The sequence below is a fragment of the Cuculus canorus genome, chromosome W (genome assembly GCF_017976375.1).
Source record: "Cuculus canorus isolate bCucCan1 chromosome W, bCucCan1.pri, whole genome shotgun sequence".
NCBI classification, from domain to species: domain Eukaryota; kingdom Metazoa; phylum Chordata; class Aves; order Cuculiformes; family Cuculidae; genus Cuculus; species Cuculus canorus.
The window spans coordinates 8,579,432-8,723,610 of NC_071440.1; the positions used below are offsets into that span (position 1 = coordinate 8,579,432).

Below are 144,179 nucleotides of genomic sequence, written 5' to 3' on the forward strand. Positions count from 1 at the left end.
CAGGCTGGACCACTGGGCCAAGGCCAGTGGCATGAGGTTTAAGAAGGCCAAGTGCCAGGTCCTGCACTTGGGGCACAAACCTATGCAGTGCTACAGACTGGGGGAAGAGTGACTAGAGAGCTGCATGGAGGAGAAGGACCTGGGGGTAATGGTTGACAGCCAACTGAACATGAGCCAGCAGTGTGCCCAGGTGGCCAAGAAGGCCAATGGCATCTTGGCTTGTATCAGAAATGGGGTCACCAGCAGGTCCAGGGAGGTTATTCTCCCTCTGTACTCAGCACTGGTGAGACCGCACCTTGAGTACTGTGTTCAGTTCTGGGCCCCTCATCACAAGAAGGATGTTGAGGCTCTGGAACGTGTCCAGAGAAGAGCAACAAAGCTGGTGAGGGGACTGGAGAACAAGTCTTATGAGGAGCGGCTGAGAGAGCTGGGGTTGTTTAGCCTGGAGAAGAGGAAGCTGAGGGGAGACCTTATTGCTCTCTACAACTACCTGAAAGGAGGTTGTGGAGAGGAGGGAGCTGGCCTCTTCTTCCAAGTGACTGAGGACAGGACAAGAGGGAATGGCCTGAAGCTCCGTCAGGGGAGGTTCAGGCTGGATATCAGAAAAAAGTTTTTCACGGAAAGAGTCATCAGGCACTGGAACAGGCTGCCCAGGGAGGTGGTCGAGTCGCCTTCCCTGGAGGTGTTTAAGGAACGGGTGGATGAAGTGCTTAGGGACATGGTTTAAGGGAGTGTTAGGAATGGTTGTACTCGATGATCCAGTGGGTCCTTTCCAACCTGCTGATTCTATGATTCTATGAATCTATGATTCTAAGCCTGCGTCAGCCAGCCATGTAACTTCAATAAAGAAACTTGTTTCCACATCACCGTGTCGTGTCTCAACAGCGACATTTGGTGACCCCGATGTGATATAGTTAGCAGTTTTGCGAGAGATTTAATTTTGGGGGTTCCCCGAGGTGGCACAGCCACTAAAAAGAGTTTCAGCGAGCATAGCCAAGAGAAGCGGCGAGCATAGCTGCTAAAAGAGTTTTGGCAAGAATAGCCAAGAGAAGCGGAGAATAGCTGCTTAATTCCAGATATGGGACTTTTAAGAAGACACCGAGTGCAGGTGAGCTGCTGGGGAAAAAGATGGGAACCTCACTAACAAAAGAGGAAGAAATGATTATAAGCATGTGGAAGCAAATACTAGAAAAGAAGGGGGTAAAGCTAGAAGAATTAATGTTTCAAAAGATGCTTTTCTGGAGCAAGAGACAGGATTATACTTAAGATATAATAACATCATTTACTGTTTTGAATTGGAAAGAAATAGGGAACAGGCTGTTTGATAGCGCTTCACACGGAGACAAAGAGTCAGTATCCTTGTTAACCACATGGGGCTTTTTGTTTGATACTTTGAAAGACTTTAAAAAACAGAGGGATCGGGCAGAGCAAGATCTTTCACCCCTTACCTCCTGAGACGAGCCTCCATCTGCTGCGGATCTGTTAATGGAGCAAGAGGAATTTTCTATATTAACTGCCGACCCAGACTCTGCATCTCCATCTGAGTTACAACACCTAAATTCAAGAAATCCTGTAACGCACCCAAAGAATAAACCATCTCAGTTAGCGCAAAAAAGTTTTCTTGTTGATGAGTCAGATGATGAAACAGATGAAGAGCAGAGCTGAAGAGCAAGGGGCACCCAAAGCGTGTGACTGGGACGATCGCCTAGCAGAGGGGGGGGGGTGAGGCGACTGCCTAAAAAAACAGAAAGATTGAGGCTAACGCCGAGCCAACCTCTGGGGGTTCCTATGGTAAACCTCAAACCCTTCAGGCATGGGATTCACCCCCGGCACAGGTTACTGTGAGACCGTATGATCTCTGTTTATTTTGGCAAAAGGTAAAAAAACAGGCTATGCTAGAAGGACTTTGGGCATTGTCCGAAGCAATAACTACACCCTTAAAGGAACGTGACCCGAGTCCTGTGACAGCTATGGCATTCCCGGTGGTCTGGGGGCATCCAGGACAGGGAATTATGGATGAGCACAGACCATACACCTGGAAAGTAGTACAGGAACTTCAAAAAACTGTTAAACAGTATGGTTCCAGCTCCCCTGCAACGATGCAATTAATTCGGTTATTAACTATGGAAGAAATGACACCATATGACTTTGCCCAAATTGCACAAATTATCTTTCAGCCTGTTCAGTGCACAATTTTTCAAAATATTTGGACTCAAAGGGCAGAAGCACAGGCAATACGGAAAGTGCAGCTCCCCGAGTCAGACCCCCGATATGGGAACGGTGCAGATGTTTTAACAGGAACTGGGCAGTTTAATAATCCGTAGCATCAAGCTCAGTGGCACCCTTTAGTGCTTGAACAAGTCAAAGCAGTAGGGCTTGAAGCACTGATGAGAACAGCTGAGATCGCTGAACCGAAGGGTAAATATACAACAGTAAGACAGGGAGTTCAAGACACATTTTTACAATTTGTAGAGAGGCTACAGGCTACTGTAGAATGCCAAGTTTTTTATGACTATGTAAAAACAATGTTGATCACACAACTGGCGTGAAATAATGCTAATGCAGACTGTCAAGAAATAAATGCCTTGCCAGGTGAACTGAGTCTTGCAACTATGATCATGGCTTGTGCCCAGATGGGGTTGGTAGACCAAAAAATGGCTGCTGTCGCTGCTGCTATGGCAGCCATGGGAACACCTGACAAAGGATGTTGCAAATGTAACCAGACTTGACATCTCAAAACTGCCTGTTCAGACAAACAAAAAAACAATAGTGGCACTGCTAAATCAACGATTACATCAGCTGTTAGCAGATGTCTCAGGTGTGGGAAAGCTGGACACTTTGCTAAGCAATGCCAGTCCAAATATCACATAAATGGAGAATTGCTACAGCTGGGAAACAGGAGGCAGAGCGCAGGGGGTGCACCCAGACACAAATACCCGTGCCCATGAAGAACGCTTGGTCTCCTGCAATGCGTCCCCAGGCCTTTGTGATCTCTTATCAGGAAAAAACAGCAGAGCAGCAGGGATGGATGTATCCACCGCCCACACAGTAACTATTAATACACAGGGAGTACACAAGGTCCCTCTGAAAGTGTGGGGGCCCATTGGTTATGAACTCAGTGCCTTACTTATATGATGTTCCAGTGCTATCTTACAAAACATTCTAGTTCATGTGGGAGTAATTGATGAGGATTTTACAGGACAGATTTGTGCAATGGTTTCTACTATCACCCCCCCTGTTAGAATACAAGAGGGAACTCGCATTGTGCAATTGGTGCCTTTTAAAAGCAGTGTTCTTAAAACAGAGCAAGTCATCTGTGGAGATGGGGGATTTGGATCCACTGGACCACCTCAAATTTACTGGTCACAATCTCTTTCAGACACAAGGCCACAAATGAAATGTATTCTTGTTATGAACACCACTTTTCCACTTTCCACTCAGATATCTGGACTACTTGACACAGGGGCTGATGTTACTATCATCGCTCAGAGGGATGAGACTGATTCCTGGCCCGTGGTACCTGCAACTTCAGGAGTAACGGGACTAGGAGGTATGGCTACTAGTCTCATTGCAGCAAAACCTGTAATTATTACGAACCCTGAAGGGCAAAATGCCACTGTACTACCTTATATTACTCCAGCCCCCTTAAACCTCTGGGGAAGAGACTGTTTGGGACAATGGGGAGTCCATATCACAACGGATTTTCCATAGGGGTCACTATCCTGCAGGACACTAAAAAACCCACTTTAAGGTTGCGATGGCTTACAGATAAGCCAGTGTGGGTGGATCAGTGGCCCCTTAACAAAGAGAAACTCACAGCCCTGCACACATTAGTGGTAGAACAGTTAGCTGCAGGTCATATTGAAGAGTCACACAGTCCTTGGAACACACCGGTTTTTGTAATCAAAAAGAAATCAGGAAAATGGCGATTTTTACATGACCTGCAAAAAATCAATGAAGTGCTTGCAACCATGGGGGCACTACAGCCGGGACTACCTTCCCCAACAATGATTCCAATGCAATGGGACATACTGGTCATGGACTTAAAAGATTGTTTCTTTACAATTCCTTTAGATGAAAATGATGTTGAAAAATTTGCTTTTACAGTTCCTTCGACTAATCATGCAGAACCCACAAAAAGATATCATTGGAAGGTTTTACCCCAAGGGATGAAAAACTCACCTACCATCTGTCAATGGTTTGTAGCCCAGGCACTGAGTGTTGTGTGGCAGAAATATCCTGAATGCTATTGCTATCATTATATGGATGACATCTTATTGGCTGCTGCAATGTCAGAACAATTAGGAGAATTGGAAAGGGACACTAGACAAATGTTGGAATGTTATGGCCTGGTCATTGCCCCTGAAAAGGTACAACGTGTTCAACTGTGGTTGTATTTGGGCATGAAAGTACTGGCCAAAACAGTCCAACCTCAGGCAATTGAGATAGTAACTGAAATCAAGACTTTAAATGATGTTAAAAAAATAGTTGGAATTATAAATTGGCTGAGACCCTATTTGGGCCTTACGTCATCACAAATACAACCCCTAGTTGATCTGTTAAAAGGTGACACAGATATTGCAGCACCCAGGATTCTAAATAAGGAAGCCAGAAATGTTCTGACACTTGTAGAGCAAAGCCATTCAGGAAAAGCATGTCTGGCACATTGACCTGACTGTAATTGTGCAGGCATTGGTCTTTGTAGAAGGCACAATGCCCTATGCTGCACTCGTGCAGTGGGATCAGGGGTGGGAAGACCCCCTCCATATATTGGAGTGGATCTTCTTACCATTTCGAAAAAAGAAGGCTGCTCCAAAATTATATGAGCTGTTAGCTCAACTCATTATAAAAATTCAAACACAATGTGTGGAACTATTGGCACGAGATCCAGAATGTATTGTTATTCCTCTACAAGTTCAATATTTTGAATAGTGTCTTGCCAATAGTTCTGCACTTCAAGCTGCTCTCCTGAATTTTACAGGCCAGATATCGTATCATTTTCCTTCCCATCCACTTTGTAAACTGGGAACTCAAATCTCTATCGCACAGAAATTGTTAAGCCAAACAGCACCTGTTGACGGACTCAGAGTTTTCACAGATGGGTCTGGGAAAACAGGAAAAGCTGCTGTTACATGGTTTGATGGACAAAATTGGCAACATTTAATTGAGCACCAGCAAGGCTGCCCACAAGTGGTGGAATTACGAGCAGTCACATTGGCATTTCAACAGTTCCCACAAGCCATAAATATGGTAACTGACTCTGCTTATGTTGCAGGCCTAGTGCAGAGATTGGATAAAACAGTTCTTGGACAAGTGACAAACCACCTGTTGTTTGGAGTTATGAAGCTCCTGTGGGAAACTGTACAAAAACACAGCTTACCCTATTATATTCTACACATAAAAAGCCATACTGATTTACCTGGTTTTATAGCAGAAGGAAATGCCCGGGCTGACCAATTAGCATCTGCGGTAGCATTAGGACCAGTACCTAACAAGCAATTGCTTCTCATCAATTTTTTCACCAGAGTCACAGAGCACTCAAGAGACAGTTTCAACTTTCTACTACTGAAGCTCGATCTATCATTGCCTCATGTCCGGATTGTCAAGGCCAACATTTTCCAACAGTCCATGGAGTAAATCCTAGAGGCTTACAGGCCCTACAAATCTGGCAAACTGATATAACTCATATTATGGAATGTGGCCGACAAAAGTATGTACATGTATTGATTGATACCTTTTCTTCTGTCATTATTGCTACTGCACATACTGGAGAAACAGCAAAAGATGCTATTAGGCATTGGCAAAAAGCCTTCACCACCTGTGGTGTTCCTCGACAAATTAAAACTGACAATGGTCCCGCTTATGTTTCTGGGTGGGTGAAAGCATTTTTACAGTCATGGGGTGTCAGCCATGCTACAGGTATTCCTCACTCCCCCACTAGTCAGGCACTCCTAGAAGTGCTCATGGTACACTTAAGTGCCTTTTACAAAACAAAAGGCGGGAATATCTGGGGAATCACCTGAAGCAAGGCTGAACAAGGTTATGTATGTATTAAATTTCTTAACTATCAATGAGGAACATCAGAATCCCCCAATGATTCGACATTTTGAATCCTTGAAGTCTACCACAGCTATTTCTGATGGAGTGAAGGTTCAAGTGAAGGACCTTCAAAGTGGTCAGTGGTCAGGCCTGTGCAAGCTATTAACTTGGGGTCAAGGGTATGCTTGTGTTTCCACAGATGAAGGACCTCAGTGGTATCCTGCTTGTTGTGTTCACCCTGTTGTGGATAAGCCACATGTGGAGAATCAAATAGCCAGAGACGAGTGTATGGATAACCCTTGCTAACATCAAAGAACTGTAATAACAGCTGGAGTATAAATCACATATCGGAACCACAAGTTAGAGCTTTTAGGATCAGTAGAAATAGAGTATAAGTCATGTACTGGAACCACAAGTGAGAGCTGTTAGGATCAGTAGGAATGGAGTATAAATCAATGCTTGTATACTTTTCAGATGTACCTACAATATTACTCAGCGCGGCCAAATGCTAATGCTGCTTTACTTGCCACTTTCAAGAGTGGGTATGCTTGTAGTTGTGCTACTGATGTTGCCCTGCATTGTGTGTCTGCTGCGAAGGGCCCTGCAGCAGATGACACAGGCAATTTTCTTTAGCACAAATACAAAAAGATCGTACTTGGAAGGAGATCATGGGACCGGAAGTGGGCAGACAATATAGGACTGTGTGAGAGAGTAGTACCATCCACTCACAGATTGTTTATACATAAGATAATCCAATCATGCGGAGACACGTGTGTTAATAAAGGGTATAAGAGGCGCATGTAAGATCAAGCCCACGCCGGCCAGCCATGTCACTTCAATAAAGAATCTTACTTCCACATCACCATGTCATGTCTCAACAGCAACAGGTGCCAGGAAGGAAACTTCCCCAAAAACACCTTTAAGGAAATAAAGGGTCTTCCACTTAGAAGGCAATGCGACCAACAGCCCAGCTGAAGTGCCTCTATACAAACACATGAAACTTGGGCAACAAACAGGAGGAGCTGGAAGCTACTGTGCTACTAGAAAGCTATGATCTAGTTGCCATCACAGAAACTTGGTGGGATGAATCCCATGACTGAAGTGTGGCTGTCAATGGCTACAGGCTGTTCAGAAGAGACAGACTGGGAAGGCGGGGTGGAGGCATTGCCCTCTATCTCAGGAAAGGGACAGAGTGTGAAGAACTGTCTTTGAAGAGTAGCCACGAACATGTTGAAAGCTTGTGGGTCAGAATAAAAGATCAAGGAACCAACGGGAACCTAGTGGTTGGTGTGTACTACAGACCACCTGATCAAGGAGAGCCAGCCAATGAAGCTTTCTTCCTCCAGTTATAGAATGCTTTACGCTCACAAGCTCCCATCCTACCCAGGGACTTCAACCATCCTCGCACATGCTGGAAAAGTAGCATGGCAGGCTGTAGGCAATCCAGGAGCCTCCTAGAGTGAATTGAAGATAATTTCTTAGACCAGCTGATAGAGACCCCCACCTGAGTGGATGCAATACTGGACCTGATGGTCACAAATACAAGTGAGCTCATCAGTAACATCAAGACTGGAGGTAGTCTGGGCTGCAGTGATCACACACTGGTGGAGTTCAAGGTCCTGAGGAATATGGGGCAGGTGAGAAGTACCTCGAATATTTGAGACCACACCTCGAATACTGTGTTCAGTTCTGGACCTCTCACCACAAGAAGGATGTTGAGGCTCTGGAGCGTGTCCAGAGAAGAGCAACAAAGCTGGTGAGGGGGCTGGAGAACAAGTCTTATGAGGAGCGGCTGAGAGCTGGGGTTGTTTAGCCTGGAGAAGAGGAGGCTGAGGGGAGACCTTATTACTCTCTACAACTACCTGAAAGGAGGTTGTGGAGAGGAGGGAGCTGGCCTCTTCTCCCAAGTGACAGGGGACAGGACAAGAGGGAATGGCCTGAAGCTCCGTCAGGGGAGGTTCAGGTTGGATATCAGAAAAAATTCTTCACAGTAAGAGTCATTGGGCACTGGAACAGGCTGCCCAGGGAGGTGGTCGAGTCGCCTTCCCTGGAGGTGTTTAAGGAACGGGTGGATGAAGTGCTGAGGGACATGGTTTAGGGAGTGTTAGGAATGGTTGGACTCGATGATCCAATGGGTCCTTTCCAACCTTGTGATTCTGTGATTCTGTGATTCTATAGTCAGGACACTAAATTTCATGAAAGCAGACTTCCAGCTCTTCAAGGAGTTACTCAGTAGGATGCCCTGGGACATGGTCTTCGGGGACAAGGGAGCAGAACAGAGCTGGCAAATATTTAAGGATGCTTTCCATGAAGCACAAGAGTGCTGAGTCCTCAGATATAGGAAATCAGGCAGATAAGGGAAGAGGCTGGATCAACTCCCATATGAGGACAGGCTGAGAGAGTTGGGCTTATTCAGCCTGGAGAAGAGAAGGCTCAGAGGAGACCTTATAGCAACCTTCCAGTACCTGAAGGGGGCCTACAAGAAAGCTAGGGAGGGACTATTTACAAAGGCTTGTAGTGACAGGATTAAGGGCAATGCCTATGAATTGGAGAGGGGCAGATTTAGACTAGACATAAAGAAGAATTTCTTTACTATGAGAGTGGTGAGGCACTGGCACAGGCTGCCCAGAGAAGTTGTGATTGCCCCATCCCTGGAGGTGTTCAAGGTCAGGTTGGATGGGGCCTTGAGCAGTCTGATCTAGTAGGACGTATCCCTGCCCATGGCAAGGGCATTGGAACTAGATGATCTTTAAGGTCCCTTCCAACCCAAACTATTCTATGATTCTAAAGGCCTTATGGAAGTCCAGATGGATCACATCCATGGGTCTTCCCTTGTCCTCTGATGCAGTCATACAATCATAGAATCATAGAATCACCAGGTTGGAAAAGATCTCCTGAATCATCAAGTCCAGCCATTCCTATCTGCCACTAAATCATGTCCCTGAGCACCTCATCTACCCGTCTTTCAAATAACTCCAAGGATGGTGACTCGAACACCTCCTAGGACAGCCCATTTCAGTGCCCAATGACCCTTCCTCTGAAAATATTTTTCCTGATATCCAGTCTGAACCTCCCCTGGGTGAGCTTGAGGTCATTCCACCTTGGCCTATCAACTGTCACTTGGGAGAAGAGGCCAGCTCCCTCCTCTCTACAACCTCCTTTCGGGTAGTTGTAGAGAGCAATAAGGTCTCCCCTCAGCCTCCTCTTCTCCAGGCTAAACAACCCCAGCTCTTTCATATGCTCCTCATAAGACTTGTTCTCCAGTCCCCTCACCAGCTTTGTTGCTCTTCTCTGGACACGTTCCGGAGCCTCAACATCCTTCTTGTGGTGAGGGGCCCAGAACTGAAAGGTGCAGTCTCACCAGTGCCGAGTACAGAGGGAGAATAACCTCCCTGGACCTGCTGGTCACACCATTTCTGATACAAGCCAAGATGCCATTGGCCTTCTTGGCCACCCGGGCACACTGCTGGCTCATGTTCAGTCAGCTGTCAACCATTACCCCCAGGTCCTTCTCCTCCATGTAGCTCTCCAGTCACTCTTCCTCCAGTCTGTAGCACTGCATAGGGTTGTTGTGCCCCAAGTGCAGGACTCGACCTTGTTAAACCTCATGCCATTGGTCTCAGCCCAGTGGTCCAGCCTGTTCAGGTCCCTCTGCAGAGCCTCCCTACCCTCCAGCAGATCCACGTTTCCACCCAGCTTAGTGTCATCTGCAAACTTGCTGAGAGTGCACTCAATGCGTTCATCCAGGTCATTGATAAAGACATTGAACAGGGCTGGACCCAGTACCAAGGCCTGAGGAACCCCACTTGTAACTAGCCACCAGCTGGAGTGAACTCCATTGACCACCACTCTCTGGGCCCAGCCATCCAACCAGTTTTCCACCCAGGAGAGTGTGCGCCTGTCCAGGCCAGAGGCAGACAGTTTCTGAAGCAGAATGCTGTGAGAAACTGTGTCAAAGGCTTTACTGAAGTCCAAGAAGGCTACATCCACAGCCTTTCCCTCATCCAGTAGTCAAGTCACTTTGTCATAGAAGGCGATCAGGTTAGTTTGGCAAGACCTGCCTTTCGTGAACCTGTGTTGACTGGGCCTGATCACCCAGTTCTCTTGCATGTGCTTCATAATAGCACTCAAGACCACCTGTTCCATGACTTTCCTGGACACTGAGGTCAGACTGACAGGCCTGTAGTTCCCTGGATCCTCCCTGCAACCCTTCTTGTAGATGGGCACAACATCAGCCAGCCTCCAGTCCAGTGGAACTTCTGCAGTCAGCCAGGACCGCTGGAAGATGATGGAAAGGGATTTGGCAAGCACATCCGCCAGCTCCTTCAATACTACTGGGTGGATCCCATCCCGCCCCATAGACTTGTGGATGTTTAGCTGGGCAAGCAAGTCTCTAACCGCCTCCTCTTGGATCATGGGAGACACATTCTGCTCCTCTAACTTCTAGGTTTGTACACAGAGGGAACAACTTCCCTTACTATTAAAGACTGAGGCAAAGAAGGCATTAAGTACCTCATCCTTGTCCTCGTCCCTGTCACCGTTGGTCCTTCTGCATCCAGTAGGGACTGAATATTCTCCCTAGTCCTCCTTTTCTTGTTAATGTATTTATAAAACGATTTTTTATTATCTTTCACAGACTTAGCCAATTTGATTTCTAGTTGGGCCTTAGCCCTCCTGATTTTTTCCCTGCACGATCTCACTTCCTCCCTGCAGTCCACTGACGGAGTCGACGGGAGACAAGCACATCCGATGATGACCAACAAGTCTCAATTTATTGATACGATAGGCATGCTTTTATAATAGCAGTAATAAGGCTCATACATATTGCAAAAGTAAGGCTCATCATTGGTCCGATACAGAGTGTCAGCCCTGCCTCTATTGCTACATTCCTGGGATGTTTGTGGTTTTTCTAGGTCCTGTTTTTATCTCCTGTTATCGCCTAACTTCTTGCTCAAGGAGACTGTGGCCTTGTACGAGGCTGCTATTATTTCACCAGCTGTATTTTCTCACGTTCCTTCTCCTCAAGCCACGTCTCTACAAAAACTCTCCACATTTCCCCCGTTTTCTTTCTGAGCAAGAAGGTTCATCTGACTCCAAAACGTGGGTTCCCCTATCTGACCGCAGTCTAGCTCGTGCACACTGCGTTTTTCTCTGACTCCATTGCACTAATAAGGATACATTAGGATGGAACAATGATAATTTCCCCAAGTAGCAAGGTCCTCCCTGTGGCTTTGCCGGTATACCATTCCAAGCTCTGTCTCCACAAATTAAAAATATCCTGGGGGGCAATTTCTTCGGGGCCGTAATGTTGGCACCATTACATCGGGAGTAAAGCTGGCTATTCACTGTTCCTGATTCCAGGGATGAGTCTAGGCTGGCCCAATATTTGTGATTCTTGTTAAAGTCATTTGGGTTCAGTGGCTCAAAACCGAATCAACCCCCCTGTTTGACATTGGATAAACTGGCATTTGCACTTCCAAAGAGATCTAATTCTTCTGGGGGAGAGTGCAGGGTGATGTTCAAGGACAGCATGATCTTACATTGTTGGCAGCCATCCTCAATCTGAGGGTTACCTCCCCACTGGCGCAGCTGGCTACAGCCCTCAGCGCTCGATAAGTTTTTGCACAGGCTGCTTTCGTTCACAAAACCACAAAATTCCCCTGGGGACCAAACAGGCAAACCTATCAGGCAAGTTCGAAAAGGATTAGTAACCCCTCCTAAGCTAAGGCAAAGTGACGATTGATTAGTTTGGTTTGCTAATGTTACCCAGATGTTATCTCTTGGCTGATTAAAGCGTGTACGCTGGCTATTACAGCACTAAGCAACACAGCAGAAACAGGCTTCATTTTTCTCTTCTATCCTTTCTCCCCTTATTCCTTTTAGCCCTTACTGTTCCTAGCCGTTGCAGTTTTAACTCCTGTAACCTGCTCAAGCACTGATCCAATTCCTTGTCAGGATCTCCTCTTATGGGCCCTACCACAGAATGCTGTGTTATGGGTACCAATTTCCTACACCTCGCAGAGATAATATGAGATCTACCTTGAACTATACCCCTTTTAACAATATTCTCCAATTCCCAACGGTAGTAAGCCAATATTTTCTGTTCAGGTGCTTCAAAAGGTGCTAAGGCTGCGGTTGTTGCTAGCCTTGTTTGCTCTTGCAGCTCTCTCTGCCAGCTGTTAAAGTTGTGGTTAAATGCACACCTGTTACACCATAAGTCACATACTAGGGACTGTTCTATCCAAAAGATCTTATCGCAACCCCTGCAATACAAAGCTACCCAAGCAGCACAACATGGATTATTACAATCAAGACAATTTTGACCCGCTAGCCCCCGTATGTAAAACTTCCGATAACCGTCCAATAGTTGTAATCAGTCCTTCAAAGGTCTGGCAGTGCTTCAAAACCCTGTCGATGGCTTTCGAGTATCCTTTCAACTGTGACAGCAGCGGTTGTAGGATCAGTGGCAGCTTCTTCTCTCTTCTCCTCTTGTCTTCCTCCGTCAGATTGCTTGGCAGTTGTTGCATCGAGAACAGGTTTAGTCCACCTTGCAGCACCCATATCGGTCCTGTAGGGGTAGAGACACAAAGATATCCCCTTCCCCAAAACATAACCTTAGCAGGGCCTTTCCACAACCCTGTCTTAGGGTCTCTGTATTTCACCCACACGTCCTTTTTCTGCTCGGTAGTTTCATTTGGCCGATGATGTAATTCTGCTGGAGGGTACTCTGCTTCCCCAAATATGCATAAGTGATTGATCACAAATAAGCTCTTCAATAGCCTTGCCTGGGGGTCAGCAATCTTTTCATGTTTTGCCAAGTACCTTTGCAGAGTGCCCTTAGCCCTTTCAATGATAGCTTGCCCTGTTGGGGAGTTTAGAATGCCTGTGATATGCTCAATTCCCCAACTCTTTAAGAACCCTTCTATTCTCTTGCTAATGTAAGCAGGCCCATTATCTGTTTTAATCCTTTTTGGCATCCCCATTACTGCAAAACAGCTATATAGGTGCCTTTCCACGTGGATAGCCTTTTCTCCTGCCTGCGCTGTTGCCCAAATGAACTTACTATAGGTGTCAATAGATACATGCACATACTTCAATCTACCAAAGTTAGGGACATGCGTAACGTCCATTTGCCATAACTCATTTGATTGTAGTCCCTGTGGGTTTACCCCTAGGCCTAGACCACCACCTCCATTGTGATGGCTGCAAATCGGGCAGGCCCTAACTATGGCCTTCGCCTCTGCCATTGTGATTTTGAACTCTCGGTGCAAGCCCTTTGCATTTTGGTGAAACATAGAGTGAGCTTCTCTGGCTAGCAGCTGGCCTGGCAGTGGAGTGCCCTGAGCCACAGACACTAGTCTGTCTGCTCTAGCATTACCCTCACCCAAGCCAACTTCCCATTTATGGCTTCTAATATGAATCACAGCATAAGCGTGCTCCCTTAACCTTGTAGCCTTTTTTAACTGTACCAACAACTCATACAGCCTCCGGTTTTGCACCTCTTTTATAGAGGCATCTTTGATTCTAGCTACGACCCCAGCAACATACAAAGAGTCTGTTACGATGTTCGGTGGTCCTCTTAGCTGTGATATTGCCCATACTACCGCTAAAAGTTCCATAGTCTGTAGACTGTCTGCGGCTTCTGCTTGTAAAATCTGATGTTTCCACAGTCCCTTTTCTTGCCATGTTATTGCAGCAGTTCTGGATTTTCTGCCAGCATCCGTGAATGCCGTAAGAGCATCTGCGATAGGGGAATTTTCTCGTTTTGGCCGAGTGATCCAATCCCATTCCCCAATCCATTGAACTGGCACCTGCCGGAGCTTTCCTGTTTCAATGGGGCAGCTCGCACCTAAAAGTGCCTCCTGCAGCTCCTCGCTATTACACAAGTACCAGTCCAAGGTATCCTTTTTAATTGGCATCCTGATTACTGCTGGCTCGGTTCCAGCTACTTGTAGCATTCTCTCCTTGCCTTTCTTTATTAAGTCTGCTAGCATTTCGACCTTTTGAAACAGAGTTTTGGTTTGTTGTAACGCGGGGGAAATCCACTCCAATACCCTTATCTCCCCCGTTTTCTTTTGCAATTGAGTCAGTGCCCCAAGGAGGTATTTGGGACTGTTCCAGATCGTCAGGTCTATGGATAATTCTGGATCTCACCGATGGACTTGCCCCTGTGTAACGCAGTCCGTTATTTTCTGAAGAGTGTGCTGTTGTTCCGGAGTAACACGGATCGGACTTGCTGGGTCTGTGCCTTTGAGAAGTGGGCGTAATTCGTCCAGCAGTTCGTTCGGTATTCCCACAATCGGTTTTAACCATTGAAGATCGCCCAGTAACTTCTGAGCCTCATTCAGAGTTGTGAGTTTTGTTTGCAGTTGTAGCTTCTGGGGTTTAACTATTTGTTCCGACATTGTCCATCCCAAATATTTCCACGGAGCTGTTGTTTGAATTTTCTCAGGGGCTATAACAAGGGAAAATTGTGCCAAGGCAGTCTGTATCTCCTGAATTTGCTGTTCAGTAAAAGGTTCCGGTTGGGCAAACAATATATCATCCATATAGTGATAAATCACTACATTTGGCCATCTCTTTCTCAGGGGCTGTAATGCAGAGTCAACATAAATTTGGCATAAAGTAGGACTATTGTGCATTCCCTGTGGGAGTACCGTCCATTCAAATCTTTGGTCATGCCCCTCCCTGTTAAGTGCAGGCAATGTAAATGCAAATCGCATCATGTCTTGTGGATGAAGGGCAATAGTAAAAAAGCAGTCTTTAAGATCAATAATTAGTAGTGGCCAATCCTTAGGAATCATTGCGGGATTAGGTAATCCTGGTTGTAAAGCCCCCATGGGTTCCATTTGGGCATTGACAGTATGCAAATCATGTAACAAACGAAACTTTCCTGATTTCTTTTTGATCACAAAAATTGGAGTGTTACAGGGGCTTGTGGATAGTCGCAGATGCCCCTGTTCGTATTGCTCCTTCACTAGATCATGAGCACGCAGGAGACTCTCCCATTTTTAAGGCCATTGCTTAACCCACACCGGAGAGCTGGTTTTCCAGGTAATGGGTATCGGGAAAGTCCAGGCAACGGCCACTACCCCAAAGGGTGCTCATTGGTTAGCACCACTCCCAATTGGGCCAGAATGTCCCACCCTATAAGGCACTGCATGGTAGGTGGCAATTGGACTACCGAGAAAGTAGCTGTTAATTGTTTTCCATCGATGTTCACCTTGATAGGAGGGGAACGACTGGCCAGGGTTAAACCCCCAACCCCGGTCACTGTGGTGGCAGCTGGTTGTAAAGGCCAATGTGGAGGCCAGCAACTAGGGCTAATAATGCTGGAATCAGCCCCAGTGTCCAAAAGGCCTGGAAATGACCTCTTTTGTCCTTGATATTCCACCTCCACGGTTTTCTTAGGCCTTTCATTAAGATTTAAAGTCAGCAAGGTCAGGCCGCCAGTGGATCCGAAACCTTCTTCTCCCCTCTCTTGTTCCCTTATAGGCTTTATCCCTTTTGTCATTTGCTCCAACAGTACCAATTGAGCAATTCTCTGTCCCTTATTAATTTGAACGGGTGGAAAAGGAGTATGCACCATGATCATAATTTCTCCAGTAAAGTCCGCATCAATAACACCAGGTAACACAAATAATCCAATCATAGAGGCAGATGATCATCCTACTAGCAGTGCACCCACCGCTCGACCTTGTATAACAATAGGTCCTTTAATTCCTGTTGAGATCTTTTGTGGGTGCGATGTCATTAGCGTGATTTCTACTGCTGCTGCCAAGTCCAGCCCGAGGCTCCCTGTGGTGGCAGGCTGGAGGCAGGGAAGTGCGACGGGCGAGGGAAGCAAGCGGACGACTCAATATGAGTGATAAAGCAAGCTTCAACTTTATTGATTACAGTTGCGGTTTATATATCTTTCACTACATTCTACTTAGTCATTCCCTAAACTTGATTGGTTAGTACAAACACTTGTCTAATACTGATTCGTTGTGGCCATGCTAGAGCTTCAGACTTTGTTTATTTCTTCATAGTTGCCTTGCGGTTACAGCTGTGACCAATATTTCATCTTGCTTCCTTGTGAAGGATCCGCTTGGCCCTCAAAAGTTCCTTATCCTGATGTTTTACTGTCTTTACAGAATGTATTTAAAACTCAAGGACTTGGGGCTCATTAATACTCAAGGACTCAAAGCTCATTACCGTTCCCATATGATGTACTCGAAACTCAAGGTTCAGTCCACTGACCCATGCCTTTGCTCATCCAGCCATTCCTCAATCCCTTTCTCAACATCCTCATGTCCTTCTTCATTTAACCATTTCCCAACATTTCCCCCTTTTTCTTTTTGAACAAGCAAAGCAGTATGATTCTTAGCCAAGCTTTGCATAATACAATGATAGCTTATTTTAAAAGCGATTATTACTAATAATACCAGGCCTGCCCCACGCAAGATTTCCTTGATCACTGAGAGGAGCCAAGGAGATAATGGTCCAAACATCGATTGTAGCCAAGTATCAATTCCCCGCCCATCTTCTTGCTTTAACTGATGCAGGCCTTGTTGCAACTTTCTTAATTTTGCATGTATAGACGTTGAATGATCGGTCAAGTTCATGCAACACATTCCCTCAAATTCTTCACATCCATGTCCCTGGGCCAAAAGTAAGAAATCAATGGCAGCTCTATTTTGCAGTACTGCGTGATTTACACTCTGCACATCACTTGTGAGCATATCTAGGATTTGTGAAGTTGTATTTAGCTCATCTTTTGCCCAACAGCCTAGTTGTTCGATTAATCGTAATGCCTTTCTAGCAGCCGCTCCAGGTAGTATCACTGCAGTTGCAACTTGTCTAAATTCACTCCAAAACCGCATAGGCCCTAAAGAGCTACAATCAAGTTCATGTACGCTCCGTTCTTTCCTGCTCGTGTTTTGGCTCCACTGCATGATCAAGGATATATTAGGGTGAAACAGTGATAGTTTGCCAAGATAGCAAGGCCCTCCTTGTGGTTGCGCCGGTATGCCATTCCATGCTCTATCTCCACAAATCAAGAAGATGCCCCTCGGCAGCCTTTTTGGGGTGTCGATTTTGCTGGCATTGCATTTATCAAACGTTTGGTCCATAACACTAAACCAATCTAAATTAGAGTCCAAAGTAGCCCAAGTGCCCCTGTGTTTTAACCACGGTCGGGGCGCCTTGTCACTTATAGGCTCAAAGTCGACCCATCCCCCTGAGGAATTGCTTAAACTGGCATTCGCACTTCCAAAGAGGTTTAACTCTTCAGGGGGTGAATGCAAGGTGGTATTAAGTGACAGTATTAACTGACACTGCTGATAGGCATCTTCAAGTGGTGGAGTCCCCTTGATCTTTATGGGTCCTTCTGCTATCTTTACTGAGGATAGATTTCTACAGAGTGTGTCATTATCTACAAGACCACAAAATTCCTCTGATTTCCACACAGGTAGGCCGATCAAACACGTTCGAAAAGGATTGGTAACACCACCTAAACTAAGACAGAGAGAAGACTGATTGAGCTGCTTGGCAAATGTTACCCAAAGATTTTCTCTTGGTTGATTGAACTACGTTATTCCTGTTACTGTGACTATTACAATGCTAAATAACCAAGCATATCTATGTAAAGACATAATTACACGTCGTTCCTGCTCTTCTTCTCTATTGCTTTATATAGTTCTTTCTTTAAATCTCCCTTAGTAGGGCCAAATAACGAGTGCCTTGAAAAAGGCACTTTGTTAATACAAAGAAATGCTAATAACTTTGATTTTGCCTGTCCTCGTATTCTTTTAACGCAAGCTTTTGCTTCAAATCGATTATAAGCCAAAACTTTTTGTTCAAATGATTCATACAATGCTAAAGAGGCAAGTGTAGATACCCTAGTTTGCCGTTGTAATTCCCGCTGCCAATTACAAGAACCACTTTTGAATTCACAGCTGGGACACCACAATGTTCTCAAAAATACTTGTTTAACCCAAAATATTTTTTCACACATTCCGCAAAACAAAGCTACCCATGCTGTACAATTTGATATCCCACAATCAAGACAATTATGCCTTGCAGGTCCGTGTATCTTAAATGCCGATAATTCATCAATTCCTGCTATGATTGTTTCAAAAGAAACACAACGATCCAAGATCTTATCAATTCCCTTTTCTAACCCTCTTAATTCCTCAAGAATAGGTTTAATAATCAACAAGCCCTTTTCTCTAATCCTCTGCTTGTCTTTCTCAGTCGGAATGTTCCAAGGATGGTTCATGGGATCCTGGTGTTATTGCAGCCTTTGTCCATTTGCTGGGGATCCATTTTGGTCCTGTGGGAGTAAGTACACACATATAACCCCTTCCCATATACCTAACTTCTGCTGGCCCCATCCAGGTTCCCGTTGTTAGATCTCTGTACATAACAAACATTGGTGGATTCTTTTGCTCATCACTATCATGACTATGGATCCATGCTGATGGTTCTTTCTGATCTCCAAATATACATAGATGGTTTAAAACAAAGAGAGTTTTTGCTAATTGTTCTTGAACATCAGATAGATCCATAAATTTTTGAAGATATTGCTTTAGGGTTTGATGAGCCCTTTCAATAATAGCTTGACCTGTGGGGGAGTGGAATACCAGTAGTATGCCGTACTCCCCACATTTGTAAAAATCTTTGAACCCTCATGCTAGTATATGCTGGACCATTATCTGTTTTTATCGCCTGAGGCACTCCCATAATGGCAAAACATTGTGTTAAGTGTCTTATAACATGGAGTGCCTTTTCACCCGTTTGCGCAGAGGCCCATATATATTTGCTATAAGTGTCTATGGTGACGTATATATTTCCATCTGCCGAATGCAGCAAAATGGGTCACGTCCATTTGCTGTAATTCTTGAGATCTGAGACCTCTTGGACTTACACCTAACCCTAAACCAGGTCCATGATGACTGCATGTAGGGCAGGCGCGGACAATTCCTTTTGTTTCCTCCATTGTAATGTTGAATTGTCGATGTAGTCCTCGTGCATTTTGGTGAAAGGCATTATGTGCTTCTCGTGCCTTCACAAAATCACTCAGTGGTGCGGCCAAAGATACAAGTTGATCTGCTCTATAATTTCCTTCTCCAAGTCCTTCTGTCCACATATGACTTCTAATATGTACTATGCAAAAAGGGCACGTTCGTTGTCGGATAGCTGATTGTAGTTGTCGAATTAAATCAAACAAGCGTTGATTGTGTATTTCTTTTATTCGAGCATCTTCTACACGATTCACTATATTGGCAACATACATGGAGTCCGTTACTACATTCAGATCATGATGCATCCATTGTAAAGATCCATTCGAGTACTCTAATCTCCCCCTTTTTCTTTATTTGCGTAAGGGCTCTGATAAATTGGGATCGCTCTTGGAGAATTGTGAGGTCCACAGGCAAGTTGGGATCTATACGGTCCACTGTGCGGTCGACAAGAGTTTCACTAAGGCGTTGTATCATTTGTCGTTGTTCGATTGTTAAAGTAATTTTCCGTGCTGGATCAGTTCCTTTTAAAAGAGGACGCAAAGCATCTAGTTCATCATTGGTGATTCCTGCTATAGGTCGCAACTGTTGCAGGTCTCCTAAAAGTCGTTGAGCATCATTAACTGTTGTAAGCGAAGTGCAAAAGGTTAATTTTTGTGGTTGTACTTGAGAATTCGTTATGCTCCATCCTAGATATTTCCAAACAGGGGAACGTTGAATTTTTTCCATTGCTATAATCAAATTATGTGTAGTTAATTGTGTCTCCAAATATTTCTCTTGTTGAGTGGTAAATGGCCGGTTCTGTGCAAAAAGAATATCGTCCATATAGTAATAGATCATGGTTTGTGGCCATGCACGCCTTATTTCTCTTAAAGCATTATCCGCAAACAACCGACACAAAGTGGGGCTAGTTTTCATGCCCTGCGGCAATACTGTCCACTCAAAGCCCAAATCAGGTCCTTCCCTATTGATTGTGGGTAAAGTGAATGCAAAGCCTTGAGTGTCATTAGGATGTAACTGAATAGTGAAGAAACAGTCCTTTAAGTCTATGATCAGCAAATGCCTGACACAGAATAACAAAAACACACACCTTGGATGACCATCAAGTCGTCTATGGGCTTTTTTCTGAGCAATGGCTTTTTCAATTCCACCCAAAGTTTGTTGTGCATCGCTGGAGGTGCTTTTAAAGCCATGTCCTCCCTTAAGAAGATCAAATAATGGACTTAGTTCTGCATTAGTTATACACAAATAAGATTTAGCTTTTGTAAATTGTTTTAACTACTATTTGCAATTTGGCTTGCTGGGGTTCAATTGTAGCATTCAAAATTTTCCACTTAAAATATTTCCAGGTTTGAATTTTTTCCAGGTGCGACTTGAAGGCCTATTTTCTCTAATACAATCTTTGAAATGGTATTAATTGAGTAACACAACTGCTTTGGGTGATATACACAGGTGGGAAAGGAATATAAACCGTAGCTTGTATTTGTCCAGTAAAATCAGAATTAATAACACCAGGTTACACAAAAAGACTTTGCAAAGTGACACTCGAATGACCCACTGACCAAAGCACTTAAACCATTACCAATAGGACCAGAAGCTTAAAGCGAAACCTTGTGTGCTTTTCAATCTTTTATTACTGAGGAGGCTGTGAAGAAGATCCAAGCAGGAGCATTTACTGTTGTCACACATCTCAGCTGCATGCTGGGTTGCTGGTTTCCTTGGTTCTTTAATGTTAACGGTTTACCCCCTGGCTTCTTTTGTCTGTTTTTTACCTATATGGGAATTCTCAAGGCTGCAAATGCACTAACTTTTCTATTCCTTTGCAGTTTTTTTACTCTCAGAGGATACTCCTTTTGGACTCTTAAATCATGTCTTCATTAGTATCTGGCTAAAATTCCCTTTACAGTTGTCTGCACTAGGACCCAGCAGTTGCTGATCTGATAAGGGACACTGGAATGCAGAGTGTTCTTCATAAACTGTTACTCCCCTAGAGAGAGATAGAAACTCCCAAGCTGAAACAAAATAAAAAACCTTACAGGAGTAAGAGGCGGGGGCGATGGGGGGGGGGGGGGGGGGGGAACTCACACACACAGCCACAGGGCTGGGTTTTTTTCCATTTTTTTTGTTGTTTTTTTTTTTATTATTTTTCTATTTTTTTTTTCCGTTTCCTTTTCTGTTTTTCTTTCTGTATTTCATATTTTCTTTTTTTCTATCTTTTTTTTTTTTCTATGTATTTTAAAATCTTGTCCTCTGCAGCCTTTCACTTCAAAGGTCCCAGGTAAAACTACCTGTTTGCCGGCTTAGTGGACGTTTGAGATTGAAAGGTTTCAGAGTTGCATTTTAAAGATTAACCAAAACAGAGGCTCAATATAACCAAAACCCAATCTGCAAGTCTTACAAACGTTTAAAGCGCTTTAAACACACACACAAAACCACTCTTTTGAGAGCTAGCTTAATATACCCATACAATATTGTTTACGACCGGTCAATAAGAACAGCATGATGGTATGAATATTTAAACTACACACGGCACCGGACACACACAACACTCAAAACATGCACATATATCACAAAATAAGGTTTGTATCAATTGTTTAACAGGTAACAGTCCTTGGTTGTTACAGCATTTTCGTGGCATCTTCTTCCTCTTCTGATTCCTCGCTATTATTTTCTGGTGTTGGATTTCAACATTTAACTGTTTTTCTACCTTGTAACATTTTATACAATTTGTAATCTCTTTCCAAGCTTTTGTTAGTCTCTTTGCAGTTTTATCATCATCTATAAGTGCCTCCCACGGGACGTTCCCAAATTTGCGCCGTTCACTTTCCTCAAATATCTCATTTGGATCCTTAAAACATCCCTTAGTTTTTCCTAAGGCAATGAGGCCCGCAAGTTGTTTGAGATATTGTGAGTCAAGTCCTCGCTTCTCTAAGAAGCTCTGTAATATTTCATAAGCCACTTCTTTATCCATTTCTGGTCAGAGAAAAAAACCCTTATAAATTTATAAAGTCTTACGTGTAGCCCTGTTCTATCTTATCTCTCCAAAGCCTTATGATGTCGGGCGGATCCCTTTTTGACGATTCAGGCGTTCGGACTAGAGTGCAACGATCCCTAACGAAATCATAAGCTCTTAATCTTCGCCTTCCGGTTGCTGTATCCCGGCGCTTTTCCCGACTTTTACAAACAATCTCTGTAATTTCTCCACTCGTCTATTAAGTCCTTAATTGGACCTGCTCCCCGCTTTTCTAAAAAGAGTAGAATTTCAAATGCTACCTCTCGTTCCATTGCACGCGTGCTTTAACGGACCCTCTTACGTTAGCCGGTCCAGACCCTTTTTCATGGACTAGCCATGAAAGGTTGCAGCCTTTTTACTCACGAGTAGGTAGTCTCTTACTCGGCCGGCGAACCTCCTCACGTAGATATCCGGGTTCAGGCGCGGATCGTAAGTACTGATTCAGTGTTGCCGATCTTCCGCCCCCTGGTCGCTGCTTACCAGTGCTTCACCGAGCTCGCCGTCCGGTGGAAACAGGGATTGGGGGTCCCTGTTCGGGCGCCACTTGCGACGGGCGAGGGAAGCAAGCGGACGACTCAATATGAGTGATAAAGCAAGCTTCAACTTTATTGATTACAGTTGCGGTTTATATATCTTTCACTACATTCTACTTAGTCATTCCCTAAACTTGATTGGTTAGTACAAACACTTGTCTAATACTGATTCGTTGTGGCCATGCTAGAGCTTCAGACTTTGTTTATTTCTTCATAGTTGCCTTGCGGTTATTGCTGTGCGCAATATTTCATCTTGCTTCCTTGTGAAGGATCCGCTTGGCCCTCAAAAGTTCCTTATCTTGATGTTTTACTGTCTTTACAGAATGTATTTAAAACTCAAGGACTTGGGGCTCATTAATACTCAAGGACTCAAAGCTCATTACCGTTCCCATATGATGTACTCAAAACTCAAGGTTCAGTCCACTGACCCATGCCTTTGCTCATCCAGCCATTCCTCAGTCCCTTTCTCAACATCCTCATGTCCTTCTTCATTTAACCATTTCCCAACAGGGAAGGTCGGTTGAGCTGCAGCGGCGACTTGTGTCTGAGCGCGGCCACTGCGATTCGCGCTCCTGCCGGAGTTTCCCGACCTCCGCCGACAAGCGCCCGTAGTGTGAGTATCCGAACGGCACTTTCGGCACCATATCCCTGTAGCCTGGCATTCTCGGCGCATGTGACCCATGCCTCCACATCTGTAGCATCGCGTACGGGTTCCCGATGGAGCCGAATCAGCTGCAGCTGACGCTTGAAGGGGTGCGAGAGCAGCTAACACCTAATTTTGTGAAGCCTTTGCCTGTTCCTGTAATCCCAGCCCCAGCTGCTTAATAGCATCTACTAAAAATGCTTGTGATCCTAACAGCATTTGAGCCATCCTTTCTAATGCCTCCTCTATGGTCCAATTTGCACCCAAGGTGTTAATCACACTCCGTGTAGCCTGATTGCAATTTTGAAGAGCGCACTGTTTTAGCAGTGCCTCTTGCATGTATTCGGGTACCCCTGCTTTTTCTATTGCGGCAGCAGCCTTATCTATAAATGCACCAAACAGTTCTTCCCGACCCTGCTTGATTCCCATATATACGGGTACTCCTCCAGGTTCTTTTACCTTATCTATAGCCAGTCTGACCAATCTCATAGCCTCTCGGCACTTGTCTGGTCCCACCATAGCCTGAGCTTCCGTGCGGAGAAACGCTCCCAGCCCCATAAGCTCATCAGCTGTCACTCCATGAAGAGGATCTGCTGGCTGCCTCTGTACTGCCACGCATTCGGTAACAATCGCTTGCCAATGTGCATTAAATAAAAGCTGTTGATGCTGTGTAAATATTAACTTTGCTATTCCTCTACAATCAGCGGGCAGAAGCACTTGAGTGCCCCATATGTAGTCTAACATCTGCTTTACTGGCTCACTTGTCACCCCGAACTGGCTGACTGTAGATCGCAACTGTGACAGCAATTTCCAATCAAGGGCAGTAATTGTTGCCATCAGTCCTCCACCTGCCTGAGCCTGGAAGGTCACCGGGCATGCTAGCTGTGCTGCTGCATTAACCGCACAGTGATCTCCCCTTTCCAAGCCATCTTTTGCAAGTGCAGCCCAATCTTCTCTCCGCTCCCTGGCAATGACCTCCGCTAGCTCGCTTTCCGCCCCAGGAGTTGGCTCATTGCCCAGAGGGAGAATAGCCGGGGGCACGTTCGGCCGCGGCCCCTGCTCTTCGGGGGGTGCAGATGCCTCAGAAGCTGCCTCTGAGCCAGAGCCTGAAGGCGGTGGCGGTGGGGGAGGTAAAGCTACCTGCGTGACCATAGGGGGCAAAGAAGTAGTTTGGGACCATTCTCTTTCATAGTTTCTATTTTTTGTGTGAGCAGCAGCTTTTGCTTGCTCAGCTGTTTTCTTTTCTGCCTGATGCTGTAAAAGCTCGTTATGTACCACCCTCCATAGCTTTCCCAACTTTTTTGCCGTTTTATCATCCTGTAATGTAGCCTCCCACAACACATCTCCGAACTTTTGCCACTCTGTCAGCTCATGTATGGTATGCGGATTTATGAATAAGCCTTTAGCATGCCCATATATTAAAAGTCTCGTTAACTCCTTCTGCAAATCTATTCCCTTAACCTGCCGCTTTTCCAGGAAAGCGGTAAATAAATTATATGCTGCTTGCCTTTCCATACCTAATTTATCAGCGCTGCTGCAGCCCCTCAAGGTCTCGGCAGCACGTATCGGCCAGGCCCATCTATACGGTCACCCAGAGCACGGCGCGCCCTCAGGCTCGTCTATACGGTCACCTTACTTGTATTCACGCTTATTGCCGTCCCGGCTGCTTCGGGACCCGAACCTGTTACCCTGTTGTCGCTCGTCCGTGGTTCAATGCCTGCATTTTGCTCCGGCATGTCGGGGATCACCATTTGACGGAGTCGTCCGTGGTGTCCGGTCGGTCGAGGTCACCATTTGACGGAGTCAACGGGAGACAAGCACATCCGATGATGATCAACAAGTCTCAATTTATTGATACGATAGGCATGCTTTTATAATAGCAGTAATAAGGCTCATACATATTGCAAAAGTAAGGCTCATCATTGGTCCGATACAGAGTGTCAGCCCTGCCTCTATTGCTACATTCCTAGGATGTTTGTGGTTTTTCTAGGTCCTGTTTTTATCTCCTGTTATCGCCTAACTTCTTGCTCAAGGAGACTGTGGCCTTGTACGAGGCTGCTATTATTTCATCAGCTGTATTTTCTCACGTCCCTTCTCCTCAAGCCACGTCTCTACAAAAACTCTCCACAATCCACCCAAGATGCCTGTCTCTTCTTCCAACACTCATAGACATTCTTCTTCTTTTTGATGTATCTCAAGATCTCCCTGCTCAACCAAGCCATTTTTTTTCCCCGCCGGCTCCTTTTCCGGAACATGGGGGTGGCTTGCTCCTGAGCTGCTAGGATTTCATTTTTGAAGAGCGCCCAGCCCTCGTGGGCTCCCTTGCCCTTAAGGACTGTCTCCCATGGGACTTTGCCAACCAGCCTTCTGAACAGTCCAAAGTCTGCTCTCTGGAAGTTTAATGTGACTGTTCTGGTAATCCCCCTCTTCATCTCACTTAGAACTGAAAACCCTATCATCTCATGATCACTTTGTCCCAAGCGTCCTCCAACCGTCACATCCCCCCCAAGGCCTTCTCTGTTCACCAACAGCAGGTCCAGGAGGGCACCCTCCCTTGTCGGCTCGCTCACCAGTTGTGTGAGGAAGTTGTCTTCCATGCACTCCAGGAACCTCCTAGACCGCTTCCTTTCTGCTGTATTGTACTTCCAGCAGATATCAGGAAGATTGAAGTCTCCCACAAGATGTAGAGACCATCCCCAGCTGTTTATAGAAGAGCTCATCAGCTGCTTCTTCTTGGCTGGGTGATCTGTAGCAGACTCCCATCACAATATCTGCCTTCTTGTGTGCTCCTCTGATTTTAACCCACAGGCACTCAGTCCCTCTCTCACCATAATCGAGCTCAAGGGTATCAAAGCACTCTCTAGCATAGAGGGCTACCCCGCCTCCTCTCCTACCCTTCCTGTCCTGCCTGATGGGATCCACCCAAGAGTATTAAAGGAGCTGGTGGATGTCCTTTCCAAAACCCTTTCCATCATCTTCCAGTGGTCCTGGCTGGATGAGGTGCTGAGGGGCATGGTTTAATGAGTGTTAGGTATGGTTGGACTCGATGACCCAGTGGGTCCCTTCCAACCTAGTGATTCTATGATTCTATAATTCTATGAAGAGTTTATACCCTCCCATAGCTGCACTGCAGTTATATGAGTCATCCCACCACGTTTCCATGATGGCAACGACAGCATAGTCTTCTTGCCCTACAACAGCTTCCAACTCTTCATTCTTATTGCCCATGGTGCGTGCATTGGTGTAAATGCACTTCAGCTGGGCTGGCAAACCTTCAGCACTCATAAAGGGAATAGAGTTCATTCCCAATTGACTGGTCCTTGGAATAACTAATGCCACAGTGCCAGTTTTGTCCTTACTGTCCCCAGGTATAATCGCCCCCACTTGCTCTGAGGTGATGTACTGGCGGTCCTCTCCAGCACACCATCTCCCAGTCACTGGAGTCCCACTTCCAGGCTCACTCCTGAGTAGCCTGGTCTTGTCCCCCTCCCCTTTCAGATCTGGTTTAAAGCTCTGTTTAAGAGCCTAGCTAGATTTTTAGTAAGGACTTTAGTCCCCCTAGGAGACAAGCGTGTGCCATCCCTAGTAAGAAACCTGGGGGTGCATGGGCCACCCCATGATCAAAGAACCCAAAGCCTCTCTCCTCACACCAGGCTCGGAGCCAGACATTAATCAAGTGCTTCTCTTTGACCTCCTGCTCCTCATTCCTTAGCGTTGGAATGGAACAAAACACTACTTGTCCCCCAGAGCCCTCCATCATTCTCCCTAGAATCCTGAAGTCTCTCTTGATGGCTTTCAGCTTTCTGCACTGTATGTCATCATTGCTGACTTGAAATACTACCAGAAGGTAATAATCTGTCTCTTTCACCAAGGAAGGAAGTTTTCTAGTAACATCCTTCACCGATGCCCCCGGTAAGCAGCAGACCTCCCTGTGGAGCGGGTCCGGTCTGCAGATGGGTCCCTCTGTTCCTTTTAGAAGGGAATCCCCTAAGACAATCACTCTCCTCTTCTTATTTACAGAGTATGTTTTTATGGTCATCTGAGGATGGCGCAGCCTAGGGGATGTTTCTAGGCTGTGGGTGCCATCTTCTTCATCCTTGGGGATGGATTCCAGTTCATCTGTGTTGGTGAGCAAAAGGTCCAGTAACCCTTCTCCTCTGGTCAGGCTGTCTATCACCTGGATTAAGAAATTATCCTCAATGCACACCAAGAGTCTCCTGGACTGCTTATGGCTCACTGTTCTGCTTTTCCAGTGGATGTCAGGGTGATTGAAGTCCCTCAGCAGAATCAGGGCCTGTGATTGTGATGCTTCCCATAGTTGAAGTAAGAACGCTTCATCCACAGGCTCCCCTTGGTTAGGCAGTCTGTAGTAAACACCAGCCACGAGGTTTCCTTTGTTGGCTTGGCCCCTCATTTTTACCCATAAGCTCTCAACCTGTTCATTGCTGTTTTTCAAATGGACCAGTCAGTCCATTCTTTTACATAGAAGGCAACCCTCTCGCTCCTCCTTCCTTGCTTGCCCCTTCTGAACAGTTTATAGCCATCCATTGCAGCACTCCAGTCGTGCGATTCATCCGACCATGTTTCAGCAAGAGCAATTAGATCATAGCTTTCTAGCTGCACAGTGGTTTCCAGCTTCTCCTGTTTGTTACCCATGCTGTGTGCATTGGTATAGAGGAGCTTCAACTGGGCTACCTACCTTGCCACCTTTTTAGAAGAACATGCTCTGATTCCTTTGAGGCATTTCACAAGTGTTTCCCTGTTGGTTCCAAATCATTAGCCTCTGGCTCCTCTCTGGTGCTCAGAACTCCATCCCTCTCCCCCCCTATATCTAGTTTAAAGCTTTCCTTGTAAGTGTGGCCAGCTTGTTGGTGAAGACCCTCTCTTGCCCCACTTGGTCAGGTGAATCTGATCAGCTTCCCAACAGACCCAGCTTCTCAAAGGTAGATCCATGATCTAGAAGCCAAAACCTTGAGTATGGCACCAGTGATACAGCCAGGCATTCACCTGTTCAATTCATTTCCTCCTACTTCCTGAACCTCAGAAACTGGTATACAATGTGAGAAGGTATTAATGTGGTATGGCAGGTGGTTATGGCTCAGCATTGGGTACAGTATCTAATCTGGACAGTGCAGCATTAAGGGAAAGTATCAGAATGCAGTTTTTGAGAGGAGCGCCTGCCTCACTAAAACCCTTGATTATACCAGCAGTGACAAATGCTACAGGTAACATAGGCGCCTTAACAAATGCATTGAGAGAAACTGCAGCTGTAATTGAGGGGCCGTCTGTGCAGGTGGTGCATAAAGGGAAATCAGTAAAACTGAAAGGAGTTACGGCACGAGTAACAAGGAAACAAACGTGGCATGAGCTTGTGCAAGCTGGTATCCCAGAATCAGAAACAGATAGGATCACAACATCAGAAATATTTCGTGGTGACCCCCGCAACCCCCGCGCTCCTGCCGGCAGCCCCGCCAGAGCACCCAGGAGAACTGGTGCCATGCTGCACCCATTGCCGCTGGCTCTGTCCTGGCTGCCGCACCAGAGCTGGGACTGCAGCTGGCTCAGCTCGATCTCATTGCCGCACTTCGCCGCCGTGAAGCTCTCGCGGTGGTGCTCCCACTCAGGGCGGGGCCGCCGCCCGTTAGTCGGGATGGACAATTCATAGAATCACCCCCAAAAACGCTGTACGGCTCTGTACCCCAACTGCTCCTCCCATTTTGCATCCTTTGTTGAGATCAGATTCTCAAGTTCTTGTATTTCAGGTATCTTCGATGAATACCTGTGTTTCATCTAGAGGAGACAGCGTTGGAACTGTGTTATTGGTGTCACAAATCCAACATCAAATTGAAATTCAATCTGAAAAAGCTCAAGCCATAGCTCTACATCTGTGTGGGCAATTACCCCACTCCAGGTAATCAAACCTAGGGTAATATCAGATGAAGGAGCTGGAGCAACACGTAATGTATTAGTGGAATGAGATGACATTCTTGTTTTCCTCCCCTATTACAGGTTGGCTCGTCATGCTTTGTAAGCTTATACTACAGGCACATGCTCCACATAGATTTCCTGCAAGATCAACATATAAATACTTATATGTGATTAGCCTCTACTGTAAACAACTCATCTCCTTTTTCTGTTAGGGGAAGATGAACAGCTGCAGACCTTTAGACAATGTGTTTCATCAGCGTGTCAGACCCAGAAGCTGTATTAAAGAATTGTACTATGTTAAGTGATTTTGATATTAATATTTCTCATTGCTATCTTTTCTCAGTAGGTAATGGCTACACACTAATGAACATTACAAAATTGATTGATGGTGGACTGTTTCCTCCTTTATTAACATAAATGCTGCTTCAGTTTCTGAAGGCATGTGTTGCTTCAACAGAACTGATGAATCAGCCAGCATAGAGGACAGCGTTCAATGTGCCCACGCCTTGGTGCATTAAATGAAGCAATCTACTGTTGGTGTCTGGCTGGCTGAGGGTTTAATTCCCTGACAGGATGAATGGGACACCTGATTCAAAGTGTTATTGTAGGGATATGTTTATTCCTTTTTCCATGTGTGTTTCTTGCATGTCTCTGTAAATTGCTTTGCACTACAGCTCACAGGCCTGAATGCACACATTTAGTTTTGCCGGCCCCAGCAGAAGTGATCTCTTGAGCAAGGGGGGTGGAATGTGGGAATATAACGGAAGATTGGTGAGGAGGAACTATGAATACACGCTCAAGTGACCTTGCAGCTGGGGATGTAGAAAAACATATATCATGCTAATTGTTGTTTAGCCTTGTTTGTTTAATGAGCAGAGCTCTTATGTTTAGATAACATAGGCCTGTGAAACAGGCCTGTTGAGATTCCAGCTCTGGCAGAAGAGAGATTGAAAGACTTGGCTCTCCCCTGATGAATAGGGGAAAAAGCAGCAGTTCACAGTCATGCTTTCACACTTGCTAGCAAGGCCCGAGTTCTGCGATGCCTGCATTTTCCCACTTGCTTTTTTTGTCTCTGTCTAGGTGCTGTCCAGAGCCGCCCCGGACCATAAGCAAGGACTGAGCTCTGCAGTGCCTGCATTCTGGATTGTATTCCCTCTGCTGGGTGCTGATCTTGGAGTTGCCCTGGATTGCGAGGTAACAGAACTAAATTTATTCTTTTCATTTTATCTCTGGCTTTGTGGTTGTTCCTGTGCTCTGCCTGTGTTCAGCTCACATAGCATGTGGCAACAACTGCAGGGACCCAATTAGGAAAGCCCACCTGGAGTTGGCTCTGGAAAGAGATCTCAAAGGCAACAAGAAGGGCTTTTACAGATACATCAGCAGAAAAAGGAAGACTAGGGAAAATGTGGGCCTGCTGAATGAGATGAGGGACCTGGTGACACAGGACATGGAAAAGGCTGAGGTACCAAATGCCTCCTTTGTCTCAGCCTTTAGTAGCAAGGCTGGCCTTCAGGAATCCCAGGTCCCAGAGGGAAAGGCTAGAGAAAAGAAAATGTACCCTTGGTGGAAGAGGATCAGGTCAGGGAATAATTATGCAACCTGGATATACATAAGTCCACAGGCCCCAAAGAGATGCACCCACAAGTGCTGAGAAATCTGGCTGATGTCATTGGGAGGCCACTCTTGATAATCTTTGATCAATCAGGTGATTGAGTGAAGTGCTCAAAGACTCCTCTTCAAGGAGGATCCAGGGAACTCCAGGCAGGTCAGTCTCACCTCCATTCCTGGGAAGCTGATGGAGCAGCTAACCCTGGGAACAATTTCCAGGCACACGAAGAATCAGAAGATGATTGGGAATATTCAGCATGGATTCACCAAGGGGAAGTCATGTTTGACCAACATGATAACATTCTATGATGAAATGACTGGCCTATGGATGAGGGGACAGCAGTGGATATTGTCTACCTAGATTTCAGGAAGGCCTTTGACACTGTCTTCCATAATATCCTCATAGAGAAGCTGATGATGTATGGGCTGGATGAGCAGACAGTGAAGGTAAATTGAAAACTGGATGAACAGCCAGGCCCAGAGGGTGGTGGTGATCAGTGAAGCAAAGTCTCATTGGAGGCCAGTAACTAGTGGTGTACTCCAGGCACCAGTACTGGGTCCAGTCATGTTCGACATCTTCATTAATGAGCTGGATGATGGGGCATTGTGTACCCTCAGCAAGTCTGATGACGATACAAAACTGGGAGGAGTAGTTGATACAGCAGAGGGTTGTGCTGCCATCCAGAGGGAATGGGATCATGGACCTGAGGGTCCTGGTGGAGAGCAATTTGAATAGGAGCCAGCAAAGGAGGTTAATGGTAGTCACAGCTAATGGCTGCATCAGGAGGACTGTTTCCAGCAGGTGGAGGGACATGATCCTTCCCCTCTACTCAGCAGTTGTGGGGCCACACCTAGAGTCCTGTGTCCGGTTCTGGACTCCCTGGTACGAGACATGGACATACTAGAAACAGTCCAACAAAGGGCCATGAAGGTGGTTAAGGGACTGGAGTATCTTTCCTATGAGGAGAGACTGAGAGCTGGGACCATTTAGCTTAGAGAAGAAAAGAGAAGCCTCAGGGGGAACTCATCAATGTATATAAATACCTGAAGGCAAGGCGCAAAGAAGATGGAGCCAGACTCTTTTCATTGGTGCCCAGAGACAGGACAAGAAACAACTGGCACGAACTGAAACACAGGTAGTTCCATCTGAACATAAGGAAACTTTTTTTAATGTGAACATGACTGAACACTCGAAGGGGTTGTCCAGGGACAATGTGGAGTCTCCATCCTTGGAGCTAATCAAAAGTCATGTAGGCATTGTACTGGGTGGCCCTGCTTGAGCAGGGGAGGTAGATAAGATGACCTCCAGAGTTCCCTTCCAGTCTCAACCATTCTGTGATTCTGTGATAGATGGTGAGAGGAGGCATGATTCTACTTGACTCTCTTCACATTCTGAGCCCAGAGCTAGCCACTTCAGATGAGGAAATATGCCACATCACCCTTGCAGGTAGCGAGGGTGGAGGAAACAACAAACATTTTCTATGTTCCCCAGGGAGGCACTTTGAACACCTGAGTGGTTTTAATATATATATATGGGTTAATGATATCAAAAGATTGCAAGGATTAGTCAGATTGAAAGAAGAGTGTCAATATTTGCTATTATGCTGCATCATCATTCTCCTTTCTGCTACTCTGCTAATTTTTTATTCCATATCTCTATGCTTCTCACTTGAAAAATGTCTTATATATTTAACAATATATTATGATACCACTTCGGGACAGTTACAGACAGCTCTATAACCTAAAATCATTCTATAAAGAAAATGTCAGTATTGGAGCTATGTTTCATTAGAGACCCTAGAAAGGAGGTATATGCCACAAACCAAAATATTATTTTTAACTTCCTATTCAGCAAAGCTCCTGATATAGAAGACAAGAAAGCAGCTAGCTTCTATAGAAGGAATGTTTGCTTTAGTTTTGCATCTTTAGCTGAGGGCAACTCCCATGCTTAGATAAGCATATTTATAATTTACAAGAAGTGTATTTTAATTTGAAGTTTTTCATATATTTAGTAATTGCAATATTCTAAGTTAAACCTGACTATTTTTAAGAGCAGCTAATATTTCTGTGACTGAAATTAAAATCAGAGGGAGGATGATTAGGTACGTACATCACATAAATTTTTAAGAATATGAGGGACTGATCCCTCATATGTGAGGGAGATGTTAGAAGGGTCACGCAGAAAATGTCTGTCCCAGTTTATCACATAATTTGTGATAGTGATGTGTCCCTGTATGTGGAAATGTGCAGGTTTGGTGAGGAATGTTCTGGGGTGCTTGTCTTTGCATGTGCAGAAGGTGCAGGTTTAGGGGAAGCAGTGCCGGGGTGCATGTTTGTATGTTGAGAAAGCTAAATGAGGCAGGGGAAAAGCATGCATTACACAAGGGCTATTTCTGGGTAAATTCAACCCTCACTCAATCACTCCCATCTTGACAAAAAGATAGCATACAAGGATGCTACCGAAAAAAAAAGTGTGCATGCATGAAGGAGCAATACTGGGCTGGAATCCCACAGGGGCCACCCTAGGGAGAAATGCAGAGTACAGAGTACAAATGCAGAGTACATGCAGCCACCCAGACGCTAGGCTGCAGGGAGTGCCCCCCTCCCACACTGACTCACACCACCAGTACTGACTTCACTTGTGGAAGCTGTGCTCAGGTGAGGGAACTCCTCTGCTTGGTGTCAGAGCTAAGGGAGGAAGTAACTAGACTGAGGACTATTAGGGAGTGAGAGAGGGAGGTAGATCAGTGGAGCAGCACCCTCTCACAAACCAAGCAGGCAGCCAGAGCAAGCACAGTTGAGAACTACCCATCCACCAACTGTAAGACTGAGGAGAAAAAAAGATGGGGAACGTCAGCAAGTTCCTGCCCGGCGCAGAAAGCCTATTGTCCCCATTCAGACAACAAACCCCCAGGTTCACTTGCAGAATAAATACGAAGCTCTGCAAGTGGAATCAGTCCCCACAGACAAGGAGGATGGCTCCCACAGCCTAGAAACATTCCCTGCATCATCCTCAAATGAACATCAGAACAGCAGAGAGGTATTCTCCAACCCGAGCTTAGGGGGGAAACCAGAAAGACACTGCTCCCCTTTCAGCATACGCATAACAGAGTGGGGATAGGAGGAACGGATGACGCGAAACCAATCCCATATATCGAGAGAGGCAAGGATATAGATCTGAGCGCATGTGTACAGACAATGCGCATGCTCTGTATGCATGACACTCACTCGGCTTCATTCGGTCTGCACTCGGCTATTTCCGTCTCTTTGTTTTAAACTCAGTCGGAATACTGGACGAAAGACAGAAAGTATTTTTTTCTCTCTCTCGGTTTTTTTTTTTTTTTGGTGGGGGTAGGGAAAAAGTAAAAGGGGAACTGAAAGGAAAAGGGGACGGGAATCAGCCCCCTGAAGATAAAAGATTCCTGCTCCTCCCCTTTTTCTTAACGGCCGGGTACAACGTTGCTCATCTTCTCTTCGTTGCCGTCGCTGCCATTTGTAAACAGGTCAGTCTGCCACCCTCCGGTGCTGGGGGGGGACGAACGGACACGACACCGCATCAGGTGTGGGCAGGCTGTGCTTGAACATTTTCTGATGCAGAAAACGCACGTTATTGTCTCGGAGGGTTCGACAGTATTTTAATAGTGTTTGGGGTTTTTTTCCCCTCCCCTTCCTTTTTCGTGCTCAAGGGTAGCTTCTGCCCATCATTGGGAAAGGTGTCGGGTGTCTTTTCTTTTAAAATAACCACACAAACAACTTCCCTCCCAGCGCCCCCCCCCCCCCCCCCCCCCCTTTCTGTTTTTCCCTCCCTTTCCTGGTCGATCTATTAAGCTTCCTGGTTTCTGGAGGAGCGGTAGCGCTTTTTTTCTTTCTGAGTGCCTGGTTAGTGTGCTCTTGCGTTCTGCCAACAGACTTGTACTCAGGTTTGCACGGAGACCTCGCATTACTGTGGGTTGGCTTAGGTGTGTAGCTCAGCAGGGTGATAAGGAACGGTTGTGGAGATGAGGTGGTGGTGAGGTTTGGGCGTGAGCTATTAATGGTTTTGCATTGATTAAACCTCCGCTGTTGGGAGGGGGAGAGAATCTGTCTCTAGTCAGAATGGAGTGGCCGTATTCCTTGCTAAATGACCTTAATTATACAGATGTGGGGTTTTGATGCTCTGTATGGCTTAGGTTTTCAAGTCCTGTGAGAAGTAGGAATTGAAATAGTACTGGTAAATCAAAAAAAGGAATATTTGTGGTTTGTGTTGTGCTTCCTCTCAAGTATTTGTTGAACAGCGTAGTTTTTTACTACCAAATTCTGTTCGTTTTCTACAAATGCTGAATTTGTTAGTGAGTTGTGGTGCTATGGAATAATGTGGCAATCAGTCTATTGTTGAAAAGTAATTGATTTTGTTTCAGAATGTCCTATGGAGAAACTGCAGAAAACTTGATACTTTAATATTATGGTTGTGTAATATTTGGATGTTCTTTGCTAGTTCACATATTTTTGTTTTGGGAAATGTTGTATACTTTGTAACTATGTGTATGCATAGTCTCAAATCAGTTTAGTTGTTTTTTGCCCTCTGGATATGAAATATGGGTGACTGAAAAACTTAAATCTAGAAGTTCTGCTTCGTTACCCATATGTGCTCTAGAATGTTCCTTTGGAAGTGTTTTCCTTTGGTATTTTTTCAGGAGTCCTATGTAATAGTCTATATATGTTTCTTAAAATTAATGTTGTGGATGAGAAAGTTAGAATAAAAAAAATCGGATGCTGTTTAAACATAACATTCATTTTAACTTTGAAATCTCATGTGCGTAATGATCCTTCTGGACTTAAGTAATTTTAGGCCAAAATGTTGGACTCTCCAGGAAGCTACTTCAGAAATATATTAAAAATATTTGTATGGAAACTTGAAGGTAGATATGATCTGTAAAGTGGATGTACATTTTGAAAAACACTGCAAATGTAATGAGATCTTGCAAGAATGTGAGTGTAGAATATTCCAATTCATTTATATGTGTATATATATAACTCTTTATCCTTTTATATTGGGATAATGGTCCAACTGGTACATAGTTTGAGACAGAGATGCTAAATGGAAGCCAGCATCAGCAGTATTTGGTGATGCAACGGATTTCAGAATGGTGATATTCTTGAATGTCCCATGGTTTAAATGGTTTCCTTTTTGATATTACTAGTAAAAAGGGTCGAGTAAGAGTTCAAACTACCCCCTTGTGCTGGGATAGTTACTCTATCAGGTTTGAAGGGAGGCCAGAGAAAACTGACTTAGGAGTGTTAGATGAGAATGTCTGATTTAAATAAGTTATCAGTTAGAAAGACACTGCCTATTTCTAGAATCTATTACTTGGTACAGGACTTGTATTGGAGTCCTGTCTCTAGGATAAATAATTTTACCAGAAGAGCAATTCTTGGGAAGATAAATGTCAAGGCTCACAGACTTTGTTCTAAATATACTTGCTATGTTGAAGTAGTTAATGCAATTGGAGGCTGGAGAGGTTGGGTTTGCATTGCATTAAATCTAGGCCTTGCTATTGTGATAGGTACTATTGTGTTTTATTGAAACAGATACTGGATACAGTAGTTTCTGTTAATCTTCTGAACGAATGCTTCTGTGTTTAAATTGCTAGCATATAAAATATTCCCTGTGGTGAGAATTTAGGAGACATAAAAAGTTTATTTGCTATTGAAGATTTGAATGAAACTTGTCATTACATGGTCTGAAAGTCTTACGGGCATGTTGCAGGACAGAATAGAAGAGCAGTGACTTGGTTAAGCAATGCTATTCTCCTTTTTCTGTCAGAAAGAAAACTTCATTTAAAGTGAAAGTTGAGTTGGTCCTGTGAGGGGTGAAGGGGAGGCAAAATAAAACCCAAACCAAAATAACCCAAACAAAACCACTTCCATCCCCTCATCATACAAGCTTGTTTTTTATCTTTGTTAGCATGTAAACTCTAAAATATCTCCTTTCATAGAGTTCAAGAGTCTGTAGAAATAGATATGTCTACTTCAGAGAACTTAATTAAATTGCACTTGCTTTTTGAAGCACTTGACAAATTCTTTTTAGAGATTATTCTTTATAGTCGCAAATGTAATTCTCAGGTGCTGTCTCTAGGTATAGGCTAGTTGGAAAAAAGTTAATTAGCTATGAGTTCTGTTGCTCATGGAGCAACTTGTTTGCACGCATAAAAAAATGGTTGAGTTTGTTTAAAGTGATGGGAAGGGAATTCATTATATCCTTGTATGTTTGGATTGCTGTTAACCATTTTACCTTTTAACCTTGTGATTGACACTAACATTAAAACTGACAATATGTAATTATTGCCACCAAAATAAGCCTTTTTTAAACCATTATTGGTGAAATTGAGGGTGTATTTGCTTTGAACCACTCTTGGTTCCCAAGCTATAGGGTTAGTCTTGGGTTTTTTTTTTTGTGTTGGACCACCTATATAGTAAGAGTGGAATTTCCATGTCTAATGTAAACGCAAACCCAACAATGTTTATGTAGACATAGACAAACAATGCAGACACCAAGGTCAGTGAAGAAGAGGATGAGGAGGTGCTCTAGGAGCCAGAACAGAGATGTCCCCGCAGCCCATGGAGAAGACTGTGGTATGATGCAGGTTTTCTGTCTGCAGCCCATGGAGGTCCATGGTGGAGCATATATATATATAGCTTGGAGGAAGCTGTAGCCCATGGGCAGCAATTGCATAAACCTACCTTGGAAAATCTAAATAATTGTTGACTCAAAAAGAAAATATAGATGCTCAACTCACTATGAATATGCTAACCAAGATAGATTTTAACAATTAGACCATGCAATACCCATAGAGATAATGGCATAAGCAGTGCTTGAATGTTGTTCAGTGAAATTAGCTGTCAAGATAATTTACAAACAAGCTGCATGATTGATATTGCTGAAAGCAAAGACATGTGAGGGCCCATGCTACAGTAGTATGTAGGTGACATCCTAAAAACTAAATGCTGCTGCTTTGGATGCAACACAGCTGTCCTTTCATGGAGTACTACCCATTCACAGCCCTGGCTATTAAAGAACAAACTGATTTGCTATGATTTTCTGTGAGAAGAGCAAGGCTTATGTAGAAAAGCATCATGAATGTAAAGGCTAGAAGGGTGCAATGTGCTATGAACTGATCTATAATGCACCAGTGCCTGTGACCAAAACTCCAGAAGTGGGGCAAGACTACATTATCTATGGCATGGAATGTATACAAGAAACTGGGACACATCCCGAACTATGTTTTTTGCCATGGAGTCAGCTCTAGGTGCCCTTTGGGATGAAGGAGGAGTGGAAAGGAAAACTGAAGGAGAACGGGAGTTTAAGGGGGACAAGTCTTGTGGACTTGATGTAGTTGTTTATGGACATAGAGTTTTGGAGCTACACTTTCCTAGCACATAATACCAAAGGCTATGATGGCTACTTTGTTATTAGCCAGCTTTTGAAAGGAAAAATGGATGTGTAATTAATCATCCAAGGTGGTAAACTCGTGTACATAGAAGTACCCAGTCTGAGTATAAGTTTAATAGACTCTTTAAAGTTTTTACCCATTAAACTAAGTAGTCATCCCTGGGCATTGAGAATTTCAGGATGCAAAGGTTATCCTGATACCAAAAATGCTGACAAGCAAAACTCTCCAAGACTCATTTTGGAGTTTTAGAAAGCAAGCATCCTTTATCAGGCCTGGGCAACATGTGGGAGTGATCTCCATCAGTCGTGTGCAGTGAGACAAAAGCTGGTTACAGACTATATTTCCCACTTGCATGCATATGTATAATTTTTCCCAGAAATCTTATGCATATTCTATTACTTTCCAAGGTCTAATTTTAATTTTATGAACTTTGCAACAGTCAAAACTCTTGCTGATTTAGAGCTGTCTTCAGCTCTCTGCCTGACCTTGGCTTTGAGATAAGAAGAAAACTCCAGACAGGTGATTACAGAAGAAGACGCATCTGTTCAGCACAGATCATACTTCACACAAGACATTATCATCTCCAAAGAATGAATGATGTCTGGAAAAACACCATTTTGAAGAAAACATGCTATCAGAGGGACATTCTGTCTGAGTTTCAGAAAAATACAGTTGCTTAGATGAACTTAACTCTACTTTAGCTTAAATCAAAAATATTCCACTTTTTTAATAGTAACTACTTCTTGTATCAAATCCCTCCTTTTCTTTTTGGACCTTTGATTCTCATCTAAAGGTCCACATCACTCTTCTTCTCAATGGATAACAAGCAAGGCAGAATAACACCAACACTGTTTATCTACATGTATTCTAGAAATATGATCCTTTTCAAAACTGTGCATTTTACACAATAATACTGAGAAGATGATCCCTATTATGACAGTAACTAACACTAAAGTTTGTGATAAGGAAGCCAGCCACCCTGTCAGTGATACTCCACCTAGATGACTCAAAAATTTATTCAGCCAATTGTTTTCTGCATCCTCTCTAAGATCCTGAGCTTATCAGGCAACAGCCTTAATTTTTTTCTATCTGCTTATTAAGGCCTTCCGTTACATTTGGGATATGGATGCAACAATGATCCGTGTCCAATTTCAGATCCCCACAGACTCCATGCTCTTTGGCCAGCAATAAATCTAAAACTAGATGGTGTTGTAACACTGCCTTAGTATTGGCCTGTACCTGATGACTGATCAGTTTGAATCCTTTTGTAATAGAATTGGCCAGTGTTTCCACTTGTCAGGTAAGATTTTCAATTAGAATCTGATTTTTCCAGTGCAGTCAATGCTGGGAGTAAAACCTCTGTAATCCCCATCCTACCTCAGTGGATGAGCTTGGCCCTTGCCAGTTACAGTGTCAGGAGGCCTGAGGTTACAGGCATATTTTCTTCAGTAAAAGATAATCTGGTAGTCCAAAGCCCATTTCCCAATACCCATACACTGTACCCAAGGGCTGGCACTTCAGCCTGTGAGCAGTTGGAAGTGTTGATCCTGGCTTCTTGTAATCCTAAAGCTCTTTTTACAATCAAGAGAAGGCTGTTATTATCACATCTGCCCCTGACAAGGTTACATGTGATTTTCTGTGTACGGTTCCAGGACAACTTGGTGTAATTAAATTTATCTTTCTTTCCCTGTCTAAAGCACCAATTCAGGGGACAAATATATCTCCAATCTCCTTGTAACTTTTTCTCCCGAGTCCCAGAGCCTTTTCTCAAGATTTACATTCTGGTACTTCAGTCATGTCACTGCTGTGGTTGGTAACATGCAGGGTTATTAATCCAGCAGCGACTCGTGTCTTGCTGTACCCTGCAACCCAATCTAAGAAATGGTAGTCTAATGGGGTGGACCCCTTTGGGCAAGGAGTGTTAGCACAATGCCCCAAACCAGTCCTGTTACTTCATGGCCTCTGTTGTGTTGTATCCTGCAGTAAGCCCCTCTTTGTCTGCACGGGTTCTCGCTAGCTAAATAATAGCTCACATTCGCCTGTTTTAGGGCTTTGGTGACATTATCCAATTTTTGAAGATCTGTAAAATGTAATGGAATAATTCCCCAGGGTATGGGGTCTGAGGTGAATGTGGCATGGGAGGCAGGCTGTCATGCTAGAGAGTGTATTCATTTTACCAGTACCTTTTATCAATTCTGATATGCTGTTGTCATTCCAGTCTATCCCTCTACCCACAGTTATTGTTGTAATGACAGTAATTTGAAACACAACCTTAAAATTCATCGTGATCCAATTCTTTGAATCCTTATCTTTAGTGGGTTCCCTGAGTCCAGTTGGATTTCCCACTCGAGCTTCGGTACCTGCTTGATTCCCATATGGTGACCAGTTGGGGATCATTGTTCCACAGTCTATGAAGCAGGAGCCTTCTTAATCCGTGAATCTGTTTGTTGCCCAAGCTTTGTGTGTTTGTATAGAGGGACTTCAGCTGGGCTGTTGGTCGCATTGCCTTCTTAGTGGAAGATCCTTTATTTCCTTAAAGGTGTTTTGGGGAAGTTTCCTTCCTGGCATCTGCTACCCTAGGAGCCTCCCACTCATCTCCACAGGACTTCAGCTGTGCCATGGCATCCCCAGCAGGCCCCTAGACAGCTGGTGGAGGGCCCATACCAGCACCCCATCTCTCCAACCACTGTGTGTCCTCCCACCGCTTCTTATAGACAAGCCTGATAATATCCCTCTCTCCCTTCACATCTAGTTTAAAGCCCTATCTAAGCCCTGCAAGCTCCTAAGCAAAGACCCTCCTCTCCCTCTGAGAAAGGTGGCTCCCATCTGATACCTGTAAACCTGGTGCCACATAGACCATCCCGTTGTCAAAAACCCCAAAGTTATTGCAGTAATACCATCCATGCAGTCATGTATTAATAGTCTGGACCCGTCTGATCCTTACAGTGTCACTACCTGTAACTGGAAGGAGGGAGGAAAAAATCACCTGGGTCCCACATTCCCTCACTAGGCATCCCAAGGCCCTAAAATCTCTTTTAATCCCTCTTGGGCTGTGTACTGCAGTGTTGGGATCTCCCACACGGAACAGCAGTAATGGGTAGTAGTTTGAGGGCCTTACCAGACTGGGAAGTTTCCTAGCAATATCCCTTATCCAGGCTTCTGGGAGGCAGTCAACATCCATGTGAGTAGGGTCTACTTGACATATTGGACCCTCTGTTCCCCTCAGCAGAGAGTCTCCTACAACTATGACTTGCCTTTTCGTCCTTGTGGCAGTTGTAGTAATGCAGGGTGTGTGTTGTTGCAGTCTTGGCCCTTGCTCTGATGTAGACGAGTCATCCCCCACGTTTTCCTCTGGTCCATCTTCCACATCTAGAGCCTCCTAACTGTTGTGCAGAGATAGCTGGGGAGGTGTGGGCAAGGAGGGGGTTTGTTTTCTGCCCTGTGGAGGGACTAGCTTCCACTCACTACTTCCCTTTAAGCCCCTGCCTACATCCTCGTGGGGGGAAGATACCAGATCCCTTTGATCATGGGCTTTTACCAGTGGCTGATTCTGCTCCTGTATTCTGGAGCACAGGGTGTGGTTCCATCAGTCTATCTCTAGCTCAGACTCCCTGATGCTCCTTAGCTGTTCTACTTCCTGTAGAACAGTGCTTAGTTGTTTGATTACTTCTGCCACAAAATGAGGACCTCTGTTTGAAGACATTCCTTAAGGCATCATGAACCTTGGAATAATGTCTTTAAGTGAAATTTTACTACTTCTCTTGCCTTATTGGTGCGAGCAGGGGAAGCTTCTGACCAGTTCGAAAAGTTATCTACTAAAACTAGAATATATCTGTATTCTTTTTTCAGGATAACTTAGTTAAATCTGTTTGCCAGTAGTTTCCAGGGGAATTTCCTTCCTTAACATTGCCACGTATTACTCACTTATTGGGATTGGTTCTTTGGCATACCCCAGATTTTCCGTAACTGAATGAACAATTTCCCTCATGGCCCTTCCTATAACTATTTTCTTCAAGTGTTTTAAAAGATTCTCTGTTCCCCAATGTACTTTATCATGTTCCCTTTTGGCCAATTCCCTTAAAAGAAAAGGAGGTATTACCACCTGCCCAGTGGGTGTGACAAACCACCCACTCATTACAGGCTCTTTCATCTGCAATGTCTTAACCTAAGGTCCTTATTATCATATCTAGGAGCTGTTTCTGGTAATTTTATTTCTTTCTCTGGTGCTAAAGCTTTAATGCCTGTTTCTGCAGCCTCTTTAGCAGCTTTATCAGCCAATTGATTTCCCAATCCAGTATTAGATGTCTCCAGTTGATGTGCCTTACAGTGCATAACAGCCACTTCTGTAGGTTTCTGAATACTGGATAGCAATTTTGAATTTGTTCTGTATGCTTGATTCCAGTCCCTTGTGCTGTTAAAAGCCCCTTCTCTTTCCATGTGGCTCCATGGGCATGCACAACTCCAAAGGCATATTTAGAATCTGTTCATATACTGACTCTCTTGTCTTGACTCAAACCCAAGGCCCTGGTTAGGGTCACTAATTCGGCTTTCTGAGCAGAGGTTGCTGATGGCAAAGCACGAGCTTCCACTACGGAGCTTATTGTGGTAACTGCATACCCTGACAACATCTTTCCTCCTTGCACAAAACTGCTCCCATCCATAAATCCCAATCTGGACTGTCAAGTGGTTGATCTTTAAGGTCCGGGCAGATGTAAACAATCATGCTCAGGAGTCCCTTCCACATGGTCAGTAGAAAGAAACACTGCTGGGTTAACAACTGAGGTGGTCCTAAGGAGGACATCATCTTGCTCTAATAATACCACCTGGTACTTTAACATTCAACTAGGAGAGAGCCAATGTCCTCCTTTTTGTTGCAGGAAAGTGATGACCGTGTGTGGTACGTACACTGTCATTTTCTGACCCACTGTAAATCTGCAAGCTTCCCAGATCAATATTACTGTGGCAGCACCTGCTTTCAGGCAGCCCGGCCATCCTTGGCTGACATTATCCAGTCGTTTTGGAAGATAGGCCACTGTGTGTCTCTGCTCTCCCAGAAATTGCGATAGTACTCCCAGGGCTGTCCCATGCCTCTCATCAAAATATTTTAAGTCTGGAAGCCCGAGTGCTAGTGCTTTCATTAGAGACAATTTCAAAGATTTGTAGGCTGCCCTGCTGTTATCGGTCCAATCCAGATGCTCAGAGGTAGATGCCTTCAGTACCTCATACAAAGGTTTTACTAACAGTCCATAATTTGAAATCTAGAGCTGACACCATCCCAAGAAAGGTTCTTAACTCACAGATTATCTGGGGTTCTGGCAGTTGGCAAATAGTTTCTTTTCTTTCCGTTCCCAGTTGTTACTGGTTTTGCCACCTGAGCCTTCTCTCTGGAAACTCTGTATCCACTCAGTCACAAAAAGTTTAAAAGACTTATAGTCGGTCACAAACAATCTTCTTTAGTAGTTGTAGCAATGAGGATATCATCTGCATACTGTAATATTGTTCCTCCATCATTTTCTTTTTCCATATTTCTAGTTCTTTGGCTAATTGATTCCCCGAAATTGTTGAACTGTTTTAAAATCCTTGGGGTAGAACAGTCTGTGTATACTGAGTTTTTCTGCTAGGTTCAGGATTTTCCCACTCAAAAGCCAAAAGCTCTTGATTTCTCTTTTCAAGCAGAATGCGGAAAAAGGCATCCTATAAGTCTAGCAATGTAAACCATCCATTTTTCAGTTAAAGCTGTTCAAAGAGTATAGGGATTCACAACTGCTGGATGTATATCCTGAACAATTTGATTCATTGCTTTAAGAACCTGTAGTAAATGGTAACCCTTACCGTTCGCCTTTTAACCGGTAAAATCAGGATATTAGATTTTGACTCATATTCCACTAACAGCTTATATTTCAAGAGTTTCTGAATTACCAATATTAACCCAAGCTTAGCTTCCAGTTTTAAAGGGTATTGTTTAATTCTTGCTGGGACCGATCCTGGTTTCAAGTCACCTCTTACAGGTTCTGATCACTTGGACCTCTCAGGTATCTCTCCAGCCTGCGCTGTCGGGACCACAGCACCTCGAACCTTTTGAGGGATTATTTTTCCTTGAACGTTGACATTCTGTAATAATAAAGTTATTGCTTCAATATATTCAGATTCTGGTATATAAACTTCAACTTCCCCTTCTCCAAATCTTAGTTGAGCTTCTGATTTTTCAAGCAAATAATTTCTTAACAATGGCTTTGGGGATCCTGGCAAATACAAAAACTGATGAGTTACTCACTGTTTTCCTAATTTAAATTTCAAAGATTTTAAAAAATGGTCGTTTTTCCCTGGGTCACATTGCACCAATAATGCTTATATTTTATTATATTTTACATATTATTATTACTACTATAATTCCAAAGTATCCAGTACAGAATGCACAGCCCCAGTGTCCACCAGAAATTCAATTTCTTCTTCCTGCAGCTTGATTTTAACCAGAGGGTCTGTGGAAAATTCCTCCGGTCTCCTTAAATCCTGTTCTACAGAGAGCAGGGGATTCAGAAGGGTACCTTAATTCAAAAGAAGGCATTCCTGCTTTCAGTGCCCTTCCTTTTTACATTAAGCACACTGATTTTCTCCTGGATCTACCTGGACTTTCTGTGGTAAGGGGCTGCAGCCTTGGCCCCTTCCCCTATATCTTCCCTATATCCTCTTTTTTTTGATTGTTCCCTTCTAGCACCGCTATTAATCTCTTTTTCTCTCCCTATTTCCGTATGCCACTAAAGCAACACACAATAACTTTCCCAAGTCTTGTGCCTCAGCTCCTTGAAAACAACGGAGCCACTGTTCCCTGCAAAACTCCCACTACCTGCTTTATGAATCATCTCCCTTTAAACAACACTTGCATAATCACCTTAGTGTCTTTCCAGTCAGAGCCTTGCTTTTTAATCATTCTCTCAAAAGCAGTAGCTGTCCAGTCTGGATTATCTCTATAGTTTCCAGCTGCTGACTTCCAATTGTTCAAATCAGTAATGGAAATAGGGACTTGTATAATAAATCACCGGTTCTGCATTTCCCACAGCCTGACATAAGGGAGTTTGTATAACTTCTCCTTGTTTACCTCTCCTTCACCCCGCTATCGGACTGAAATCTTCGTCTCCCATTAATGATCTACTACCTCCAGCATCATTCTCTTTCATCTGCTTCTGATCCCTCATTGTGAGACCCTCCAAGACAGCACTCAGGAGTGATCAATGAGTTAGTTTCATCCTCAGGTTCGCTGTCATTTTGTTGTTAAACTTTCAAACATCTTTGCCCAGTACTACAAGCAGAACAATGTTCTTTTCTTTTTTCAAAGCGTTTTCCCTTATCTTTTTCCAAGGTTAAAACAAGGAGTTTATTAGGTACTAAACTTATACTACATTCTTTTTTCCAATCTGGATGATTCTGCGATGTATAAAACAGATCCATAGTTTTGTCCCATTTTTGTTCTCCTCTTAGAAAAAGCATTAATTGCAACAAAGCATTATAGTTCAGTGACCCATTAGCAGGCCATGTTCTCCTTCATCCTATTTATACTATGGCCACCACTAATTACAGCATTTAATTAAGTTTTCTTTTGTTGCCATTCCCCCTGGAGGCCCACCTAACTGCTTCCACTGCAATAAAATGCTCCCCAGAGGGGATTTCTAAACAAAACGAACACCTCCTTGTAATGATCCTGCACCCATATTAAAACCAGGTGATTTCTGACAGATCACAAACAAACCGAAGCAGGTCACAGTTTCAAGATCTTAAACAGAACAAATGAGCAAAGCATGAAGAAGTCAGTTTACACAAAACGGGTCAGCAAGCTGTTCCAAAGTCAGTTTTCCAGCCTTAAACAAATTGGGACTCTAACCCTTCACACAGATGATCACAATCACAAATCACACAGACAATTACAAATGGAGAGTCCCTCATGCTGACAATCACCCAGACAATGACAAACCACAAACAAACTGAAGCCAAAATCACAGTTGTGTGCAAAGTTGGGGACTCTAACCCCAAACCAAAACACCAAAATTCGGACTATATACCAAATTTGAGGACTCTAACCCCAAGCTCAAATTAGGTACCTTTCTAGCCCAACACAGCAGGACTTGACATCTCTGGCTTACGAGTGAGCAACCAAACCAAAATCCAGAAGGGATGCTTTAATTCTTATCAGTGAAATCCTTGCTTCCAAGAGGTGGTCTAAGAGGGTGGAGTTTCCCCCTGAGAAGTTCTCGGTTGCTGGCTGGAGCACCCTTGACCTCCACAGATCTGAAATCCTGAAAGCAAATCCCATCTGGGGTGCCAAAATGATACCGAAAATGCCAGCAAATAAACTCTCCAAGACTCAATTTGGAGTTTTTGAAAGCAAGCATCCTTTATCAGGCCTGGGAAACATGTGGGAATGATCTCCATCAATCATGTGTGGTGAGACAAAAGCTGGTTACAGACTATATTTCTCACATGCGTATGTATAATTTTTCCCAGAAATCTTATGCATATTCTATTACTTTCCAAGGTCTAATTTTAATTTTATGAACTTTGCAACAGTCAAAACTCTTGCTACTTTGGAGCTGTCTCCAGCTCTCTGCCTGACCTTGGCTTTGAGATAAGAAGAAAACTCCAGACAGGTGATTACAGAAGAAGACGCATCTGTTCAGCACAGATCATACTTCACACAAGACATTATCATCTCCAAAGAATGAACAATGTCTGGAAAAACACTGTTTGAAAAAAAACCCCATGATATCAGAGGCACATTCTAAGTTTCAAAAATGCAGTTACTTAGACGAACTTAACTCTACTTTAAATTAAATCAAAATATTCCACTTTTTGTAATAATAACTACATTTTGTATCGGTGACAGTAATTTGATGAGTGATCTCCCTATCTTTATCTCGACCCACGAGCATTTTGTTTTGCTGGGATAGAGTTCAAGTTTTTCATAGTAGCTAGTATGGTGCTATGTTTTGGATTTGTGCTAGAAACAGTGTTGATAACATAGGATGTTTTTGTTACTGCTGAGCGGTGCTTACACAGAGTCAAGACCTTCTCTCCTCCTCACACTGCCCTGCCAGTGAGTAGGCTGGGGGTGCACAGGAAGCTGGGAGAAGATACAGCTGGGACAGCTGACCACACCTGACCCATGCTATATGACATCATGCTCACCAGTAAAACTAGGGGGAAGGTTGTGGTGGGGTGCTGCTTAGGGCGTGGCTAGGCATGGGTCAATTGGTGGTGAGCAATTGTTTTCATTTGAATCACAGAATCATAGAATAGTTTGGGTTGAAAGGGACCTTAAAGATCATCTAGTTCTAACCCCCTGCCATGGGCAGGGGCACAGCCCACTAGATCAGGCTGCCCAAGGCCTCATCCAACCTGGCCTTGAACACCTCCAGGGATGGGGTATCCACAGCTTCCCTGAGCAACCTGTTCTAGTGCCTCACCGCTCTCATGGTGAATGTCTAGCCTAAATCTGCCCCTCTCCAGTTTATACCCATTACACCGAGTCCTATCACCACAAGCCTTTATGAATAGTCCCTCTCCAGCTTTCTTGTAGGCCCTTTTTAAGTACCAGAAGGTTGCTATAAGATCTCCTCCAAGAGTATTAAAGGAGCTGGCAGATGTGCTTTCCAAACCCCTTTCCATCATCTTCCAGCGGTCCTGGCTGACTGGGGAAGTTCCACTGGACTGGAGGTTGGCTGATGTTGTGCCCATCTACGAGAAAGGTTGCAGGGAGGATCCAGGGAACTACAGGCCTGTCAGTCTGACCTCAGTGCTGGGGAAAGTCATGGAACAGGTGATCTTGAGTGCTATCATGAAGCACATGCAAGAGAACTGGGTGATCAGGCCCAGTCAACATGGGTTCACAAAAGGCAGGTCTTGCCAAACTAACCTGATCACCTTCTATGACACAGTGACTCGACTGCTGGATGAGGGAAAGGCAGTGGATGTAGTCTTCTTGGACTTCGGTAAAACCTTTGACACAGTTTCTCACAGCACTCTACTTCAGAAACTGTCAGCCTCTGGCCTGGACAGGCGCACGCTCTCCTGGGTTGAAAACTGGTTGGATGGCTGGGCCCAGAGAGTGGTGGTCAATGGAGTTCACTCCAGCTGGAGGCCAGTTACAAATGGGGTTCCCCAGGGCTTGGTACTGGGTCCAGCCCTGTTCAATGTCTTTATCAATGACCTGGATCAAGGTATTGAGTGCACTCTCAGCAAGTTTGCAGATGACACTAAGCTGGGTGGAAACGTGGATCTGCTGGAGGGTAGGGAGTCTCTGCAGAGGGATCTGAACAGGCTGGACCGCTGAGCTGAGACCAGTGGCATGAGGTTTAACAGGGCCAAATGCCGGGTCCTGCACTTGGGACGCAACAACCCTATGCAGTGCTACAGACTAGAAGTCTGGCTAGAAAGCTGCTTGGAGGAGAAGGACCTGGGGGTGCTGGTTGACAGCCGACTGAACATGAGCCAGCAGTGTGCCCAGGTGGCCAAGAAGGCCAATGGCATCTTGGATTGTATCAGAAACGGTGTGATCAGCAGGTCCGGGGAGGTTATTCTCCTTCTGTACTCAGCACTGGTGAGATCACACCTTGAATACTGTGTTCTGTTCTGGGCCTCTCACCACAAGAAGGATGTTGAGGCTCTGGAGCGTGTCCAGAGAAGAGCAACAAAGCTGGTGGGGGGGGCTGAAGAACAAGTCTTCTGAGGAGCGGCTGAGAGAGCTGGGGTTGTTTAGCCTGGAGAAGATGAGGCTGAGGGGAGACCTTATTGCTCTCTACAACTACCTGAAAGGAGGTTATGGAGAGGAGGGAGCTGGCCTCTTCTCCCAAGTGACAGAGGACAGGACAAGGGGGAATGGCCTCAAACTCTGCCAGGGGAGGTTCAGGCTGGACATCAGGAAAAAAATTGTCACGGAAAGGGTCATTGGGCACTGGAACAGGCTGCTCAGGGATGTGGTTGAGTCACCTTCCCTGGAGGTGTTTAAGGGACGGGTGGATGATGTGCTGAGGGGCACAGTTTAGGGAATGTTAGGAATGGTTGGGCTCAATGATCCAGTGGGTCCTTTCCAACCTAGTGATTCTATGATTCCTCGGAGCCTTCTCTTCTCCAGGCTGAACAAGTCCAACTCTCTCATCCTGTCCTTGTATGGGAGATGGTTCAGCACCTATTTTCATCACTTGTCTATCTTGGTTTTTATTTTTCTCTGTTTGTTATTTTTCTTCTTTTATTAAAAACATATTTTTATTATTACTTTTTAATTATTGAACTCTTTTTCTCAACCCACGAATTTCTCCTTGCTTTTACCCTTCTGATTCTTTCCCCTATCCCACTGCAGGGGGAGTGAGTGAGTGGCTGTGTGGTGTTTAGTTGCCAGCTTAAATCATGACATCTCTCAAGCTATGTTCAGCGACAAAACCATTTGACAGTTTCTCTTAATACTAAAAACGGCTATTCTAGTTGCTGCCTGGACCATGTTGTTAGATTATATGATAAAAGGTCATCTGCACACCCATAAAGGACCTCAGAAAGACAGTGGCAGGAGGGGAATGCCAAATAATACCTCATGAGGCAAATCCGAGTCCCATCACCTGAGCCATCAGCCCATCAAAGGGCCATCTCCACAGGTCCGGAGGGGAAGAGGGCACACATGGACACAGAGGCTTTTATCATAGTATCATTGTATAGTTTGGGTTGGAAGGGACCTTAAAGAACATCTAGTTTAAACCCCCTTCCATGGTCAGGGACATCCCACTAAATCAGGCTGCCCAAGGCCCCATCCAACCTGACCTTGAACACCTCCATGGATGGGGCAGCCACAACCTCCCTGGGCAACCTGTTCCAGTGTCTCACCACTCTCATAGTGAAGAAATTCTTCCTAATGTCCAGTCTAAATCTGCCCCTCTCCAGTTTATACCCATTCCCCCTGGTCCTATCTCCAAAAGTCTTTGCGAATAGCCCCTCTCCAGCTTTCCTGTAGGCCTCCTTCAGGTACTGGAAGGTGGTGATAAGATCTCCTCTGAGCCTTCTCTTCTCCAGGCTGAACAGGCCCAACTCTCTCAGCCTGTCCTCGTAGGGAAGGTGCTCCAGCCCTCTGATCATCTTTGTAGCCCTCCTCTGGACCTGTTCCAACAGCTTCATATCCTTCTTATGTTGAGGATTCCAGAAATGGACACACTATTCCAGATGAGGTCTCACAAGAGAGGAATAAAGGGGCAGAATCACTTCCCTCAACCTGCTGGCCACGCTTCTTTTGATGCAGCCCAGGATACAGTTGGCCTTCTGGGCTGCGAGCACACACTGCCGGCTCATGTTGAGCTTCTCATCGACCAGCACCCCCAAGTTCTTCTCTGCAGGGCTGCTCTCAAGCACATCATCCCCTGTTGTGTACTGAAATTGGAAATTGCCATTGATGAGCGAAAGCAGACAAGGGGGGTTGGGAGTGTTTTTTAGAGCTTGGCATTGTTCGCCTTGAAGACCTTGGAAGTTGATAATGAAGGAGCCAGCTAGCAGAAGTTTACTGATAAGTGGGCATTGGAATGCAGAAAGCTGGCTGCCTTTGGTTTAGGAGCTGGAAAACAATCAGAAGAGACTGTGCTTGTACACAGTTCAAGGAAAAAACTTATTTTCATCCTGAGAAAGACTTCCTATTTCATCCCTAAGACCCCAGCCCATGACCACCAGGAGGCACTACGCAGGCAGAAGACTGGAGCAAACTTTCCAGAACTAATTATAATATGAAGTGGGGAACGGTTATGAATATGTAGTAGGTGCTTATAACTATGCATGTCTTTACACTATGAGTAGCTGCTTGTTAAGTTATATGGTGTGCAAGCTAGGAGGAGAACCCCCTTGCACCCCAGTGCTGGAAATAAACATACCTGCTTTATAACTCATTTTGGGTTATAGGGTTTGATTCCACAAAACAATTTGGCACCCCAGCTGGGACACAGTCTCTGCCCAGCTGCAGGATCGGTGGGGAGTGGGACATTGTAAGGCACACCCCGGTAAGCTCTTTTTCCAGAGAATCTCTCATCTCTACCCGATCGCTGTGGAGGGAGAGACGGCCCATCAGCGAGTGGACCAGGTATGTGATTTATGTATGATATGGTATGATAACTTGGATGTACCTGCAAGAGAATTAGGGAAGAGTCTGTAAATCATGGATGGGACACCTCATGTGATGACGAAGGGTTAGGGTTGCTTTGCCGAGACCCCGTAAGGCCGTGAGGGTGGATATGAATCCCCTACTTGCGCCGGGTGAGGAGGTGGCACTGCCCGCCCCTGGGTAAAATAGCGAATTCGCTGCTGTGGTATGGTGTGGGTGCTCCCTGCTGTGATAGCAAAGTACCAGGTAAAATATAATCCCAAGATTCTCGGTAGACGGAGACGCGAAGTGAGGGAGTATGGTATAATCCCAAGATTCTCGTAAGGCGGTGAACGCAGAGTGAGGGATTATGGTATTATACATGGTATTATAGATAAGATAATATTATGGTATATGGTGTTACTATGAATTGGGTACTCCTTGCTGAGGAAGCAGGAGCGCTGCATATGAGATAGCTACTATCTTCTACACCTATTGCAAATCTTCAGTATCGGTACCGTGTATATTTTAACATCGTTAAGAGCTCATTTTAAACTTCTCATATGTTGTGGAGTGTTTGTATGTGAGTGTGTGGTATCGTGAGACGTGCAATTCAGCACGAAGTGAGTGCGGAGTTCCAATCTGTGGTTCTGCTCTCCTGTGAAGGAAGCAGCCGGAGACGAATGAAGTGAGTCATCACTGCTATACATTGCGTGTTTTATGTCATAAGTATATTCTGTGAATTGTTTGATGTATAACAGAGTACTAGCGGGATTGGGAGGAATAGCTTACGGGGGGACGTTATTCCTCCATAGACAGGGGCCAGAGGCAGACTGAGCTCAAAATGTTGAAAGACTTGCAAATTGTTTAGAAGCCCTGTTTGTCTTGATCCTAGGAATGCACTTTTAATTCCAAATGTCTATTGAGCCAGCAAATGGGTATATTTACCTCGGACCTTTGGAATGGAAGGCTGCAAGGTATGAAATTTTAAAATATCTAGCATGGAAAAAGGAAAAAAAAAAGGAGAAAAATGAGAGAAGCGGCTGAGAGTGCCCCTCCCTTTCCCTTCTTTCCTGGTATGGGATTTATGGGAGTTAGGTGCTGTGTGTGAGTTAAACCTCTCCCTCCCAGAATGTTAGTTAAGTGTTCTCTGTAAGAGAAAACAATAATTTGGAAGTCTAAAAGCAAAAGGCTTGCATGGACAGGGGGGCCAGAATTCTGCAGGCTGCGGGAATGGATCAGATTTGGTGTTTGGACTATTAGAAAGCTTTATTGTGCTGTTCAGCTAGGTTGGGATCACTCTATTGTCCCAAGTGTCTGTAATCTGTAGGTCGGAATTGTTGTTGCTAGTCTTGTGGGAAGTCCTTGAGAACTTAAGGACAAGCCATTTGTAAGTGTTTAAATGGTTTGTGAAAGTTGGAGAAAGGTAGAGTCGGAAGGTAGTGTAACGGGGGCAAAACCGAACAAGAATTTCATTGGGCAAGCCCCTTAGGATGCATATTACAGCACTGGAAGGAATTGGCGGGGGGAGCCGGGAGTTTATTTTGTAAGAAGAGGATTGCAGTACCGTTTTGCAACTAATGTTGATTTAAGGAGAGAGGGAAAGTGAAATGAAGTGGTTTTCACCCTCCGAAACCATCCAGAGTGGCAAAGGGTCAGTGGGATTTTGCCGCCACAGGACCCTATGGTACTTGCCCTTAAGCGTGAAAATTTAAAGGTAAACTGAGGCAGTGTTGCATGACGTGCAGTATTGAGCAAGGGTGCACTAGAATAAATAAAATTCACTGGACAGCAGAAGAGAACAAGATTTAATTTGCTTAAGCTTCCCCCTCGATCACAGGAATGGGATACGGGCCCGGATGGGACTTCCCCCCGGATAGCCCGGTATCATCTTGTGTCAGGGAAAGGTCTGCTTTGACAGTCTTACAGGCACCTCTCCGGGAAGACCAAAACAAAACAAAAAAAAAAACCAAAAAAAAAAAAACCCAAAAAAAAAATGAAACTGTATGGGATTTGAAAGAGTATTTCCTATCCAAGACCCAATGTGGTATGCAGACAGATCTAAACATGTAGAAAAATTACTGGTATATCAGGAGTATAAAATTAAAAGAAAAATTACAGGTATATCACTCCAAGGGAATGAAAAGGGCCATTCCCAAACAAGTAAACAAGGTCCCTCTAAATCACCATCTGAATTCCTAAATCGACTGAGGGATATAATGTGCCGCAACACTGCTGGATCCTGGGTCAATGATAGGAATACAACAACTAGGTTTTTTGTTTTGGGCCAGTCTAAAAGAGAAATAGTGGCTCACGTGAAGGAAGACTGAGGGGGACCTGGGGAATCCACCCTAGCAGATCCACTAGTTATAATGAAGCCAGGGTAAGAGGAGAAGAAAGTAGAATTTTAGTTGACACAGAGGCAACGTATTCAGTTTTGAAACAAACTTTGATGTCCCTAGGAAATGACTACATCGTGGTAAAAGGGGCAACTGGCCAAAGTGAAAAGGCGTATCTTTGTGAACTTCTAAGATATAAATTGGGAATACAATGTGGCATCCACAGATTCTTATATATGCCCAAGTCCCCGAAGGCACTTTTGGGGAGAGATTTATTAGAACAATTGGGTGCAATAATCAAATTTGAAAAGGGAGAGATTACTCTGGAGGTAAATGACCAGCAGTATATGCAAAGAATGGGTTTATCCTTAGTCAGTGTTCCCACAGAAGGAAAAATCAGCAATGAAATCATGAACCAGATATACCCCGAGGTATGGGCCACTGATGTGCCCAGGACTTACGGGCTGTAAATAAAATAACAAAAAACCTTTACCCAGTGGAGGCAAATCCATATACACTGTTAACTGTATTAATACCTAAACTAACCTGGCTTACTGGTCTAGACCTGAAGGATGCCTACTTTTGCCTCCCTCTCCATGAAGCCAGCCAGAAAATACTTGCATTTGAATGGGAAAACCCTGAAAGCAGGTGCAGAGCTCAACTCACCTGGATATTTGGTAATCAACTTGCAAAGGATCTTGAGGCCTGGAAGCCCCACCTGAGAAAGGGAGATTGTTGCAGTATGTAGCTGATACCCTGATTGCCACCAAGACAATGCTTGCGTGACGTGAATGGTGAGTCTGTTAAACTTTTTGGGGCTCCAGAGATACCAGGTATCTAAAAGAAAGCCCAAATAATGCAATTTGAGGTGATCTATTTGGGCTATGAAATCAGCGCTGGACAAAGAACTTTGGGACAGGCCTGAAAAGAGGTAATATACCAAACTCTGAGACCACAAACAGTGAAAGACTTACGAACTTCCTTGGGGATGACTGGGTGGTGTCATCTATGGATCTATAGCTATGGGCTGCTTGTTAAACCTCTGTATGCACTAACCACCGCCGAACAGAAATACCTTCAATGGAGCAAAGAGGCACTGCAAGCCTTTGAACAGCTGAAGAAAGCCCCGATGTTGGCACTGGCCTTAGGAATTCCAGATGTGAGGAAGCCATTTTTCCTTTTCTCTCATGAGAAGCAAGGGATTGCCCTAGGGCCTGGCTGTTTAGTGATTGTGGCTGTTGTGCTAAACATCCAGGAGGCATGAAGATTTACCCTGAGCTAGAAAATGACTGTGTTAGTGTCTGGAAGTGAAAGTTGGGCACTGGGTTTCTCCGCAAAGGTTCCTAAAATACCGAGCTATAACGTTGGAACGTGATATGCGAATTGTGGTTATTAACATCATCAACCCAGCTTCTTATCTCAGTGGAAATACAGGAGAACCAGTGCACCAGGACTGCTTGGAGAACCATCGAGGCCACATACTTGAGCCGTTCAGACCCGAAAGACAGTCCCATGGAACATACTGAGGGCTGGTTCATGGATGGAAACAGCTATGTCTTAAACAATAAAAGACATGCCAGGGCAAAAACATCAAGTATGCAGAGGAATCCTGACACTGCTGAAAGCAGTCCAGCTACCTGAAAAAGCGACAGTCACGCACATCGTGGCGCACCTAAAAGTGAATTCGGAATTGGGGAGAGGAAATGAGCTGGCGGACAGAGAGGCAAAACTGGCAGCCAACGGCAAGGTAAAAACAAAAGGGGCTTTGATCCCTGACAGGCGAATCTCTGTAGAAGGTAAGCCAGAATATACCAAGGAAGATCAGATTATCAGAAATTTATTATAGACCTGGAAGGGTCATATAGTAAAGAAGGGTGGATCCTCACTCCACAAGGGAAACTAATCATTCCCCCTTATTTAACATGGCTTTAGATGAGGGAAGAACACAGGAACAGATGAGGGGGGAGCAGAAGCTCTATATAAACACCTAATTAAAGGGATTGCAGCTAGAATTTGATACACCATTGTGAGACAAGTGACTCAGCAGTGTGACCTTTGCCTCCAGACTAATCCCAAAATTACACCAAACCAGAAATGGACCAAATTGTAAGAGGCAATGGGCCTGGGCAACAATGGCAGATTGATTTTTTGGAACTCCCAGGACAGGGGGGATGTCGATACTTATTGGTATTAACTGGTACCTTTTCAGGTTGGCCGGAGGCATTCCCTACTAGAACAAGGAGATAACTAGAACATCAATACAGGAGATAGTACCACGCTTTTGGTTTCCAGCAACTATGTCTCCTGATAGGGGACCACGTATTATCTCAGAAGTAGTACAACAGATCAGTCACTATTTGTGTATGAAATCATGACCTCCTACAGGGTAGCACTGGACAAACAGCTCCAAAAGATTGAAAAACATGAGGCTGAGACGTGAAGTAGGGGTTTGGATGAACCTGTGCATAACATACGACCTGGAAATTATGTATATGTAAAGTCTCTTGCAGAGAGGACTCTGGAAACGCAGTGAGAAGGACCATTCCAGGTTCTCTTTGCCTCCTTCACAGTAATCGAAATCAAGGAGTAGAGTGCATGGATCCATTGCACCTGAGTGAATAGGCATATAAATCTCCATGGTTAATAGGACTATCCATAAAAAGACATCCCAAATTACTATCTCAACTACCCCTACAGATAAGAATACAAAGACCTGTGTTTCCAATGAATTAGACTGTTGCCATAATTTTACATTAGTACAGACCGTTCAGGTGGTTTGTCTCTGGGCCATTGGGCTCTCATTCAAATTTAAAATAAATATTATAGCTAAGCCTGTTACAACCCAGAATTTATGAGATTGGTCCACATAATTAGGAATACAGGCTAACAGCAAATGCTGTTCAGCCCAGAATGGTCTCTTAAATCTGTTGAACTGCTAATGCAAACTGATATTTCTGAAATTCGACCAGCATGCTCTCATTTCCTAAAAACATCCTTCGAGGGCTGGACAACTGGGTTGTGAAAACAAGTGCCCTTCAGGGGCAGAACACAAAGGGGCCTACCAGGAGTGTTACAGACAGGATTGGAGATCCTAAATGGAATTGACTATCGGGAATGTTAACAAAGTGGGAAAAGGTTGAGGAACAAGACCATGAATTAATAGGAAATGCACTCGGTGTGATCCAAGATAATGTTTCTTTAGCCCTCCGTTGTATACAGGCACAGTTATGGATGCAATCAGTGGCTGCCTTAATTATTAGAGAAAGTGATGAAGGTACTTACCCCACCGAAATCCAGAAAATGGTTTGGGACAATGCCACTGGCTTAGAGAGGAAGCTTTAGTCCTGGTAGACTCTGGTATATTTCACCTATGACCCCATCACTAATACAGCCACGGCCTTTGTGTTTACCATACATAACTCTTCAATATATATAATCCATCCCATCATTGCATTAGGATTAAGCCATGATAAAACTGTGCTCTATCCTTCCGAACATAGAACATGGGCACAAATAGTGAACGGGAAATGGCAAACTGTAAATTTAGAATCTTGTATTTGACGAGAACAACAAGGATTCATTTGCTAAATAATGCAATCGATGCTCAAGACATCTGCCTCGACACTGAGCAAAGCATCTGTCACTTTGAGATCCATCCAGATGCTAATCTGAGGACTGTACTTGTATATATGGGCCAGGGTTGTGTGTGTTTGAGAACTGCTTGTATCTCTGTAGTAATAGATGAGATAATTATGGATAGTAAGAATCACTCTAATTTCTGTATTTGTAATCTTGTTAAGGTTGTTGAGTGTGACTTTTCTTATTTAGCACCAGTCGTATCCCATCAGCTAATAACAATCCAATTATACAATATTTCACAAATTATCACCTATACCTATTGGAATGAATCTTACATCGGTGAAATAATTAATGAAACAGTTAGTGAAACATCAAAACTTGATTATAATTATAAGTTGTGTCACCTCATTAGTGTTGTTCTGATGCTAGTTTTAGTTAGTCTTTTTTCTATTTTTTTTCCATTTTCTTTTCTCTCTTTCTCCTTTCTATTTTTGTTTTCTAAGTATTTTAGAATTCTGTCCTCTGTAGCCTTTCATTTCAAAGGTCCCAGGTAAATCTACCCGTTTCCTGGCTTAGTGGACGTTTGAGATTGAAAGGTCTCAGAGTTGCATTTTTAAGATTAATCAAAAGAAACAGAGGCTCAAACTTCTATAACAAAAACCCAGTCTGCAAATCTTACAAACGTTTAAAGTGCTTTAAACACACATACACACAGAGAGAACCATTCTTTTGAGAGCTAGCTTAATACACCCATACAACGTTGTTTACGACCAGTCAGTAAGAATAGCACGATGGTATGAACATTTAAACTATACACGGTACCAAACACATACAACACTTAAAATATACACATGTATTATAAAATAAGGTTTGTATTAATTGTTTAACAGGTAATAGTCTTTGGTTGTTACAGCATTTTCATGGCAAAGGACTATCCCGTGGTGGCTGTGAATTATTCATGCCTGTGATGGAGCTGGAGGCTGCTTCAAGCACTGGGGCGGTGGGCAGCTTGGCGGCAAAACAGTCAGTACTTTCTCTTTTTACAGCTTTTCGAATTTCTTTGATTGCTTCATAACTAACTGATTCCCAGCGAAGATCTGCATCTCGTGATAAATCATGGGAAAAATTTGCAACAGTTCAACCTGTCTTCACAGCTGCGCCTCCCTCCTCGAGGCGAAGGACTTGTGCCCATCTAAATTACTTTCATCCTCAGAAATTTCACTTGGTAGTGGAGGACAGAGGAGCTGATTAGTGGTATTCAGTGTAGATCTTACATCGGAAAGAGGTGGGGCAGAGGATTGTACTACAGTTAATCATTCGCCTTTACCTTGTGGCTCGGATTTGTTTGCAAGTTCAGTGGGCGTCTTATAAGTCCTGTCTTTAGTTGGATATGATTGTTTCTTAACAGCTTCCTCATCCTCAGAATCACTTCACAATGGTGATAGCTTTTTTTATTTTCCTTGAAGCCCTTTTAGAAGTCACATTTAGGTCCTTCACTACCGGACCAGGAAGGTCAGGATTATTTAAGGCACTAGCCTCTGCTAGATCTTGTTGTGCTTTAAAATCTTTTGGTGTTTCATATAGCAATCGCCATGTTATTAACACATGGGAAGCATTTAAATCTCCCTTTGTGGCATGTTCAAACAGTAATTCACTAGCCTTCTTCCAAGTCCTAATGTCAAAAACACGCGGTGATTCCGTGGGCACATTCTTGCTCCTTAACCATGCTAATAAAAATTCCAGTTTATGTTCTTCATAATCAGCTCCTTTCCTTTTCAATATAGGCTTAAACATCTTTACTATTGCCTTTTCTTCTGTCGACATATTTGTCCCCATCTTACAGTACTTAGTTTCTCAGCTGCTCACCTGAATCTCGTGGAACAGGTGATTGAGGGCCCTGTGACTTTCTTCTTCTTTGTCCGCTCGGTCCAGCTGGCAAGACAATCATTCAGCTGAGACGTCTCCCCTGTGCGCTATCCTTTCCAGCGTCTCTCAGATCCCCAGATCAGTGACTCTCTTGCTACGTCACGTGACTGTCGGGGTCACCGTTTGAGGAGATTAATGACATTGACTCTGATATCTTGGATCGAAGACCTTTATTGCTCTTCACAAGCTCCTTACATACACAATATTATGTTGCATCTAAAACTTGGTATCATTTGATTGGTTACAAACAACTGTTGATGCATATAAGTTTTACTACTATTGATTAGTTGCTTTGCATATTTTACATGCTTTCCCCCTAAGTTATCATGATTTCTACTTTTCTAGCTCACACCTCCCTCTTAGCTTCTGGGCATACAGCCATAGCTTACTGTTGCTATCCGTTGTTTCCTCTTACCGCACTGTTCATGGTCCTTCAAGGGCATCGTGGCCTTCATTAATATAAAATGTTTCTACACCACTCGGTATTCTTTTGGCTAGAGGTGCTTTTCCCTCCCTGGATTATAATTACAATCATGAGAAAAATAATTTTCCTGGTTGGACTTGCGTAACCCTCCATGGAGATTTATGTGCCTTTTTTGCTCGGGTGCGATGGATCTATGCACTCTGCTCCTCGATTTTGATTGCTATGAAGGAGGTAAGGAACACCTGGAATGGTCCTTCTCACTGCGTTTCCAGAGTCCTCTCTGCAAGAGACTTTACATATACATAATCTTCAGGTCGTATGTTATGCACAGGTCCATCCAAACCCCTACTTCACGTCTCAGCCTCATGTTTTTCAATCATTTTGGAGTTGTTTGTCCAATGCCACCATGTAGGTGGTCATGATTTCAGATGCAAATAGTGACTGATCTGTTGTATTACTTTTGAGATAAAATGTGGTCTCCTATCAGGAGTCATAGTTGCTGGAACCGTAAAGCTTAGTATTATCTCCTGTATTAATGTTCTGGTTATCTCCTGAGCCTTGGCTGTTCTAGTAGGGAATGCCTCCGGCCAACTTGAAAAGGTACCAGTTAATACCAATAAGTATCGATACCTCTCCCTTTTCTTGGGAGTTCCAAAAAATCAATCTGCCATTGTTGCCCAGGCCCGTTGCCTCTTCCGATTTGGCCCATTTCTGGTTTGGTGTAATTTTGGGATTAGTCTGGAGGCAAAGGTCACACTGTTGAGCCACTTGTTTCACAATGGTGTATAAATTTCTAGCTGCAATCCCTTTAATTAGGTGTTTATATAAAGCTTCAGCCCCCTCATGCCTCTTCCCATGTTCTTCCCTCATCAAAGGCCATGTTAAATAAGGGGGAATGATTAGTTTCCCTTGTGGAGTGAGGACCCATCCCTCTTTATTATATGACCCTTCCAGGTCTGTGATAAGTTTCTGATTATCTGATCTTCCTTGATATATTCTGGCTTACCTTCTAGGGAGATTCGCCTATCAGGGATCAAAGCCCTTTCAGTTTTTACCTCGCCTCTGGCTGCCAGTTTTGCCTCTCTGTCCTCCAGCTCATTTCCTCTCCCCAGTTTCGAATTCACTTTCTGGTGCTCCTTGATGTGCATGATTGTCACTTTTTCAGGTAGCTGGACTGCTTCCAGCAGTGTCAGGATTCCTCTGCATACTTGATGTTTTTGCCCTGGCATGTCTTTTATTGTTTAAGACATAGCTGTTTCCATCTGTGAAACAGCCCTCTGTGTCTTCTATGGGACTTCTTTTCAGATCTGAACGGCTCAAGTATGTGGCCTCGATAGTCTCTAAGCAGTCCTGGTGCACTGGTTCTCCTGTATTTCCACTGACATGCCTCCTGGATGTTTAGCACAACAGCCACAATCACTAAACAGCCAGGCCCTAGGGCAATCCCTTGCTTCTCATGAGAGAAAAGGAAAAATGGCTTCCTCACATCTGGAATTCCTAAGGCCAGTGCCAACATCGGGGCTTTCTTCAGCTGTTCAAAGGCTTGCAGTGCCTCTTTGCTCCATTGAAGGTATTTCTGTTCGGCGGTGGTTAGTGCATACAGAGGTTTAACAAGCAGCCCATAGCTATAGATCCATAGATGACACCACCCAGTCATCCCCAAGGAAGTTCGTAAGTCTTTCACTGTTTGTGGTCTCAGAGTTTGGTATATTACCTCTTTTCAGGCCTGTCCCAAAGTTCTTTGTCCAGCGCTGATTTCATAGCCCAAATAGATCACCTCAAATTGCATTATTTGGGCTTTCTTTTAGATACCTGGTATCTCTGGAGCCCCAAAAAGTTTAACAGACTCACCATTCACGTCACGCAAGCATTGTCTTGGTGGCAATCAGGGTATCAGCTACATACTGCAACAATCTCCCTTCCTCAGGTGGGGCTTCCAGGCCTCAAGATCCTTTGCAAGTTGATTACCAAATATCCAGGTGAGTTGAGCTCTGCACCTGCTTTCAGGGTTTTCCCATTCAAATGCAAGTATTTTCTGGCTGGCTTCATGGAGAGGGAGGCAAAAGTAGGCATCCTTCAGGTCTAGACCAGTAAGCCAGGTTAGTTTAGGTATTAATACAGTTAACAGTGTATATGGATTTGCCTCCACTGGGTAAAGGTTTTTTGTTATTTTATTTACAGCCCGTAAGTCCTGGGCACATCAGTGGCCCATACCTCGGGGTATATCTGGTTCATGATTTCATTGCTGATTTTTCCTTCTGTGGGAACACTGACTAAGGATAAACCCATTCTTTGCATATACTGCTGGTCATTTACCTCCAGAGTAATCTCTCCCTTTTCAAATTTGATTATTGCACCCAATTGTTCTAATAAATCTCTCCCCAAAAGTGCCTTCGGGGACTTGGGCATATACAAGAATTGGTAGATACCCCATTGTATTCTCAGTTTATATCTTAGAGGTTCACAAAGATACGCCTTTTCACTTTGGCCAGTTGCCCCTTTTACCATGATGTAGTCATTTCCTAGGGACATCAAAGCTTGGTTCAAAACTGAATACGTGTCCTCTGTGTCAACTAAAATTCTACTTTCTTCTCCTCTTACCCTGGCTTCATTATAACCGGCGGATCCGCTGCTCCCTGTGAGTCTTCCTTCACATGAGCCCAAAATCAAAAATCCTAGTTGTTGTATTCCTACCCTTGACCGAGGATTCAGCGGTGGATTGCGGCTGTCTGGATCCCATATTGGGTCTGGCAGGGGAAAATGCTCTTTCTAAATCCTCTACAGTTTTAAAATCAGTGCCGTGATGGAGAGATGGGACGCAGCTTGATGCAAGCAAATGTCGTCTTTATTGCGCAGCTAACATATATTTATACTACTAGTTACAGATAATTAAGGCTCATACATATTGCAAAAAGCAAGCTCATTATTGGCTACATCGTTAAAGGCCAACTCCTCTTTAAGATACATTTTTGTTATTTCTTGTACTTCTTTATCTATATCCTGTTGTTCTATAACAGCTATGCTCAAGGGTACTGTGGCCTTGCTTATAAGGATTCAACAAAGAAACTAGTGAGAAACTAGAGGCTGCTTACGCGTCAAAGTTCTTATCTCACTCCTTCCCAGGGCCTGTGGCCGACAAGGTCCAGCACATCCCCCTTAAACAATCCTTCTGTACTTTGGGTTTTTCCACTGCCTGTCAGGCCCTGTGCTACAAATCAGGGGTTTTTTTAATTTTTTTTTTTATTTTTGTGGGGTTTTTTGCTTGGTTGGTTGTTGGGTTGTTGTTTTTTTTTCCGCCTCGGTCTTCCTGCAGAGGTGCCTGCAAAACTTGTCAAAGCATACTTTTCCCTGATGCAGGAAGATACCCGTCTGAGTCCGTATCCCATTCCTGTGTCAAGAGGGAGGCTTAAGCAAATCAGGTTAATCTTGTTCTGGTGTCTGGTGAATATTATTTATTTATTCTATTGCACCTTTGCTCAATACTGTACGTCACGCAACACCGCCTCAGTTTACCTTTCTTTGTTATTTTCCCGCTCAAGGGCGAGTACCATAGGGTCCTGCGACAGCACAATCCCACAGTCCTTTTGCCACTCCGGATGGTTCTGGAGAGTGAAAAACACTTCATTTCACTTTCCCGCTCTCCTTAAAAACAACATCAGTTGCAAAATGGTAGTGCAATCCTCTTCTTACAAAATGAACTCCCGGTTCCCCTGCCAATTCCTTCCAGTGCTGTAATATGCATCTTAAGGGGCTTGCCCAAAGAAATTCTTGCTCGGTTTTGCCCCCATTATACTACCTTCCGACTCTACCTTTTTCTAACTTCACACAAACCATTTAAACACAAATGGCTTGTCCCTGAGTTCTCAGGGACTTCCCACAATACTAGCAACAACAACAATTCCTGTCTACAGATTATAAGCACTCAGGACAATAGAGTGATCCCAACCTAGCTGAATAGCACAATACAACCTTATGATAGACTGAACACCAAAATCTGATCCATTCCCACAGCCTGCAGAATTCTGCCCCCCCCCCCCCCCCCACTCAAATCTTTTTGCTTTTACATTTTCAACTTCTTTTTTTCCTCACACAGAACACTTAGCTCACATTCCAGGAGGGGGAGGGTTAACTCACACACACAGCACCTAACTCGCATTCCAGGAAGGGGGGAAAGGGAGGGGCACTCTCAGTTAGTTCTCCCATTTTTCTTCTTTTTTTTTTTTCCTTCTTCTATACTAGGTATTTTACAATTTCAGCTTTGCAGCCTTCCATTCCAAAGGGCCGAGGTAAATATACCCTTTTGCCGGCTCAGTGGATGTTTGGAATTAAAAGGCTTCGTAGGTGCATTCCTAGGATTAACCAAAAGAAATAGGACTTCTAAACAATTTGCAAGTCTTTCAACATTTTGAATCTCACGCTACCACACGTTCACATTCAAACACTCCATAACATGTGAGAAATTTAAAATGAGCTCTTAACGTTGTTAAAATATACACAGTACCAATACTGAAGATTTGCAACAGATGTAGAAGATGATAGGCATCAGTCCTGCTTCCTCAGCAAGGAGCACCCAATCCACAATAATATTATACTATAATACAATAATAATACTATAATACCACAATTCCTCTCCCTGCACCAAGCGTCTTACGAGAATCTTGGAATTATATTTTTCCCAGTGTTTTGCTATAACAGCAGGGAGCACCTATACTGTACCGTACCGTACCATACAATTTTTCCCACGGGCAGGCAGTATCTCTCCCTCACCAGGCGCAAGAAGGGGATTTATATTCCCCCCTTATGGACTTACAGGGTCTTGAGTAGTGATCCTTACTCCTCGTTATTGCGTGAGGTGTCCCATGTATGGTTTATAGACTCTTCCCCTACTTCCCCTGCAGGTACATCCTAATTACATTAATCACATACCTGGTCCGCCCGCTGATGGGCCATCTCTCCCCTCGCATTGATCAGGTAGAGATGGGAGATTTTCCAGAGAAACAGTCCGGGGTGCGCCTTAGAACGTCCCAATCCCCACCGGTCCTGCAGCTGGGTAGAGAGTGTGTCCCATTTGGGGTGCCAAATTGTTTTGCGGAAACAAACCCTATAACCCAAAATGAGTTATAAAGCAGATATGTTTATTTCCAGCACTGGGGTGCAAGGGGGTTCTCCTCCTAGCTTGCACACCATATAACTTAACAAGCAGCTACTCATAGTGTAAAGACATGCATAGTTATAAGCGCCTACTACATATTCATAACCGTTCCCCACTTCATATTATAATTAGTTCTGGAAAGTTCGCTCCGGTCTTGCGCAAGCATAGTGCCTCTTGGTGGTCGTGGGCCGGGATCTTAGGGATGAAGTAAAAAGTCTTCCTCAGCATGAATTTTTTCTCCTTGAAGTGTGCGCAGGCACAGTCCCTTCTGGTTGCTTTCACCTTTCTGCATTCCACTGCCCACTTATCAGTAAACTTCTTCTGCGTGCTCTTGCACCCTGTAGAAAGCTTCCTTAAATATTTTCCAGCTCTGTTCCGCTCCCTTGTCTCAGAGGACCATGTCCCAGGGGGTCCTACCGAGTAATTCCTTGAAGAGCTGGAAGTCTGCTTTCCTGAAATTTAGGGTCCTGACTTTACTCCTCACCTGTCCCATATCCCTCTGGACCTTGAACTCCACTAGTGCATGATCACTGCAGCCCAGGCTGCTACCGATCCTAACATCGCTGATGAGTTCGCTTCTATGGTGACCATAGGGTCCAGTATTGCTTCTCCTTGGGTGGGAGTCTCTATCAGCTGGACTAAGAAATTATCCTCAATGCACTCCAGGAGTCTCCTGGATTGCCTACAGCTTGCTGTGCTACTTTTCCAGCATATGTCTGGGTGGTTAAAGTCCCCGAGTAGGATGAGAGGTTGCGAGCGTGAAGCCTCCTGTAGCTGGAGGAAGAAGGCTTCATCGGTTGTCTCTCCTTGATCGGGTGGCCTGTAGTATACACCAACACCAAGGTTCCCGTTGGTTCTTCCATCTTTAATTTTGACCCATAAGCTTTCAACCTGTTCGTGGCTACTCTTCAACAACAGCTCTTCACATTCTATCCCTTTCCTGAGAAAGAGGGCAACGTCTCCACCCCCCTTCCTGGTCTGTCTCTCCTGAACAGCCTGTAGCCGTTGATAGCCACATTCATGGGACTCATCCCACCACGTTTCCATGATGGCAACCAGATCATAGCTTTCAAATAGCACAGTAGCTTCCTGCTCCTTCTTCTTGTTACCCAAGGTTTGTGCGTTAGTGTAAAGGCACTTCAGCTGGGCTGCCAGTTGCATCACCTTCCCAGTGGACCTTCTGTTACCTATAAGATGTTTTGGAGAAGTATCCTCCCTAACACCTGACCCCTAACACCCACTTCTTGTTAAGGGCTAGCTCAGTGTTATCCCCCTCCCCCTTCGTATCTAGTTTAAAGTCCTATCTACAAGCCCCACAAGCTCCCGGGCAAAGATCCTCCTCCCGCTCTGAGAAAGGTGGCTCTCATCTGAAGCCTGTAACCCCGGTGCCATGTAGGCCATCCCGTTATCAAAAAACCCAAAGTTCTTGTTGTGACACCAGCCACAGAGCCATGTATTAATAGACTGGACCCATCTGAGCTGTTCTATGTCACCACCTGTAACTGGGAGGAGGGAAGAAAAAATCACCTGGGCCCCTGATTCCCTCAGTAGCTGTCCCAAGGCCTTAAAATCACTTTTAACCTCCCTTGGGCTTCTTTCAGCTGCTTCATCGCCTCCCACATGGAGCAGCAGTAATGGGTAATAGTTGTTCTCACCAGGCTGGGAAGTTTCTTGGTTACATCCCTTACCTGGGCTCCTGGGAGGCAGCAGACTTCCCTGTGAGTGGGGTCTGCTCAACATATCGAACCCTCTGTCCCCTTCAATAGAGAGTCTCCTACAACTATGACTCCTATTGGTCCTTGTGCCGGTCGTAGCAATGGTGCATTTACATTGTTTCGGTCTCTGACCCTGCTCTGATGTGGGTGCATCTTCCTCCATGTTTTCCTCTGGTCTGTCTTCCACATTGAGAGCCTCAAATCTGTTGTGGAGTGACACCTGAGGTGGTGTGGGCAAGGAGGGAGTTGATTTTTTGCCCCGTCAGTGGACTCACTTGCACTCCCTACCTCCTTCTGAGCCTTCGCCCACCACCTTAGTGGGGGAAGATGCCAGATCGTTTTCATCCTCTAAATTTCTCTACTTCATTACAGATTACCACAAATACCACACAAATCACCACTAGCAAGTATGCCTGTGATTAATAATGCAAATATATATAGATCTCAAGCTATTACTATTTATTATCAGCGATCAATAATATAGTATCAATCAATAGTATGGCAGCAGTCAGTAATAGCAACAATTAATACAATAGCAAGAACCAATAACAGCAAGAACCAGTAACAGCAACAACCAAGTAGGTATATACTATTGCAGGTTACTACAAACTCATCCTTAGTCAAGCAAACTTATCAACAGTATAACAGCAGATATGATGGATTACTTTTATGGATATATAATACCGGTATCAAGTGAATTTGACACATTTTAAAAGGGGTGAAACAATGCCAGAGGGGAGGACAAACTGATCCCAGAAGGGGACCCAACCATCCCAGAGGTGGGAGGACAAACTGAACCAACCCCAGAAGTGGGACCAGAGATGGACCAATAAGATAAGAGTCTCACTTCAGAAGTAATTCATGTCACAGTATCTGGAGTCAACCAGGAATGCCCTGTGAGAGTGATGCCATGAAAAAAGCCCAACTCAATAATCAATGCCAATTTGATTATTAAGTAGATATTCCTTTAATACATAATGCGACATCCAACACACAGGGAATTGCAAGCTAATTAAACATAATTGTAGATAATTCTCACCTAACTGTAAGATCTCCTCCTGTATACTAGCCACTGGTGGAGTTCAAGGTCCAGAGGGACATGGGACAGGTGAGGAGTATAGTCAGGACACTAAATTTCAGGAAAGCTGACTTCCAGCTCTTCAAGTAATTACTCGGTAGGGACCCCCTGGGACATGGTCCTTCGAGACAAAGGAGCGGAATAGAGTTGGAAAATATTTAAGGAAGCTTTCCACAAGGCACAAGAGCCCTCGGTCCCCATATGTAGCAAATCAGGCAGGAAAGGGAAGAGACCGGCATGGCTGAGTCAAGACCTGCTGGTTAAACTAAAAAAGACGAAGGAACTGCACAGGCAGTGCAAGCAGTGACAGGGAACCTGGGACGTGTATAGAGACGCTGTCCAGTTGTGTAGGAATGAGGTCAGGAAGGCCAAGGCGCAGCTGGAGCTGAACTTGGCAAGGGAAATAAAGACCAACAAGAAGGGCTTTTACAGGTACATCAATCAAAAGAGGAAGGTCAAAGAGAACATACCCCCACTGATGACTGGAAATGGGGATCATGTATCAACATATGAGGAGAAGGATGAGGTACTCAACAACTTTTTTGCCTTAGTCTTCACTGACAACTGCTCTCCTTGTCCCTCCTGGGTCATGGGACAGCAAGATGGTGACCAGAGGGGTAAACCCCCTCCCACAGTAGAGGAGGATCAGGTTCATAAACATCTGAGGAACCTGAACATATATAAGTCCATGGGGCCTGAAGAGATACATCCCAGAGTCCTGAGGGAATTGGCAGATGTGGTTTCTAAGCCACTCTCTATGATATTTGGAAATTCATGGCAATCAGGAGAAGTCCCTGTGACTGGAAGAAGGGTAACGTGCCCATTTTTAAAAAGGGTAGAAAAGACAACCCTGAGAACTACCGACCTGTCAGCCTCACCTCTGTGCCTGGGAAGGTCATGGAAGCTATGCTAAAGCACATGGAGGACGGGGGGGTGGGGGGATTAATGGCCGACAGCATGGCTTCTCCAGGGGAAGGTCCTTTATGACCAACTTATTTGCTTTCTGTGATGGGGTAACCGCAGCAGTGGACATGGGTAAACCAATAGATGTGCTCTATCTGGACTTCTGTAAAGCCTTTGACATGGTCCCCTACAACATCCTTCTCTCTAAATTGGACAGATATGGATTTGATGGGTGGATGGTCCGGTGGATAAGAAACTGGTTGGATGGTCGTATTCAGAGAGTAGTGGTCAATGGCTCAAAGTCCAGATGGAGATTCGTGACAAGTGGTGTCCCTCAGGGGTCTGTACTGGGACCGGTGCTGTTCAATATCTTTATCAACGATATTGACAGCAAGATTGAGTGTACGCTCAGCAAGTTTGCGGATGACACCAAGCTGAGTGGTGTAGTTGCCACACCAGAAGGACGGGATGTCATCCAGAGGGACCTGGACAGGCTGGAGAAGTGGGCCTCTGAGAACCTCACGAGGTTCAACAAGGCCAAGTGTAAGGTCCTGCACCTGGGTTGGGGCAATCCCTGTTTTCAGTACACGATGGGGGATGACATGCTTGAGAACAGCCCTGCAGAGAAGGACTTGGGGGTGCTGATTGATGAGAAGCTTGACACAAGCCGGCAATGTGTGCTTGCAGCCCAGAAGGCCAACCGTATCCTGGGCTGCATCAAAAGAAGCATGGCCAGCAGGTCAAAGGAAGTGATTCTGCCCCTCTATTCCTCTCTTGTGAGACCTCATCTGGAATACTGTGTCCATTTCTGGAATCCTCAACATAAGAAGGATATGGAGCTATTGGAACGGGTCCAGAGGAAGGTGACAAAGATGATTGGAGGGCTGGAGCACCTTCCCTACGAGGACAGACTGAGAGAGTTGGGATTGTTCAGCCTGGAGAAAAGAAGGCTCAGAGGAGATCTTATAGTGACCTTCCAGTACCTGAAGGAGGCCTACAGGAAAGCTGGAGAGGGGCTATTTATAAAGGCTTGTGGTGATAAGACCAGGGGGAACAGATATAAACTGGAGAGGGGCAGATTTAGGCTTGACATTAGGAAGAATTTCTTCATCATGAGAGTGGTGAGACACTGGAACAGGTTGCCCAGGGAGGTTGTTGATGCCTCATCCCTGGAGGTGTTCAAGGCCAGGTTGGATGGGGCCTTGGGCAGCCTGCTTTGGTGGGATGTCCGTGCCCATGGCAGAGGGATTGGAACTAGATGATCTTTAAGGTCCCTTCCAATCCTAACTATTCTATGATTCTGTGATTCTATAAAACACTGATTACGTATTCTGGGAGATATTGATTAAACATACATAGAACTCATTATCATATCTTATCACCCACTCCCCTACATACATCACAGTTCCTTTGTGTCTTCAGAATGCTCTGATGCTCTTTATCTTATCTCCTTCCTCATTGTGTCCTTGTGGTGAGCTGAGCTCAGGTCTGTCCTTTGTTCCTGCTGGAATCCTGTCCTTATTTCAACTAGTTAACAAGCTAAACTCCTGTTACAATCACATTCTTTTTTACTGTGAGCTGGACAAGATTTGATTCTTATTATTCTGAGTGTTTTATTCCTTCCTTCAGGAGTACAAGATCTTGTAGAAATTTTGTACAAAATTCACCTTGTTTAGGCGAGGAAGAGTACATGCAGCACAGGAAGCTCTCAGAGAGAGGCTCCATTTTGTATAAAAAGTTAGTCTTTTTTTTATATCATAGAGACGTAAGGGAATGTAGGACACTACCACTTTGAGCAACCATTAGGTATTGTTAATTTCTGTTTTTCACCTGGAACAGGCGAAATATGATGATGTTTTCTGCTCTGTCAAGGTAGTTTTTATTTTTCCAGACTCCACCTTTTCAGGTGATAAGTTGCTGTTACAGTCCTTTGTTTTTGTGCTTATCAGTGGTATCTCAGCATGTCTCTGGTTTCTAGGTATCCTGGCTGTACTTCATAGAGGCCAGCTGCATTTCAAGCATGTTTCTTGTTCCAAGGCCTAGTTCTCAGGCAACTGGGCTGGGAGGAGTTTGTCAGTATTTTTCAGCAGTAATAAAAAATTTTCTTTTCAGTAATTTTCTTCTTCTAGCCAGGCACTCATAACAGCATCTCTAAGGATGAAAGCACAGGGGAGATATTCTACACTGGGGGGCAGGGGTGGTGAGGTGAGAGAGAAAGTGCAGAGTTCTTTCTGGATCTCAGTAAGGCACAACAACAAATGGCTTAATAAGAGAGCTGTTTTCATTAGATAGAATAATAAAGAAGAATATAGCTAGAGAATAAATCTGACATCCCTTCAGATTCAGGGTACCGAGTTGATTCAATGAATGGAGTTTCCAAACCCCCTTACTTTCTAACACTCCTCACTGAAGTGGGAGGCAAGGTGTGGCTGGGTAAGGATTCCGAGATAATAACATCAAGTCCATTAGGCACTGATGAACTGCAGTTTTCTCCCTGTATCCATGCAGTAATGTCACTAGTTATTTTCCCTGGATTATCAAGATCCAAACTACAGCCTGTTCCAGTAACATTCCTAAATCCTATATTTTCCCCTGTATCATTTCGTTCTACAAAAGGAGTCTGATTCGGATTTAATATTATCAAATCAAATCTTGGCCCTTTGCCAGACACTATTTCTTTCCCAAATTTACATTGCTTGTTCCCTTTTGGGGTCAACTACACCTCTGGACCCCATATCCAATTTGAAGATGCCACTCCAAACAAGGGAATTTTCATATTTCCTCGAGGGAGTTCTATACATATCCAACATTCAGATAAGTTAGCAGTGGTAACCATTGTTGAGTTAAGATATACGTTTTCTCTCCAAGCGAAACCACTTATAATATTGAAAACAATCATATAAAATATAAACCTTATGAGGTTCATTTTAAACACAGCTTTAGTGGTCCTTTTGAAGTCACTTTCCACTGTAAAGGTCCTTTCCACTTTTCTGCCAGTGGCTCACCTGAAAAATTTTTAACACATACCCAATCTCCAGGTTAAAAGGATGGATGGGATAATCCAAGCCCCTTGCCCTGGTACCCAAAATATAGGCATTTATTTGTTTCAGCTGTTTTTCTAAGGCCATTATATATTGTTGTTTTAGCAGCAACAATCAGATGATTCATTTTCTCCACCTGGCCACTAGCCTGTGGTCAGTATGGAGTGTGCAATTGCCAATCGATCCCTAATGCTCTACTAACCTGTTGTACTACTTGTGCACAAAAATGAGTGCCTCTATATGACAAAATAATCATGGGTACCCTGAATCAGGGTATTTCATTTAACAAAACCTTTGTCACTTCCCCTGCCTTATTTGTCCTGCAAGGAAAGGCCTATGGCCATCCAGAAAAGGTACCTGTGAATACTAACAAGTATCTGTACCCTCCTTTTCTTAGGAGTTCAGAAAAATAAATTTGCGAAAACTTTCTGGGCATGTTTCCTTTCCTAATTATTCCTAATTGTACTCAATTTAATATATTTCACACTGTTGAGTCACTTGCTGAACCATAGTATATAAAATCCCTCCCTATCCATTTCTGATTTAGGAATTTATATAAAGGGTCTGGTTCTCAATGGATTTTATCATGTTACAAGTTCCCAGACCAAGCTGGCAGGTACAATAGTTCTGCCATCTTTTAATTGTGCCCACCCCTGGGAAGGGACCTGTCCTCCAAGTTCTTGTATTAATTCCCAATCAGACTTGGAGTATCTAATATCTTCCTTATTTTCTATGTTTTCATCTCTATTATCTAGGATTAGAGCTGGAATTTGCCCTTCTTGCATTCTTTCTGCCACACGTTTAGCCTTATAATCAGCCAATCTGTTACCTGTTTCCTGGTCAGTGTTACCTCACAGGGTGCCCTCAACAGTGCATGATGGCAACTTTGGTTGGTAATTGCACTGCCTCCAACAGGCAAAGTATTTCTTCAGCATGTTTGATGTATTTTCCTTGTGCTGTCAATAGCCCTCGTTCCTTTCCAAATCACTCCGTGAGCATGAATAACTCCAAAGGCATGTTTAGAATCTGTCCGTATATTTATCTTTTCCTTTCAGTTACTGCATAACCAGCTTTATGGGTACCATGTCAGACAAAGCTACTTCCATCTGAAAACCAGGAATCTTGTGCATCCTCCAGAGGTTCTTCCTTCAGACATGGTCTGCTGGAATACATAGCTTCTATGTTTCAAGACAGTCGTGTCGGTGGTTTGGTTGTCGTTTCACTGAGAAAAGAAGCTGGGTTCACAATATTAGTTACTTCAATTTTGATATCATCTGACTTGACCAGGATGGCTTGGTATTTCAGAAATCTAGATGAGGCATCTTCTGGTCCAAAGTGCCTTTTTAAGCATCTCAAATGCATTTTAACCCCCTTAGACCATGCCAGTTGGGAAGGACTGGTTTTAAAAGTTCATATAATGGTCATAAGGAGCACCAACCTGTCATGGTTAATCGATTCAGTTCAGCGGCAGACATGGTAAGTGCTGCAGCCGGGCACTAGATCGAGGCAAAGGGGAGCTTGCCATAGTGAGGGAAGACCAGGAACCCCGGAGGGAGTGTGGTGAATGGCTCCAGACTCATGGAAGCACAGGCTCCCACATGGCGGCTGATGCAGGAGTGGCGGTCCCAGAAGTGGTCATGGGAGATTTAAATGGTCTCCAGGGAGCGCCACGAACAGGAGCATGCAAACAGGGGAAGGCCTCATCAGAGGGGCGGGCTCGATCAGTTTGCGAGATTAGTTCATGCAAGGCAGGGCGCACAGGGAGGATGCAGTCTCCATGCTCAAGAGGTAAGTTTGGTTGGTGAAAGGGAGCTCAGCCATGGTGTCCACCCATTGAGTGGCTGTATCCTCCGCACCTGCCAGAAGAGACTGAGCTCCCAGGAAAGCACATAGCCATCCAGATCTCTTGCTGTATGGAGTGCCACCAGCTTGCACTGGAAACAGAGGGCAGCAAGGGCAGTGGCTGTAGAAGGTGTGAGCAGGTGGACTACCTCCTCAGCCTGGTGGCAGAGCTAAAAGAGGAAGTAGAGAGGTTGAGGAGGATCAAGGAATGTGAGCTAGATATAGACTGGTGGAATCACACACTGCACTCCAGGATACAGGAACAGACTCAGCCACAGGAAAAAGCCCAGGATCAAAGGGATCTGGTATCTTCCCCAAATCAGGTTGTAGGCAAGGGCTCAAAAGGAAGCAGTGAGTGGAAGCAAGTCCACTGACAGGGCAGAAAACAAACCCCCTCCTTGCCCACACCTCCCTAGGTGTCTCTCCACAACAGATTTGAGGCTCTTGATGTGGAGGATGGACTGGAAGAAAATGTGGAGGATGATGCACCTACGTCTGAGCAAGGGCAGAGACTGAAATGGCACACATGCCATATTGTCACAACTGCCACAAGGACAGATAGGAGAGTCATAGTTGTAGGAGACTCTCTACTGAGATGGACAGAGAGTCCAATATGTCCACTCACAGGGAAGTCTGTTGCCTCCCAGGTGTCCGGGTAAGGGATGTTGCCAGGAAACTTCCCAACCTGGTGAAGCCTATAGACTACTACCCGTTACTGCTGCTCCATGTGGGAGGGGACGAAACTGCAGTACGAAGCTCAAGGGGGATTAAAAGAGATTTTAGGGCCTTGGGACAGCTACTGAGGGAATCTGGGGCCCAAGTGATTTTTTCTTCCCTCCTTCCAGTTAACGGGTAGTGATATTGTAAGGCTTAGATGGGTCCAGAAAATTAATACATGGCTCTGTGGCTGGTGTCACCAAAACACAGCACCAGGATGACAAGTATCGGATGGGAGCCACCTTTCTCAGAGGGGGAAGAGGGTCTTTGCCCGGGAGCTTGCAGGGCTTGTAGATAGGGCTTTAAACTAGATGTGAAGGTGGAGGGGGATAGCATCAGGCTAGCCTGTGACAAGCATTGGGAGGACAGAGAGAGGAGAGGCTCTCAAGGAGAGCCAACCAATGAAGTCTTCTTCCTCCAGCTACAGGAAGCTTCACACTTGCAAGCTCTCATCCTACTCAGGGACTTCAACCACGCTGACATATGCTGGAAAAGTAGCACAGCAAGCTGTAGGCAATCCAGGAGACTCCTGGAGTGCATTGAAGATAATTTCTTAGACCAGCTGATAGAGACCCCCACCCGAGGGGATGCAGTACTGGACCTGATGGTCACTAATACAAGTGAGCTCATCAGTGACATCAAGACTGGAGGCAGCCTGGGCTGCAGTGGTCATGCACTGGTGGTGTTCAAGGTCCTGAGGGATACGGGACAGGCGAGGAGTATAGTCAGGACCCTAAATTTCAGGAAAGCAGACTTCCAGCTCTTCAAGGTGTTACTCGGTAGGACCCCCCTGGGACATGGTCCTCCAAGACAAGGGAGCGTAACAGAGCCAGCAAATATTTAAGGATGATTTCCATAAAGTGCAAGAGTGCTCAGTCCTAAAATGTAGCAAATCAGGGAGGAAAGGGAAGAGACCAGCGTGGCTGAGTCGAGATCTGCTGGTCAAACACAAGGAGAGGGAACTGCACAGGCAGTGCAAGCAGGGATAGGGAACCTGGGACGCGTATAAAAACGCTGTATGTAGAAAATCAGGCAGGAAAGGGAAGAGACCAGAGTAGCTGAGTCGAGACCTGCTGATTAAACTAAAGAAGAAAAGGGAACTGCACAGGCAGCGCAAGCAGGGACAGGGAACCTGGAATGTGTATAAGGATGCTGCCCGGTTGTGTAGGGATGAAGTCAGGAAGGCCAAGGCACAGCTGGAGCTGAACTTGGCAAGGGAAGTAAAGACCAACAAGAAAGACTTCTACAGGTGCATCAGTCCGAAGAGGAAGGTTAAAGAGAACGTACCCCCGCTGATCTTTGAAAATGGTGATCTTGTATCAACAGACAAAGAGAAAGCTGAGGAACTCAACAACGTTTTTTCCTCAGTCTTTACTGACAACTGCTCTCTTCATACCTCCTGGGTCATGGGACAGCAAGACGGTGACCAGGGGGATAAACCCTCTCCCACTGTAGAGGAGGATCAGGTTCATGAACACCTGAAGAACCTGAAAATATATGTCTATGGGACCTGATAAGATGCATTCCAGAGTCCTGTGGGAATTGGCAGATGTGGTTGCCAAGCCACTCTCCATGATATTTGAAAAGTCATGGCAATCAGGAGAAGTCCCTGGTGACTGGAAGAAGGGTAACATTGTGCCCATTTTTAAAAAGGGTAGAAAAGATGACCCTGGGAACTACTGACCTGTCTCAAAGTCCAGATGGAGATCCGTGACAAGTGGTGTCCCTCAGGGATCTGTACTGGGACTGGTGCTGTTTCATATGTTCATCGATGATATTGACAGCAAGATTTAGACTTGACATTAGGAAGAATTGCTTCACCATGAGAGTGGTGAGACACTGGAACAGGTTGCCCAGGGAGGTTGTGGATGCCCCATCCCTGGAGGTGTTCAAGGCCAGGTTGGATGGGGCCTTGGGCAGCCTGATCTAGTGAGCTGTCCCTGCCCATGGCAGGGGAGTTGGAAGTAGATGGTCTTTAAGGTCCCTTCCAACCCAAACTATTCTGTGATTCTATGATTGTATGATTCTATGAATCTGGTTGGAAGCCTGTGGCCAGTGGTGTTTCCCAGGGGTTGGCACTGGCCCCAGTCTTGTTCAACATCTTCATCAATGACCTGGATGAGGGGACAGAGTGTACCCTGAGCAAGGCAGCTGATGACACAAATCTGGGAGGAGTGGCTGATACACCAGAAGGCTGTGCTGCCATTCAGCGAGAACTGGACAGGCTGGAGAGCTGGGTGGAGAGGAACCTAATGAAGTTCAACAAAGGCAACTGCAGAGTTGGGAGGAACAACCCCCTGCACCAATACAGGTTAAAGGTTGACCATCTGGAAAGCAGCTCTGCAGAGAAGGACCTGGCAGTCCTGGTGGGCAACAAGCTAACCATGACCCAGCAATGTGCCCTTGTGGCCAAGAGGGCCAATGGTAACCTGGGGTGCATCAGGAAGAGTGTGGCCAGCAGGTCGAGGGAGGTTATCCTCCCCCTCTACTCTGCCCTAGTGAGACCAGATCTGGAATACTGTGTCCAGTTCTGGGCTCCCCAGCTTGAGAAGGACAAGGAACAGGGAGAAAGTCCAGCAGAGGGCCACAAAGATGATTAGGGGACTGGAACATCTGTCTCTTATGAGGAAAGGCTGAGAAACTTGGGTCTGTTTAGCCTGGAGAATAGAAGACTGAGAGGGGACCTTATCGATGCTTAGAAATATCTAAAGGGCGTGTGTCAAGAAGATGGGGCCAGACTCTTCAGTGGTGCCCAGCGACAGGACAAGGGGCAACAGGCATGAACTGGAACACAGGAAGTTCCACTTGAACATGAGGAAAACCAACTTTACTGTGAAGTTGTGGAATCTCCTTCTCCAGAGATATTCAAAACCCATCTGGACACGTTCCTGTGCAACCTGTTCTAGGTCAACTTGCTTTAGCAAGGGGGTTAGACTCAATGACCTCCAGAGGTCCCTTCCAACCCTGACCATTCTGTGATTCTGTGAAATTTGATTGAGTGGGAGTAGTATATTATTCCTTGCATGGAATATCAGATCATCTTTAAAGATGAACTTCACCAGAGTGGAGGAAATTATCTTCCAAAAATTTTTAATCACATGGGAATGTGTGCATGCATAACCTTGATACTAGCCATGACTGTGTGCTAATCAGCAAAGCTGTATTAATTCAGGAAGTTCTGTAATTTTTAAAATAATATATGTTTTCTTAAATAAAATGTAGAAGAAGTTTAATGTGATATCTATAAGCTAAACTTTATTGATCTTGCTCTCTTCTTAATTCCCTATTTTATTACTTGTTATTGGGGGACACTGTATACATAGTCTGCTTCTATTATTGTGAAACAGTTATACAATACTTCCAAATGTAATGCATTGCAGTATTCCTATCTTTGCTTTTGTGTGTGCTTTAGTCACAACTAAGATAAGAGCAAAGTGGCAATTACTTGTTTAATCACATATTATTTTTCCACATAGTTTCTTACTAAAATATTGGTCTCATGATTCACTTCTCTACTGATTTCATTTCTGCAACCTCAGTATATTATTTTGTCTCAAACCACTAACTGTTTTCTCCATCAACTTTTTACTCAGTCTTTTCCAGCACTAATTTCCATTGTGCATAAAATGATATCCGTGCCTTGTTTTAAGGGATTTTGGGTAGTTTTGTAGAATAATTTAGATATAGAACATAGTTTCACAGTTTAATTGAAAATAAACTATTCAGAGGCTGGAGAGTACAGCTGCTATCATTGTTTAAGGAATAATGGTTTGACCGATCTATTCTGTAAAGTTATATATTTTGTTCTGTTCAGATATTTCTACAAAGTCAAATTTTTAACATGTGGTGAAAAGATTATATGTAGACCTGAGATGGGTAACTGCAGGCATAAAAGATTCCACTGCCGTGCATATGCCAATGCAAGCAGCCGATGCCTTGGCATACCTGCGATATCAGCAGCAAGCACAGAGCCAGCGGCCAAGGCCCTGAAGCTTGCTAGCGAGTTTAAGACCTTGAGATCGTTAAAGGAATGCATGAGTCCAAGCAGAAAACCAAAACATGAAGATAAGGACCACATCTGCAGCATTAGTCATTGCTCAATGGGAATTCACTGGGGTGAATATATAAGCCTTTGCCTTTACACATTAAAGCGATTTCATTTGTCACCCCAAAACGGAGTCTGTGCCTTTAATCGCTACAGGTAACTTCACAAAGTAATAAGTTGCTATGCTAGGTTGAATAAGCAGAGCTGGTGGTTAATGCTGCAGCTGATGCTGAATAAGGGTAATTGATAATTGCTTACTTCCTCCAAGGTTGAATTAAGTGGTTAGTAATAGGCAATTTAAGAAACATTTTTCACTGCTTCTGTTCATTTAAGTGCAAACCCTGTTGAGCATTAAGCAGTAAGGGAAAATAAAGATAATATTTTTTTCAGACCTTTGAGGTCAAATACGTAATTGAAATTACTGGAGTAGGAGAACAAAACAGAATTCTGGCTGACAGGCAAGTTGGTGAATCTAGTTCTCACTCCATCTGTCCCTTTTCTATAGAATTTCCTCTTGCCCTTTTTGCCATCTTCAGGCTATATTAGCAAAACCTGCCTTCATCACTGGTTTGTGCTAATACTAACATACTGTTGAGCATGTGAAGTGCAAATATATGTTTTTGCTTCAAGGTGGCCATGACTAGCAAGAGGTGGACACTTGCAGGCAGTAATTTCTTAAACCACAGGAATGAGTCTATCAGTTCTTATATCAATGAAACACCTTTGTGATGATCACTGAGATTTTTCTGTGGCTGTGATAATCTAGACCTTTCAGGTTTTGTTCAAGATTAGCTTTGTGGAGAAGCAGACTTTGACAAAACAACCCAGAACACTGTTATCATTTTCCACTGAGCTCTTCTCTCCAAGACATGTCCCTTAGACCAGTGTAATGTTGTGTTGTTACTGTTGTGATGATACTGCTTTCATTTCTATAGTTGAGGTTTTATTCTATATTAAGATTTTGTCTGTCAGTTTGGGAGATGTAGCTGGTGCTAATGGCCTTGACTTAAAATACAGACAAAAGGTTGCACTGGAACAATCAAAGTATGTTCCAAATGTTCCTTAAGGTATGCTTGAACACTGATTCATTATTAGATTATGTAATGAAGAAATGCCTTAATTGTTGGCTTTTTTTAACTCATTTTTTTCTGTAAGTTATTGAGTGAAACATTTAAATGTTGAGAATATAGTGTCCCTTTCTGAACCCACACTGTGGAAGTTGGAGAATTCTTCACAGTTGATGTTATGGCTTGGTAAAGGATGAATGTTCCCCTTCTTATAAACAAAATTAATAAATAAACAAACAAACTCTTTTCAGTTATTGAGCTATTACAGAATATGGGAATTTTTACTTTGTGAAGGAGTATAGTGTGTGTGTATGTGTGTATATATAGTATTCATTTTACATGAGGCTTTTGCAACATCTGAAAGAGATTTCAGAGGGATGTGTTCCTGTAATGACTTCATTAAGCCTTGCACAAGTGAGAGATGGAATCATTCCTTTAGCCAGTGTGACTGATCCAAAATATTGATTTCATAAGATGAGTTCAGAACATATGACCTGCAAGAAACATGACTAATGAAATGTAATCGGAAAAAAACCCAAGCATTTTTCTTCACTTTGTGCTGTTTGCTAAATATTGTTGATAGAGTTTATTGCACTGATATAGTGAGAAGTTCATGCTAAGTTGTCTGGATCTAGAATATCAGGATCTTCTTTTTGTGTATTTGGTTTAACACAGTTATTTTGGGTTTAGTCAACATGTCAAAATAAGCCACCAGCCAAAAAAGCTACAGTTGTCTTAGCTAGGGCACTATTAATTACTGTACTGGAGGACTTGATTTTCAGCATAGAAAAGAGAAGGTTTATGGGGGATCTAATCACAGTCTTCCAGTACCTAAAAAGTTGTTAGAGAAGGTGGAGATACTCTTTTCACAAGAAAACATGGTGATGGGACAAGAGGCAACAGGCACAAATTGTTTCAGAGGAAATTCTGTCCAGATATAACAGAAAAATTATTCACTGTGAGAACAATTGAACACTGGAATAAGTTGCCCAGAGAAGTGGTGGACTCTCCCTTGCTGGAAATATTCAAGACTTTGTTTGATGGGGCTTGAATGACCTAGTCTAAGGCCATACTTTCAACATAAGGTTGGACCAAATGATCTCCAGAGGTCACTTCCAACCTAGTCTTTTCTGTGATTCTAAAATGGAGAGTAGAGTGCATCTTAAAACTACTCCAGGATTTCAAGAACAAAAGAGGAAAGGAATTTTTACAAGGCTTATTTTTTATGTTGTATAACTTGTCAAAGAGCTGATTTTATAAAAGTTATGACAGTATATCAGACTTCAGAAAGAATACATGGTAGCTGTTATGCATTTACAAGGTTTAGGGGCAATTCTAGCAATTTCATTCACTCATCTTCTTTTGGAGCAGCTGGGGCAGGATTGTAAGAAAAAATAAATTGAAATTGTTAGTTGCTGAAATCTTAACTAGAAGCGTAAATATACTTTTTTTTACTCTTTCAATTAAGGGTTCAAATTTGAATATAGATGGCTGACTATAATCTGGGCTTTGTTAAATTTTACTAGAATGTTTAAAAAAAATGCAGATATCCAATCTGTTAAATTTTTAGTGCCTTCCTTAACTTTTTGGCAGCTGATGGCTCCTGATTTCTCATGACAGACTTGCTTTTTAGCAGTCAATGCTTTACTCATCTATCATTGTGTCTTCTCCCAAGTAACAAGCCATAGAACAAGTGGAAATGGCCTCAAGTTGTGCCAGGGGAGGTTTAGACTGGATATTACGAAAAATTACTTCACCGAAAGGGCTGTCAAGCATCAGAACAGGCTGCCTAGGGAAGTGATTGAGCCACCATTCCTGGAGGTATTTAAAAGATGTGTAGATGTGGTGCTTAGAGACATGGTTTAGTGGTGGAGTTGGCAGTGTTGGGTTAAGGGATGGACTTGATGTTCTTAAAGGTCTTTTCTAACCTAAACAATTCTATGATTCTGTTGTGCCTGTTCTTATAGGTAGAGTCAGATGGCTGAACATGTGAATTTTTGAAGGCTTCCTAGTAAATATCCAGCATTATTGTCTTTGATTGCTGTTTAGAGATTCTTCTTCTTCATCCCAGTATTAGAAATACAAAAATATCTGTATGAGAATGGGAACCAATTATCTCTCCTGATTAACAGAGGTCAGTAACTGCTTCTTAAGTAGGTACAAAAATCCCTATACTCTACTACATAATCTCTTCACTAGAGATACAATATTTCCTAGTCTCTGTGAATAAGTGGTTGGCTTCTGTAGATACAGACATATGTATAACATCCTATGTAACTGGATTTTTTCATTGTACGTAGAAGTGATATATCTGTTTTGCACTGAAGGAAGTTGACTGATGGGAGGGAGGAAGGGGGAAATCTCTTCAAACATAACAACTAAAACAAGTTCTGTAGGAGTAGATGACAGCCTCACTTAGCTTCTGTCTTCTTTAGGGTGGTCTACTTGAACCTTGATTATCTTGCATAAAGTCATAGAAAGCCATTAATACAAATGTGCACCCTTATTTAACTGACAGCTTTTAAAGCCAGAAGTCAGTCGGTATCTAGAGTCCCTCATTTGTGCTACGAAAGGATGTTTTAATGAAGATTAAGATAAGACTTGGGTGAAAGTTGTCCTGTGTCTGTTACTTCAGTAGCTCTGCTACTTTGTAGCAGAATCTCACTGCTGACTTGATTTCGGAAGGACTTTGTTCTTCATGAGACTGAAGGCTCTCTTTAGCCAACCTTTAATTACTGGAAGACAAAGGTCTTTCTATCTCTTCATGATACATGTGATTTGAATTGAAACAAAGTGCCTTTGTAATGATTTTTAGTTTCTGACTCTAAATTCTGAACAAATAATGCATTGTAACGTTCTCCTCCTAGTATATTACAAATTCTTTCTGTAATATTTTGTCAAGATTGCATTTTGGAATAGTGCACAAAAATGAATATTTTTTTCCTTCAAAAGCCTGTAATGCCTCTATAAATAATTTTTGTGAGAAATGTCCTCATAGCCAATGGAAACAGGCTCAGATCGATTCCTTAGTGAAGCACACTTTATTCACATCCATGCATGAATGGGTGTCCCACTAAGTAGGCACACACTGGTACACACTTAGCACACTTTTATTTCTAACCCCACAACTGGATTGTCCCTCCTTTATTTCCCCATTGGCTGGGTACTATCCTCGACCAGTGGACACCCAGTACATTCTCTACTCTCATACTTTCTTGCTGCAGTGTTGCAATGCAGACTCATGTTTTCTTTCATCTCTGTTTGCAATGAATGGAAAACCAGAAAGATGCACCCTCTGTGCTGTGGAGAAAGTATTTCAGAAACACTGAAGGGTGGATAGGCATCCAGTTAAAAGACCACTTTTAATTGCTCAGCAAAGAAAACTTGTTTTACTCTCTTGCAGGATTCCAGCGTGATGATCAGAAATAAAGTTTCATAAATGGACATTTTCTAGTGAGCAGTGTTGTTCAAGAATATGAAAAAAACATTATGCTTATTCTATATTTTATATTGTGTGGGCCTGACCCAAAAGAATCATCCTGATTGCTGTGAATTTTGTGCTTTGTGGGTGGAAATATCCCCTTTTGCTCAGTATGATACTTCAAAGATTATCTTCATATTGAGGGTGAAACTCTTTGCTAACAAGAATAAAAGTACTGATTAGATAATGTTGTTATAAATGTTTGCTTTGTAAATTATGGCTTTAAAAGATTGTCTAGCTGGGAAATTCATTATGAAAGAACATAAAAAAAACAAGAGCCTTTGATTCTTTCTTTGATTTTTTAAGCCACAGTGCGAAAGTACAAGGGGGATTAAAAGAGATTTTAGGGCCTTGGGACAGCTAGTGAGGGAATCTGGGGCTCAAGGGACGGGTGGACGAGGTGCTGAGGGGCATGGTTTAGGGAGTGTTAGGAATGGTTGGACTCGATGACCCAGTGGGTCCCTTCCAACCTAGTGATTCTATGATTCTACTTGGGGACTTCAACCACGCTGACATATGCTGGAAAAGTAGCACAGCAAGCTGTAGGCAATCCAGGAGACTCCTGGAGTGCATTGAAGATAATTTCTTAGTCCAGCTGATAGAGACCCCCACCCGAGGGGATGCAGTACTGGACCTGATGGTCACTAATACAAGTGAGCTCATCAGTGACATCAAGACTGGAGGCAGCCTGGGCTGCAGTGGTCATGCACTGGTGGTGTTCAAGGTCCTGAGGGATACGGGACAGGCGAGGAGTATAGTCAGGACCCTAAATTTCAGGAAAGCAGACTTCCAGCTCTTCAAGGTGTTACTCGGTAGGACCCCCTGGGACATGGTCCTCCAAGACAAGGGAGCGTAACAGAGCCGGCAAATATTTAAGGATGATTTCCATAAAGTGCAAGAGTGCTCAGTCCTAAAATGTAGCAAATCATGTCCTACATGCCAGCTACTGGGGAGACCAGGGTTAATGAAGAGAGTGGGGATTACAGTATCAGCAGCTGAAGTGGGGATGGCAGGTCGCAGGGCTCATTTGTCAAGGTGCCAGTTACTAGGGATGTTGAAATATTTGTATTTTACCCTAACCTGTTGTGCATGTGTGTGTACATGTCTGTAATTTGTTGGCAAACTTCAAGCTGGACTAGCCATTAAATAGGAGGCCTGGGATCTCGGCAGGGGTATCAGACTGGCAAAGGGCCAGTGCCGATATTGGAGGGATCTGAGAGTGGTGGGGAGCGTAGCCGTGAGACAAATGTGTGAGTGCATGCACCTGTTTGCTCGTGTGTATCAAACTAGACTAGCTGCAAGTAGGAGACCCATGTAATGGGTAAGAGGTCTCAGGATCTGGGCATGGATACTAGATGGATGGAGGGCTATGCTGATATTTGAGGGATTTCTGAATGTATGTGTGCTTGTGAATCTAGAGAGTGAGGGTACATGTCTTTACACTAGTGAACTTCATTCCTGATCAACCAGAGAGGAGGAGGGAAACTTTGCTAGCTGTACTTATGTGCTTATGTACTTATGTACTTATGTACTTATGTACTTATGTGAGTTCTGGTAGTGTTATATGCGGGTGTTGTTAAAGGCAGGACCCTGTCTGTGGTACTTTGTGTAGTTGGGCATGTTAGTGTCCTCTGTGAGACAGAGCGTGCACACCTCTAGGATACACACTCAGTCTTCTTACTAGTTGAACTCACAATCGGGAAGGCAGCGGCCATGTCTACTGGCTTGGGAAAGGGAGATCCCATGGCTTGTCTTCAAAAGACAGGCAGGAGGAATCCTGGAGTCTGCCAAAGGTAGCAGCCATATAACATCCCTTAATATCCCTGTTCTGGACTCTCATGAGAAAACTCTAACTTATTATCTTGCATTAATATATTTGCCAATATATCAAGTTACTAAGAGTGTTCTGTGGAATTCAAACCCTATAACTCAGAAATGAGTTATAAGGCAAATATGTTTATTTCCAGTGCTGGAATTCAAGGGGGTTCTCCTCCTAGCTTGCACACCGCATAACTTAACAAACAGCTACTTATAGTATAAAGACATGCATAGTTATAAGTGCCTACTACATATTCATAACTTTTCCCTGCTTCGTATTATAATTAGTTCTGGAAGATTCTCTCTGCCTGCGCAGCACCTCCTGGTGGTCGTGGGCCAGATTCTCCGGGATGAAGTCAGCAGTCTTCCTCAGGATGAACTTTTTTCCTCTAACTGTGCGCAGGCGCAGTCCCCTTCTGGTTGTTTTCCAGCTTGAGACTGCTGATGCTGCATTCCAGCTCCTCTTTTATCAGCAGAAGTAGCATACTGACTCCCTCATTATCAACTTTCAGGGCCTTTGCTAACGAACAGCATGAGCTCCAGTGAGCATTCTTAACCCCCGTCTGCTTTTGCTCATCAAGAGCAAGCCTAGCAGTATGGATACTCCTGTAAATAAAATAAAATGCATGCTAAAATGCTAGCACTCACTTGGCCCTGAACTTGTTTGTATTAAGGGTTAGTAAATATCCTTGCCCAGTCACCAATAGCTGGTCTAAATAAAACAGTGAAGTGTACCTCATTCCTAGCTTTCATAGTGCATCACTGTCATCTTGCATTCAGAACATGTAGCATATGGTGATATAGGACAGTTTGGCTTTTTTATTTTCCCCTCTCAAGAAGTTAAGTGCCACTCTGTCCTTCCATCTGAACTGCAGCATTGCTGTGTTCTCTCCAAAAAAAGGGGAGATATTTGATAATCCCTTTAAAAAAACATCTTCATTCATAAGCTTGTGTTTTGATGTGTTTTCAGAATGCTCTAGTGATAAACTTGTAGTTCAGTTTCTTCAACTGCAATATAAATGGGGGCATTTTTTTGCTGAAGGAATGGATTCTGTTGCAGCAGATGCATGTAGTCCATTCTCCTCTACGGCTAAGGGATTTTCTGTTCTTTGTGTGAAGTTTTTTGTTGTTGGTACCAACACAATGGCATTTAATGCTGCTCTACTTTGCTTTCAGTGTGACGATGTTTAACATTTTCTCTGAATGTAGTAAAAAAAAGTACCTGAAGGAAGTGCTGAGAGATTGTTCAGTTGCATTGCATTCTGGTTTTCACCTGTTGCTGTCATGAAGTTTCATTGTACCATAGTGTTTATCATTTCCTTAAGCAATATAAAGGCAAAATTAATAATTGCAGGCAATGCCTTTGATTTTGATGGAGGAAGATAAAGAAGGAGTATTCATTGTCTTTATAACATCTGGACATTTCCTGTGTGAATTAACTTTAAAAAAATTGCCTTATTTTGTCAAGCTAAAATGTTCATGTGATTATCCTCTGATTGGAAAGTGATGGAAAAATATGTTTTCCTTTTATGCTGGAAAATATATGAAGATTTTTGAGATATGATAGTTTGCCATCTGAAAAATTTTTTTAAATTCAGTGAAACGGAAAATATACTTTTAAATAGATTTTGAGAATAATGCTGCTTGCTGTGGATCTTCAAACCCAAATCTTCTTTTTAACAGACCAATCATTTTCTTCTGTCATTCTTATTTGTGTAGGTGTAGTAGGTTGACCCAAGCTAGCAGTTAAGCACCACACAGCTGTTTCCTTGCTTCTCCCCACCAGTGGGACAGGGGAGAGAATGGAAGAGCAAAAGCAAGAAAACTCATCCATTGAGATAAAGATAATATAATAAGCTAAGGAAGAAGAAAGAACATCCCTTTGGTTAGTTCAGGTCAGCTGCCTTGACTGTATCCCCTCCCAACTTATTGCACACCCCAAAATATGCACTGCGGAGCAGAGTGAGAAATGGAGAAGGCCTTGACACTGTATGAGCACTGTTCAGCAACAGCTAAAACATTGTTGTGTTATCAACACTGTTTTGGTCATAAATCCAAAACAGCTCTGTTCTCTTCTAACTGAATAAGCTTTGCTACCCATGATGGGCTCCAAGCTGTCTGTGGATGACACTGTGCATGGTGTGATTGTGAGGCAGCTTTGGAGGGATTGCAGGTGCCAGCCAGCTGAAGTCCTGGGCAGTCAATCCCCTTTGTGCTGGTGGTTAGCACCATACAGGCTGCTATGAAGAAAATTAACTCCATCCCAGCCAAACCCAGTACAGCAGATAAGTGATTTTTTTTTTTCTCTTATTACCACCGCATGGTATCAGGAATGCTTGAGTTTTGGGCTCTTTTTACTTTTCTGTGTTAAGCTTGTCCTTTCACAGAGGATGTTACATGGTTGTTTCCTGAAGTTCCTTTTCCTACTAATTCTGGCAGTCTTTCCCCCTTTTTTTTAAATTAAAAAGGAATATTTCTTTTTCCTTTGAGTTGTTTTGAATTTAGGTAGTGTTAGGTGAGCTTAGTAGATTAAGATTTCTATGTGGTGGCTGGATTTTAAGGAGGTTTGGATGCTGACTTTCAGATTATTTTTCTGTTTCTTCAGGTCTCTGGATGGCAGACTGAAAAGAAATGCAGTTTTAAGAGGTATGCCTCATCTAGCCCAAAATATTCCTGACTAGCATATACGCTAATGATAAAGCCACCCATCTGAGGAGGAGTCTCATTGCTTGTCCTGTTTTGGTGAGTCTAATAAGTTTTTTTTGCTGGAATCTCTGAAGGCTGCTTCTTCAACTTTACAAAAGAGGTCTGTAATATACTGCTTACCCTTCTGGTTGATAATTTTAATAAGACATTACCTTAGTAGAGAAAGTATGGTATAAATGAAGATACTTGACTGACACGTCTACCCTCTTCCACCCTCTCCTGTTGTGGATTTTCTTTAAATCGCGAGTGTACTCCAGATACTTTTGTAGTTTCCTCTACTCCATCCCTTGGCTGAATACTTGGTATATTAGGCACCAATACTGTTGCTAGCCTCAGTGTGCTATGACATGACATGACATGACATGACATGACATGACATGACATGACATGACATGACATGACATGACATGACATAGCACAACACAACACAACGCCAAAAAGAAGAAATGCTAGTCTCTGTTCAGTCATTTGGGCATGTTGGCTGGATATTTGCATCTGATTGTTTTGGTTTTGATGTTCCATCTATTCATCCTCTCCACTGTTGATATGTTGTATCTGAATTGTTTAGTGCTTTACAGCTGGTAGCAAAAGCACTCTCCTTAAAGAGTTTAAATTTGCTAGTTCTTCCCTTATCAATTTCAGGATTCATTCAAGAAATTGATAAGGGAATCTGTTCCCTTTCTTACAATTTGAAACAAATTTTAGAAAAATAGCCTTTTTCTTATTCTCACAGAAAGCTAGGTCTCATTCAATCTTTTTAGTACTATTGTTTTTCTAATTTACTCTAAGTTTTTCTAATTTTTCAAAAGAAAACTTTTCCTTTTCTTTAGGATTGAGTCAGATCTCTGAAACTTCAGGTCTCCTGTTTCTTTAAGGTAGTCACAATGTGGATTTTTTGGTTCTATCTGAAGAATGGTTCCTAGTGAGAAGCACTTCTTTTCAGGGGTTAAAACCAGCTCTTCAGCTCATCACAGAACTGCTTGTTTCACTGGCTTCTAAGCTCTGTCTGCAAGGGTCCTAAAGAGTGATCTAACCTACAAAGGGCTGATTTATCACATTTCATGTTTCCTGCAGTTTTTTTCAGTAACTGGAACACAAATTAATTTTAAAGAGGTATCCTCTATCTGAGAAGAATTTTATTATTTAAAAACTGTGAAATTAGAGTGGAGACTAGCTTTCTCTCTTCCACTAATGGATTTGAGGATAGGGGATCATGTTATGACGCTGGTTCTCATTTACTGTCTAAGTTAAGAGTAAGATGTTTCTGATCAAATGCCATTATGCAGTTGATAAAGATTTTCAGACAGTTATTTACAATACTTCTCAGTTTGTTTAAGACTTTCTGCTGTAGCAGATTGTTTAAACAAGTAACTGAGTAGCAGAGCTAATGAAGCTTTATATCCTACATATTTGTCTTGATTGGCTGTGATGGACTTCTTAAACAAGTTATGCTAAGATTTTTCTGTAACTCTCCACTAATTGCTGAAAAAAATATTTGGGATTGAAGTTTGGTGGCAGTTGAAGGTTTGCTATGTTTAGTTGTGAAAAACAAACATTCAAAAGCTGAAGGTAAAATCGCAAAAGTTCAAGTCCTGGTCCCTCCTCCTTGGCTGTTTGCTTTTATTAAAAACCATACATATCTCTGAGATTTCTGCCTGTGAACTTAACTGCAACCATATGAAAGATTCAGAAGTCCTTGGGCATGCATCTTGTATGCACTGACTAGTCACATATAAGCATTGTTACTGAAGGAAGCCAAGCTAAAAGCATCTGTTAATATATAGGTGTGTATACCCTGTATTAACTCCAGTGCACTCCAGTGAATTTATAAATCAGTCTTTAATCCAGAAGGCTGAATATGGAGATGTGATTTATTTTTCTTTTTAAATTAAGAGTAAGAATTTGATGCAAGAAGACTTTAGTCTAGGTGATGCTTTGCAAAGGTAAACTTATATTCTCTTCTTGTAACTTAAAGATATTGTTTTAAAGTACTCAGCGCAGCTTGAAACAGTCCAAAGCATAAGAAATGACTTTCATATCACTTGAATAGACCAACACATGATGTATTAATATTTGATTGCCTGCTTAATAGGGGCAAAAAATGTGATTTCATTTGTTTTACAATTTTAAATAGACTGAGCTTTACATGGGCACTTCCTATATATTTGGAACAAAATGTGTTTAAACCTGAATGCAAGTAAGAATCTGGGCACTAGGTTAGTGGATTATAGAGTCAAGAGGGATGGGATAATTTGTTCCAAATCCATCTCTTGTTTAACAGTGGCCCTAGGACTTCCCTCAGTTACAATTATTGTTCGAACTAATGGAAAGCATAGTAAGTTGTGTTTGAATGTTACAAGCCACCTTAGAACTTATGTATACTGGAAATATGTATTTGCTATTCACAAGTATTTATTTTTCCTTTTAACATTCAAAATTAGGTTAGATTACTTGTTCTGGAAAAATTTTCAAATTAAATTTGGGGCAGGGGCAGAATAATCTCCCTGGACCTGCTGGCCACGCTGTTTCTGACACAAGCCAAGATGCCATTGGCCTTCTTGGCCACCTGGGCACACTGCTGGCTCTTGTTCAGTCGTCTGTCAACCAACACCCCCAGGCCCTTCTCTGCCAGGCAGCTTTCCAGCCACTCCTCCCCAAGCCTGTAGTGCTGCACGGGGTTGTTGTGACCCAAGTGCAAGACTCAGCACTTGACCTTGTTAAACCTCATGCCACTGGTGTCAGCCCATCGGTCCAGCCTGTTCAGATCCTTTTGTGGGGGGGTCCACAGCGGGCTGGGGACCCCTGCTTACTGCACCCGGAAGGAGATCATGGGACGGGAAGTGGGCAGACAATATAGGATCATGCACAAAAGTAGTGCCATCCATTCACAGATTGTTTATGTATAAGCTAATCCAATCATGCGGAGACGCGTGTGTTAATAAAGGGTATAAGAGGCGCATGTAAGATCAAGCGTGCACCGGCCAGCCATGTAACTTCAATAAAGAAACTTGCTTCCACATCACCGTGTCATGTCTCAACAGTGACACCTTTGGAGAGCCTACCTACCCTCAAGCAGATCAATGCTTCTTCCCAGCTTAGTGTCATCTGCGAATTTACTAAGGGTGCGCTCTATCCCTTCATCCAGGTCATTGATAAAGATATTGAACAGAACTAGATCCAGCACCGAACCCTGGGGACACCACTTGTGACCGGCCTCCAGCTGGATTTAACCCCATTTACCACCACTCTTTGGCCCAGACATCCAGACAGTTTTTAACCAAGCATAGGGTGCACCTGTCCAGGCCAGTGGCAGCCAGTTTCTGAAGCAGAATGCTGTGAGAAACAGTGTCAAAGGCTTTATTGAAGTCCAGGTATACTACATCCACAGCCATTCCCTCATCCATTAAGCAGGTCACCTGGTCATAGAAGGTAATCAGGTTAGTTTGGCAGGACCTGCCTTTCATAAACCCATGTTGACTGAGCCTGATCGCCTGGTTGTCTTGTGTGTGCTGTGTGATAGCACTCAAGATGACCTGCTCCATGACCTTCCCTGGCACCGAGGTCAGACTGACAGGCCTGTGGTTCCTCGGATTCTCCCTCCGACCCTTCTTGTAAATAGGCGTAACATCTGCCAGCCTCCAGTCAAGTGGAACTTCCACAGTCAGCCAAGACTGATGGGAGATGATGGAAAGGGGTTTGGCAAGAACATCCAGCAGCTCCCTCAATACCCTTGGGTAGATCCCATCCAGCCCCACAGACTTGTGAATATCTAATTGACCAAGCAGGTCTCCAACCACCTCCTCATGGATCATGGGAGCTGTGTTTTGCTCTCCTTCCCTGTCTTCTGTCTCAGGAGGCTGAGTACCCAGAGAACCTTACTATTAAAGACTGAGGCAAGGAAGGCACTAAGTACCTCAGCCTTATCCTCATCCTTTGTCACTGATGTACCCTCTGTGTCCAGTAAAGGATGGAGATTCTTCTTGGCCCTCCTTTTGTTGTTGATATATTTGTAGAAACTTTTTTTATTGTCTTTCACAGAACTGGCCAATTTAAGTTCTAGTTGGGCTTTAGCCCTTCTGATTTTCTCTCTACATGACCTCACATCATTCCTGTAGTCCTCCCAAGATGCCTGCCCCTTCTTCCAAAGGTCATATACTTTTTTTCTGAGATCCACCCAGATGTCTCTGCTCAGCTGGTTTTCACATGGCGATGGCCTGCCCTTGCGTTGCCAGGATTTCCTACTGAAAGAGCATCTGGCCCTCTTGGGCTCCTTTGCCCTTAAGGACTTTCTCCCATGGAACTTTATCAATCATCCTTCTGAACAGTCCCAAGTCTGCCCTCCAGAAGTCCAAGGTGGCCGTTTTGCTAACCCCCTTCCTTTCTTCTCCTAGAACTGAGAATTCTATCATCTTGTGATCGCTGTGCTCCCTGTGTCCTCCAGCTATCACATCTCCCACAAGGCCTTCTCTGTTCACAAACAGCAAACCTTATTGTGTGCTCCTCTGATTTTTACCCATAGACACTCAACCCTATCATTGTCATCATTGAGCTCAAGGCAATCAAAACACTCTCTAACATAGAGGGCTACCCCACCGCCTCTCCTTCTTCACCTATCCCACCTGAAGAGTTCATAGCCAGCCATAGCAGCACTCCAGTTATGCGAGTCATCCCATCACATTTCTGTGATGGCAATTATATCGTAGTCTTCTTGCCTCACAACAACTTCTAGTTCCTCTTGTTTATTGCCCATGCTGCGTGCATTGGTGTAGATGCACTTCAGCTGGGCTATTGATCCCGTTACACTCCTGAGGAGAACAGTCTTAATTCTTAAGTGACTACTCACTGAATTTTCTACCCCATCAGTAATCTTTACATCTGTGCTGCCATTTGAAGTGCTATCCCCCACTTCCTCTGAGGTGGCAGACCAAAGGGCTTCGCCAGCACACTGTCCCTCAGACACTGGAGTGCCATTCCCAGGCTTTTTTCTATCAAGCCTGGTTTTGTCCCCCTCCCCCTTCACATCTAGTTTAAAGCTCTGTTTAAGAGCCTAGCTAGATCTTTAGTAAGGACTTTAGTCCCCCTAGGAGACAAGCGTGTGCCATCCCTAGTAAGAAAGCCTGGGGGTGGGTGGGTCACCCCATGATCAAAGAACCCATTGTAGGGCATTCTTTAGATGCCCAAATCAAAAGACGCTTTAAATCGTCTGGTTTGATCGTGGCATTATTTTTCGCCAGGCTTTTGGTCATCAAATTCAGTACTGTTCTTTGTTCCTGGGACATATTACTTCCCATCGTTCCCCGCTGCTCACCTTCCCTCGCTCCGGAGAAGGCGATTGTCGCTGTGCAGCTTCTGCTTCCTTTCAGCAGTCTGAAGTTCAGCGAGGCTACGCCACCGGTCGGCTGTCTAAGCTGTTTGTCCCTGTTCGGGTGCCATTTGTAGTGTATTGAGGCATGGACTCCAAGTCAGGATCCAAGACCTTTTTTAAGCAAAAGCCATCCCTTTTATCCCCCTGCCTCGTCAAAGCAGTACTTTTCCACCTGCCCAAATAACTCAGTTACGCTTTCTTGTTTTCCATCCTTGCATAGTCTGTTTTAGCACAAATATCTACGGCTCTTAGCAATAATCTTCATCCCGCAGTTTCCTTCCTTTTGCGTCCTTGCTCCTGCTTACTGGTCCCACGGTTTCTTGCCCACTAAGGCAATAATGTCTTTATTGTTTTCGGCTGACAGATTGCCAACTGGCCCCACATTCAGGTAGAACATTGCCTGTTGCAGCACCCTACCCCTTCAGCGTGTGGGTAGCTGGCAATTTTCATATTTGGCCCTTTAAGAGGCTATTCATACGCTCTATCAGACTGTTTGCTATTGGGGTATATGGTAGGTGAGATAACCATCATATACCCACATCATTGGCCCAATCTTGGACTTGCTGTGCAGTAAAATGGGTTCCTTGATCACTTTGGATACTCACTGGTATGCATACATAATTGGGTGAGGGCAGCAACAGTGTCAGCTGCATCTGCCTTTGTACTAGGACAAGCTACCAGTATTCCCTATATGTGTCTACTGCAGTCAAGAGATAAAAATGTGTTCTGAGAGATGGGAGAGGACCAATGTAGTCAATTTGCCAATCTTGACATGGGGCTGATGTGATTGAAAATGCAACCAGAGTAAGGTGAGTACAAATGGCACAATTAGCTCATGCAACACGATAGGCCATCAAAGGAATATCTATACCTTTGCTTAAGCCATGTAGCACAGGCACCACGATGGCCTGCAGCCTCATGTAAAATGACCACCTGCTTATATGGGCACTCACCATGGTATTAGCCGCTGTGTTTAACTGAACTTCCAGTGTATTATTTTTCATGTTTGCATCTACATGTTGGGTTGACAAGGGAAAGTGTCTCACAAACTCAAGTAGCGGCTGCATAGGTCAGCACCCCACAAGGAACGACCTTCTACTTGCCAGTTAGCCACTTCCTAGGATTTTATCCAAGTTTGTAGACCTTTATAGGTCATCCAGCTATCAGTATATAAGAAAATTCCTCCATTGGCCTCTTCTATTCTGAGAGTTCCTGCACACGATTCAGCCCATTGACTAGAACATCCCCTCTCCATGCATATGCAACTTCATCCTTATATAGGGCATACACTATTGCGCACTATTAATGACATCCTGTAGAGGTGTAGGTTGCTGACTCATCAGTAAACCAAACTGCATGCTGGCGTTCTGTCGGAATATCGTCAACTGGTAATGCTTTTGCCACGGGGCATGGGGCAGTTGGTGGCCCCATTGCAGCAGATTGTCTGATAGAGATGGCTCATGTTGAAAGGTGATAGCTTCTAACAGAAGTGTGTGTGGGGTTGAAGTGGTTGGACTGTCTATACGCAGGCATTGTTGCATATAGTGTTTCCATTTAAAATGAGTAGCCGCCTGTGCCATCCCTGTATGAGCTTGATCTGATTCATCTGCAACCCAGCCAGCATTTGAACAGTCACAGGCAAGGGCCCTGTGATATGCTCAGTGTCTTGCAGTGCCCAAACTACTGCTTGAATCTGTTTTTCCAGAGGTGTATAACCACCTTCTGCTCCTTGCAATGTCCACAGCCAGAACCCAATAGGCTCTTCTATTGCAGTGCCACCTGTCACCACAGGCCCCAAGATGCGACATCTCTGACAGCAATAAGCTCTAATTCAAAAAGTCACTCTTTCTGAGGTGAAACCAAACACCAAATGCACATGCTCCACCACAGCCTTACATAGATCAAAAGCTTGTTGATGGTGAGGGCGCCACTGCCATGGTGCTGCTCTTTGTACCAATTCCTGCAAGGGTCTCATAAAGATGCCAAGTGCAGGATAAAGGCCTGCCAGAACCCTAACAAACAAACCTAAAAAACCTCTGAGCCTCCGTAGCCGTGCCTTAGCTGCTAGTATGGAAAATGCTTGTGTGGCATGTTGTACTTTTGGTGGAATTCACCTTTTGGCACCTACCCAGAGCACAACACTTTCTGTGGGACCTAGAATTTTCTTCAGATTCACTGCCCATCCTTGCTCCTGTGGCACAACCAGTGTAATATCCAGCACTTCTTGAACTACCTTTTAATCTGGTCCCAACACCATTATGTCATTGATATAATGGTAGCATTAGACTCCATGAGGAAGTGTGATTTGCACTTGTCCCGCTTTAGCCCCCACCCCAGCATAGTCAGCATCTGGTCCCAGTTCCCCCCCAACAAGGAAAGGAGAAAAGGAAATGAGGAAGAGAGACTTGTGGGTTGGAAACTAAAACGGCTTAATGAAACAATAATAATAATAAGGAAAATAATAAGAAAATACTAAAATATATAAAAATATACAAAATTGAACTCCCCTGATGACTATACGTCACCACTGACAGTACAGGGCAGGCACAGGAAAGGTCCCAGACTGGACTCAGTAGCAGATGGGAGCTGGATTCAGGAACACATGGATCAGGAGCAGGAGCAGATGGACGGACGAGGTCATCACTGGACGTTGGCCATGAAAGAAGAGGGCTTGACCCTCATGGTCAATAAGCTTTATACTGAGTTTGATGTATATGGAATGGAATACTCTGTTGGTCTGGTTTGGGTGACCTGTCCTGTCCACTCCTTCCTGCAGGTGTGACCCTTTTTTTTCCCTTCGACTTAGGGCATTCCACCAACTCTAGGATGGCCTTGATTTACATAGGAATAAGTATGAGCAATAACCTCTGCATACCAATGCCTTGTTACCTTGGTGATAAGCATCAGGCATTATCACTTCTGGAGGCAGACACTGTCTGAAAAATATGTTAACTTTCAGAAACTGAAGTTACTGAGAAGAGACTTAGTGGAAGAGTTCGAGAATTGGTTATGCTTCAGCTCAACGCAGAACAGCTTTAAATCTGCCTGCACCAACAAATGGCAAACGGTTGGAGGATGTGGCAACATGGTAAATTTATATTGCCATAAATGTCAAGTAAAACCAAATTGTTTCTAACTGTCAGGGTGAATATCAATAGAAAAGAACATGTTTGCCAGATTGATTGCAGCATGCCACGGCCGAGCAGTAGTGGTTACACACTAGAGCAATGTTAACATACCCAGAACTATTGCTGCGAGTTCTGGGGTTACCCAGTTCAGAGCACAGTAATCAACTGTCACATTAACAAGAAAAGGAGGACTAGGGAGAATATTCAGTCCCTATTGGATGCAGAAGGAACAACAGTGACAAGGGATGAAGACAAGGCTGAGGTACTTAATGTGTTCTTTGCCTCAGTCTTTAATAGTAAGGGATGTTGTTTCCCCTCTGTACAAACCCAGGAGTTAGAGGAGCAGAATGAGGCTCCCATGATCCAAGAGGAGGCAGTTAGAGACTTGCTTGCCCAGCTAGACACCCACAAGTCTATGGGGCCAGATGGGATCCACCCAAGAATCATAGAATCACCAGGTTGGAAAGGACCCACTGGATCATCGAGTCCAACCATTCCTAACACTCCCTGAAACTATGTCCCTAAGCACTTCATCCACCCGTTCCTTAAACACCTGCAGGGAAGGTGACTTGACCACCTCCCTGGGCAGCCTGTTCCAGTGCCCGATAACTTTTTTTCTGATATCCAGCCTGAACCTCCCCTGGCGGAGCTTCAGGCCATTCCCCCTTGTCCTGTCCTCAGTCATTTGGGAGAAGAGGCCAGCTCCCTCCTCTCCACAACCTCCTTTCAGGTAGTTGTAGAGAGTAATACAGAGAGTTGTAAAGAGTATTGAAGGAGCTGGCGGATGTCCTTTCCAAACCCCTATCCATCATCTTCCAGCCGTCCTGGCTGACTGGGGAAGTTCCACTAGACTGGAGGCTGGCTAATGTTGTGCCCATCTACAAGAAGGGTTGCAGGGAGGATCTGGGGAACTACAAACCTGTCAGTCTGACCTCAGTGCTGGGGAAAGTCATGGAACAGGTAATCTTTAGTGCTATCATGAAGCACATGCAAGAGAACCGGGTGATCAGGCCCAGTCAACATGGGTTTACAAAAGGCAGATCTTGCCAAACTAACCTGATCGCCTTCTATGACAAAATGACTCGACTACTGGATGGGGGAAAGGCTGTGGATGTAGTCTTCTTGGACTTCAGTAAAGCCTTTGACACAGTTTCTCACAGCATTCTGCTTCAGAAACTGTCTGCCTCTGGCCTGGACAAGCGCACACTCTCCTGGATTGAAAACTGGTTGGATGGCTGGGCCTAGAGAGTGGTGGTCAATGGAGCTGGAGGCCAGTCACAAGTGAGGTACCTCAGGGCTCAGTACTGGGTCCAGCCCTGTTCAATGTCTTTATCAATAACCTGGATGAACGCATTGAGTGCACCCTCAGCAACTTTGCAGATGACACTAAGCTGGGTGGAAGCGTGGATCTGCTGGAGGGTAGGGAGGCTCTGCAAAGGGTTCTTAACAGGCTGGACCACTGGGCTGAGGCCAATGGCATGAGGTTCAACAAGGCCAAATGCTGGGTCCTGCACTTGGGGCACAACAACCCTATGCAGTGCTACAGACTGGAGGAAGAGTGGCTGGAGAGCTGTACAGAGGAGAAGGACCTGGGGGTAATGGTTGACAGCTGACTGAACATGAGCCAGCAGTGTGCCCAAGTGGCCAAGAAGGCCAATGGCATCTTGGATTGTATCAGAAACTGGTGTGACCAGCAGGTCCAGGGAGGTGATTGTCCCTCTGTACTTGGCACTGGTGAGACTGCACCTTGAGTACTGTGTTCAGTTCTGGGCCCCTCACCACAAGAAGGATGTTGAGGCTCTGGAGCATGTCCAGAGAAGAGCAGTGAAGCTGGTGAGGGGGCTGGAGAACAAGTCTTATGAGGAGCAGCTGAGAGAGCTGGGGTTGTTTAGCCTGGAGAAGAGGAGGCTGAGGGGAGACCTTATTACTCTCTACAACTACCTGAAAGGAGGTTATGGAGAGGAGGGAGCTGGCCTCTTCTCCCAAGTGACAGAGGACAGGACAAGGGGGAATGGCCTGAAGCTCCGCCAGGGGAGGTTCAGGCTGGATATCAGAAAAAAATTCTTCACGGAAAGAGTCATCGGGCACTGGCAGAGGCTGCCCAGGGATGTGGTTGAGTCACCTTCCCTGGAGGTGTTTAAGGAACGGGTGGATGAAGTGCTTAGGGACATGGTTTAAGGGTATGTTAGGAATGGTTGGACTCGATGATCCAGTGGGTCCTTTCCAACCTGGTGATTCTATGATTCTATGCCATGTTCCATCTTTCTTCTTCACTGGTCAGATTGGACTATTAAATACACTCAATGTCATCTGCACAATTCCACCTTGCTGTAAAGCGGCGATAGTATTTTGAATTTCTTTTTCACCCCTTGGAATGCCACATTGATGAAATGTGGCAGGGACACCTCCCACTAGACCAGGCTGTTCCAGGCCCCATCGAACCTGGCCTTGAACACTTCCAGAGAGGGGGCATCCATGACTACCCTGGCCAACCTGTTCCAGTGCCTCACCACTCTCGTTGTGAAGAAATTCCTCCTTATGTCTAGTCTAAATCTGCCCCTCTCCAATTTATTGCCATTCCCCCTAGTTCTACCACTACATGCCCCTGTAAAAAAATCCCTCCCAGCTTTCCCGTAGGCCCCCTTCAGGTACTATAATGCCACTATAAGGTCTCCTAGAAGTCTTCTCTTCTCTAGGCTGAACAACCCCAACACTCTAAGCCTGTCATAGCAGAGGTGCTGTAGCCCTCTGATCATCTTTGTGGCCCTCCTCTGGACCCGTTCCAACAGTTCCATATCCTTCTTATGTTGAGGATTCCAGAAATGGCCACAGTATTCCAGATGATGTCTCACAAGAGAGGAATAGAGGGGCAGAATCACCTCCCTTGACCTGCTGACCACGCTTCTTTTTGATGCAGCCCAGGATATAGTTGGCTTTCTGGGCTGCGAGTACACATTGCCGGCTCATGTTGAGCTTCTCATCGACCAGCACCCCCAAGTCATTCTCTGCAGGGCAGCTCTCAATCACATCATCCCCCATCCTGTACTGAAACTGTGGATTGCCCCGACCCAGGTGTAGGACCTTGCACTTGGCCTTGTTGAACCTCATGAGGTTCTCAGAGGCCCACTTCTCCAGCCTGTCCAGGTCCCTCTGGATGACATCCTGTCCTTCCACTGTGGCAACTGCACCAAGGAAATGGTTTATATGGGTGTGGGATAGTGCAAGGAATACAAAGGCCCGAGGAATTACAGACCGGACAGTCTCATCTCTGTGCCTGGCAAGATGATGGAGCAGATCCTCCTGGAAACTCTGCTGAGGCACATGGAAAATAAGGAGGTGATTGGTGACAGTCAACATGGCTTCACTAAGGGCAAATCGTGCCTGACAAATTTGGTAGCCTTGTATGACAGGGCCACAGTGCTGGTAGATAACAGAGAAATAACTGACATCATCTACCTGGAATTGTGCAAAGTATTCGACACTGTCCTGCACAAAATCCTTGTCTCTAACTTGAAGAGGTATAGATTTGATGGATGGACCACTCGGTGGATAAGGAATTGGCTGGATGGTTGCATTCAAAGAGTTGTGGTCAGTGTCCAAGTGGAGACGAGTGTCGTTCCTCAGGTGTCGATATTGGGACTGGTGGTGTTTAACACCTTTGTCACAGACATGGATAGTGGGATTGAGTGCACCCTCAGCAAGTTTGCAGATGACCCCAAGCGGAGTGGTACAGTTGATTCACTAGAGGGAAGGGATGCCATCCAGGAGGACCAGGACAGGCTTGAGAGGTGGGCCTGTGAGAACCTCATGAAGTTCAACAAGGCCAAATGCAAGGTCCTGCACCTGGGTGAGGGCAATCACAAGCACAAATACAGGCTGGGAGGAGAATGGATTGAGAGCAGCCCTTCAGGACCAGAGGAGGGCCACGAAGATGATCAGAGGGCTGGAGCACTTCTATGAAGATGGGCTGAGAGAGTTGGAGTTGTTTAGCCTAGAGAAGGCTCTTGAGAGACCTTATAGCAGCTGTTCAGTACTTAAAGGGTACCTACAGGAAAGCTGGGGTGGGGCTCTTTATCAGGGAGTGAAATGACAGATGAGGGGTAACAACTTTAATCTGAAAGAGGGGAGATTTAGACTAGATATTAGGAAGAAATTTTTTACTGTGGGGGTGGTGAGGCACTGGAACATATTGCCTAGAGAGGTCATGGATGCCCCATCCCTTGAGGTGTTCAAGGCCAGATTGGATGGGGCTTTGAGCAAGCTGATCTAGTGGAAGGTGTCCCTGCCCATAGCAGGGGAGTTGGAACTGAATGATCTTTAAGGTCCCTTCCAACCCAAACCATTTAATGATTCTATGATTCCTGCCACCTTTTCTTGCTTTCCTACTTGTTGGAATGGACCTTTCTTGAGTTTGGAGAATGTGATCCTTGAATATAAGCGGTCTCCTGGACCCCTCTTTTCTCCGGGGCCATATCCCATGGGATTCTTCCAAGCAGATCTCTGAGGTGCTCGAAGTCTGCTTTTATTCCTCTCTTTGTGATAGATGTGAATGCTGGGATAATTTAGGCTTTTGAAGCTTTTGTGAGGCACTAAAGACAGATGCTGAAACTTTTTAAAGACTATTGAAACTGTCTGAAAATAAATCTGTCTTGATGCTTTTATAGGAACCCATCAGTAGAAGGATTAACTATTTTGTTTAGTTGAATGATAATCACAAAAATAGTAACACTTCACATGCAATTTGTAAGCTATTTAGACAAATGTAAAATTTTAGACATCGATAAATGTTGAATTCACTATTGGTAACACAGATAACTTTCAGCAAACATCAACACAAGCCTGTGAGTATATTCATAACTGAGTAAGTATAATTAAGATTGCTTAACACTAGAGGTTTGAGGGTTATTTTTTGTATGCTTTTATGATGATATATCAAAATATTTCCAATATTAATAGCTTTGTAATTCTTGTATTTGCTCTGTTTGCTTCTAATCTTTTAATTAGACATAAATCAATAGCTTTTCCCCTACAACAGTGTAATTCTGAGTGTGTATATGGTTACAGGAAAAACACGTGTGCTGGTTTTATAAAATCTGGTTTATTTTATATGATGTAAATGACTTGAACATTTGTTGGGAGGTGGGTCATAGAGTGCTGATACTTTCTCACCAGAACAGATCTGTGGTTCAACTAACCCAATACCCCATCTGAGGTAACGGATGCTAACAGATGCCAGACAGGAATGTGCAAGAAATCCTGTGTCTACTCACGTAGGGAGTTTCTTCCTAAGTATTGTAGCTTTGTGTCTCGAATCATCAGTGTTTATCTTTCATAAATACATTAGTGTGGTGGGTTGACCCTTGTCAACACTCACCCAACCTCTTGCTTAATCCACTCTCCCATACAACAGGGATGATAGATGGATCAAGATAATGGCAGTTTAATAAGGAAAACCTAAGCTGTGTGCACAAGCAAAGCAAAAAGAGGGATTAATTTGCTACTTCCCCTCAGCAGGCAGATGTTTAGCCACTTCTTGGGAAGCAGAGCCTCATCCCACATAATCCCACATTTGTACTGGGTGCCACTAATCACCTCCCTGTCCTCCATGTGTTTTAGCATAGCTTCTAGGAGGATCTGTTCCACGATCTTCCCAGGCACAGAGGTGAGGCTGACAGGTTTGTAGTTGATGGGAGGGAGTTTACCCCCCTGGTCACCATCTTGTTGTCCCATGACCCAGGAGGGGTGAGGAGAGCGGCTATGCCCCCTCCCAACCTCTTGCCCACCCCCAGCCTACTCCCTGTGTGTATGTGGGGGGAGAGAAAGTCTTGATTCTGTGTAAGCACTGTTTAGCAGTAGCCAAAACCCTAGTGTGTTATCAACACTGTTTTAGCTACAAACAGAAAACGCAGCACCATGCAGGCTGCTATGAAGAAAGTTAACTTCATCTCAGTACAATTAGTTAAGATTAAAAATTAATTAATGGGAGATGATCTAATTCAGTTTGTAATATGCACTTTCCTCTTATGTGATACAGAACAGATCTGAGAAATTCCTTAATACATTTTTTCCTAAGGATTTATTAATTGTTTGCTCATCTTAATTTTAATTTCTCATTTAAGGTGTTAATTTGAGTCCTCTCATTTCTTCTTTATGTATCTCAGGAGTTGTACTGGGTTTACATGCCAAGGTTTTGATAGCAGGGGGGCTATGGGGTGGCTTGTGTGAGAAGAGATCAGAACTGCCCCCATGTCAGACAGAGACAGATGGCTCTAAAAGAGACCCACCGCTGGCCAAAGTTGAGCAAATCAATGAAGCTGATGGTACCTCTGTGATAAAATATTTAATAAAAGGTAAAAAATGCTGCACAGCAGCTGTGAGAGAGAAAAGTGAGAAAAATGTGAGAGAAATACCCCTGCAGACACGAAGGTCAGTGAAGAAGGAAGGGGAGAAGGTGCTCCAGGTGCTGGAGAAGTGATTTCCCTGAAGTTTGAGGAGAAGATCACGGTGAAGCACATTGTCCCCCTGCAGCCCGTGGAAGAAGACATTGGAGCAGATATCCACCCTGCAGCCCATGGAGGACCCACGCTGGAGCAGAGGAAGAGTGTGAGTAGGAAGGAGCGGCAGAGATGAAGCATTATGACCACAACCCCCATTCTCCATAGCCCTGTGCTGTTCAAGACAGCAGGGAGGAGGTAGATCAGGGAAAAAGGAGGGATGGGAGAAAGGTGTGTTTAGTTTTGTTCTTATATGTCACTATCCTACTCTGTTATTAATTGGCAATAAATTAATTTCCCCAAGTCAAGTCTGTTTTGCCTGGGATGGTAATTGCTGAGTGATCTCCCTGTCCTTATCTTGACCCATGAACTTTTTCATTGTATATTCTCCCCCTGTCCTTTTGAGGAGGAGGAGGAATGAGAGAACATTTTCATGGGCACCTGGTGACCAGCCAAGGTCAACCCACCACAGTAGTTTGTGGGGTTTTTTAATAATTGTTTTCTCTTTTCCTCTCTAAACAAAACATCTCAACTCAAATGGGAATAGCCTCATGGTTGGCTCAGAACTTTGTATTTCAGATGTTACTGTAAAGAGAAAGGATAATGATAACTTAAGAGTATTTTGAATGATAAATCAATGCTCACTTTTCAGAGTAAAAAAAGCATGTTGGGAAGTACATCAGTTTGTCTCCAAGCTATATCAGTCAGTATTCTCTAGTCTAATCAAACTGACATCTTCATAATGTACCATTTTGCTGCTAGTTTCTTCTTGTCTTTCTAAATATTTACAAGTATATCTGGCATTGCTTCTTCTAATATAGTATTTTAAGGCATTTCACTATTATGGCTTAGCTGTCTTTAAAAATACTGATGTATCCCAATTCTTTGACCCTTCTGTGAGCAAAGGACAACATGTAGCTTGAGTTGTGCATGGCTCAAGCCCACAAGACACAGGCTAAACTGAAATCTGATGCTGAGAATTTATGAACCTTCAGAATTTCATTGCCTGTTAGAGGTTCATCTTGTGCTGGAACTTGTATGTTGGGATCTCTGCATGTTTAGTGAGTCTGTTCTCTTGTTTTAACAGCTGCGTATTGGCAGTACGAGTCAGACCTTCTGGAGAAACCTCTTATTGCAGCTTGCATCTTATTTTGAAGTTGAAGTGACTAATGCCCTGGAAAAAATTGCCTCTGTACCTCTACTTCCTGCTAATAGGTTCCAGTGTCTGTTCTTTAAACAACTGCTGAGTTTTCTGGTGTGCAAGTTCTATAAAACTGTCACCAGGTTTATTTGCTGCTTAGGTATAATCAGTGCATTCAACTAGATGTATATTTTTCCTTTACCAAAAAATACCTGATTTTTATTTCCCATTTGTTAAATGGATGTTTGTCTAGATATGTGTATTATCTTTGCTATCCTCTGTTTATCTGACAAAAATGGCTTTAATTAGGCTACCTATTTTGTAGCATATCTTTTTTCCTTTATTCTATAGTTATTTCACATGTTATTATATTTTGTCCTACCTGAGCTCTTATTGGTTGATGCCTCATTTGGCATTGTTTGACTACACTATATTGAGGGGGGGGGAATATCCAGTGTTCTCCAGGGGAAATTATTTCTTTATTTCAGTCTTTACCATAATACCTTTAGCTTCTCATCCTGGTTAATGCTTGGATTTACTCCTTGGTAATACATACACACCCATAGTTTTGGCTGAATTATTGCCTAATCAAATAACTAGAGTTATATTTAATTTTTGTGCCTGGATGTTTGCCATTTTAGGTATACTTCTAGCCTTCCTATCTATTTTTACATATTAAAAATTATGCGTTCCATTGCATTCAGAAGGGTTCACTTCCTATTTGGCTAGTGGTTCTAATGACAGTTGAAGCCATCTCCTAAATATTTCTGAAGAATGGCTATATATAGCTGTTCTCCTGTGCTATAGAAATCTGTGTAGTTCACACAGTTTTTTAAATTGGAGATCGCATTTGCTATATTGAAACTGCTAAATATGTGGCTGCTCTTCAGTTGCATGGAGACCTAGCTATAAAATAAGGTTTAGAAAAGAAGTAAAGGAGTTCCCTGGTTCTGATCTATACAATATACTGTGCAAACAAATCATGTTTTCATTCTTCTTTGACATTTAGTTACTAGGTTAATGAAATCTCAAGCACCATGAAACAAATTTGGATTCTATATCTTTTATTACTTAGTCCTAGTCCTAGAAGTTTTCAGTTACTCATATATCATGCAGTGTAGATTTTACAGTGCTTGAGAGAAAACGCACTTCAGTAGTTTATAATGGAATGTAATTACCTTTTTCAACGCTGATACCTTTCACATTAGTTTGAAAGTTTAGCTTTTGATAGTTCTTTATGCTTAGTTTACCACTTAGTTTATTTACCTTAATCCTTTTCTACCATCTTTCATATTCCTGTCTGAAGCTTTGCATACTGTGAAAAAAGTTTCACTATTCATATCCTGAAATGTATTCCTAACAAACTCAGTTAAAACAAGTATTTGTGACGTATGCCTACTCAGTTTACTGGAGAGCAAGATTATCTGGTAAGAAAGTGTAATCTGATAATCTGCAGTGTGGGAACCAAGCGTAGCAGATTGTAAACCAGTGTCATTTTATGCTACCACTGCAATTTTTATTTCAATATACATGTATAAGCAGGTAATTTCTTTATCATATTTAAAACCGCCCATATATAGTTTTTTGGGGGATCAGAATGTATTTACTTCCCAGGTAACTTGTCCTCTCTTGTATTTTAAAAAGGAATGAAAAATGTTGTATGTATTCTGAGGATAAAGAGGACATAAATCTAAGTATTCAATTGCAATTACGGGGAGGGAAAGTTTAGGAAGCTTGAACCTTAATCCTTGACTTTATTAAAATTATATGTGTGAGAGTTAAAGGCTACTTAGTTTCCTAACACAGTTTGAAGTGACTTTTAAATTTTTTTTTATATTTTCGTTACTCTTCTTTTTGAGATACCATAGGCAGAAATATAATATATATTTAAAAGGCAGAAGTATATTTGTTATTTAAAGTGTGTATTTTGTAATCTGTTTGTTTCCTCTACAGGTGATGGGCAATGCTGCAAAAAAAAAAAAGCTATTTAATTTTTAAATCCTGAATGCCTTCCTTTTAATGGTGATTGTAGCCACCTCCTTCCTTTAATTTGCAAAGGAGGGGGGAAAGCTCTATATTTCACATTTCTTAGTGCAACAGGGTATAGCTCTACTGATGGGACAGAACTTTAATTTGTCATGTTTTCTTTATTTAATTTGATTTTTAATATATAAGAAACCTGGTTTATTGTACTTTTCAGCTCCCTTTTTTCACATATGGATTCAAAATTGTGCTCTAACCATAATGAGGTGTGAAGCTGACAGTGTGGTTATCAGACCTATTCCTTTTGATTTTGCACTTTGCCAATTACAGGAGCATCATCTCTCTTCACTTGCAGATGTCTTAATTACTAGCTTGACTGAAATTACTTAGATGAGTAAAATAGGATTTGGTGTGAAATCTGCATCCCTCGGTGTATTTGATGTAAATGACAAGGGGGATGGGCCTCCAGGGGTGGCCATGTGGGAAGAGGTCAGGGACTGTGCTGGACACAGCTGGCTTGGCAATGGACCCACCACAGGCCAAAGCTGAGCTCGTCAGCAAAGTTTTTGGCACCTCTGTGAAAACATTTAAGAAAGGGAAGAAAACACTGGACAGAGAGAGAAAGAGAGAACAAAGAGAATGAGAAACAACAGAGGCAACACCAAGATCATAGAATCACTAGGTTGGAAAAGACCTCTTAGAGCACCAAGTCCAACCAGTCCTACCTACCAGGTTTGGAGCCAGGTATTAATTACCTGATTTCTTTTGTTCTCTCCCTCTTCATTCCTTGTTATTGGAATGGTAGAGGTAAGCACTACTTGAGCCCCAGGGCCCTGAAGTCCCTCTTAATTGCCCTCAGTTTCTTCCTCTGAATATCATTATTGCCTACTTGGAATACTAACAGATGGTAATAATCCGTAGGCTTTACCATGGTTGGAAGCTTTCTTATGATGTCTTTCACAGAGGCCTCAGGCAGGCAGCAGACCTCCCTGTGTAGTGGGTCCGGTCTGCAGATCGGTCCCTCTGTTCCCTTCAGAAGGGAATCCCCCAAGACAATGACTCTTCTTCTTCACAGAGGTTGTTTTGATGGTCAGTTGAGGATGGCTCAACCTAGGGAATGTTTCTAGGCTGTGGGAGCCATCCTCCTCTGTGGAGTATGATTCCACTTGCAGTGTTTTGTACCTATTCTGGAAGGGAACCCAGGAGTTTGTTGTTGGAATGGAAACAATGCGCCTGCTGCGCCGGGCAGGAACTTGCTGCCATTCCCCATTATTCTTCTCCTCAGCTAAACAGGTAGTGGATAGGGAGTTCTCAGCCGTGGTAGCTCTGTCTGCCTGTTCAGTTTGTGAGAGGGAGCATAGGGTGTTGTTCCATTGGTCTATCTCCCTCTCACACTCCCTGATGGTCCTTAGCCTGGTTACTTCCTCCCTTAGCTCTGACACCAAGCAGAGGAGCTCCCCCACCCGAGCACAGCTTCCACAAGTGAAATCATCACTGGTGGTTGGAGTCAGTGTGAGAGGGGGGCACTCCCTGCAGCCCAGTGTCTGGGTGGTTGCATGTACCCATTGAGGCTCCATCTGGGTGGCTGCATCAGTCCTACCTGGTACAGTTGTTTTGCGGAATCAAACCCTATAACCCAAAATGAGTTATAAAGCAGATATGTTTATTTCCAGCACTGGGGTGCAAAGGGGTTCTCCTAGCTTGCACACTGCATGACTTAACAAGCAGCTACTTATAGTGTAAAGACATGCATAGTTATAAGCGCCTACTGCATATTCATACCCTATCCCCACTTTGTATTATAATTAGTTCTAGAAGGTTCGCTCCAGTCTTGCGCCTGCGTAGTGCCTCCTGGTGGTCATGGGCCGGGGTCTCAGGGATGAAGTAAGACGTCTTGCTCAGGATGAATTTTTTCTCCTCGAACTGTGCACAGGCACAGTCCCTTCTGCTTGTTTTCAAACTCCTGAGCCAAGTGCAGCCAGCTTTCTGCATTCCAATGCCCACTTATCAGTAAACTTCTGCAAGCTAGCTCTCTCATTATCAACTTCCAAGGTCTTCAAGGCCATCTCTGACAAGCAACGCCAAGTTCCAGTGAACATTCCCAAGCCTCCTGTCTGCTTTTGCTCATCACAGTACCTGGAGCAGCCTTAATTTTCTGCCGGGTGACCACCATGGTCCTCAGTTCCTTCTGGCCAACCTCCAGCCCCTCTCTTTGCCATCCCTACTCGCCCTGCCCGCTTGAACTGCTGCTCAAACTACCCTGTTTACTTACTAACACACCTCACACCTGTTTGCCATACTCCGGATCACGGTGTTCCCTTAGGGGCTGTTTAAATCTCCCGCGGTAGCTGCCGGGATCGCCTCCCGTATGTCAGGCGCCACGCGGGAGCTGACACTTCCGGGAGTTAGGAGCTGCCTGCCCCGTTCCCTCCTGAGTTTTCCTGGGCTTTCTCTGGCTCTGGCAAGCGCCTCACTGCCACAAGTTGTCACCCCGCTGCAGTACTCACTCACCGTCCTGCTGCTGGATGTCGCCGAAAGAGCAAGAAAGATCAGAAAGGAGGAGGTGTTACATGGTGCTGGAGCAGGCTTTTTTTTCTGCTGATTTATTCCCTGTAGCCTGCGGAGGATCCATGCCAGAGTAGGTGGATATTCCTAAAGAAATGCTACCCACGGAGAACCCACAACAGAGCAGAGGAAAAGTGTGAGAAGGAAGCAGCAGCAGAGAGAAACCATTATGTGTTGACTGTAACCCCTCACCACCATCCCCTCTGTGAAGCTTAAGGAGGGTGGGGTGAAGGAGTCTGGAGTGAAGTAAAGATAGGCATAGGAAAGGTGTTGGTTTAACATTTGTTTTTTTGTTTCCCACTACTTGGCTTTTTTTAAATTGACTTTTATTTTAGTTGGCAATAAATTAAGTTAATTTTCCCCAAGTTGAGTCTGTTTTGCCTGTGACCATAATTGGCAAGTGATTTCCCTGTTTTTAACTCAAACCATGAGTTTTCTCATTCCTGTTCTTCCTACTTTCTCTCCTTGTTCTGCTGAGGAGGGGGAGTGAGGAAGCAGCTGGATGGGCGTTTGGCAATTAGTCAAGGCTAACCCACCATGCTTGGTCACTGTTAATAATGTACTAGGACTCTTCCGCTCTGAAACCTTGACATGTAAAATAGTGTAGATTTCAATTATTTCACCATTCATTTTTATTATCTTTTAAAAGTTTAGTACTCATTCACAAACTATGCATAAGTATACAGGACCTGAAGCTATCTTCATAAGCATATCTTTAAGGTGTGTTATAGTTGCTAACTTATTACAAAACTAATTTTACCTCATCAGTACGTGAGAGTCACTGTAATGTATGGGTGATTTTTTTTTTTTTTTTTTTTACAGGTATCAAAGATGATGACTAGAAAGATTAAGCTTTGGGACATCAATGCCCATATAACCTGTCATTTATGCAATGGATACCTGATTGATGCCACCACTGTAACAGAATGCTTACATACTTGTAAGTAGAAATATAATGCTGTGAGTAAGCTGAAAATGTGGGTTTTTTTCTACTTAATGAGCTAGATATTTCAGTAGTTTTATTTGAAGTTTAAAGTTTTATTTTGTATCATCCAGAATAACACAAGCTTTGCTATGCACTTATTTTTCAGAAAAAATATATTGTTTTGTGAGACAAATAAGGAGAACAAACTTGAAACCATATATAGTAAACGGTAATGTATATGTTTAGAACTGTAGTTTTTCTGCTGAACATTAGAAGAAATGTGGCATGCTTTACAGAGATATGATATTTCAGATTTGTCATAGAATTTTTTTTTTCTACTACATTTGATTTTTAGATGCTGTTCATCAGCTTTAATGCACATTCTTCTTTTTAGGTCACTCTTGAGTCCTTTCTCCACATGTTCCACATCTCAAGTGCCTTGGTGTTCCAAGTAAAGCATTTAGAACCCTAATCTAGGCTTTTGCTTTGTTTTGTCCCAAATTCTGTAATGCTGCCTTTAACTATTAAAATTGGTCTTGCTAGAGGGTTGTTCCAGCCCCCTGATCTTTTTTTTTGTGGCCCTCCACTAGACGCACTCCAACAGGTCCATGTCTGTCTTGTACTGTGGACCCCAGAGGTGGATGCAGTACTATAGGTGGGGTCTCAACAGAGTGGAGTAGAGGGACAAAATCACCTCCTTTGACCTGCTGGCCACACTTCTTTTGATGCAGCCTAGGATACAGTTGGCTTTCTAAGCTGCAAGCACACACTGTTGGCTCATCTTCAGCTTCTCATCCACCAGTATCCCCAAGGCCTCTGCAGGGCTGCTCTCAATGCCTTCATCCCCCAGCCTGTATGTTTTACCACAAGGCTTTTAGCACAAAGCACAATCAGCATAAAAACCCAAACTCTCAAATATTCCGTGAAATCAAGTTTTACTCAAGTCATTACAGCAAGAAAGAAAACAAATTATTAGTAGTGATCAACAACAAGTTAACGGTAACACCTTCTAGAGGCAATGCGTCTAATCATTACTACAAGAAAACACATGTAGTAATTAAGAAAGATACATCACAAATTGTCCCATTTATTATCATCATCCAGATCTGCAGTTGCTGGGGAGCCCCTTTTTTTCAGCAAAGATTTGGAGAGTCTATCCCTGGACAATTAGGAAGGCCTACGCATTGTATCCACTCGTAGGTGAGCTATCTGACCATTGCTGCAAGGGGCTTAGCTTTTATACCATTGAACAAACAACTTACATCACCCCAAAACACAGTCTCTGGCTCCAGCTGCCTACCACCCCCCCTTCTCCCCAAACATGGCCAAGCCCCAAGAGAGGAGATAAGGAAGCAGCTGGATCTCTCTTATCTTTAAACTAATGGGCTGTACAGATGCAACATTCCTGCACAGCTCCTCTCTTTTTTTCCCACAGCATCCATATTCCAGCTGATTGGTCACCCAGGGTGTTGATAGTTTTCTTTTTCTCATCTTATATGCTTGAGAAGCTACAATTAAGGTGGCACAGCCCAATTCTGCCAATAATGCCAGCCATGAAACACTTTCTCACAGAGCACAATTCTACTGATAATGAAACACTTTCTCGTGCTCTTATGTATTAAGAATAGTGCAGCCCAATTCTACTGATACTAGCAATGTGAAATGTTACAGACTGAACGGTGCACATAGTAATGCAATACAAATCATCCATGGGTCATACATATTGTTTTAGGCCTGTTGATCAGGCCCTGTCACTTCACCTGTAATAATACCAGGGACTGCCCTGACCCATGTGCAGGACCTTGTACTTGGTCTTGTTGAATTTCATGAGGTTCCCATGGGCCCACTTCTCAAGCCTGTCAAGGTCCCTCTGGATGCCATCCTTTCTCTCTAATGTATCAACTATACCACTCATCTTGGTGTCATCTGCAAACTTGCTGAGGGTGCACTCAATCCCACTGTCTACATCATTGATGAAGATATCAAATAGTATTGGTCTCAATATGGACCCTCGAGGCACACCACTCATTACTGGTTTCCACTTGGACATTGAGCTGTTGACTAACTCTTTGGATATGGCCATTGTTGTGGTTTTGAGCCCCAGATGTTAACAAAGGGCTATGCAGCCGCTAGCCCTAAGGGCAACAAAGAATCACATAGCTACTCAGTCACCCCTCGCCCTTCCGAGTCCCATTGGGGAGGAGAATCAAAAGAAACAAAGTCAAAACTCAGGGGTTGAGATAAGGATATGGAGGGATCATTCACCAATTACCATCACAGGCAAAACAGATTTGACTTGGTGAATAAAATAAATCAATCTAATTTATTTCCAATCAAATCAGAACAAGATGCTGAGAAACAAAACCAAATCCTGTAGGAAGAAAATTATAGAAACAAAGAATTGTAGGCTAGATGAACATAAAATTATAGAAACTAAGAATCGTAGGCTAGATGAACGTAAGGTGAAAACAAAGGGGAATTGTAGTGTAGGCAAATGTAAATGTTGTAAATGATGTAATGTCGTAAAATGATGTAATGTTGTAAATGTAAGAAAATTGTGGGTTGTAAACAAGAGATAATTGTAGGGCAGCTGCAGCTGTGGGATCCTGAGAAGTGGCCAATCACCGGGGTAGCTGCTAACGAGGTGATAAGGGTGTATAAAGCCTGGCATAGCAGAGCAGTTAGGAAGACTATTCAAAGGAGGAGCTCAGAGTAAGAGAGAAGCACTCCAAGAGAGAGCGGCAGAGAAAGTCAAGTGCGCTCAAAGGAGGAGCTCGGAGTTAGAGCAGCACCCAAGCAGAGACTGGGTTGTCGGCACAGACCTGGAAGGCAACGGAGAACAGAGATTGGGAAGAGGTCTGGCTATCCGTGGCAAAATCCCAAGAAGAACGCCTTTCCCCCACCCCTCCCTTCTTTCCAAGCTTGACTTTTACTCTTGCTCTACCTCCTCCCCCTGAGCAGTCATCCATCACACATTCTCTGTTGCTCTTTCCTTACCCCCTTCCCCTGCTCCAGTGCAAGGTCTCTCCCACAGGAGACAGTCCTCCATGAACTTCTCCAATGTGAGTCCTTCCCATGGGCTGCAGTCCACCACGACCTGGTTTACTACAGGTTTCCACAGGGTCAGGGCCTCCTTTGGGCACCTCTACTTGCTCTACTGTGGGGAGCTTCAAGGGATGCAGGTGGGTATCCACCAGGACTTCTCATGGGCTGCGGGGGTACAGCCTGCTCGACCATAGTCTCCTCCATGGGCAGCAGGGGAATCTCTGCTTGGGCATTTGGAGCATCTTCTCCCACTCCTTCACTAACCTTACTGTTCCCTGCAGTGCTATTTTTCCCCACATCTGATGTCTGCATAGTTGTTTCTCTTGTATTTAGTGTCTGTGGGGCTGTTTCTTGCATAGCTTACTTCCCTCTCTGGGCTGGACCTGCATGATGGGTCCAAGGAGCCCTGGCAGACTGATTGGGGGCATGTGCAGGGGAAAGCCCATACCTACCCCCTTCTCTCCACTGCTGCTCCCATTTTTCTCCCTTCTTAAGTATGTTAAATATGTTATCACAGAGGCATTACCACCATCATTGATTGCCTTGGCCAGAGGCAGGTACGCCCCCAGAGCTAGACTGCCCTAGCTTCTAGCAGCTTCTTACAGAAGCTGCCCCTTTAGCCCCACTCTGCTTCCCCCCTCAAAAAAAAAAAAAAAAAACAAAACAAAAAAAAAAAAAAAAACAAAAAAACCCAGCCTCGTTATGTGAGCCCAACACAGCCAGCCAGTTCCTTATCCACCTAACAGTACAGCAGTCAAACCCATATCTCTCCAATTTCAAAGCAAGAATGCTGTGGAGGAGCATATCAAAGGCCTTACAGTAGTCCAGATAGATGTCTGTAGCTCTTCCCTCGTTCAGTGATGCAGTCGCTCCACTGTAGAAGGGCACTAGATTAGTCAGCTACAATTTGCTATGTTAACTGTCCCTGCCTTCCATATGGTTTGACATTTCTTCCAAGAGGATCTGCTTCATGATTTTCCCCAGCACAGAGGTGAAGTTGACTGGTTAGTAGTTCCCAGGATCCTCTTTTTTATCCTTTTTAAAAATCAGTGTGATGTTTCCCTTTTTTTCCAGTCACCAGGGACCTTACCTGACTGCCATGGGTTTTCAAATATGATGGAGAGTGGCTTGGCAACTACATCAGCTAATTCCCTCAGAACTCTGGGATGCATCTCATCAGGTCCAATGGTCTTGTGTATGTTCAGGTTCCTCAGGTGATCTCAAACCTGATCTTCTCCTACAAAGGGAGAGACTCAATTCCACTAGTCCCTGCCTTGAACTTCAGAGTTTTGATGTCAGAAAAGACATTACCATTGAAACCTGAGGCAAAAAAATAATCGATCTTCTCCATGTCAGTTGTCACCAGCTCTCCTGTCTTATTTATAAGGGAGTGGATGTTTTCTTTAATCTTTCTTTTCTGGCCAGTGTGCCTGTAGAAACCCTTCTTATTCTTCATATCCCTTGTCAAATTCAGCTCCAACTGCCTGGTCCCACGCCTACACATCTGAGCAGCATCCCTATATTCTTCCCAGGATACATGTCCCTGGTTCCACTGCCTATGGGTTTCCTTCTTATACTTTAGTTTGGCCAGACGGTCCTTACTCAGCCATGCTGGTCTCCTGCCTTCCTTGCCCAGTTTCTTAGATGTGGGAATTGAAAGCTATTGCACTCTAAGAAAAGCATCCTTAAAGAGGGGAAAAAGAAGCTTAACAGAGCTGGCAGCTGAGAGTATCTTCCCAGCAGGTCACAGCCATTAGTTCCTTAAACAACTGAATGATTGCTCTCCTAAGACTATTCTTCACTTGGGCTATATCCTTCAAGATTGTGAATCCCATCAGGTCATGTTCACTGCAGCTCACGCTGCCACCAATCTTGACCTCCCTGATCAGTTCATCTGTATTGGTGAGCAAAAGGTCCAGTAACCCTTCTCCTCTGGTCAGGCTGTCTATCACCTGGATTAAGAAATTATCCTCAATGCACACCAAGAGTCTCCTGGACTGCTTATGGCTCACTGTTCTGCTTTTCCAGTGGATGTCAGGGTGATTGAAGTCCCTCAGCAGAATCAGGGCCTGCGATTGTGATGCTTCCCATAGTTGAAGTAAGAACGCTTCATCCACAGGCTCCCCTTGGTTAGGCAATCTGTAGTAAACACCAGCCACGAGGTTTCCTTTGTTGGCTTGGCCCCTCATTTTTACCCATAAGCTCTCAACCTGTTCATTGCTGTTTTTCAAATGGACCAGTCAGTCCATTCTTTTACATAGAAGGCAACCCTCTCGCTCCTCCTTCCTTGCTTGTCCCTTCTGAACAGTTTATAGCCATCCATTGCAGCACTCCAGTCGTGCGATTCATCCGACCGTGTTTCAGCAAGAGCAATTAGATCATAGCTTTCTAGCTGCACAGTGGCTTCCAGCTTCTCCTGTTTGTTACCCATGCTGTGTGCATTGGTATAGAGGAGCTTCAACTGGGCTACCTACCTTGCCACCTTTTTAGAAGAACATGCTCTGATTCCTTTGAGGCATTTCACAGGTGTTTCCCTGTTAGTTCCCAACCATCATCCTCTGGCTCCTCTCTGGTGCTCAGAACTCCATCCCCTTCAGTCACTACCCGCTCCCAAGAACATGCAAACAAGTTCTGCTGCCGACTGGGGAAAGGAGACAGAAAGGAAAACTGAATACTCTAGAGGGAACAGGCTGCCCAGGGCTGAGCAAGGCTACCACAGAGGGGCCCAGAGAACTTCAGGCAAAAATAACTTTATTAACACTTCACAAGGCACCGTGGGCAACTGAAAGCCCAACAAATAATCACAACAATCATCTGCAAATGACTCAGAAAAGAGGCAACTTAAGAAGCTGCAAGAAATAGTGCAGGCTTGAACCCCAGAGAATAGTGGGAAAGAGAAAAGAAAGGAAAGAAGTAAAAGAAAGAAGCGAGTAGGAAAAGGACAGGAAAGGTAGGTGTTTTTTTTTCCACCTCCCTTGGAGTCCACAAAGTCTTCATCTATAGATACACACACTCAAGACTAGTAGGTTAACTCCATGATATGGGCCAGTCTGTCTTTTATATCTTCCTGGCTTCCCGGGCTCCGCCTCTGTCCCACCCTTGGGACAGTGATTGACAAGGTACCCTGCGCATGCATTGTTAGTTGTTCTCAAAAGTTCTCTTTTGCACAGGCTCTCTTGTTGCTCTGGGCAGGGGGCACCTGGAATGGGTTGGTGGTCCCACGCATGCTCAGTCTTCACTTTGTGCTGACCAAAGCTTTACCCCTCCAGATCTGCGCATGTCCCTTTGGTTGCTCAGACCCCTGCTTTTCTCTGAGTCACTGTAGAGGGATGGTACTCACACATTGGCATCCTCCACCAATCAGGAGTTACAGAATCACAGAATGACCTGAGTTGGAAGGGATCCACAAGGATCATCGAGTCGAACTCCTATCCCTGAACAGGACAACCCCAGCATTTACACCATGTGTCTGAGGGCGCTGTCCAAATGCTTCTTGAATATTGTCAGGATTGGTGCCATGACTACTTCCTTGGGGAGCCTGTTCCAGTGCTCTACCACCCTTTGAATGAAGAACCTTTTCCTAGTATTCAACCTAAACCTCCCCTGGCACATCTTCCTGCCATTCCCTTGGGTCCTATCATTGGTCACCAGAGAGAAGAGATGAACTCCTCCTCCTTCCCTTGTGAGGAAGCAGTAAACTGCTGAGGTCCCCCCTCAGTCTCCTCTTCTCCAGGCTGAACAGACCAAGTGACTTCAGCTGCTCCTCATACAACTTCCCCTCTAGACCCTTCACCACCTCTGTGGCCCTTCAGTATCTTGATATCCTTTTTATACTGTGGCACCCAAAACTGCATACAATACTTGAGGTGGGGCCACACCAGTGCAGAGTAGAGCAGGACAATCACCTCCCTCGACTGGCTGGCAATGCTGTGCTTGATACACCCCAGGACACGGTTGGTCCTCTTGGCTCATGTTCAACTTGCCGTTGACCAGAACCCCCAGATCCCTTTCTGCAGGGCTGCTCTCCAGCCTCTTGCTCCCCAGTCTGTTCGTATATCCAGGATTGCCATGCCAAGTGCAAAATCTGGCACTTGCCCTTGTTAAACTTCATGTGGTTGGCGATTGCCCAGATCTCCAATGTGTCCAGATCCCTCTGCAGGGCCTGTCTGCCTTCAAGAGTGTCAATAGCTGCGCTGAGTTTCGTGTCATCTGCAAACTGGGTTAGTAAACCTTTGAGTCCTGTACTCAGGTCATTTATGAAGAGGTTAAAGAGTACTAGTCCTAAGATAGATCCTTGCAGAACCCTGCTAGTGACTGGTCGCCAGCCTGATGTAACCCCATTCACCATGACCCTTTGAGCCCAACCCATCAGCCAATTGCTCACCCACTGCATAATGTGTTAATCCAGCTGAATGCTGGACATTCTGTTCAGGAGGATACCGTGAGAGACACTATCGAAGGCCTTACTGGAATCCAGAAAGATTACGTCGAGTGGTTTCCTTGATCAACTAGGTGGGTAACCTTGTCATAGAAGGAAATTAAGTTTGTCAGGCAGGACCTTCCCCTTATGAACCCGTGCTGGCTGGGACCACTGACTGTGTTGTCTTTTATGTGTTTTTCAATAACTCCCAGAATAATCTCCATAATCTTACCAGGCACTGAAGTGACACTGACAGGCTTGTAGTTACCGGGGTCATCCCTGCTGCCCTTCTTGAAGACTGGGACATTTGCCAGCTTCCAGTCAACTTGTACCTCTCCAGATTCCCATGAGCATTGAAAATTAATTGAGAGGCCTTGCTATGACATTAGCCAGCTCTTTATGTACCCTCATATGAATCCCATCAGGCCCCATTGACTTATAGAGATCCAGCTGGAGCAGCAAATCCCGCACAAATTTGGGGTTGATCGGGAGTTTATCATTTGCACAGTCATGGTCCTCTAGCCCAGGGCTCTGCAGCAGGGGGTGAGGCCATCATCAGTGTTGAAGACAAAGGCAAAAAAAGCATTAAATGTCTCTTCTTTGTCTATATCCTTGTTTGTGAGGTGTCCATGTTCATCAAGTAAATGGATCAATGTTATTTCTGGCCTGCTTTTTGATATTAACATATTTTAAAAAGCCCTTTTTATTGTCCTTCACAGTGATGACCAGCTTCAACTCTGACTGAGCTTTGGCCACACGAATTTCTGCCCTACAGTGGCAAACAGCATCTCTATAGTCCTCCCATGTCACCTGTCCTTGCTTCCACTGGACACACACCATCCTTTTATGCCTCAGTTCCAGTAGAAGATTGTCACTGAGAAACAGCAAACCGTAACGCTGTTTCAGGCACCTGGTGCCGTCAAGCACAGTTTCGGGCCACTCCACTCAGTAACCAATAACTGTTACCACTGCAATTGTCTGAGACAAAAGTCCCAGCTGGAGCAGGCTCTGACACCCTCCCCCAATAAATCTAGTTTAAAGCTTTCCTTCTCCTTCTACCTGGTGGAGAAGGACCTGGGGGTGTTAGTTGACAGATGTCTGAATATGAGTCAGCAGTGTGCCCAGGTGGCCAAGAAGGCCAATATCATCTTGGCCTTTATCAGAAACAGTGTGGCTAGCAGGATCAGAGAAGTGATTATGCCCCTGGCATTGGTGAGGCCGCACCTCGAATCCTGTGTTCAATTCTGGGCCCCTCACTACAAGAAGGATGTGGAGGCTCTGGAGCGTGTCCAGAGAAGAGCGACGAAGTTGGTGAAGGGGCTGGAGAACAAGTCTTATGAGGAGCAGCTGAGGGAACTGGGGTTGTTTAGCCTGGAGGAGGCTGAGGGGAGACCTTATCACTGTCTACAACTACCTGAAAGGAGGTTGTAGTGAGGTGGGTGTTGGCCTCTTCACCCAAGTGACAGGTGATAAGATAAGAAGGAATGGCCTCAAGTTGAGCCAAGGGAGGTTCAGATTGGACATTAGGAAAATTTCTTCACCGAAAGGGTTCTCAAGCACTAGAACAGGCTGCCCATGGAGGTGGTTGAGTCACCATCCCTGGAGGTATTTAAAAGGTGGGTAGATTAAGTGCTTAGGGATATGATTTAGTAGTGGACAGGTACGGTTGGAGTTGATGATCTCAAAGGTCTTTTCCAGCCTAGTGATTCTATGATTCTATGAGTATAAATTTGGCCAGCTTGTTGGTGAAGACCCTCTTGCCTCACTTGGTCAGGTGAATCACATCAGCTCTCAACAGACCCAGCTTCTCAAAGGTAGATCCATGATCACAGAAGCCAAAACCTTGAGTATGGCACCAGCCACACAACCATGCATTCACCTGTTCAATTCATTTCCTCCTTCCTGAACCCCTTCCTCTGACTGGGAGAATAGAGGAGAACACACTTGTTCTCCAGATCCTTTTAACCTTGCTCTGAGGCACATATAGCCTCTTTTGATGGTTCCAAGTTGCCTCATCACAGTATCATTGGTCCCTACTTGGAATAGTAGGAACAGATGATAATATGTAGGGTTTACCATACTTGCCAGACTCACAGTGATGTCATGAATGTGAGCTTGTGGTAGGCAGCAAATGTCTCTAGAGAAATTATCTGGATGGCAAATGGGCGCTTCTATGCCTCTTAGTAATGAGTCTTCATTTACTAATACTTTATGTACTTTTCTGGTGGCAATGGTTCTAAAGCGGGTGGATGATTGGATCAACTTTGTATGGTCAGCTTTTTCTGGATCCTGTTTATTACTCATGTGCTCTTTTTTCTCCAACCCCAGAGCATTGTCTTTGTTATTCAGGGGCACTTAAGGGGGAGGTTCTTTCTGCCCCGAGCAGAGACAATGGTCCAGTCGCCTTCATCTCATTAATTACTTGTGTCCATCAGTTTGAGGTTGAATTCAGGTTTACCTTCCCCTTGCAAAGTCTTAAGGCCGTACTGTCACTCAGCCTGGGACAACGTACAGTACCGTGGATTGATCTCCTGCTCACATTCCTGGATACTGCACAGCCTGTTGAGTTCCTCTTGTAACATAGCCAGTTGTTTGAGGAGTTCTAACTGGGCACACTTGCAGCTATGACATCCATCACAGCCTTCAGGTGTTAGGGAGACTTCCAGGAGCTGCAGCTCCGTGCAACCTGAGGTTTGGACAACTATTTCAGTCCTTGAGAGTTCTGTTTGGGTGGAGACATCAGTGCTAGACTGCAGTGGTTCTGTTCAGGTTTCAGCTTCAGCCTTGCAGTTACGGTGGGTGGACACTATTTTCTTTCTGCAGGTCCCAATCTCTTTGCAATTCTCAGAAAAAATAACGGCCCACTTACTTATAGAATGGTAATTCTTTTGAAAGATATCATCCTAATTCTAATTCCCTGGAGACCTCAAGATTCTGGGTAGGCTTGCATGGCCACCAGTTAGTTGGAGTGACCATCAGGGCTGCAGCCTAAGCCTGCAGGTGAGCAGAGCAGACAGCAGCCCGATAACTGGCAGTGCACTTGTAATGCAAACTGCCGACAGCACTCCCAGCTGAGCCATACTCTTGGTCGTTAGCGCTCCCTAGGGACCTATTCTATGCGGCTTTCTGCGGTTTGAACTGTCCATGGGGATCGCCAGCACCACCCTGCTCTCATCTGCCCTTCTCCGAAGACCTGTCACCTGCCTCTTCCTGCCGGCCAGTCCCTTCACAGGCACTGCCTAAGGGTGTCAGAAAACCCCTTATACCCCCAGCGACCTCACAAGTTTCTTAAAACTATGTCCTGTTTTATATTTTTTTAATTATTAATGTTCTTTGTATTAGTCTGTAGAAGCTGCTTGGTGAAATATTTGGAGGAAAACAACACCTGTCCAACATGTCGAATTGTTATACACCAGAGCCATCCATTACAGTATATCGGGTAAGTGTATGAAATGAAAAACACAACTACTCTCTGAGCTGTACAAACCTCTCAAATACAGCACAATTTCTCTCTACATTTTTTTTATTTGCTTATCAATATTTTAAATATATATAAATAAGCTTGATTAGAAGATAGAAGATTTATATAAAAGAGGTAAGATATTGAATTCTGCTGTGAACCTGCAGTTCTTTTGAAGCATATCCTTTTCTCTTGAATCAGACAAACACAATAGACTTTATTGTTTAATTTCTGAGTGAAGTTTAATAAGATTTGTTCACTTCCTGTTTTGTATGCCTAGATCATAGAGGTTGCACATATGGAACATCTACATGAATTATACTTGTATTAAATATTCAGAACTGGCTGTTGGACAGTGGTTTTCAGTGACTGTGAGGGTGTGTTCAAAGATTTTGCAAATATACAGCATTATTGTTGATTTAGTCTTTGAAATAACTGTTTAGTTCATAGGTGCAGATGAGAAAGTTGGTAGCAGAAAAGTTATAGTGACTTCAACATCTTGATTGGAACATTTTCTGAAATATTTGTGCCTATTTCTTTCCATTCCCATGCAGGGCTCCCTTACTGTGTGACCTAAAATGAACAGAGCATTGTACCATAATTCCCTTCTTTTTAATTTCATTTTCTGTTTAATTTTCATTTTTAATTTTCATTTTCTGTTTATTTGTACATTGCCTTTCTTTTTCTTCTAATTTTAAAAATTTCAAAGGTATCAGTCAAATGTTTGTACCACCTGAGATTTGTACCATAGCAACTTTCATTGACAGAAATGTATTGACAGTGTGTTCACAATAGCTGCTGTATGTTGTGTAGACTCTTGTCTTCATTTTGTTTGTGGCACTGCTTCAAAGGGGCATGTATCAGTTCTAGTGCAGCTTTTGAAGAAGTAGCTATAGAAAATTATTTTTATACTTTCACTGAGAATTGTGCATGTCCTTTAAAAACTTTGGACAGGCCCACCTCTCCAGCCTGTCAAGGTCCTTTTGGATGGCATCCCTTCCCTCCAGCGTGTTGACCGCATCACACAACTTGGTGTTGTCAAAAAACTTGTTGAGAGTGCATTCAATCCCACTGTCCATTTCTGTGACAAAGATGTTAAACAACACCAGTCCCAACACCGATCCCTGAGGAACATCACTTGTCACCGGTATCCATTTGGACATTGAGCCATTGACCACAACTCTTTGAGTGCAACCATCCAGCCAATTCCTTATCTACCAAATATGACAAAACAGTAATGACAAATCCATGCCAGTAGGCAAGAAAAAACAAATGGCACTTAAGACAACATGGTTGGACTCGATGATCCAGTGGGTCCTTTCCAACCTGGTGATTCTATGATTCTATGGTCATCCTCTGTAAAGCTACAGTAATACATATGTGTATTGGTCAGACTCTATGGGGAGCTACTGCATAGTTGGCCTGATCTCATCTCATGGGGTTTTTCTGAGGCAGGGAAACACCAGGACAGCAGAGAGACCCACCAGGAGCCACCAACTCTCGTGAGAGACACTGATGAAGCCTGGGCCTTGCCAGAGCAACAGCAAACACCTCCATGCTTATGAGGAGCAACATAGGGAACACTAGTGACCAGAGCGAGGGTGTGGTGTGGCGGTTTGTGCGGCAGGGAGAGTGCCTCTTTGAAGAGGGGCGTTCCACCAGCCAAGTGGGAGACTTGAAGTACACATAACTCAGCAGTCGGCTACCATTCTGTGACCATCTGCACAGGTTGAGGGCACTCATCCTACCTGACCCTCAAGGCAGAATGGTGGGCAATTATCTCAGAGCAAAGGCTGCAGCTCAGGCTGCACCAATGCATGCGGCAGAGGCAACAAACAGGAGGAACTAGAAGCTATTGTAGGGCAAGGAGACTATGACATAATTGCCATTACAGAAACATGGTGGGACGACTCACATAACTGGAGTGCCGCTATGGTTGGATACAAACTCTTCAGGCAGGACAGGAAAGGTAGGAGAGGTGGTGGAGTAGTCCTCTATGTTAGAGAATGTTTTGATTGCCTTGAGCTTGATAATGGTGATGATAGGGATGAGTGTCTGTGGGTAAAAATCAGAGGAGCACACAATAAGGCAGATATTGTGGTGGGAGTCTGTTATAGACCACCCAGCCAGGAAGAAGAGGTCGATGAGTTATTTTACAAACAACTGGGAGATGTCTCACAATCACCAGCTCTTGTCCTTGTGGAAGACTATAACTTACCGGATGTCTGCTGGAAGTACAATACAGCAGAGAGGAAGTAGTCTAGGAGGTTCCTGGAGTGTGTGGAAGACAACTTCCTGACATAACTGGTGAGTGAGCCAACTAGGGAAGGCACCCAGATGGACCTGCTGTTTGTGAACAGAGAAGGCCTTGTGGGAGACGTGACAGTTGGAGGATGCCTGGGGCACAGTGATCACAAGATGATAGAATTCTCAGTTCTAGGAGAAGTAAGGAGGAGACGTCAGTAGAACGGACACCTTGGACTTCCAGAGGGCAGACTTTGGGCTGTTCAGAAAGCTAGTTGATAAAGTTCCATGAGAGACAGTCCTTAACGGCAAGGAAGCCCAAGAGGGCTGGGTGCTCTTCAAGAAGGAAATCCTGGCGGCGCAAGAGCAAGGTCCCCATGTGCCAGAAAATGAGCCGTCAGGGGAAAAAAAAATCTTGGTTGAGTGAAGAGATCTGGGTGGATATCAAAAAAAAAGCGGAAGGTCTATGAGCTTTGGCAGAAGGGGCAGGCATCTCGGGAGGACTACAGGGATGAAGTACTATCATGCAGAGAGAAAATCAGAAGGGTTAAAGCCCAACTAGAACTCAGACTGGCCAATTCTGTGAAAGATCATAAAAAATATTTCTACAAATATGTGAACAGTAAAAGGAGGACCAGGGAGAATATCTAGTCTTTATTGGACGCAAAGGGAACAATTGTGACAAAGGATGAGGCTGAGGTACTTAATGCCTTTCTTGCCTCAGTCTTTAATAGTAAGGTAAGATGTTCCCTGGGTATTCAGCCTCCTGAGCCAGAAGACAGGGAGGGAGAGTGGAATAAAGCTCCCATGATCCATGAGGAGGTGGTTGGAGACCTGTTTGGCCAATTAGACATTCACAAGTCTATGGGGCTGGATGGGATCCACCCAAGGGTATTGAGGGAGCTGGCAGATGTTCTTGCCAAACCCCTTTCCATCATCTCCCAGCAGTCCTGTCTGACTGGGGAAGTTCCACTTGACTGGAGGCTGGCAGATGTTACACCCATTTACAAGAAGGGTCAGAGGGAGAATCCAGGAAACTCCAGGCCTGTCAGTCTGACCTCAGTGCCAGGAAAGATCATGGAGCAGGTCATCTTGAGTGCTATTACACAGCACATGCAAGACAACTGGGTGATCAGGCCCAGTCAACACGGGTTCATGAAAGGCAGGTCCTGCCAATCTAACCTGATTGCCTTCTGTGACAAGGTGACCTGCTTATTGGATGAGGGAAAGGCTGTGGACGTAGTCTGCTTGGACTTCAGTAAAGCCTTTGACACAGTTTCTCATAGCATTCTGCTCAAGAAACTGGCTGCCACTGGCCTGGACAGGTGCACCCTCTCCTGGGTGGAAATCTGTCTGGATGGCCGGGCCCAAAGAGTTGTGGAAAATGGAGTTTAATCCAGCTGGAGGCCGGTCACAAGTGGTGTCCCCCAGGGCTCAGTGCTGGTCCAGTCCTGTTCAATATCTTTATCAATGACCTGGATGAAGGCATTGAATGTACCCTTGGCAAGTTCACAGATGACACTAAGCTGGGAGGAAGTGTCGATCTGCTTGAGGGTGGGGAGGCTCTTCAAAGGGATCTGAATTGGCTGGACCAGTAGGCTGAAACCAATAGGATGAGGTTTAACAAGGCCAAATGCCGGGTCCTGCACTTGGAACACAAGAATCCTGTGCAGTGCTACAGGCTTGGGGAAGAGTGTCTGGAAAGCTGCCTGGCAGAGAAGGACCTGGGGGCGTTGGTTGACAGCTGACAGAACATGAGCCAGCAGTGTGCCCAGGTGGCCAAGAAGGCCAATGGCATCTTGGCCTATATCAGAAACAGTGTGTCCAGCAGGTCCAGGGAAGTGTTTCTGCCCCTGTACTCGGCACTGATGAGGCCACACCTCGAATACTGTGTTCAGTTCTGGGCCCCTCACTACAAGAAGGATATTGAGGTTCTTTAGCATGTCCAAAGAGCAACAAAGCTGGTGAAGGAGCTAGTGAGTCACCATCCCTAGAGGTATTTAAAAGATGGGTAGGTGAAGTACTTAAGGATATGGTTTAGTAGCAGATAGGTATGGTTGGACTCGATCATCTCAGAGGTCTTTTCCAACCTGGTGATTCTATGATTCTGATATACCCTAGCAGTGGCCAATGCCTCCATGCATACAGACGTGCTGAAGGGAGAGGCTGTGGGGCAGATCTGAGACTGCAGGAAGTGGCTGGACCTTTCTCCTAGGGTAGGGACAGGCAGCAGAGCTGCCTGCAAAAGGTATACTTGGTTGGAGGATCTACTACAGCAGGTGGCTGAGCTGCAGGAGGTGGTGAGAAGGTTGCATAGGATCAGAGAGTCTGAGAAGGAGTTAGGTAGCTGGTTCCAAGCACAGTCTGCAGTGCGCCCACAGCCAAACAGCCAAAACCTCCCCCACCAGCACACACAGAAGGGAAGATGGGCAATAACACAGAAGAATAGAAGCCTGCAAGGCCGAAGACCAGCAGGAGGAAGAGGCTTCCCCTGAAGCCTGAGGTGCCCTTGCAGAACGTCTTCACCATTCTGCAGACTGAAGAGAAAAGACCTGTTACATCAGGAGCGATGCTGAAGCTAAGGCTGCTCGATCTGCTTCTTGGATAACAACCAGTGCAACTAAGAAAAAGCAACGAGTGACAGTAGTGGGAGACTCTCTTCTGAGAGGTAGGGAGGCACCCATTTGCCAACCCGACCCACTCTCCAGAGAGATGTGCTGCCTACCAAGGACTCATATCAGGGATGTCACCAAGAGGCTGCCAAGCTTTATACAGCCCACTACTGCTGTTGTTGTTTCACATGGGCACGAGTGATATAGCCAGGAGCAGCCTGAGGGGTATCAAGACAGGTTACAGAGCCCTGGCAGCAGCTGTTGGGGACTCTGGAGCACAGGCAGTTTTTTCATCGACCCTCCGAGTCTAAGGGATGAGGTTTGAAAGGGCCAGTCAAGTCTGGAGAATCAAGAAATGGCTATAGGACTGGTGCCACAGCCAGGGGTTCAGCTCCTTAGACCATGGGACTTGCTTTGAGGAACCTGGTGTACTGGGGTCTGATGGGGTCCATCAGATGGAGAATGAGAAGAGCATCCTTGGTCATAGACTTACCAAGCTGGTGAAGAGGGCTTTAAAGTTGCCATTGTAGGGGAACCTCAGTCCATCCCACTCCTACCAGTTTGATGCCAGTGCCAGCAATAGATGTCCAGAGCCTGGAGAAGGAACACAGGTCAGCAGGAGAGCACCTGAAGAGTAGCACAAAGGATCTCCAGCCAGTAAGGCAGCTTCATCGGGGGCCCAACTTCAGCGCCTCTATGCAAACACACGTTGCATGGGGAATAAACAAGAGGAGTTGTAGATGTGCATGTCCCTGCAGGGCTATGGTCTCATTGGCATCATGAAGACATGGTGGGATGGATCCTGTGATGGGAGTGTTGGGATGGAGGAATACAGGCTCTTCAGGAAAGACAGGAGGGGAGAGGAGGAGGGGGTGTTGGTCCTCTAAGTCAATGACCAGTTGGAGTGCGTGGAGCTCCACCTGGGGGTGGATGAGGAGCTGACTGACAGCCTATGGGTCAGGATTAAAGGGAGGGCAGGGACAGGTGGCATAATAGTGGAGGTCTCCTACAGGCCACTGACCAGGAACAGCGAGTGGATGAGTCCCTCTGCCGGCAGATAGATGCAGCCTCACGTTCAGCTCTGGGAGGTTCTGGAACTGAGTTTGTGGGGGGCTCTGGGGTCCGAGATGAGTCCGCGGCACAGTTCTGCCCTTGCTCTCCCTACCGGAAGGTTTGCAGCATGACATCTCTGGGCAGCAAAACACAGCCAGGCTGCTTGTGAGAGTGAGATAAAGTGCTGAAGGACACTGCCTTTGCTGCAGTCTTAACATTTGAAAACAAATGATTTAAGGCAAACCATTTGAGTAGCAAAAAATCAGTCTCTGACATCTTCTACAATGGGGCTATAGCATTGGTGGATAAGGGAAGAGCAGCTGACATCATCTGCCTGGACTTGTGCAAAGCATTCAACACTGTCCTGCACGACATCCTTGTCTCTAACTTGAAGAGACATGGATTTGATGGATGGACCACTCAGTGGATAAGAAATTGTCTGGATTGTCATGCTCAAAGAGTTGTGGTCAATGGCTCAATGTCCAGGTGGAGACCAGTGATGAGTGGCATTCCTCAGGTGTCTGTATTTGAACATGTTTGTCGGCAACATGGACAGTGGGATTGAGTGCACCCTCAGCAAGTTTGCAGATTACACCAAGCTGAGTGATGCAGTTGATTCACTAGAGGGAAGGGATGCCATCCAGAGGGACCTGGACAGGCTTGAGAGGTGGGCCTGTGTAAACCTCATGAAGTTCAACAAGGCCAAGTGCAAGGTCTTGCACCTGGGTCAGGGCAATGCCAAGCACAAATACAGGCTGGGCAGACAGTTGATTGAGAGCAAACCTGCAGAGAAGGACTTGGAGGTGTTGGTGGATGAAAATTGGACATGAGCGGGCAACTTGTGCTTGCAGCCCAGAAAGCCAACTGTATCCTGGGCTGCATCAGAAGAAGTGTGGCCAGTATGTCAAGGGAGGTGTTTCTGCCCCTCTACTCTGCTCTCATGAGACCCCACCCTGAAGTACTGCATTTAGCTCTGGGGTCCCCAACATAAGGGCATGGATCTGTTAGTGTCTTGTGGAGTTAATGCCTTAGTAGCAGCTGAGACTGACATTTTAGCTTGTTTCAGATTTTATTTATAGTTTGGAAGTCAGGGTAATGTTCTGGTCCTTTCAGGCAATGACTTGTTTTAGAGTAATCCAGGAAATGGCAGTTTTTAGTTAAACCTTGTTTAAAAACATAACTGTTTGGGATCTTAACCAGTCCTGCTTACCCACCATATCCTTCCTTATATGCTGAATCAGTCTATATTTCTGTTCCACCCATTTTAGCTAGATGAGATTCTGAGCTATGTGATGCTGCTCTTGGGTAAAATGTTGGATTATAAGAGCAAACACAAATTTTCTTTCCTTTGTTCTCTTATTTTTTTCCCCTGTAGGCTTTTTTCCTAATTTTTTTTTAAAGCCCAGTATGGATAACTAAGCAACCTAGTAATGCAAGAGAAATTAAAAGGGATAAAAAACAATCTAGTGTCTGGAAACAGAAAAGTGTCTAGTGTCTGGAAACAGAAAATTAAAAAATGCTTTTGTCAAAATTGTCAAGGAATTTTGAGAGTTACATTACTGATATACACACAGGTATATGACATCTCTCACAGGATGACATCTTGTACATCATGAAGACTATCCTTCCTAGCATTTCTGTTAAACTTCTGTCAGTTTAATTTTTGTCAGTTCTTGTCTTAGCCTGAACCTTATTTGCATTCCTTTCTTGTTACTGGTATCTCATGTTTGATATTTCAATTATCCAAGATAAATATTTTTATTTCTTACAAGACTTGAGAGGTTTGTGGAGTCGATTTAATACTGAATCTCTTTAAGAGAAATGTTTTGAATCAAGATGGCTAATTTAAACCTTTAATTTTTCTTTATTTTCCTGCTAGTCATGATAGAACAATGCAAGATATTGTTTACAAACTTGTGCCAGGCCTCCAAGAAGGTAAGATTTCTGGTATGACCTGGTTTTACTGAATGTAAGATTTACACAGAGTTCCTTTACATTAACGAAAGGAGGAAGTGAGGAAAATGTTCCTGGAGGGATGAAAAATGCCACCTTCACTTGTTCAGGTTTTAGCACCCTTTTTCCTCTATACTTAAGTGCTTTTTTTAGTTTTAGACTTGTACTAGCAGTGTTACTGAAAAAACTTCAGAAATAAAGATGATGGTGTTATTTCAAGGAAAAGTAACATGTAAATCCAAATAGCACTACAGCTTTTTCATGTTGACATTCTATAATTTGCATACATTCTTCTTTAATAAACTGTGTACATATTAATGTCTTTTTGACAGCTTTGCAGAGTTCTTAGGGGTAGATTACTGAGATAGCATAACTTTTAGTTTTCGTGAAATTTTTCTTCTCCTAAGATGTACTTAAATCCTTTGCTAGCAGGTACCTTTGCATTTGCATTCTTATAATCTACTTAGATAATGAATCTATTGAACTAAAGGAATACTTTATATTAATTGTTCAGTATTATTTTTCAGTGGTGTGTTGCTACTTTTATTTAAGTAGAATATTTCAATCCAATTAAGCTATTAAGTAAAGACATTATCAGGCATTTATAAGCAAGTTTAAGTAAACAGATTATTATAAAATTGTTTCTAGGATGTAGAAAATCAGAAATACAGATAAATATTCAGAACCAATATTTTGACAGAAATATTGAAGGGGAAATACACAAAGTATGGTATATTATTTTAAATTTATTTTATATATTATAACAAAATGCTGTAATAGTAGCTCTACAAATGACTTGGTAGTATTCTGCCTCTTGAGAATAAGATCTAATCTAACTCGATTATGGCAGCAAGAGTAGAGAAGTAACAAAAAGTGCTAATACCATTTCATACCTGACAAGCTTCTTTTACAGAACAGAGGAGGGTTTTAGAATACCTTGATAAATATTGTGCTAGAACATTATTACATAACTAACATTTACTATTTTAAACAGCGGAAATTAAAAAGCAGAGGGAATTCTATCACAAACTGGGTATGGAAGTACCGGGGGACATCAAAGGGGAGACATGCTCTGCAAAGCAACAACTAGATTCACATCACAATGGTAAATTGTCTTATGTTTATTCTGTCTTGGGGTGAGGGGTGCAGATTGCCATTGAGCCTCTGAAAGGATTGATCAGGGGCTTGCTTGTGCTTATATATTGAACTATTTACAAGAATTCACCGCTTTGAACTCAACATCTAAGTGCAATATTATTTTGCATCACATGTTTATAGAATGTGTTCTTTTAGCTGGCTGTAATGTGTTCCTGGTGAACATCTTCAGTAGTATCTATGTGGGAACTGTATGATAAAAAAAGGTTACTTTTTATCTCAGTCCTGAATTGCATTAACTTCAGAAAATGCTGATGTTAAGTGTAATTTTGTGATAGAAATGGTGTGGTAGTTATACTTAAACTGTGAGTGTGTGTGTATTTATCCAAGGGCAAAAGAATTCTCAAATTTGAGACTGTCAAGAAAGCATATCAGTTTTACAGAATAGTGAATGAGCCCTGACGAATTTGTAGCAAGTTTTTTTGAACTGATTTTTTTGGGAAGCTTTGGATTAGTGTCCACATCTCTGCTACCAAGAATAAAGCTCTTTCCAACTTTTTTCCTGGTTAGAAGAGAAACTGATCATGCTCTGATAAGCCTAATTACTTAAAAAACCAAACCCAAACAAAAAAGCCACAATTGCTCTTATTGTCTTGACTTTGTTTATGGAATATCTATCATCTGATATGTCTAATTTAATTATTGTAATGCTCTACTTTCTTCTGAAAGGTGAAACTAAACGAGATGAAAATTCAAACAAAGAAACTTCTGAAGAAAAACACGAAGAAGATAATGACTATCATCGAAGTGATGAACAGGTGGGCTTACTTTCGGTATAGGACATTTCTTAGTTTTATTTTGTATTTCTTTTTTGTCTTTAAATGATTATTTTTCTTTGATAAACTTTTTTTTGCTCTGACAGAGACAAGATACAGTGTTCTCCCTTGCTTTTGTGTAAACTCGAGCTTCATGTATTTTATTTAGGTAGCTGTGGAAAAATTTGGCTTTGAGAAGTTCATTAAGATTTGACAGCTGTAACTATTTCCAAGTTTCCTGAATATTGGCTAAACACTGTGTTGGCTTTCATCTCAACTAGATTTCAAGTCATTTGGGCCCTTTATCTGAGAGTCTACTTCCATGCCACTCTGGGGCATCAGGACTGAATATGTTTCAATAATTAGAATGAAAAGTCTTTTCTTACTTAGTATTTAGTGTCAAGTTTTAAACACAAAATTTGTTTGAATATGAAACTTGCTATTGGAATAAACAATTTCCTTCACATTTTCCGGCTAAATGTGTCCAAAGTAAATTAAATTTGGTTTAATTTTCCATTTAATGATAGTGTAATGGTAGTATTCAGATGGATTGTGCTTTGTACTACATCATTTAAGTGCACAGAATAAAATTTATCCTAAAGAGCTTAGACTAAATAAAGAAAATAGATAATTGAGAAAAGAAGAGGGAATTAAAGCACAGAGATCAAAAGGTCATTTTTTCTCCTATAATCTTTTGAACTTCAAAAATTTGTTACATCATCTGCATCAGTAAATTTTAAATTTTAAAATCTTATTTTAAAACATGCTTTAAATATTAAACTATGTTACTGGATTCAGAGGTTAGATTAGAAACAGTCATTAAAAAGTGATAATGGTTTTGTCAGGGAGCAGTAAGGGCAGGCTGCTGCTCCATAGGGGCAGGCAAGCCAGAAGCCAGGAGCCAAGAGTGACAGTAAAGCAGACAGGGCACTGACCTCACCAACAAGGGGTGCAGTCCCACAATACCTAAATAAGGAGAGCATAACAGCTCTGGTGACAGTGACCAGATTCAGATACAGTCCAGTGATCACCAGGTAAATCTTTAGTGATGAAGCAGGTCCAAGGTTAAGCCAGAAAGTGAAATCTGCAAGTTGAAGTCGAGTCCAGAGACGATAGTAACTGAGGTCATAACACAATCCAGCAATCACCAAGCCAAGTCCATAGTGATGAGACAGGTCCAAGGTCGAGCCAGGAAGTCTAATCTGTGTGTCAGGGTCTAGGCCAGGCATGAGCATGGCTGCAACATAGCTCATGCAGGGGGACCAACCAAGGAAGGGAGTTTCAGCTTAAATGATGCTGCTAAGTGGAGCAGAGTGAGCTCACACTGAAGTTCTTCAAGCTTTTTCTCAAACAATTCTTTCTTCACAACAGTTCATGGTCATACAGCTGCTTATCAAAATTGACCCTGAGCTCAGGCAACTAAACCCCCAGGGGGGAGAGGAATGAACTCTGGGTCCTGACAGATTTTTATATTAGATATCTCGCTTTGGCTGTGACCTAGGCTTCTTCTGACCTATTTGTAACCTCACAGTTAGAATAAAGCTCTGGAACATGGCAGCCCTAAAGTTCTGCCTTGAACTTTTGTCCAGATCCCTTTTGATTTGAATGGTGCTTAACAGTAAGCTGACAACCTTTTTGTTGGACTACTAAATATTGTATGTGAAATGTATAATGAGGACTGCAGAAAATTCCGTCAACTAGTCCTGACTATGTTTGGGGTTTTTTCCTGAAGGTAAGCATCTGCTTGGAATGCAATAGCAGCAAATTACGTGGATTGAAACGGAAATGGATCCGCTGCTCAGCACAAGCAACGGTCTTGCATCTAAAGAAGTTCATTGCTAAAAAACTTAACCTTTCTTCATTTAATGAGGTAATGTTTTATTGTTTAAAAATGATTTTGCAAATGACAGTCTTATAGATTATTTTCAAAACAATGTCTTTCCTTCCAACCAGATTTAAAAAAAAACCAAACTGAAGTACACACTATTTCGTAATATACAAGAACAGAAAATGGCTATTTAAGTTGAGGAGCTGAATGCAGACAAATAAGGTTTTCTCCAAATTTACCTCTCCCCCTTTTAATTTAAGGATGCTGGTCATCTTCTTCCCTTTTTTCCTCCCCCTCCAATACAAGATGTAGCTCTTACTGGTTCTTGGCTCTATACAGAGTTGGCAGTGAAGCTCAGTGTGTTGTTCCATGATCAATTTTAAAACATACCAAAAGTCTTGTTTATGTGTTTCCTACCTGTGTTAAAACTGACTTCTGCAATATGCTTTGTTTGTTGGCTTTAGATTAAGAGATACACTGCCTTAGCAGAGATATTTTACTCAGTGCAGAGAATGGATTATAACACTTGAACACTACCGAAAGACTGATTTAATGGAAAGTAACACATATACTTTCTTCTGCTTCTCTACTATGAGTGAAACTCAGCCTTGTGTAGTATCAGCTGGTGCCATATTCCTGTCAGGGAGTATGTAATTGGACTGTTCATGGAAAGAAAGTATGGTAGAGGGTAAGGGAACAAAGAAGCTTTTCTATCCTCTGCAAGTTCTGTCATTTCAGATTCCAAAACTGTGTGAAGACACAGGCTCTGTTCTCTCTTTCTTGGTATTAGTCACAATCCCCCTCCATCCCGTCTGAGTCTCAAACTGCCATCTCTCAATCTTGAAAACTTCCAAGGATGGTGATGCCATGACCTCTTCAGACAACTTGTTCTGGTGTTTAATTAACCTTGTAGAGGTTTTATTTTTCTCCTCATATCCAGTCAGAACTTCCTCTGTTTCCATTGATGACCATTGTCTCTCATTCTCCCACCGTGAACCACAGTAAAGAGCCTAGCTCTATCTTCTCTACAGACTTCTCTAAGGTATTGGAAGGCTGTAACTAGGTCCCCTTTAAACCTTCTCTTCTCCAAGATAAATAGGTCCAGTTCCCTCAACCTCTCCTTATAGGGCCTATGTTCAAGAACCATAACCATCTTGGTGAGCCTCTGCTGAACTTGCTCAAGTTTTTCAATATTTTTCTTGTACCATAGGGGCCAAAACTGGATACAGCATTCCAGATGTGGTCTAATGAGTGCTGAGTAAAGGGAAATAATCACTCAGAATCATAGAATCATAAAATGGAAGCTTGGAAGGGACCTTCAAAGATCATCTAGTCCACCATCCCTGCCATGGGCAGGGACACCTTTCACTAGATTAGGTTGCTCAAAGCCCCATCCAGCCTGATCTCGAATACTTCCAGGGATGGAGCATTCACAACTTCTCTGTGCAACCTGTTCCAGTGTCTCATCACCCTCATCATAAAGAATTTCTTCCTTATGTCCAATCTAAACCTACCCTCTTTCAGTTTAAAACTGTTGCCTCTTGTCCTGTCACTGCAGGTCCTGGTAAAGTCTCTCCATTTTTCTTATAAGCCCCCTTTAAGCATTGAAAGGCTGCAATAAGGTCTCCCTGGAGCCTTCTCTTCTCCAAGCTGAACAAATCAAAATCTCTCGGCCTTTCTTCATAGGAGAGGTGTTCCAGCCCTCTAGTCATTTTTGTGGCCTTCCTTTGGACCCACTCCAACAGGTCCATGTCTTCCTTATACTGGTGACCCCAGAGCTGGACACAGTACTCCATCCAGGTGGGGTCTCATGAGAGTGGACTAGAGGGGGAGAATCACCCCCCTCAACCTTCTGGCCATGCTTCTTTTGATGCAGCCCAGGCTTTTTGGGCTGCAAGCACACATTGCTCGCTCATGTCCAATTTTTCATCTACCACTGTATCCCAAAGTCCTTCTCTGCATGACTGCTCTCAATCCACTCATTATCCAGTCTGTGCTGATACTGGGGATTGCCCTGACACAGGTGCAGGGCCCTGCACTTGATCTTGTTGAACTTCATGAGGTTCCCATGGACCCACTCCTTGAGCCTGTCAAGGTCCCTCTGGATGCCATCCCTTCCCTCGAGCATATCAACTGCGCCACTCAGCTTGGTGTCATCTGCAAACTGAGAGTGCATTCAATCTTATCATCTATGTTGCTGATGAAGATATTAAATAGTATTGGTCTCAGTACAGACCCTTGAGGGACATCACTCGTTACCGGTTTCTGCTTGGACATTGTTCCATTGACTTCCTTCAGTTTACTGGCTATGCTTCTGTTGATACACCCCATTATCCTGTTAGGTTTCATTACTGCCAGAGCACACTCCTGATTCATGTTCAACTTGCTTTCAACCAGGACCTTCAGGTTCTTTTCATCAGAGCTACTACCCAGTTTGTAACGTCTCACGACTACCATTGTTCTTGTTGAATTTCATGAGGTTCTTGTCAGCTCATCCTTCTAGCCTGCCTAGGTCCCTCTGAATGGCAGCCCCACCCTGACATGTTTCAGCTGCACTCCCCTAGTTTGATGTCTTCCACAACCTTGATGGGGTGGATTCTGTCTCTTCCTCCAGCTCACTGATAAAGACATGCAACAGCACAGGTCCTAGGATAGACCCCTGCAATACTCCACATGTCAGTGGCCTCTGTGTAGAGTACAACCCATTAACCACTACCCTCTGAGCCTGACAATCCACCTGGATCTTCATCATGTAGTCCACCCATCCAGATCATAATGCCCCAATCTGGATAAAAGGATCTTGCTGTGCAAGATGATGCTGAAAGCCTTGCTTAAGCCAAGATTGACAATGTCCACTGTTCTCTCTTCATCCATGGATCTAGTCATTTCATTAAAGAAGGCAATCAGTTTGGTAAAGCGTGATTGTTTTCCCTTGGTGATTGGGAATAGCCAGCATGGATTTACTTTTGCCTTTATGTGCCCAGAAATGGCTTTCAAGAGGACTCACTACATGACTTTCCCAGGGTTCACCACAGTGATGCTGACTGGCCTCTAGTTCCCTAGATAGTCCTTCTTGCCCTTTTTGAAGATGGGTACAACATTTCTCCAGTTGTTGGGTACCTTCTCTGATCTCTGTGACCTTTCAGTGATGATAGCGTGGCCTTGCAATGACATCAGCAAACTCTTGTGGGCACCCTTGGATGCATCCCACCTGGTCTCAGGTCTAGTGAAAAATATGTCTTGAGAAGGAAGGCCCTAAGGATGTGAACACTTGGCTGAATGCTGTAGGCAAATCCTAGTTTGAGTTGTTGTCTGTCAGCTAAGCCATGTTAGTGGACTGCATGCACATTCTTAGCTTTCTCAGGTTGTGGTAAAATACCATTAGCGTATGTCATTTTCATGGTGACTTATCCTTTCAGTACATGTCGCCTTGCAGTCACATAAGCTAAGATCACATGTATGATCATGTGTTGCAATTCAACTGATGGCTGGTCACATGATCTCACATTTGCTTGAGTCCCTACCCTTGCTGTTTCAATATTAAGATCTTTCAAAGCTGATACAGAAAATTAAAATCAACTAGAAAGTGTCTGCAAAAAAAACCCTAAACACTGATGTATAAGCAGGGGATAGCCTTTTAAAAATGTATTTTTGAAGTAGAAAGTTACTTGCTTGGTAAGATGTAAACAATTTTCATAGCATGTCAAAGGATAAAGCTGTCTTTAAATGGGAATTGAGTTCTGTTTCTTTAATCTTTTTATTGGGCCTTATCTGAAGTGTATTGTTTCAAGGCCATGTTCTGTGTCTCAGTTCTCAGTGAATTATTTCTTCTTTTTATATCAGCTGGATATATTATGCAATGAAGAGATTCTTGGCAAGGACCACACACTCAAGTTTGTAGTTGTTACTAGATGGAGATTTAAGGTATGACACAACTACTTTCAATCAAAATGTTCATGTTTCATGTAAACCATTAGCTGACTAAAGAACAAAGTTCATAAAGCATACATCATGCGGGCCTATACTGCAATAACTTAAATATGGTTATAATATATATTTTAAAATGTCTAACAAACTATCTTTAAAAATAGATCTTTTTAAATTAGAAAGAGAAAAATGGGGGAAAATTTAAATGTGACGCTTAAGGAAAAGGGGAAGTTGATGGCAGATGTCAATTTAATAGTAATTAAAAATGTATAAGGTAAAGGAGGCTGAAGCCATTGAGAGGGACATATTTTCTTAGCCATGTCAGTCAGATACAACTAATATTACTCTGTGTAGATTGTAAAACTGGTTACAGTGCAGAAGAGACAAATATTCAATACATTCATATTCTGTAGTTTGGAAGAGAGGCTGAATATACTCATTAAAGGAGGTGAATGAATTAACTTTGCTCACCACTTCAGTTCAAGACACTTATAGCAATATTTAGTAGGCATTAACAAGGCTAGGGAAAGCAGTTGAGTGGATCTCTGGGTTACTGATGTTATTTTCTTTAAACAAAACCCAAACTCCTCACAATAAAACTGAATAGTAAATGATAGGGGATTCATATTGAACATAAATCGTCCCTGGTGATTTATGGCCACTCAAATAAAATGGCTGTAAGTATCATAAAATGTCAAGTTGAACATCTAGGATACAAGTCACATCCATAGAATCTGGGTGTGTGCAGTTTGGAAGTAATAACTTTGAAGAAGGGTTAATGTTCATAATGGGCATGCAACATAACACAAGCTCCTGTGGTAGAAAGATGTAATACCTTCAGATGCATAAACAGAAACGATGAATGAGAATAGGTAGGCAATCTTTATCTGTCTATGAAGAAATAATTAATTTTAGATTGGGAAATAGAAAGTAGGAGATTGTGGTCAGTTATGACATATTCATGAATGACCTGGAAAAGAGATTAAATAGTGAGGTGACAATGGCACCGATAAAGTTATTCAAGACATGTGGAGTCTCACCAGAGTGGAGTAGAAGGGGAGAATCACCTCCCTTGACCAGCTGCCCACACTTCTTTTGATGCGGCCCTGCACACTGCTGGCTCATGTCCAATTTTTCATTCGCCAGTACCCTCAAGTCCTTCTCTGCATGACTGCTCTCAATCCACTCATTATCCAGTCTGTGCTGATACCGGGGATTGCCCTGACACAGGTGCAGGACCCTGCACTTGATCTTGTTGAACTTCATGAGGTTCCCATGGGCTCACTCCTCAAGCCTGTCAAGGTCCCTCTGGATGCCATCCCTTCCCTCGAGCATATCAATTGCACCACTCAGCTTGGTGTCATCTGCAAACTTGCTGAAGGTGCCCTCAATCCTGCTGTCTATATCATTGATGAAGATATTAAATAGTATTGGTCACAATATGGACCGTCAAGGCACACCACCAATTACTGGTTTCCACTTGGACATCAAGCTGTTGACTGTAACTCTTTGGACATGGCCATCCAGCCTGTTCCTTATCCACCTATCAGTCCATTCGTCAAACCAAATCTCTCTCAATTTCGAGGCAAGAATGTTGTGGGAGAAAAGATCAAGGCCTTACAGAAGTCCAGATAGATGACATTCATAGCTCTTTACTTGTCCAGTGACATCACGTGTCAAGGGGGACAACGTGATTACCGTCATATATTTTTTAAAATTTGAAAATATATACAAGAGACTTCAAGAGGAGACTTTATCAGTCTGACTCTTTTTGCCTAACAGTATCACAAGAGTGGACAGTATCATCACTCAGCCTGCTAGCCAGAGTCTTCCAAACTGACAGTGACACAAGGGTACGATGCCCAGCCTGTCGGAACTGTAGCGATGACACAAGGATAATTAATAATCATAGAATCATAGAATAGTTAGGGTTGGAAGGGACCTTAAAGATCATCTAGTTCCAACCCCCCTGACATGGGCAGGGACACGTCCCATTAAATCGGGCTGCCCAAGGCTCCATCCAACTTGACCTTGAACACCTCCAGGGATGGGGCAGCCACAACCTCCCTGGACAACCTGTTCCAGTGTCTCACCACTCTCATAGTGAAGAAATTCTTCCTAATGTCTAGCCTAAATCTGCCCCTCTCCAGTTTGTACCCGATCCCCCTGGTCCTATCACCACAAGCCTTTATGAATAGCCCCTCTCCAGCTTTCCTGTACGCCCCCTTCAGGTACTGGAAGGTCGCTATAAGATCTCCTCTGAGCCTTCTCTTCTCCAGGCTGAACAAGCCCTACTCTCTCAGCCTGTCCTCATAGGGAAGGTGCTCCAGCCCTCCAATCATCTTTGTAGCCCTCCTCTGGACTCATTCCAACAGCTCCGTATCCTTCTTACTTTGAGGATTCCAGAACTGGACACAGTATTCCAGATGAGGTCTCACAAGAGAGGAATAGAGGGGCAGAATCCCCTCCCTCGACCTGCTGGCCATGCTTCTTTTGATGCAGCCCAGGATACAGTTGGCCTTCTGGGCTGCGAACACACATTGCCGGCTCATGTCGAGCTTCTCATCGACCAGCACCCCCAACTCCTTCTCTGCAGGGACTGTTTGCTAATCACCCTCTTTGCTACATATGCAATAGGTAACGTAACAATCACGCAAGGGTAATTGATGATCACCCTGCCTGTCATGTTCCAAATTACATTCAACAACCTCACAAAGGCAGTAAATTTAGCCTAGTTGGTTGAAGTAGAGATTCCCCTTTTAATCCCTCTAAACAGTTATAACAAACTGCAGAGACTTGTACAAACAATTCGATTTTTTTAAGAATAACAGCTCATAACTTAACAAGGTTTGATAGTAGATGCGAAGAAGCATTTGCAAAAATACATTGAACAACCCAGTTTATGATACTACACCCGAATGCATACAGTCACGTGACAAGCAATGATATACACGGAGCAATACCAATCAGACACAGATAAAGATAACATGTAGATAGGGTTACAGTATTGAGAGAGATGCTAACAATTAGCTTGATGTTAAGATGTATATTTAGTGCACATACACAAACTGCTTACCCCAACTGAATCTGGGGAGGGGGTGATGGAGGGGGATGGGATCCAGCCTGTTGGCTGATCCCAAAAGTTTCAATCACATTTTCCCTTCCAATCTCTTGCTTACCCTGATGAAATCCCTGGCAGGAGGGAAGAGGGGAAGATGGAGTTCAGTCTGTTGATTGATCCCTAGAGTTTCGGTGACATTTTTCTTTTCTTCGCGCCTGCCCATTCACCAAAACTTTTCATTTGTTTACACTATTTATAGTAGCTTACACCTAGGGTCAGAAAAGCTTGAGTGAATGTGGTCACTCTATTAATTGCTGATTGGTGGAGAAGGAATTCTCGCTTCATGGGCCAAAACTCAACTGCGCAAGCCTAGTAGATGTGGCCATGGCAATGGTTTGCCTCAGAGGCGGGTAGCCTTAGGTGTGGAGGTGTGTTTTAGTATTATAATGGTATTACAATGATGAGCACAGGTCATCTGGAGGCCGAGTTGTCAGAGCAGCAGCTACAATCCATCTTCTTAGAAAATAATTAGGCTCTTGTCCTTGGTGGGGCCTTGGTCTGGTAGCAGGAGTTGACTGTGCCCGTTCCCAGACACCTCATCCCCCACTGCAGATGCCCTCGATGCATTCCTTTCTGGTGAAGGCCTTGTACTCAGCCCATGGCAAGTGGGCAGGGGGTAGGGGAGGGGGAAGTGAGATGGAAGCACCCAGTCCCATTTCTGGCCATATTCACCCCCATTCCCATACTTAGTTTTTATTCCCACATTCAGCCTTATTTCCTGCAACTGACAAGGCCACTAGATTAGTCAGGCCTTCCAGTCACTGAGGACTTCCCCTGACTGCCATGACTTTTCAAATATGATGGAGAGTAGCTTGTCAACTACATCTGCCAGTTGCCTCAGGACCCTGGGGTGCATCTTGGCATGTCACATGGACTGTGTATGTTCGGGTTCCTCAGGTGATCTCAAACCTGATCTTCTCTTATGATGGGAGGGACTTCATTCCCCAAGTTCTTGACTTGAGGTTCAGAGGCTTGAGAGATGTGGGAAGAGAGATTACCATTGAAAACAGGCAAAAAACTGTTGAGTACATAAGCCTTCTCCATGTTTGGTTGTCACCAGTTCTGCTGTCTTATTTATTGGTGGGGGTAATTTTCTTTAATCTTATTTTCTGGCCACCTTACCTGTAAAGGTCCTTCTACTCATTCTTCACATCCCTTACCAAATTCAGCTCCAACTGCACCTTAGCTTTCCTGATCCCGTCCCTATGTATCTGGGCAGCATCCCTGTATTCTTCGCAGGATTCATTGTCCCTGGTTCCACTGCCTGTGCATTTCCTTCTTACACAGTACCCTCCAGGATTTTTATCATCCCTTTTAAATAGATCATAATGGAGAATTATATTGACAGGCCCCTGAAGGCACTAATAGGTCCTAATGGCCCTGACCAGCCTTACTTGGGGCCTCTTCACCCTCTGTCCAAGAGTCCCAGTTCAGCTCAGACCTGGGCCTTCAGTCCCTGCCTGAGCTATGTCATAGGAGTACTGGACTCCAGCTCAGCCAAAGCTGTGCTTGTCCATAGAGTCCACTGATCTGGACCTGCAGACTGATTTTCTAGTCTGACCTTGGCCTTACCTTATCACTATGGACCTACTCAGTGATCACTTTCTGACCCTGGCCTGAGGCTGACACTAATGTGCAAATTAACTTCCTGGCTTGATCTTGGATTTGCCTCATCACCGTGAATTTGTCTGATGATCTGGAGTCTTAGTTGAAACTTTTTGCCATCCCTGGGTCTACCCTGCTCATCTTGCTCAGGTACTGTGAGGGCACTAGCCAGCAAAACCTCTGCCCTGCTGTCATTATTTCATTTGGCTCCTCATCCCTTAGAGAGCAGATGACCCTCACTGCACTCTGACATATTTTTTTATTTCCCACAAAACACCTTGTTCTAAATGTTCCTTAATGATTTCTCCCAGAGCAGTCCTAGCTTTTTTAGCATAGGGACATTGTATAAGGGGGTCCTACTGTTTCAACTTGGTAATTTCTTTTTTTCACAGGCCTGTCAGTCTGACCTCAGTGCCAGGGAAGGTCATGGAGCAGGTCATCTTGGGTGCCATCTCACAGCACACACAGGATAACCGGGTGATCAGACCCAGTCAGCATGGGTTTAGGAAAGGCAGGTCCTGCCAAACTAACCTGATCTCCTTCTATGACAAGGTGACCCACTTAATGGATGAGGGTGTGGCTGTAGTGTACCTGACTTTTGTAAAGCCTTTGACACAGTATCTCACAGTACCCTAATTGAGAGGCTGCCTGCCACTGGCCTGGACAGAGGTAAAAAACTGGCTGGATGGCTGGGCCCAAAGAGTGGTGGTAAATGGAGTTAAACCCAGTTGGAGACCAGTCACAAGTGTTGTCCCCCAGGGCTCGGTGCTGGGTCCAGTCCTGTTCAATATCTTTATCAATGACCTGGATGAGGGGATTAAATGCACCCTTGGTGAATTTGCAGACGACAGTAAGCTGGGAGGAAGTGTCGATCTGCTTGAGGGTAGGGAGGCTCTCCAAAGGGATCTGAACAGGCTGGATCAATGGACTGAGGCCAACGGGATGAGGTTCAACAAGGCCAAATGCAGAGTCCTGCACTTAGGTCTCAACAACCCCGTGCAGCGTTACAGGCTTGGGGAAGAGTGGCTGCAAAGTTGCCTGGCAGAGAAAGACCTGGGGGTGTTGGTTGACAGCTGACTGAACATGAGCCAGCAGTGCGCCCAGGTGGCCAAGAAAGCCAATAGCATCTTGGCTTGTATCAGAAACGGTGTGGCCAGCAGGACCAGGAAAGTGATTCTGCCCCTGTACTCCACAATGTTGAGGCCACACCTCGAATACTGTGTTTAGTTTTGGGCCCCTCATTACAAGAAAGACATTCAGGTCCTGGAGTGTGTCCAGAGAAGAGCGATGAAGTTGGTGAAGGGGCTAGAGAACAAGTCTTATGAGGATCTACTGAGGTTGTTTAGCCTTGAGAAGAGGAGGCTGAGGGGAGACCTTATTGCTCTCTACAACTACCTAAAAGGAGGTTGCAGAGAGGCAGATGTTGGTCTCTTCTCCCAAGTGATAGGTGATAGGACAAGAGGGAATGGCCTTAAGCTGTGTCAGAGGAAATTTATATTGGAATTTAGGAAAAATTTCTTCACAGAAAAGGTTATCAAGCACTGAAACAGGCTGCCTAGGGAGGTGGTAGAGTCACCTTCCCTGGAGGTGTTCAGAAGGCAGGTAGATGAGGTGCTTGGGGACATGATTTAGTAGTGGACAGTTATGGTTGGAGTTGATGATCTCAAAAGTCTTTTGCAACATAATGATTCTATGGTTCTATGATTCACACTGTAGGATTTTTTTTCTGCCATGCTCCCGGGACCTGCTTTTTCCAGAATTCTTTATCTATTTCAGTTAAAGTTTGTACTTGTTCTCTTGATTACTAGCATTTCCCTGCTTCCTCTATTCCTTTATATTTCTACAAAATAGCACTGTAAAAAGTTAAAATACCGTGTTCCATTATCCAGTCAATTTCTAAAATAAGAGGTTCTTTGCTGTTATTTGCAACCTCATTCTTGATATCAACATCTCACTGCCTTATTATTAGATTCATAATATAATATTTAGGGCATTTTTCTTCCTTCCTTCCTTCCTTCCTTCCTTCCTTCCTTCCTTCCTTCCTTCCTTCCTTCCTTCCTTCTGAAAGAGCCTGCCTTTATATTTTCTTGTTGAATAGAGTTAAAAAAAATATTAGACAAACTGATTCATGCTCCTGTGTCCAGGAAAATACTGTATTTTTTTTCTCTACTTCATACAAAATATTTGGGTTCCCCCTCTAGGATCCCAATGTATTCAGTACACAGGCACCAATTTGTATGGGTAACCCTGAGCCCAAAGCAGACTTCCCTATTGTTGGTTTTCATCAACTAGGGGTAGGGCAGCAGAGCTTGAACACTGAGTTATACTGCTGCTACTGCTCTTATTTTCAGCTGTTGTATCGTTTTTTTTTTCTTCCTAATTCATTTTGCCATATTTTCTCCTGAATTCTTTAACACTTTCCACAGCCTTACACAGATTTGGTCCATTTCTTCTGATTTACTAACCTTATTGTCACCATTTCCTGCACCTATTTCTCTTATCCTTATTTCCTCTGCAACCTCTTCTCTACTGCCCATCTTCACAGTTACTATAAGTCCCTGGGTTTTTTTGATCCATGTAAGAAATTTTCCCCCTTTATTCCTGAACCTAGTTCCCAGTATCTCATGACACACTGTGTGATTCCAGGTAGGTTCCCCTGCATTTTGCTGCATGGACAGTTGTGAATAGTGAGGGTGCATTTGGGCAGCTAATTCTCATAATTCATCCACCATTCAAGGAACCTGATTAATCCTTATTTCTGCCAGGGGAGCCGGAATTACTTCTACCCCATCAGGAAAGGGTGGTCTGTACACAACAAATATCATGTCCTTCCAATGTTTGAAAAACTCCACATTTGTTCCTAAAACATTCTCCATCTTCTCCTGGTTTAGTGCAGCTAACAAAAACATCCAACAGATGCAGCAATTTGCACAGTGGTTTCTGGACTCTGCTTTTAGATCGTCTAGATTTTCTGGGCACAGGAACAACTTCTGAGATCATCAGGAACTCCTAGAAACCCCTTGAGGAACTTCAGGGTGCCTGATGTTGCTGGGAAAAGATAGCCACAGGAGGATGCAATTCTAGCAAGTTCTAGCAGCAGCTAAATGAACTCTGTCATTTGTTCATGATCAAAAGATGCTTTGAGCTGACTTCTGATTAGGAATCACATTTTTAGTAGGTGATAGGGAAAGGCCTATATAGCTGCTGGGCCTAGCACTAAAAGAAGTAGTGAGCAGGTGTAATATTTGTTATGGTAGGGTGTGTAGAAATTTGCTAGAAACTATGCTGAGGGTGGTTCATGTGTGCTCAGCAACTGTAATGATGTGCTTTGGGGCATGGTCCCCAGCACTAACTGGAGCAACTATGCCTGGAACATCAGAGATCTTAATTCAGACTGAGCTTCAGAAGAAGATGTATCTCGCTGGGCCTTTGGCTGTATGGAATGCCTGGGGCATCTTGCTGAGGCTGGAGTTGGGGGAGATGGTAGCTTTGTCTGTAGAAGATGTGTGTTGGTGGAGAATCTCTGTTATGAAGTAAAGGAGCTGCAGGGAGGAGGTCAGCAGACTGCATGGCATCAAAGTTCATGTAAAGGAGATTGATAGGGTTTTCTCTAAGACCCTAGAAATATAAGAGTCTGAATCTGCATCTGCGATGATGGAGGGGGTACCCAGGGTCTGTGTTGAAAGAAAGGAACAAGGTAAATGGCAGGATCGCATCCCTGGACTTCAGGAGAGCAGGCTTTGGTCTTTCCAGGGACCTGCTTGAAAGATTTCTGTTTATTGTGGTTAAACCCCAGTAGGCAGCTAGGCACCACACTTGCTCCCTCCCTCCCAGTGGAATGGGGGAGAGAATTGAAAGGGTAAAAGTAAGAAAAAATGTGGGTTGAGATAAAGACAGTTTAATGGGTAAAGCAAGGCTGTGTGTGCAAGCAGAGCAAAATGAGGAATTCATTCACTACTTCCTGTAGACAGGCAGCTGTTTAGCCATTTCCAAGAAAGCAAGGCTTTCTCATGCATAGTGGTCAAAACATCCCCCCATTCCTCCTTCTTTCCCACGGCTTTTATTGAGTCCCATCTCAACTTCTTGTGCAACCCCAGCCTACTCGCTGATGGGACAGTGTGAGAAACAGAAGGCCTCGATGCTACGCAAGCACTGTTCAGCAATAGCTAAAACATGGGTGTGTTATCACATGTTAACACATGGGTGTGTTAGCTTGGCAGAAAAGGACCTGGGGGTCTTTGTGGGCACCAGGTTGAACAACAGTCAGCAATGT

The 144,179-nt window shown here is 44.0% G+C and overlaps 1 long non-coding RNA gene across 1 annotated transcript; it reads right to left on the reverse strand.

Moving 5' to 3' along the window:
* Positions 1-16,938: 16,938 nt before the first annotated feature.
* LOC128850304 (uncharacterized) lies at positions 16,939-20,630 on the reverse strand. The gene is made up of 2 exons (XR_008447604.1): positions 18,950-20,630; positions 16,939-18,355 (listed from the first exon to the last, which is right to left on the reverse strand). It is a non-coding gene; the product is annotated as an uncharacterized LOC128850304 (long non-coding RNA).
* Between the last annotated feature and the right edge of the window lie 123,549 nt (positions 20,631-144,179).